General features: G+C 45.2%; 1 protein-coding gene across 5 annotated transcripts; it reads right to left on the bottom strand.

The window, feature by feature from the left end:
• Positions 1-43,548: 43,548 nt before the first annotated feature.
• On the bottom strand, positions 43,549-128,620 carry PRKCQ (protein kinase C theta). 5 transcript variants are annotated; one of them, XM_037889349.2, is made up of 20 exons: positions 128,292-128,620; positions 111,441-111,602; positions 111,198-111,349; positions 107,780-107,905; positions 96,874-97,073; positions 94,108-94,168; positions 90,441-90,603; positions 89,392-89,423; positions 89,213-89,298; positions 88,018-88,147; positions 87,383-87,492; positions 86,772-86,895; positions 81,148-81,308; positions 78,281-78,454; positions 68,872-68,963; positions 62,235-62,297; positions 58,227-58,365; positions 52,170-52,358; positions 48,944-49,072; positions 43,549-46,574 (listed from the first exon to the last, which is right to left on the bottom strand). In XM_037889349.2, the coding sequence occupies exons 4-20, from the start codon at positions 107,895-107,897 to the stop codon at positions 46,419-46,421; spliced, it is 2,127 nt and encodes a 708-aa protein (XP_037745277.1). In that variant the 5' UTR covers positions 107,898-107,905; positions 111,198-111,349; positions 111,441-111,602; positions 128,292-128,620; the 3' UTR covers positions 43,549-46,418. The 5 variants fall into 5 exon arrangements, with proteins under 5 accessions (XP_037745277.1, XP_037745279.1, XP_037745278.1 ...); XM_037889351.2 differs by lacking the exon at positions 78,281-78,454 and having other exon boundaries at positions 128,292-128,596; XM_037889350.2 differs by lacking the exons at positions 111,198-111,349; positions 111,441-111,602 and having other exon boundaries at positions 128,292-128,614.
• Positions 128,621-144,179: the final 15,559 nt, after the last annotated feature.

The following is a 144,179-nucleotide window of genomic DNA, read 5'->3' as shown; positions in this document are numbered from 1 at the left end:
CAAAGTGTACACTGCTCACTTTATTTCTTTTTATTACAATTATTTGCATTGTAAAAAAACAAAATAAATAGTATTTTTCAATTCACCTCATACAAGTACTGTAGTGCAATCTCTTTATCATGAAAGTTGAGCTTACAAATGTAGAATTATGTACAAATAACTGCATTCAAAAATGTAAACTGCATTCAAAACAATGTAAAACTTTAGAGCTTGCAAGTCCACTCAGTCCTACTTCCTGTTCAGCCAATCGCTCAGAAAACAAGTTTGTTTACATTTGCAGGAGATAATGCTGCCCGCTTCTTGTTTACAATGTCACCTGAAAGTGAGAACAGGCGTTCTCATGGCACTGTTGTAGCTGGCATTGCAAGATATTTACCTTCCAGATGCACTAAAGATTCAGATGTCCCTTCATGCTTCAACCACCATTCCAGGAGACATGTATCCATGCTGATCACGGGTTCTGCTTGATAACAATCCAAAGCAGTGCGGACCAACGCATGTTCATTTTCATTATCTGAGTCAGATGCCACCAACAAAAGGCTGATTTTTGTTTTGTTGGTTCATGTTCTGTAGTTTCCACATTGGAGTGTTGCTCTTTCATGACTTCTAAAAGCATGCTCCACAACCCGTCCCTCTCTGATTTTAGAAGACACTTCAGATTCTTAAACCTTGGGTTGAGTGCTGTAGCTATTTTTAGAAATCTCACATTGGTATTGTCATAAATATAAAGGGAAGGGTAATCACCGTTCTGTATACAGAACTATAAAATCCTTTCTGGCCAGAGGCAAAACCCTTTCACCTGTAAAGGGTTAAGAAGCTAGGATAACCTCGCTGGCACCTGACCAAAATGACCAATGAGGAGACAAGTTACTTTCAAAGCTGGACGGGGAGGGGAGGGAAGGGTCTGTCTGTCTGTGTGATGCTTTTGCCGGGACCAAGTCAGGAATGCTCTTCAGAGCTTCTGTTAAGTTAGTAAGTAATCTAGCTAGAAATGCATTAGATTTCTTTGTTTAAATGGCTGGTAAATAAGCTGTGCTGAATGGAATGTATATTCCTGTTTTTGTATCTTTTTGTAACTTAAGGTTTTGCCTAGAGGCATTCTCTATGTTTTGAATCTGATTACCCTATAAGGTATTTACCATCCTGATTTTACAGGAGGTGATTCTTTTACTTTTTCTTTAATTAAAATTCTTCTTTTAAGATCCTGATTGCTTTTTCCTTGTTCTTAAATCCAAGGGTTTGGGTCTGTGTTCACTGATGAAAACTGGTGAGGATTTTTATCAAGCCTTCCCCAGGAAAGGGGGTGTTGGGCTTGGGGGGATATTTTGGGGGGAAGATGTCTCCAAGTGAGCTCTTTCCCTGTTCTTTGTTTAACATGCTTGGTGGTGGCAGCATAGGGTTCAAGGACAAGGCAAAGTTTGTACCTTGAGGAAGTTTTTAACCTAAGCTGGTAAGAATAAACTTAGGGGGTCTTTCATGCAGGTCCCCACATGTGTACCCTAGAGTTCAGAGTGGGGAAAGGAACCTTGACAGGTATCTTCTTTGCATTTTGTCAGATCTGCAGTGAAAGTGTTCTTAAAATGAACAACATGTGCTGGGTCATCATCCAAGACTGCTATAACATGAAACATATGGCAGAATGCAGGTAAAACAGATCAAGGGACATACAATTCTCCCCCAAGGAGTTCAGTCACAAATTTAATTAACGCATTATTTTTTTAACGAGCATCATCAGCATGGAAGCATGTCCTCTGGAACAGTGGCTGAAGCATGAAGAGGCATACAAATGTTTAGCATATCTGGCATGTAAATACCTTGCAATGCCGGCTACAAAAGTGACATGCAAACGCCTGTTCTCAGTTTCTGGTGACATTGTAAATAAGGAGAGGGCAGCATTATCTCCTGTAAATGTAAACAAACTTGTCCGTCTTAGCGATTGTCTGAACAAGAAGTAGCACTGACTGGACTTGTAGGCTCCAAAGTTTTACATTGTTTTGTTTTTGAGTGCAGTTATATAACAAAAAAAAATTTACATTTGTAAGTTGCACTTTCATGACAAAGAGATTGCACGACAGTACTTTTATGAGGCGAATTGAAAAATACTATTTCTTTATCATTTTTACAGTGCAAATATTTTTAATAAAAAATACACACTTTGATTTCAATTACAGCACAGAATACAATATATATGAAAATGCAGAAAAACATCCATAATATTTAATAAAATTTCAATTGGCATTCTATTGTTTAACAGTGCGATTAAAACTGCTATTAATATCGCAATTAATTTTTTTGAGTTAATCACATGAGTGTGATTAGTCGACAGCCCTAATAATTTTGTCATCTGCAAATTTTGCCATCTCGCTGTTTCCTCCTTTTTTCAGATCATCTATGAATATGTTGACCAGCACTGGTCCCAGTACAGACCCCGTGGGAGACACCACGATTTACCTCTCTCCAATCTGAAAACTGACCTTTTATTCCTACCCTTTGCTTCCTTTCCTGTCTTTTAACCAGTGACTGATCCACAAGAGAACCTTCCCTCTTATCCCAGGACTGCTTACTTCGCTTAGGAGCCTTTGGTGAGGGACCTTGTCAAAGGCTTTGACAAACTGCCACAGGTTTGGGGTGATTTGGAGGGAAAGTTCTGGTCACGGCCCATCTCGACTCATAACTGATTTGGGGCTGTTTGCTAATGCCATGCTTCTTGGGCGCAGTCCTCATTTGTGGAACACACAGGTTACAACAATCAGGTTTTAAAATCCATGCGGCACTAGAGGGCGCCAGGACAAAACTTTCGGCCAAAGAACAGGTGTGTCCCAGCAAGTGCCAATACACTGTATCCATGATGACTAGCTGAGGGAGGTCTTTACACTGAAAAAAATTAAAGGTTAACCAGACTGCTCCAATGATACCAGACTCAGAGTGGCACAAAGTAGCTGGAGTGTACCAGATAACCTGGCCTACTTAGCTTCCAATCTCTATCCTGTTGATTTAAGCTTTTACTTGAAATATTCCCTTTCAGTTTCGTATATCTTGTTGGGTGACTAGAGAGTTTTAAAATGATACCTCCTGTTTTGGTAGCTGATATTTTTCTTTGACTTGAGCCTTTCAAACCAGCCTTTAAAAACGCACAACAAAATTCCTAGCACAGGGACAAGAGTCTTTACAGTATCACAGCGTGTTGGGCTATTTCTGTGGAATGTGGCTCCATTTTAATGAGTGAATGTAGTGGTATTGGAAGGTGCCATATAGACAACTCAGAGACTGATATTCTCTCTATTTATCCGAGACAGTTTCAGGCAACTTTGAAGTGTGAGAGTTAATAGACCCCTGGCCCTGGCTTATTTAGGAAGGGGCTGGACGGAAGGGCCCACAGCCCCTTGAAGAAAAATGGTCTTGTGATTAAAGCTGTGGACTAGGGCTAAGGAGATCTAGATCCATTTCCTGGTTCTGCTGCAGGTTTCCTCTGTCACCTGGTGGAAATCACTTAATGTCTTAGTTTTCCATCTGTAATGTGGAGATACTAATACTTCCATTCTCCCACCCTTTCTCTGTCTGGCCTATTACACTTGTCAGCTCTTTGGGGGCGGGGGACTGCCTCTGTTGATATGCACGTACAGTGCTTACCACAATGGGGACTCCTGGGTTTATGGGAATAACAACTTTGGAAATTGCTTCCTTCCTGGGTCCACCAGAGCCCAAGTTTGCTGAGCAACTTTCAGGTCATGCTGCAAAGAGCTGCAGGCTTTTTCAGGACTGTATGTCCCAGAGGGGTAGTCCTGGTTGCTCCCATCTGCATCCACCCATTGTCTCTTGTCGTATAGCTACATTGTAAACTCTTAGCGGGAGGGACCATCTTTTTGTTCACTCTTTGTACACCGCCTAGCACAATAGGGTCATGGTCCATCACTGGGGCTCCTAGGTGCTAGGGTCCTACAAAGAATAATATTTATCTGCACCACAGTCCAGGACAGGCAGTGGCTGTTCCAGCTTTCCGGGCATGCTCAAACATGACTTGGAAAGAAACGTGCTTCTAGTGGTGAGGGAGAGATTGTTCCCTAGGCCAATACAGTCCCTGGCCTCTTGGAGGGGATTTATAACAAAGACGCTAATCACTGGGGTGAGTTTTTGGCATTGAGATGTCTGTCCACTGGGCGATGAACTGAGATCCCCAACTCGTTTTCCTTAGGTCAATGAACATGTGTCAGGCGGTAATGGCTTTCTGCCACTTCCAACACAGACTAGAAGGGAATGACTTTTCACTCCAGTATCAGCTACTGTCAGTGCTCACATGTCAAGCTGGCAGGCAATATAAAGCAAGAGACAGATAAGATCATGGTGATGACTATAAAATACATCACATGGAGATACAATGGAATTTTAAATAAATTCACAATCTCTGTTCTTTGGGGTTCATTTTGCATGCTTATTCCAGCAATGAGTTTGCTGACAGGATCCTTTTCTGAAATAGTCAATTAAAACAATGCCCTAAGAAAGCAGATTTAAAATTCGCAGTCACAAGTATGCACACTGGAAATGGGAGTTGGGAGTAACAACTGTACTTCATGAAGTTAGAGGACAGAAACAAGGCTGTGAGCAAGATTAATTAGGCTGTCCATCATATAATGAAAATACAAACTCGAGGCACTAAATAATCATATACAAATAAATAAACTCAGCCAGCCAATCAAAGCAACAAAACAGCTCATTTACCTCTTCCCATCCTGCAAAAACCTTGTCGAAACAGCTTTCCTGGCAGGTCATCAGGTTTGAGCTCTTTCACACTGTATGATCTCTGCATCCAATCCCGAGAGCTCACGTTTTGAATGGCCGGTGCTAACAGTGTGTGGCTTGTGAACAAAGTAAGAATGAGTCACAGAAATGAGTCAGTCTTTTACTCCGAACAAGGAGGGAAATATGATCTGTGGTAAGGTCACTGGCAAACAGAAGAAGTGAAATTTGATTCATCAGATTGCTCATGCTTTGCTTTATCGAGTGCCACTCCCCGTTTTATATCTGTTACAGACCCATTTTTCAAAAGAATTCTGCAGGCAACAGTTGCCAGGTAAGTTTCTATGGCAGCGAAACAACGTTCTTTCTTCGCCGAACCAAACCCCGGAGTTTCACTGTTTTTACTGCTCTTGTATCTCACCAGTGCTGCTCGGAAAGGGCAGATGTGTCTACTAATAAGTGGAGACTGGGTTCTTTAATCCGCCTGATTTTTAGAAGTGTTCGCCTCCTTGCTCTCAAAGGGGTATGACTGGGTGCGAAACTCTTCTCGAAAGTTGAACACTTTTGCATACCCGTCCTGTAGGGTCTTGTTTTAACAATGTCCTTAAGCATGAGCCTAATTTTAAGAGCAATGGGATTACTCCATGTGCCTAAAGTTAGGTATGTGCCTTTTTGAACTGGAGCCTTGGTCCCTATGGCTAATCCTCTGCCTCTGAATATCTATTACTGGGCCTATGTCATATCTGGGTGACAGTGGGAGTTCTCTTTTTCCCTTCACACTAGGCAGGATTTGTGTAGGCTGCATGAATGGAAGGAGATTCGAGCAACGATTTGTTGAGGTTTCGTCACTGTGTTTGTACCAATGAAGAGGAAAAATAAATCATCAAGATAAATTAAAATAAAATAAAAAACCCTCCTGTGTCAGAAAGCAGCCTCCTTGAGGGGAAACCAAGTGAGTCACTTCCTGGCAGAGGTGTGACAAGATAAATGAAAGAAGTCACTGGGCAAGGTGACAAATGAACTCTGTTGTGTCCCCAGCCAGGCTGTCTGTGACAGTAGGAAAGCTCTGCTGACCTGGTTCGTTCATAGTATTGGTGTTGTCCAACGGCTGCAATCCCAGCCCAGGTGTTAGGCGCTGTACGAACAGTGAAACGACAGTTCTTGTCCCAACAGGTGGACAGCCCAAACAAAGAGCCGTGGTGTGGGAGAGTTAAAGGATGGGGGCTATCGAAGAATAAGCTGATCTTGGCACAGCGAGCAATGATCACGTCTCACCACCTGCCTTGCCGTTGGCTGGGTCAGGTCTTGCAGGCGTCCCAGCACAGGAGAGTTTTAAGGTGGGATCTGGCGGTGAATAAGGTGATAGTTAGATGGATTTTGTCAAGAAGTTCTCCTCACTCATATGGCAGGCAGAGGAGAAAGCACAAAGGGTTTGAGGGAGAACTCAGGAAGACAGGACAAAGACTTGGAAGAAGCCTCCTGGATCATCGAGTCCAGTCCCCTGATATTGCAGGCAACCTTGTCATATCATCCTGTCAATAAATGTATCATGCTCCATCTAGAAGACCTTGTGGGTGGGTAGGGAAAGCTGGCAACATGTTGTCATTGCTGCCCTGCCTACACTCGGGCCCAGAGCCTCAAAGGTATTTAGACACCTAACTCCCATTGACTCCCCTCAAGGAGGTTCCAGTGGGAGTTAGGAGCCTATGTACCATTGGGAATCCGGGCCTAGGAAACTGAAGTAATGCTGATAGTAGTTTTCAGTGATGGCTTCCAATAAACATGTGTTGGAACTGGGTTCCCTGGTCCACTGGGTCTCTGCGGCCCTCCTTTTACATTGTGTTTTAGTTTTGATCTCGTTCTTTTCTCCTTTTGTATCTGGCCCACCTTTTCCTTTGCACATGGTCCTGGTCTAATCAACATTCAGTTGGATGCATGTGATTTTTAAAAGAAGAGCCATGTCTGAGCTAAAGCAACAGTGGCCGAGATCACTTCTGTGCGGGTAAGTGGTGGGTTAGTGCTGAGAACAGGGAGCAGTTCACTGTGCTAACAAGAAGCTATGCTTTACAAAACTGTACCTACAAGGCCAGCTTCATGAATCTAGTTTGGGGGAACCTCCTCCAGTTTTTGGCCTCCGTCTAAAATCATGCAAACCTCAGCAGCTTCAGATGAGCTTTTCTTTAAGTTTTTGGGTTCATTCAAGCTCCAGACCAAAGGGGAATAAGAGTCCACGAGAAAAATATTTCCCAACTCCCTGTGAAACAAAACTGCTGACTTGTGCACAGCTGCCCTGAAAAATGGGTCAAATTGTGGTCCCATTGAAGTGTATGGACATTTTTGAAACTGACATCAAAGGGATTGGGATGTGATCCAGTGTCTTAATTAGGGATGTAAACAAATGCATCAGGTATTAATGACTAGACAATGGAGATTAATATTTACTGGACTAACACGCAGGCTGCAGATGTGCCAGGATCTGAAGTGTTCCTTTTACACTTGAAACCTGTTGGTGCAAGCTACACACCTAACTAGGGCTGCAAAGGGATTTACATAACATACCTCAATGGGGAGCATTACAAGACTTATCCTTCGCCCCCTCAGGACACCATCATGAAGTTCCAATCCAACGAAGACTAGAATCAGGTCCTTGATAAATCTTGGGCTTGTTCCGAGTTCACCTGGAAATTGGAACACACGAAGCGACTTAAATCCACTGTCGTTTATCATAACAAACCAGACTGGTCAAATAGTCAAATTGGAATTAGTACTTGATCCAAAGCTCTTTGAAGGCAATGGAAGTCTTTCCACTGACATCAGTGAGTTAATCAACACTGAGCATGTTTGAAGATCCACACTCGGAGCACAAGTGCTCACAGACCTATCACAGGGTTGCACAGTTCACGAGTTTGAGTTAGTGAACTTCCCTCCAGTAATTTATACCCATGTTAGTTTAACATTTTTTTAAACTAACATTTCACTCGCTAAAGGGAAGCCTGTTCTATGTACTTTAGAAGCTACTAAATAGTCAGTACTTGCCAACTCCTACTTCACCAGTTCCTCGAGAGCTGGACAAATGCTGCCAAAAAGTATTTGTGAATTTTGTTGAACTCACAGCCATGAATTAGATTCAGCAGCATGAATAACCCTTTTTTGTTGCAGAAAGCGTTGCAAATACTCATTCAAAAATGGATTCCCAGGGAAATACCCGTGCAAATATATAACTGCACGAGTGTTTGTGCTGGACGTGTTCACATGCCATATTGAAAAATGGGTGCATTTGGGAGTGACCCAATCAGTAAGCAGAAAGAAGAGCACGTTACTTAGGATCTGCCTATACTGCAGTCATTGGATGTGATTGTAGACATACCTAAGCTAGCTTTAATCTAGCTAGGTCAGATACCGGAGCCGTGAAGCTGAAGTCCCTCCCAAACCCTGGCTATTAATAATGCTACCATGGCTTCATGGTTCTAGTACCTGAGCTAGCTAGATTAAAGCTAGCTGGGTATGTCTACACGAGCTGCAGTTGTGCCCTGTGACAGCAGGGTAGACATACCCTCAGACAACCAATCATATGGCAAGAATAAGTGAATTACAAACAGGGAATAACAAAAGGACAGCTGCTGCAAAGAGTTTGCAAGGAAGCTAGAAGAGACGTTTGTATAAACCATTCAGCTCATGATGGGCCTTTCCTTTTGTCATTCTGTCCCTGCACATGTGTCTTGGTGTTATTTGATTTTCTTTGTGTGTTTAGAGGTTATTTGTTTATAGGCATCACAATTTAACAAGATTACAAAAACACTGAATAAATACATTTAAATGAATCATTGACTGGAGTGACCTTGATGTCAATAGCAATCCCCTTTGACTCTATGCAAACATTTTAGCCTTTGCAAATCTGGTAATTCATTGCATCTGTTGATGTTACAAGTGAGTTTTTGTTTATTTTAAATGACTGCCTAATAGCTGGAACCGACATTGTGTCTCTTCTGCTGACTCACTGGTTAGTAAAAGCACTATAATGAGCATGACATCTTTAAACACTATTGAACATACTGTTTCCTTTCAACCAGATATAATTTGCAGTCATTCAACTCTCATGTAAAAGAAGCATGTGATAAAGAGTGCAATTTAATATGCCCCTCCCTAGCCATTATAGGAGAGGGTGCAGAAAATGCTGAGAATTCCAATATTATTTACTCTGATAATCCCCAGAGAATATATATTAGCTGATTGCCTTTGTTTAAAAAGGCATGTGGATTTAGCTTCAGCAATATCTTTTCCTTTCTTTAACAGGAGCAATCTTGACGCTCACATCCGTCATTAATAGAACATAATAATAGCAGTAGTTTTATTTATACACCACCCTTTGCCAAATTACTTGAAGCACTAAAAAACAGAATAAAACCAAAGTTGAACATTCTAAAAGGATCATAAAACACGCCCTATTATAGTACATAAACATTAGTGCTACCTGAAAGCAGAGAGACCAGTGCTGAGTTCCTGGCTCTGCCACTGGCTCTCTGTGTGACCTTGGGCAAGTCACTTCATCTCTCTTGTGGTAGCTAGATTAATAGATTCCAAGGCCAGTAGGGATCACTGTAATCATCTAGTCTGACATCCCATATAACACAAGACATAGAACTTCCACAAAATAATTTCTATTTAATCTAGAGCAGATCTTTTAGAAAAACACCCAATCTTGATTTTAAAATTGCCAGTCATGGAGAATCCACTACACCCCTTGGTAATTGTTATCGCCATTCTATAGATGGGGAGTTGTGGCACAGAGAGACTAAGTGACATGTCTAAGGACACACAGGAGGTCTGTAGCAGATGGATACTGAATCCAGATCTACTAAGCCCCATTTCAGTGCCTTACTCACAAGACCACCATCCCCGTCTAGACCACCCTACACCTACACTACCTTAGTTTCTTTCACTCTTCCCAAGCTTCTCACCTATAATGATTAAAACTTTCTCAAATCCTACTAAACTCAGTGACATCTTGTAGCAATGAGTTCCATAGTCTAATTGTGGATAGTGTTGAAAAGTATTTCTGTTCATCTATTTTATTTTTGCTGCCTTTCCATTTCCTTGAGTGTTTTTACTCTTGATTTATGAGTGTGGGTGAATAGAAGTGTCCAGTTTATCTTCTCCTTACTGTTCATGTACTTTTATCTTGTCTCATTTTCCTCTTCTCTTCTCTAAGGTAAACAGATAACCCCTCATGAGGGTTTATGAGGACTATCCCGTTGTTTTATGCCAATAGTAAGGATTCTCTGGGCCAATGTATGGTCTCAAATACATGTACCACAGCTCTTGTTAAAGTTGAGAGGAAATGTGCTTGAAGATGAAGGGCCAGATTTTGGTCCATTGTCCAGCAGCCTGGAAAATGCCAATGCCCAAAGGGTGCGTCTGGCTATGAGTCAGCATGCTTGAGAATCCACACTCTTTTCAGGCTGTTCAAAACATATGGAATTTATAATAAACTTCAATAGAAAGCAGCAGAATCAAGCAAACCGGCGGCTTGGCCCCTTTGATATCAGTATTCAAAAGGTCCCCAAATGTTTTAGGAACAAAGAATGAAGTCTCCTTTGCACTCCTAAGCCAGAGAGCAAACAAGGGAAGCAGTTGCCTGGTGGCACCCACATATGAAAACGGGATGCAAATGAGTGTATGAGGCCAGAAGGCAGAGTGGGGCTTAGAATATTCTGTGATTAGGAGACCCCCAGGGAAATTTTGATACTGCACACATTGAATACTTGTTATGTTCAGTCAATTAGCATGGGGGAGATTCAGGCCCAATGGTACATAGTCCTGCCAGGAGTGCAGGGGATTGGACTAGATGACCTCTCGAGATCCCTTCCAGTCCTATGGTTCTATGATCTCAGAATATTCTCCCTGACACAGCAGAGATGAATAGTTATGAGAATAAACAGTCCTGTGGAGGCGGCATCTTTCCTGACAGCCTCAGAGATTTCAGGGTGAGCACGTGTGTGCATTTGCAGGGACAGGTGTGTTTTCATGCATCTGTGTCTGCAAACCTTACAGATCCAGTGCACGTGGGATGGCCACCATCTTGGCTGACACACCGGGGATTGAACTGATAACCTTTAGAGCATGAGGGGTCACCGCTTGAGCTAGTGAACACTTTGCAGCTGGGGGCTGTACTAACTCAGACTCCCTATGGATTGGCACAGAAGAGGATCTGCAACACACATGCACCACTTTCATTTTTATTTATTGAACTGCCCCTAAAATAGCTCAACATCAAATTTGGAGAAAAAATAATGAAGAAAAAAACCAAACCCCTACGAATTACCCTGAGTAATTTCAAAGAACCTCAAAGAGCCACTTTGTACAGCTTTCTGTTTCAGAACACTTCACAATTGCCTTCTGCTTTTAAAACCCTCCACGGACTTGTTCCAACCTCTGGTCTTATACAATGGGCCCGATTCTGATCTGATTTACAGAGGTGTAAATCAGGAACTCAGCACAGTCACACCAGTGAAAAACCATTGAGGGACCAAAATTTAGGCCCCTTATTCTTTTCTCCATCTGAACCCAGTTTCTCGGCTTGTCTAGCATTGACCTTCTCTCTGTCCTTCGGGGCAGCCTGGCCATTGCTAAGCAGGTGCTCGGGTAGTACGGTAATGCTAATGAGATAGAGAGATTCTGAACCCTGCCCTCACAAAGGTCCCAGTTCAGCAAGGGACTTAAGCACATGCCTAATTTTAAGCATGTGAATAGTGCCATTGAAATCAATAAGGCCAAATTTTGTGCTTGGACTTGTACTTTAGAGCCTCTCTCTGACCCGTAATCTGAACACCTCCTGCTTCCAGAGCAAGTCTGAATTTGGATCCCAGTATGAAGCCCATGCTTTGTGGCTTGGGCCCATCACTACTCTTCCTACCAGAGCTTTCTCTTCTTCAACTCCTGTCATCTTGCTCCTCGCCACCTCCTCGAGTCTCCAGCTCCCTTCGCACATCACCGACAAACCTCTCATTTGGATGTGATGTCCCAGCCCAGGCTCATCTCTAGCTGTTCCAGACTGTTCATTCTATCAGCCCATTTGTCGGCATGAACATAAGTGAAAAAGGCCATTGAGTTTCTTTGCCTTGCCAAAAAGCCACATAGATTTCTGACTGGATTATTGTTTGATTGGCTTCACTGAGTTTTATAAGGGTTTGTACACGGAGTTGAAAATATTATTTACTTTTAACAAGCTATTTATGTCCTAGCGAGCCTCAACCACTAATCAATACTGTTCTCCCATCTGTTCTCAGATACTGAGATCAGCACATTTCTAATCTCCATTCTGAATGAAAGGAAAGAAAACATTTGGTCAGAGAGAGAGAGAGAGAGAGAGATGGATCTGAACCAAGTCTCCATATCCACACATCTCCAAATGTTTGGGAACTTCGGATCCAAATCCCTGACCTTTATAGGTTATGGACATCTTTAGGGAGGAGATCCTTGTGTAACTTAGTCCTCAGTCTCCTGGGCTCTGATTAGCGTTAAGTTCATGGCATACAGACAGAGATATTATGTAAAATCATAAAATACTCTTTCTGGAAGGTTTCAACGTAACACTACTTTATTTCTTAGAATCCAGCACTAACACACAAGAACCTAAAACAGAGAGAGACGAAGCACAAGTCACCTCACCTTTCTATAAGCTGACTCTGGAGACTGACTGCTGCTAAACCCAGATCGCACGCTTCCCTACAAAGCCCCTTAGCCTGCAAGCAGGACCAGGAAAACCTCTGAAAATTTATAGTGCTAGCTTACAGTTTTAACACAGTTTTCAATACAGCACAATTAGAAGAATCATTTTACTCCTTACAGTCTCAGCAGACATCAAGGCTGTTTAAGTCAGGTTCCTTTAAATAGAAGCAGTGTATTCTGACAGCCAGTTATTCTGTGGAATTACAGTGAAAGGATGAGATTCCGTTGATATTATTATTTATTTGTATGGAAGTAGTGCCTCGAGACCCTAATCATAGACCATGACCCCATTGTGCTAGGGGCTGTACAAAAAAACAATTCCTTGCTTCCGTGCTGTGTTGATGGCTCTTTAATCAGCCCCTGCTGGCTCAGGGAGCAAGGCATTGGGCCCAGAACTCGAACCTAGATCTCCCACATGGAACCAGAGAAGTCCCACTGGGCCACCTACCGAGACAAACCTTTTTTGGGTCAGCATCTGGCTAATAGTTGCTTACTTAAAAACATAAACGTAGCAGTTACGAGCAAGAGGCTCGGTTTGCCATCAAGGCCTATATAGGCATCCCATAGGCGTCCCTATTCTGCGCTAGGCCTCATAACAAATGGGGTCACTTAGTGCTAGCTGCAGCTTGCCTGATGCGGATACGTCTCATCTCTAATCCTTACCGTTAAAAGCCACCATCGCTGCTCTCATATCTCATTCGGACAAACGTGGCGGTTCTCATAGATATATTTCAAGCAGGGTTGCTGCTGCCTCTCCACCCCCTATATGGAGAGAAAGTAATAGGTAGCCCACACAACCAGAAACTGTGGTATCTGGCTATGCTCTCACCTGGCAGGTTAAGGAGGACAGAGCTGATCACAACTAGGGTTTCTTTACTGCTGGCAATCTGGGACAACAAGCCATTTCTATTCATCTACCAAGGAAGAGAGAAGCACAAGGGACTAAGTTCTATTTATCTATCTTATAGCCTCATAGATTTTAAGGCCAGAAGGGACCACCATGATCCATCTAAACTGACCTCCTGCACATTGCAGGTCACCTCTGGCTGAGTGACTGAAGTCCTCAAATCTTAATTTAAAGAATTCAAATGACAGAATTCACCAGTTAGTCTAATTCAAACTAACAAGTGATCCAGGTCCCATGCTGCAGAGGAAGGTGACCCCCTGTACCAGGGTTTCTGTCCATCTGACCCAGGGGGGAAATTCCTTCCTGACCCCAAATACAGTGATCACTTAAACCCTGAGCATGTTGCTGAGACCCCCCAGCCAGACATCCGAGAAAGAATTCTCTGTCGTAACTCAGAGTCCTTCCATCTCGGGTCATTGGAGATACTTGCAAACAGCAGGCAGGGATGGGCCATATGCCATGGTAGGCAACCTTCTCATACCATTCCCTCCACAAATTTATCACCCTCAGTCTTAATGCAAGTTAGGTTTTTTTGCTCCCTCTGGTTCCTTGTGAAGGCTGTTCCAGAACATCACTCTTCTAATGGTTAGAAACCATCATCTAATTTCAAGCCTAAACTTGCTGATGGCCAGTTTATAGCCATTTGCTCTTATATCAATACTGGCCCTTAACTTAAATACCAGGGAGGGAGAGGAGTTGTTTATCCCTCTGATTTATTTACAAAAAGCGATCATATCTCCCCTCAGCCTTCTTTTGGTTAGGCTAAACAAGCCAAGCTCTTTGAGTCTCCTCTCATTAGGTAGGTTTTCTGTTCCTTGGATCATCCTAGCAGCCCTTCTCTGCACCTGTTCCAGGTTGAATTCATCTTTCTTAAACATGGGAGACAAGAATTGCACCCAATATTCCAGATGAGTTCTCACCAGCACCTTGTATAATGGTACTAACATTTCCCTCTCTCTACTGGAAATATCTTCCCTGATGCATCCTAGGATTGTATTAGCCTTTTTCATGGCCACAACACATTCGTGGCTCATTTTACATTGTGTGATCGACCAATACATCTAGGTGTTTCTTCTCGGTTGCTTCCAACTGATACGTCCCAAGCATATAGCAAAAATTCTTGTGCGTAATCCCTGTCATGTTCAATGTAACTAATAATTTCCCATGTAGAACTGTATCAAATGCTTTACTGAAATCCAATGCGATTAGATCTATTACATTTCCTTTGTCTTGAAAATTGATTATCTTCTCAAAGAAAGATCATGCTAGTCTGGAAAGATCTACCTTTATAACCATGTTGTATTTTATCCCAGTTACCGTTTATCTCTATAACTACTGTCTCTTTCAAAATTTGTTCTAAGATCTTGCATATAATTGAAGTCAAATTAACTGGGTCTGTAGTTTCCCAGATCATTTTTTCCACTTTCTTAAATACAGGCACTTCATTGGCAATTCTCCAGTCACTGGATATGACCTCTGAGTTTACGGATTCATTAAAGATCCTTGCTGTTGGGCTTTCAAATTCATCTGCCAGTTCCTTTAATATTCTTGGATGGAGTTTACCCGGGTCCCCAGTTTGGTCCCATTAAGCTGTTTGAGTTTGGCTTCCACCTTGGATGTGGTAATTTCTACTTCCATATCCTTATTCCCATTAGCCAGCCTGCCACTGCCCCCAAGCTCCTCATTACCCTTATTAAAAACTGAGGAAAAGTATTCGTTTAAGTGTTGGGCCAGGCCTAGATTATCTTTAACCTCCACTCCATCCTCAGTGCTTAGCAGTCCCACTTCTTTCCTTGTTTTCTTTTTATTTATATGGCTAAAGAACCTTTGCGATCTATCTATCGATTGTAGGGTTTCATACTACCACCCATCGCCATAATACCTGAGTGCCTTCCCTGTAAGATTTGTGATGGGGCATATTCATCCTTGGGGTGCCCCCTTCTCTCCATGGATAATGTCCTCAGCTCCAGCGCCTCTTGCAGGCTGTTTCTCACCGGGATGTCTGTGGCTTGAGCGTCTGGCCAAGTCACATAAAATTCACCCCCCACTTCCAGGGTAATAATGTCCCAGCTCAAAGGAAAATGAACCCCTCTTCCATCCTCCCCAGAATCAATCCTCTGCACACTCTTTGCTCCACTCATGGGCACTGCAGAGTCCCTCCTCACTCTGTCGCAGAGTGCTGCCTTCCAGGGCCTTCTCCCTGGAGGCCTGGCTCCTCCCAAGCCACTGACCCTCAGGGCTTCTTCTCTGGAGCCTCTCTTCTCCTGGGCCTGCTTTAGGAGTCTCCTTCTCCCTAGCTGCCTTCTCCCTTCAGGGGCAGTCTCAAGGGACAAGCTCCTTCCTGCAAACCCCTCTGTTGTTCCTTTCCCCTTGAATCTCGTCTCCTTCCACAGCCCAGCTTCTCTAGCCTTGCCCCTCTTTCAGGGCTTAACTCGCCTTTTCAAAGCCCAGTCCTGCCCGCGTCTCATGGCCTGTTGCCCAGGGGCATTCCTTTCCCCTGCAGCCCTGCTTTCCTTCCCAGCCCTGGCTAGGATCCCATCCCAGAATTATTCACCCCCACCACCTGAACTACCAGCTTGCTATTCCCAGAGAGGGACAGCAGAGTCTCTCCCTGCAGCCCCTTTCTGCTACAAACTTCCTCTCTTTATACTGTGTGGCCTGCTCCTGGCCAGCTGGGCTTCAGGATTCATTAAGTCTGGCCCCCCGTCCAGGTGCAGCCTGGTATGTTAATTGGCCTCTTGAGCCCACATTTACCCATTCAGGGGCTGTGTGGGGTATGCACCCCAGCACAGATGGCTTGGTGTGTTTATTTGATTAAAACCAAGGGTGGACATGTAACCCTTCTGCCAGGCCAAGTTGATAGCAGCAAGGGCCGGGTTCAGTACACAGGGGTTCCCTCTCATCAAAGTAAATACAAAACTGGCTCGAGCCCCCACCCAGTGACCTGGGAAAATCTTACACACCCCCTGGGCGCCTCAATGAGGCAATACTTCCCCTCTCGCAAGCACAGAGTCTCGGTGTAGTAGAGAATCTTTAATAACATGAGGTAAACGACATCAGCGTTAAATTGGGGAAACACCACAACTAGTGTTCATTAACCAAACCATGAGCAAAGACCCACCCCAGAAAATTGGGCCACATCCTTTCCCTCAGGTTCTTGAGTCCCAGAACCCAAACGTCTCTTGAGTCCAGCAATCCTCAAATCACCCAAAATCCAAAAAGTCCAGCCCCAGAGTTCAAAAGTTCATCTGCAGAGTGTTGCTCCCCAGTGTGGCTAAAATATGCCTGTGTGTGGGGGAAAGAGGTAAGGGGTACCTTACGTGTCCTGAAGCTGACTGCCCCACAGGGCTCGGCTCTGCTACGCTGTCTCACGAACGGCTCTGCTCCACCACGACCGGCTCCGCTCAGCTCCGCTCGCCGTCTCACGAACAGCTCCGCTCAGCTCCGCTCGCCGTCTCACGAACAGCTCCGCTCAGCTCCGCTCGCCGTCTCACGAACAGCTCTGCTCAGCTCAGCTCGCCGTCTCACGAACAGCTCTGCTCAGCTCACCGTCTCACGAACACGCCGCTGTCTCACGAACAGCACCACTGCACTCTAGATCTTCTGGCTCCCCACTACTTGACACAGTGCTCTTAGTGATTTCAGCTCTTAGTGATTTCAGCTCTCAGTGATTTCAGCTCATAGTAGTGGGGGCCTTAGTGCTGGTGCACCATAAGGCCAAAGTGAATGCAGCACAGTGCCTGCAGCAAGACTCTTAATAGACCCAAAATTAGCTCTGACATTCCACAGTGGAGAGAGACAGAGGTGCAATTGGTGCTTCAGGCCCTCACAAAGGGGCCCACACCACCAGGTACTAATACCTGTCTCAAGTCTCTCTCAATTCACAGAGTTTTGGAACCCATGTCCCTTGCCTAGCGAGTGCTACTCAGTTGATGGTGAGTCCCTCCATCATAACAAAAGGCCAAGTACAGTTCCAAGCACAGTTCCCATAATCAGGGTAATAACAATTTACTCTTCCTGCCCCAATAACAAAGACACTGGGGATCCCACAACAGCCAAAGTGACCATTTGGGCAGTTATGGCCTCATTCTAGGCGGGGTGGGTGTGCCTATGCAAATTGAGATCAGCCCCTGAAGTTCTTTTCCACTACTTGCCACACCTCACCACCAGATGTCAGGGTGGAGCCCATCCTGACTCTGCTTACAGACATTTATTTGCAAGTTTCTGCTGGGTGCAGCCTTCAGCCATCTGCTCCTTTGGTATCGCAAAGTTTGGGCACCCCGGTTTTAATATTCGTCACAAGCCTCCATATGGTAAAGCACAAGGCAGTTTCTAATCTAAGCCATATAGATTCAGTGGCATCAGACAGGGTTTCTTTTTTCCCCCTTACAAGCGCCATGGTATCTTTTGCAGACCATCAGAACAAGCAAGCTTTTCAGAGAATTGATTTGCATTCTGTCTCGCTGCGTTGCCAGGGTCACTCCGGGTATGTCTACATTGCAATTAAACAGCCTGGCAGCCTGAGCCAGAGTCAGTTGGCACAGGACAGCCCACGGGTGTCTAATTGCAGAGTAGCCATGGCCTCTGTGCTGGCTGCCTCAGTGAAAGGAGAAGCCTGGCTTTCATTGAGGGAGGATCCAACTCGCCTTTCAGCTTTCAGGTTTAAATCAGGAGTCACTCCATGGAAGCCAATGGAGTTACACCAGCAAGAAACTGGTCAGGGAGAATTAGATCTGTTGGGAACACTGGGGCATGGCCAACTCGAGGGGATGAAAGACCACGAGTGTCAATGAAGCCCCCTCGCACTAGGCCCCGGTGTCCTTGGCCCCCCCCTCCTGCCTGGAGGCACTCGCAGCAGCTCTGCGTACTAGGCCCAAGTGTCCTTGGCTCCCCCGCCTGGAGGCACACACAGCAGTTCTGCTGAGGATCTGCAAAATATGTTGCAGAGTCAGATTGCCTGAAACTAAGCAAGGCCAAACAAGGCAGATATGGAAGAACAATGCTGAATAAAGCAGCTTTATGTATAGTTTAACAAATGATACAGAGAATCAGGGAACTAGCTGGGAACTGGATTGGCTGGCTATATGGATACTTGGGGCAGCTTGCTATTGGATAAATATGCTAAAAAAAAAAAATGTATAAAAGCCTGTGTAACTTCCTGCTCTGGGTGCAGGATTTGAGATTTTATTCTCCCTGTACCTTTTTGCAGCTGCAAATAAACTTTTCTGCTTCTCCACCCCGTTGTGATTATTGGGTGTAGCACACCGAGTAACGAACCAACTCAAGCTGTTCTTCAGCCTCTCGGCACTGGGTGCCGGCAACAGATCCTTGGAGTGCACCATCCTTTCTTCTGAAGGCGGTAAGTGCTAGGTTATAGCTTTGCCACAAGCCCGGCGTGTGGGTCAGTGTTTGGTGCTGCACTGCCCCAGAGAGAGCAGGGGAAGAACTGTATCTCAGAGAGGTACAAAAAGGAGTAGAAATTGGCTAGTGGTCCAGGCCAGAATCAAGTGTTTATTATCCCTTCTGCAATGGCTCAGCTGTGGCGTCTGGCTCATTGGAGTCTTACCAACTCCTGCACCCCCTGCTTGGAGGGCTGACCAATCACATTACCTTGCATGGCTCGGGCCAAAATCGAGTAGAATTTGCACCTGTGTAGGGGTGCAACCTGCCTCACACAGTCTAGCCCTATATGCTTAGTTTCCAGTTGGTTAGATTAGTGGTGACTAATGAATAAGAATCACTCCTGAGGGCAATTTTGCCTAACAAACTTGGAGGGAGCAGTGAGCCTTTAAGCCTTTGTGATCCATGCAGTTATATAGGCTCTGATCCATCACCACAGCCAGCCCTGGACAATGTGATGTAGCTATCTGTTTTCTGTGCACTGCCCCTTTAAAGTTTCCAAGGAATCCACCTGGTGGTCTCCTTTGAAGACAGGATCTGAAGAGCCAAGTTAGCTGAAGATGGCAGCTGCTACTGAGTGAGCTGCGTAACCCACACTAGGGGAAGTGCGGGTCTTTGTCTCCCCCTGCTCGTTGGACCATTTAGGCAATTTGAGTCTGTTATGGCTTCCAGCTAAAGCATTTAAGCCTTTAGTTCAAGTGATAACGACTCATAGTATTAGCTCGTCAAATTCAAATCCAGATTTGGGCCCAAGCAGCGTCAGTTACCATCACACCCATGGTGATCTCTCAGAGGGATTTTACATTTGTTCTTTCTTGTTTTGTTGGGCCGAAATAAGTCAGTCGAGACCAGAAGTGTATAGTTGCATTTTGTGTGCGAGGAAACTAAAGCACAGAGCAGCAGCTTATATTCCTCCTCCTCCCAGTCTGAATCCTGGTGCCAGTGAGCTACTACAGAATTAAAATGCATTATTAAGTTTAAACATCTTTTCAGAAAGTTAATTTCCCAGTCTCTGCCAGTTCCTACCTTGCTATCTCAGAAACTCCACCGGGATGGGATTTATTATCCTGATAATGGTGTGCTTCACTTTCTCCATTCTGTCAATTTTTTACTCTTTTCATTATTCCTAGTATGGCTAGAAGTGACTAGATATGATGAGTTGATTGTTATGCCTTTTGAATGAAAGTCACTATGCGGTCCCTTTTCTCAACTGCCTTCGCCCCATGACATTATTTTTGGGGGGGAGATGAAATGTTACATCTCAAAGAATTTCACCCTGGTGGAAAATGCCAGCGATTTTAAATAAATACATTCTCTGAGATGTTACATTACCCTGCAGAGCTAGTGCACAGCAGAGATCAAATGGCTTTCCAGAACTGATTTTGCTTCCCCGCAAGCCGAACGGAATATCAAAGCCCACATTTAAAAGGAACCATTAGGAAAAAGGTTATACATAAAGTTATCAACGGAAAGGTGTTGTAAATGAAATGGAAATGACTGCCGGAGAAATCGTTTCCTTTGCTACCGAGAGGCCAACAACAACAATAAATAATAGAGCTGAAAGCTGAGATTCCTGCTCCAATGTCAGAATATTTTCTGTTTAGGTTATTTTAAAATAAAAGAGCAAAGTTGGCAGGTGGGATTGAACCTGGGTCCTCTGGAGCTTAGTGCATGAGCCTCTACCACATGAGCTAAAAGCCAACTGGCTGTTAACTAAAGCTGTAGAGAAAACTCCTTAATCTCTCTCTCTCTCAGTGGTCTCGCTGCAACTGGATGGACAGAGCACCACAGCCGGGTGGTGTGTGTTACACACACATTTACACCGGCTGAGAATCTGGCCCCATACTTGAAAAGAGAAACACAGACCTATGCCAACGTATAGAAACCTGCAATGATGACGACACTTTATTTGTATTATGGTAGGGCCACAGCTAGGTGCTGTACGGACACAGAGACAGCCCCGGCACTGAAGCGCGAGCCCTTTTGTAAATACTGGGGCTGCTCAGTGCTGGAGTACACCAAACCCCCCGGTGCCAGTAGTGTGCCAGGAGCACCAAGACTTACAGGCAAGAACTGCAGGTGCTCCTGCATCTAGGCCTCATCGATGCTCGCCCGGGTAAGTCTCAATAACCACGCCGACACACGCCTAAGGGAAAAAGGGTATTTTGGTAGGGCTTGCGGGAAAGGGGAAGGTTGCAGATACCCTAGGTGCAGAGGCTCACCAGTTACAGTTCAAGGTGACCAATGGCAGTAAATGTTTGGGTCCCTGGGGAGTCCAATTGAGAGTCAGGGCTCTTCAGGGCTGGTGCTTGGGATGCCCTCTCCATAGAATCATAGATTATCAGGGTTGGAAGGGACCTCAGGAGGTCATCTAGTCCAATCCCCTGCTCAAACCAGGACCAATCCCCAACTAAAATCATCCCAGCCAGGGCTTTGTCAAGCCTGACCTTAAAAACTTCCAAGGAAGGAGATTCCACCACCTCCCTAGGTAATGCAGTCCAGTGTTTCACCACCCTCCTAGTGAAAAAGTTTTTCCTAATATCCAACCTAAACCTCCCCCACTGCAACTTGAGACCATTACTCCTCATTCTGTCATCTGCTACCACTGAGAAAGTCTAGATCCATCCTCTTTGGAACCCCCTTTCCAGTAGTTGAAAGTAGCTATCAAATCCCCCCTCATTCTTCTCTTCCGCACACTAAACAATCCCAGTTCCCTCAACCTCTCCTCAGAATTCATGTGTTCCAGACCCCTAATCATTTTTGTTGCCCTCTGCTGGACTCTTTCCAACTTTTCCACATCCTTCTTGTAGTGTGGGGCCCAAAACTGCACACAATACTCCAGATGAGGCCTCACCAATGTCGAATAGAGGGGAATGATCACGTCCCTCGATCTGCTGGCAATGCCCCTACTTATACATCCCAAAATGCCATAGGCCTTCTTGGCAACAAGGGCATACTGTTGACTCATATCCAGCTTCTCGTCCACTGTAACCCCTAGGTCCTTTTCTGCAGAACTGCTGCCTAGCCATTCAGTCCCTAGTCTGTAGCGGTGCATGGGATTCTTCCGTCCTAAGTGCAGGACTCTGCACTTGTCCTTGTTGAACTTCATCAGATTTCTTTTGGCCCAATCCTCCAATTTGTCTAGGTCCCTCTGTATCCTATCCGTACCCTCCAGCGTATCTACCTCTCCTCCCAGTTTAGTGTCATCTGCAAACTTGCTGAGGGTGCAATCCACGCTATCCTTCAGATCATTTATGAAGATATTGAACAAAACTGGCCTGAGGACCGACCCTTGGGGCACTCCGCTTGATACCGGTTGCCAACTAGACATGGAACCATTGATCACTACCTGTTGAGCCCGACAGTCTAGCCAGCTTTCTATCCACCTTATAGTCCATTCATCCAGCCCATACTTCTTTAACTTGCTGGCAAGAATACTGTGGGAGACCGTGTCAAAAGCTTTGCTAAAGTCAAGGAACAACATGTCCACTGCTTTCCCCTCATCCACAGAGCCAGTTATCTCATCATAGAAGGCAATTAGATTAGTCAGGCATGACTTGCCCTTGGTGAATCCATGCTGACTGTTCCTGATCACTTTCCTCTCCTTTAAGTGCTTCAGAACTGATTCCTTGAGGATCTGCTCCATGATTTTAACATGGACTGAGGTGAGGCTGACTGGCCTGTAGTTCCCAGGATCCTCCTTCTTCTCTTTTTTAAAGATGGGCACTACATTAGCCTTTTTCCAGTGGTCCAGGACCTCCCCCGACCTCCCTCCAGCCCAGTCACTATTAGATTGAGGGTTTCCCAGCCGGGCTCAGTAAGTGGCTCTCATTGGGGCCCCTCTGCACTGGCTCCCTGCTTAGCTGCTTCTGCTCCTCCATACGTCTCACACAGAACTGGTCCCATCTGTAATATCTGACAGCCACAGCATATTCAACACACAGCTCTGCACACCGTATCTAGGGAGTCTTCCTCCATCCAGCTTCCTGCAGCTCCTGGCGAGCTGCTTCCCAGCAAAGACTGGCTATTTCCTGGTCCAGGACCTTTCCTCTGGCCTGGCCAGGGAAAGGAGAGGACTGTGGGGAGGGGACTGATGGGATTTGGGAGTCATAGGCCCCGGCTTAGCAAATCCATCACACTTTTCATCTGAGGTTGGCAGATAACACTATAAATAGGCTTGGAAGAATTAGATTTTTTATCAGTAAATATAGATAAATGTTGATTTTACCATACACATTGTGAAGCAGGAGAGCCGGAAGCTCCCTAGAAGTGGGGGTCCACCATTGCCTGGACCATGGCCTCACCCCCTGCTGTGCCCCCCAGAAGTCCCACCTGTGCTCTGCCCCTGAGACCCTGCTGTCACTTGGCCTCTTCCCCCTGAGGCTCCAACCGCTTGCTCCTCTCTGCCCCTCCCCTGCATCGCTCGCCTTAAGGCAGGTAAAAAGTGATATGGCCACGGCCACATGGCCCCCCCCCGATGTGACTTTCTGTGGGTGTCCAGAACTATGATTGTCCCTGTTAATCCTCTGCTTTAGCCAAAGAGATTTGTTGGGTGTTAAACTGAGTGACAGCTCTCAGTCACCTCTGGTTGCTAGCCTGGCAGACAAGATCTTTAGGATTTCACCATTCCTTTGTGCCTTGCAGGTAACACTAGATACACCCCGGTCCCCAATCTCCCTGGAAGAGTGTTCATCTGCAGGACCCAGCCCTGGTCACAGAAATGACCAAATTTGCTGCGCACACACCAGCCTGTTGGATCTGCTGAGGTTTCACACATTTATTGGTCCTACAAAACCCATGAACTCTTGGGCACCATCTACCGTGAGCTTTGGCCTGCTAAACCCAGGGTTGTGAGTTCAATCCTTGAGGGGGCCATTTAGGGATCTGGGACAAAAATTGGGGATTGGTCCTGCTTTGAGCAGGGGGTTGGACTAGATGACCTCCTGAGGTCCCTTCCAACCCTGATATTCTATGATTCTATGATACCGGCACGTTATCTATTACCTATTAACGGATATACAGGCGTAGGGCACGCTCATAGCAGTCGGTTGCATCCAGCTGTGGTTCTGAGCTATGCAGCATAGGCTATGAGCTATGAGCTGGCTGTTTCCTGGAACTTCTTGGGTTGACAGACTCTGTTATTCATACCACTAGACCAACCCAGGGCTGTTACTACAGAAAGGTTATATGTTTCGACCGAGGTCACACAGTGATTCCATGACAGAGCTAGGAGCTAGTGTAACCTTTGGGTGGGCTCAGTGCTTCTGAGTTGCCCTTCTCCAGTACCCATAAAAACCATCAACTCCCACAGAAAAGCAACTGGAGACCCAGAATTCAGTCTTTAAGGATTTTCAGCAAGGATTGCACAGGGTCAACCTCCCTACATTCAAGTCCCCAAAGGAATGAAATTAATGACTTTACTTAAGTAACAACTTTATAAAATCTTTTGATAAAGAAACATAAATGATAATAATTTAATTTTTACAACATAACATGGCTATTTTATAATCCATAGACATTATCTTCACAGTTATGCATTAACATAAATAAAGAAAACAAATTAAATCTAAACAGGTCAGTCCTCACAGAAACACAGTGAGAAGAAATTCAGAGTGCCCCACAGTTTAGGCTGAGTTCACTTGAGTCTCAGAGTGTTTGATCACCCAATCTACAGTCTGCTGAGTGCCTGGTCTACATTACAGAGTTTAATCAACTAAAGTTATGTCAAAGAGAAAAGGAGGACTTGTGGCACCTTAGAGACTAACCAATTTATTTTAGCATAAGCTTTCGTGAGCTACAGCTCACTTCATCGGATGCATGTTATGTCGACACTCAAAAAGTGCTATAATACAAATCAGCAGTCCATGTTCACACTCGCTCCCCCTGTCGGCAGAGCACGTCTATCAATTGGGGCACTATCATCGACAGTGTGAGTAATGCACTGTGGGTACCCATCCCACAGTCCAGCTCGACACCTTCTGCCACTAGGTCTTGTGGGAAGGCAGAGTGGAACGCAGCACATCTTGGGACCGGACTCAGTGTCCCATGATGCACTGCTTTCCGTCCCAGCATTCCATGGGCTTACAGCTTTCTTTAGCGGCATTTTTCAGCGGCCCTAGTTTGCTGTGCACCCCGGCATCTTTGTGTGAAGGGGCGCAACATTTCCCCTCCACTTGCTTTTAAGAAACTTCCATTGGAATCCATGCAGACTCGTCCTCTGCTAAAATCACTGTGAGCCGGTCAGCTAACTGATTAACCAGCCACTCAGCTAAGTATCTAGCTTAAAAAAAATATAACCCCTGACAAGAAAATACAAGAACTGAGAACCGCAAAATAGAAACGACTTTTTCCCCATTACTACAGTTAAAGAAAAGTTGGTGAATCAGACTAGTTGAGACAATGTAACTAGAACAGTCTGGCTAAAATCAAACAACATTCAAAGTATACAATTAAGATAGAAGAAATTATTTCCCCCCTTTCAATAATTAACATTGCTCATGCTTCCTTGTTAAGAGGGTTAACAATATCACTGACCTGCTGCAGAGTTAGGGACAACAGTCTTTTCTGCTCCTGGGCTCAGCTTCTCCCAACTCACCCTTTGTAAAGCAGCTGCCCTGACCGCTTGCCCTCATGGAGTCTAACCCCAGCAACAGGGAACCTATTGGGGCAGACCCAAAACTACCACACCCCAAATCCAGAAGCTTCTGCATGTATTGTGCGAAATCTGTCTATCAACAATTACCCAGACACGACTCACTCCTACCACTCAAGGGGTCTCTTAAAGAGATGTCTCCCTATTAGGCATTTGGGTTACACAACTAGCTGACACACTGGTACATCGTTATTATTTGTGTTATGGTAATGCCTTGAGGCACCAACTGAGATCAAGGCTCCGTTGCACATACATACAATGAGAGTAGGGTGACCAGATGTCCCCAATTTATAGGGACAGTCCCGATTTTGGGGGCTCTCTCTTATATAGGCACCTATTACCCTCCACTCCCTGTCCCGATTTTTTACACTTGCTATCTGGTCACCCTAAATGAGAGACAGGCCCTGCTCCAAAGAGCTTAGAGTCAAATAGACAAGACAGATCAGGAGGAGAGGGGGAGGGGGAGCTTCCCTGTATTAGAGATGGGAAACTGAGGCACTGAGCGTAAATGACTTGCCCAAGGTTACACGGGTGTGTTGTAGCAGAGCCAGGAATTGAACCCAGATCTCCAACAATCAACTAAAATGTTAACCACAAGATCACGCTTCCTCGAAAACAGAGGTTCCCCTATGTTTTTTGCTGCACCCCCCTTCTCCATGGAAACTACATTGCTGGGTCCCTCCAACTCCTGCCTGTCTGGTGAAGAAAGTGACTCACTGAGGAGAGCGGGCAGCCCACATCTTGGCTGCTGGCAAGACCTGGCTGGCTCCACCCCCGGAAGAGCCCACGGCAGCTCAGCACAGAGCGGTCTGTGGCTCTTTGCTTGCAGTCTCCGGATAGTTTAAAATATGTGGGGCTGTGGCTGGCCCGGTGTCTAGGGTGGGAGCATGTGCAGGGGGTCAGGTTGGGGAGGAGAGGGAAATCAGCAAAATGCTGCCAGGGTGGGGTGGGACTGTGCTCCTTTCCCTCCCAGCTGCTGGGGATTCCCTGCTTCTCTTCCTGCTGCTCTCTTGCCCTGGCCTGAACACCTGGCTGGCCACAGCTCCATGTCCCATCTAGTGCCCTCCAGACCCACACCTCACAGTTTGAAAACCACTGCCCTAAGATATGACTTAACACAACTTTGCATCAGTGCAGGCAAGGTTAACTTCATGGTAGTTAACCCAAACTATTCAAGCTCATGTTCCAATCTGGCCCAATGTTCTACTGAAGCCCTGAGAGATTCGATACAGTTCGCCAGCCTTCTGAAGGAACCTGGGATGACTTAAGAGTTTGCACAGTGTTGCTGTTGTAAGGTCTGATGCAAGAACCGTGTGGAAAACATTTGAGAATGAGTATTGCTTTGAATTGTTTTACTCCCTCAAACCCCAACACTCACAGTGAAACTCAGCATCTCTGGGTGGATCAAAACCAAAGGCAATGCTCAAAGGAAGCATAAAGAAAGAGTTTTGGACAACTCTAGTTAGTGTTATGGTAGGACTGGTGGCTGGTGGATAAGCTGAGGTGGGAATGAAGTGAAACCGAGTCTCTATAACTCTTTTGAGTATGTGCTAGAGCAGGCATGGGCAAACTACTGCCCGGGGGCTGCATTCTGGCCCTTCAGAAGTTTTAAGCTGGCCCTCAAGCTCCCTCCGGGGACCAGGGTCCGGGGCTTGCCCCACTCCGGTGCTCCAGCCTGGGTGCAGTGTCGAGGGCTTGCCCCACTCCACGCGGCTCCCAGAAGAAGCGGCATATCCCCACTTTGGCTCCTACATGTAGGGGCAGCCAGGGGGCTCCACATGCTGCCCCTGCCTTAAGTGCCACCCCCGCAGCTCCCATTGGCCAGGAACCAAAGCCAATGGGAGTTGCAGGAGCGGAGGGGGGACATACTGCTACTTCCGGGAACTGCTTGAGGTAAGCACCGCCCGGAGCCTGCACCTCTGACCCCTCCACCCCGCCCCAACCCCGTGCCCCAGCTCTGATCCCCCTCCTGCCCTCCAAACCCCTTGGTCCCAGCCCGGAGCACCTTCCTGCATCCCCAACTCCTCATTCCCAGCTCCACCCCAGAGCCCTCACCCCCCCCGCCGCCCAACCCCCAATTTTGTGAGCATTCATAGCCTGCCATACAATTTCCATACCCAGATGTGGCCCTCGGGCCAAAAAGCTTGCTCACCCCTCTGCTAGAAGGACTGGGAGTTGGATTCCGGAAGCTTATCTGGGCCTGACTATAGACAACTTGGAGACATGTTGGTCCCAGGATATTAGAGAGACAAAGTGGGTGAGGTAATGTCTTTTACTGGACCAACTTCTGTTGGTGAGAGAGACAAGCTTTTGAGCTACACAGTGCTTTTCTTCAGGTCTGGGAAACATATACAGAGTGTCACAGCTAAATACAAGTCAGATCAGATATAGACAGTTGGCTGATGTATCACTTTTTTAATATCTCTTGCTGCTAGGGACTAGACACAGTGAGATGTCCAAGTTTTAGGTCATGTGGTTTCCAGACGGTCAGTGCTCAGCAACACCCCCACACCCAGAACGCTACACTCCTGGAAATGGCTGCCCCAGACATGTAAATCAATTCTGTCTGTCCCTGAGCCCATATTCATCATTGGTGGTGATGGATAGTGCAGCATTAAATTTCCTTTAAACAAGTGATTGATAACAAGCATAAATGTGAGAGCTCTCGTTTCTCGGGCTGCTCAGGAAATGAGTCATCAGCACTCTGCAGCGCATTTGCCTCACTTTCAAGGAGTTGGTGTTTTAGCAGTGGATGATATTGAAGGAAAATGTACATGTTGATTTGTGAGAGTCCTTTTAATCAACTTCCCCTTGTCATATCAACCTGTTGCATACCTGTCAATACTTTGGGGCGAAAATGAAGCTGCCGAAACCATCCTTAGCAGGTCACGGCTGAGGACAAGTGATGTGTCAACCCTTCCCTGCCAAAGCTGGGAACATTTTCAGATGTTATTTATTATGGGAGTGCCTAGAGGACTCAACCAAGATCGAAGCCCTGTTGTATTAGACAAACACAGAGACAGTCCCTGCCTCTAAATACTTCCCAACTGAATACACAAAAAGTGTTACATCCAACACTGGGCAATTCTCTATAGAACCTCGTCTTGACAAATAAAGAGGAACTGATCACAGAACTAAAAATTAATGGTAACTTAAGTGCAACATTTATAATGTGCAAACAGAATGAAGTCCAGACCAGTGATATATATACACACTTGGTGCTTTAAAAAGGGCTGATTTCACAAAGCGGAAAACAATTATGAAGCAAAATCAGCTAGGAGGAAGAATTTAATGAGAAATATGTGAATGATAATTTGGAATTGTTTAAGAACACTTTACTAGATGCCCCAAAAGCCACAATCCCACAATTGAGGAAGAAGGCCCTGTTGATTAAAAAACTGACCTGGTTTAGACGGGCCATGAAGGAAGCTATATAACAAATTAAAGAAAGGGGAAATTGATAGTAATGAATATAAATCAGAAGCTGGGAACTGTAGGAACTATAGAAAATTGACAAAGGAAGCAAAGTGAAACAAGGAAAAATCTATGGTCAGTATAGTTAAGAACAATAAGAAGGAGTTTTTAAAGTATATTTGGAACAAAAGAAATCCTAGCAATGGTATTACTAGGTGGAAATGGTAGAATTATCAATAATAATGCAGAAAAGGCAGAAGCATTCAACAAGTATTTCTGTTCTGTATTTGGGAAAAAAATATGATGTAGTCATATAATATGATAATACTCTTTCCATTGTGCTAATGTCTCAAAAGGATGTTAAGCAGCAGCTACTAAAGTTAGATATTTTCAAATTGACAGGTCCATATAACTTTCATCCAAGAGTTTTAAAAGAGCTGTCTCAGGCACTCACTGGACCATTAATGTTGATTTTCAGTAAGTCTTGGAACACTGGAGAAGTTTGAGAAGATCAGAAGAAAGCTAAAATTTTGCCGATATTTAAAAAGGGAAAACAGGATGACCTGGTAATTATAGGCCAGTTAGTCTGACAACAATCTCTGGCAAGATAATGAAGTGGCTGATACAGAACTTGATTAATAAAGAATTAAAGGAGGGTAATATAGTTAATGACAATCAGAATGGGGGTATGGAAAATAGATCCTGTCAAACTAACTTGATATCATTTTTTGATTATATCACACATTTGCTTGATAAAGATAATAGTGTTGATGTAATATACTTAGACTTCTGTAAGACATTTGACTTGGTACCACATGGCATTTTGATTAAAAAAATTAGAATATAAAATTAACATTGCTCACATTAAATGGAAAAAAGCTGGCTAACTGATAGGTCTCAAAATGTAATTGTAAATGGGGAAATCATCAAATGGTTGTGTTTCTAGTGAGGACCTGCAGGCATCAGATTTTGGCCCTATGCTATTTAACCTTTTTTATTAATGACCTCGAAGGAGACCTAAAATCCTCACTGGCAGTTTTCATATGACATTATTCACCACATGTGGTAAATAATGGAGAGACCTGTCCTCTTCTGTATTAGATTTTTTTCTAAAAGATACACTCCAGGAATGCTCTTGGGGCAGGTCTCTGGCCTGTGTTATACAGGAGGTCAGACTAGCGGATCACAATGGTCCCTTCTAGCTCTGGAATCTATGAATCTCTGAAGCTGGAGAAAGGAAGATAGAAAACTGAGGCCCAGAGAGGTTAAATGACTTTCCCAATGTCACACAGAAATTCTGCAGCAGAACTAAACTCACATCTCTTGAGTCCCCATCCTGTGTCTTAACCACAAGACTCTTCTCTCTAAAGATGCTGGTGGTGTCTAGGAACAACAATCAGACCACTGATTTAAAGTGTTGTATAAAGACTCTGCTGCATAAAAATCATAACCTGCATCCCTTTCTTCTTCCTTTCTTTCCTTTTCTCTTGTCTTCTGTACCCTAGTGCAGTTTTTCTTCAGTTTCTCTTTCCTACTATATTGTGTCCTTTTTCTGTGATGCCGGCAAACCAGGTGCCAGCTCTTGCCAAGGTTTTAGCCCTCAGCCGAGCACTGACAAATTCATTGCTGGAAATCAGTCTGTTTCACCTGTGTGTTAGTATGGTTAAGATGGGTATTGAACTTATAACAATGTCTTTAGTAAAAAGAAAAGGAGTACTTGTGGCACCTTAGAGACTAACCAATTTGATCATGAGCTTTCGTGAGCTACAGCTCACTTCATCGGATGCATACTGTGGAAACTGCAGAAGACAGACTTTATGACATGCTTGTAAATTGCAGCATGCATTAATCTCACTTATACTATCTTTATCATGTGCTATAAGGTAATATTTAAGTTCAGGAGGGATTATCTCCTGCTTCTCAAGAAGGCTATCAAAATGAAATGGGCCATTGAGAGACATCACAATACAAACACTTTATTAACTGCTCCGTCACACCCATGAAGAGGCTACAGTGCAAAAGGGCTCACTCCATCAACTTGAATTCTGGAAGAAGGAAATAAAGATAGTGAAGAAGAAAATTTTTCATCTCTTTTGCTGTTTGGACTCTTATAGGGATGAAGTCACAAAACAGCAGCAGAGATCCCCAGGGTCACCCTGGCTTAGCCCTAAAAGACATGCAATGTTCACAGATTGCTACAACTCTGTCACCTTTTGGAACCATAGACAGTAACTCATTTATACACACAGAGACCATGAAACAAAACTTCCTCCCACCTCACTCCCCCGCTGGCAACAGCTTATCTAAAGTGATCCTCAAGTAGAGCCATTTCCAGCACAAATCCAGGTTCTCACCCTTCCCCCCCCCCCCCCCCCCCCATATACAAATTCACTCTCCTGCTGGCAACAGCCCATCCCCCTTTGAAACCCCTCTTTATAATGCGCATGATAATCAAGGTGGGTCACCTCCAGCACTAATCCAGGTTTTCAGAGGCTAGTTCACCTGCACATCCACCAATGTGATATATGCCATCATGTGCCAGCAATGCCCCTCTGCCATGTACATTGGTCAAACTGGACAGTCTCTACGTAAAAGAATAAATGGACACAAATCAGATGTCAAGAATTATAACATTCATAAACCAGTCGGAGAACACTTCAATCTCTCTGGTCACGCAATCACAGACATGAGGGTCGCTATCTTAAAGCAAAAAAAACTTCAAATCCAGACTCCAGCGAGAAACTGCTGAATTGGAATTCATTTGCAAATTGGATACTATTAATTTGGGCTTGAATAGAGACTGGGAGTGGCTAAGTCATTATGCAAGGTAGCCTGTCTCCCCTTGTTTTTTTTCCTGCAAACCCCCCCCCAAGACGCTCTGGTTAAACTTGGATTATTGCTGTGCACATTGTAAGATGAGCTGTTGCCAGCAGGAGAATGAGTTTGTGTGTGTGGTTTTTGGAAAAAGGGGGGGGTGTGGGGGGGGGGTGAGAAAACCTGGATTAGTGCTGGAGGTGACCCACCTTGATTATCATGCGCATTATAAAGAGGGGTTTCAAAGGGGGATGGGCTGTTGCCAGCAGGAGAGTGAATTTGTATGTGTGTGTGTGTGGGGGGGAAGGGTGAGAAAACCTGGATTTGTGCTGGAAATGGCTCTACTTGAGGATCACTTTAGATAAGCTGTTGCCAGCGGGGGAGTGAGGTGGGAGGAAGTTTTGTTTCATGGTCTCTGTGTGTATATAATGTCTTCTGCAGTTTCCACGATATGCTATGCATCCGATGAAGTGAGCTGTAGCTCACGAAAGCTCATGCTCAAATAAACTGGTTAGTCTCTAAGGTGCCACAAGTACTCCTTTTCTTTTTACGAATACAGACTAACACGGCTGTTACTCTGAAACCAGTAACTCATTTGTGTATGTACGTTTGCCAGCTTTAACCTGTGAGTAACTCTCTCATTTCTTTTTCCTACTTAATAAACCCTTAGTTAGTTTACTATAGGATTGGCTACAAGCATTATTTTTGGTGTGAGATCTGAAGTACAAGTTGACCTAGGTAAGTGACTGGTCTCTTGGGACTGGAAGCAACCAGAATCTTTTGTGATCTTTGGTGTATAGCAACTAACTAAGTCCAGCTTGCCCAGGTGGCAAGACAGACGGGCCTGCCCAAGGGGACTATCTGTGACTCCGTGGTAAGGCTCAGACTGCTTCAGGAGTTCACATTTGTTACCGGGTTCGGGTTGGTGAAATCTAATTGTAGCACATACAATCAGTTTGAGGTCTCCAACCTGCTTCTTGACCCTCTGCCCTGAGGCCGGCACTCACAGTCGTGGGCCACTCCAGACAGCGTGACACTTTCTATTTATTGTTTCTTTCTTATTTTGCCTTGATCCCCATCTACATTTTGCTGTCGGCATTTCCCCTCTCTCCTCCTTTCTTCTGAGTAGCCCGATCTCTACCCACCATTCAGTCTCCTCCTCTGTTTCCCCCCAACCTTGAGTCCTCTTGCTCTCTCCCCACCGCCTAGTACTACCTCCCACCCTTTAGTCCTCTCCCCTCTCCTGTCCTTTCAGGCCTGGGACTGGAGAGCAGGATCTGCTCAGAAGGACACAGGTGGAGAGAGTATTTCAGAGGGTGAGTAGGTGAATATGCAGGCGTGGGTGAGTTGTCCTAACCTGAGTTCCCTGACCAAATCCCTTTGCTTTACTGCTTTACCTTCCAGTTATAGCCAGAAAGTTTCCTTGGGTGGTGATTTCTAATTCACCCCACCCCCAAGCCAATCTGAACTTCATGAATATATAGATAGACAGTGCCTGATCAATCAATCCATCCATCTATCAAGCATCTGTCACCATAGTGTCTAAGGATCATTCAGGGTTTAAAACCAGTGAGCACCATCCAAGGAGTGGTTCAGTGGAACAGGGGAGGGAGTGAGGGATCTGGTTTTCTGTCCTACTCTAGGTGCCTCCAGGGGCCCTAATTTGAGTGCAATGTTAGCTCTCCATCCTGCTTGAAGGTATAGTCCTAATTCCTTCTTTTCTGCATGGGCCCCATTTTTTCTGCTTGATCCCCTCCAGTAAAGGTGGGCAGCTATCATCAGTGCCTAGAGGACAACAGTTACTCTATAGCCACTTACATTAAATAGAAGCGTGCTGCTTTCAGTGAGGAGGGTGCAGCTTTCAGGGGGAAGGTGAACAGTGTTGGAGACCCTCAGAGTTAGGCTGGATGACCTGGTCTTTTCTCCCTACATTATTCGTGGTGTTTTTGCCTGCCAGGTTACTGCTACGGAGCCACAAATATATTGGTAGGGATGTTTTATATTGAGCTCCCAGCATCCATTTGTTTTCAGTGATTTTACACACATGCCCATTGATCCTGCAAACCCCATCCTTGTGTGGTAAAGAAAATAGCCCCCTTACTAGCTGATCCCAGAGTGAGCTTTCACAGCTACAACTGAGGCCATAACTTCCCTGTAAAGCCAGGAAAGAAAAATCAGCAAATTCCTGAATCAAGCTACCCTGCTTTGCTTTGCTTTGCTTTGCTTGTCTGGTCTGGTCTCTCCCCCTCTTTAAGTTTCCCTATCAGTCTGAGTGAGGAAGAAATGTCCAGCTTTAAAGGGTCTCTGACCCCACCCCTCACAGCTTCTACCAATCACAGTGCTTAGTCTGCTTCCTACAAGCTCCCTTTGGCCCTGGGAAAGTGATCAGGCCTTTCTCCAGGTGCTTAGGATCAGGGTCCCTGACACACATAATGAGCATGCAGAAAGTCCCATTGGTATCTTAAAGGGACAGTACTTAAGTGATTTAAAGGAAGAAGCGTGAAGATTCCTGTCCAGATTCTGTCTCACGTATTTCTAAGGTGTGCACCTTGGGACAGAAGGGCCTTAGTATCTGCCTAGCCATTTCATACCAGTGCGCACTTTGGCCTGTCCACAGACTGACCCATGGCCTCTATTCTGTGAATATCAGATTCAGAGTAGGATTCAAATCTTTCCCTTGCTGAAGGGAGAGAGGGCCAGGTAGTGCAGTTTCTGTGGCCCGGATCCACAAAGGGACTTGGGTGCTGTAACCGGGAGGATTGCAATGCCTAACTTTTAGGCATCTAGAAAATCACTGGAATAACACTGTGATCCACTAAGCCTGTGCTAGGTAACCAGGCTCTCTATACAATGCATGGGGAGAGAGAGGTGCCTGAGAATGTGACCCACAAAAGACAGCACAATAGGAAGGGAACTGCCTAAGCTAGCCAACTGGAGAAGCCAAGGATAGGTGCCGAAGTCTGGGCTACGGGGATGTGCCTATCTCTGCTTATGATCCATTCATGGGAACCCCTCCTACAGTCTGGTGGCTTAGGCACCTAGGCCGTTTCCATGAAAATGAGTTAGGCACCTGCCTCACGCCCCACAAAACAACTGGAGGGGGTCGCCTGGCAGCCTTTAGCCCAGTAGTTAGAACACTCACCAGGGAGGTGGGAGAGCTGGGTTTAATTCCTCCCTCTGCCTGAGTTGGGAGAAAGGATTCGGACCCGGGTCTGCCACTTTTCAGGAGTGTGCTCTAACCACTGGGCTGTGGGTTATTCTGAGGTGGGCTTCCTCAGTCCCTCCTGCTGAAGCTGTTCTACCATCTTCCTCTGGCCAGATTTTGACTGGGACCCGATCTGGTGGGAGGCCTCTGAGCACACCAACTGGATCAGGCCCCCTGGGTGAAATAGGTGGAGTAACACCCATCTTCCCATGGTTCATGAATCACTCTGGAGCTTAGGCAGGAGATAGGTGCCCAAATGCCTTGAGGGAGGCAGGGGTGCGCATGCTCAGAGGCAGAAATTTATCCGCCGAGGGGACTTTCCCCCCTCTTTCTCTGTGCTTATTTGACCCCCATCCACATAGTAACTGAGGCCCAGATCTCCAAGGTATTCAGGTACCTAATTCCATTTGATTTCATTTGAGTTCATTGCCTAAATATCTTTGAGCAGTGGTTCTCAAACTATGGGGCGGGCCTCCCAAGGGAGGCATAGGAACGTGTTAAGGGAGGTGCGAGTTGTGTGCTTTTTGTTTTGTTTTGAAGAGCTCTGACTGACAGCCTAGTGCAGCTGGGGCTCGTGCAGACGGGCTGTGCACACCTGACAGCGGGAGCAGTTCCAGCAGGTCTCGGGCTCTCCTTACCTCCCTGCCACCCTGAATCTCTCACTGAGAGGCCTCCCAGGCAGAGGGTCCCCTTCCCGCTGCAATCTGTCACCTGGAGGCAGCAGCAGGGCTTGAGGGCTCCAAGGCTGACAGCTCCGGCTGTAGGGGCTCCGGCTGTCAGCCTCGGGGTGGCAGCAGCCGCACAGAAGTAAGGGTGTCAATGGGATGCTAATTCTGCTGTGAAAGGTGACATTAACAAATATCAATTTCCACATTGCTGCCCTTCTGTGCTGCTGCTGGTGTGGTGCTGCCTTCAGGGCTGGGTGCCCGGCCAGCAGCTGCTACTCTCCCCTCTGCCTTCGGAGCTGGGTGCCCGGCCAGCAGCCGCTGCTCTCCGCTCTGCTTTCAGAGCTGGGCGCCCGGCCAGCAGCTGCTGCTCTCCGCTCTGCCTTCAGAGCTGGGCACCCGGCCAGCAGCCGCTACTCTCCCCTCTGCCTTCCGAGCTGGGTGCCCGGCCAGCAAACGCTGCTCTCCCCTCCGCCTTCCGAGCTGGGTGCCTGGCCAGCAGCCGCTGCTCTCCCCTCCGCCTTCCGAGCTGGGTGCCCGGCCAGCAGCCATTGCTCTCCCCTCTGCCTTCGGAGCTGGGCACCCGGCCAGCAGTCGCTGCTCTCCGCTCTGCCTTCGGAGCTGGGTGGCCTGCCAGCAGCCGCTGCTCTCCCCTCCGCCTTCCGAGCTGGGTGCCCGGCCAGCAGCCGCTGCTCTCCCCTCCGCCTTCGGAGCTGGGCGCCCGGCCAGCAGCCACTACTCTCCGCTCTGCCTTCGGAGCTGGGCGCCCGGCCAGCAGTCGCTGCTCTCCGCTCTGCCTTCGGAGCTGGGCGCCCGGCCAGCAGCCGCTGCTCTCCCCTCCGCCTTCGGAGCTGGGCGCCCGGCCAGCAGCCACTGCTCTCCCCTCTGCCTTCGGAGCTGAGTGCCCGGCCAGCAGCCGCTGCTCTCCCCTCTGCCTTCCGAGCTGGGTGCCCGGCCAGCAGCCGCTGCTCTCCCCTCCGCCTTTGGAGCTGGGTGCCCGGCTAGCAGCCGCTGCTCTCCCCTCTGCCTTCCGAGCTGGGCGCCCGGCCAGCAGCCGCTGCTCTCCCCTCCGCCTTTGGAGCTGGGTGCCCGGCCAGCAGCCGCTGCTCTCCCCTCTGCCTTCCGAGCTGGGTGCCCGGCCAGCAGCCGCTGCTCTCCCCTCCGCCTTCCGAGCTGGGTGCCCGGCCAGCAGCCGCTGCTCTCCCCTCCACCTTCGGAGCTGGGTGCCCGGCCAGCAGCCGCTGCTCTCCCCTCCGCCTTTGGAGCTGGGTGCCCGGCCAGCAGCCGCTGCTCTCCCCTCCGCCTTCGGAGCTGGGCACCTGGCCAGCAGTTGCTGCTCTCTGCTCTGCCTTCGGAGCTGGGCACCCGGCCAGCAGTCGCTGCTCTCCGCTCTGCCTTCGGAGCTGGGCGCCCGGCCAGCAGCCGCTGCTCTCCCCTCCGCCTTCCGAGCTGGGTGCCCGGCCAGCAGCCGCTGCTCTCCCCTCCGCCTTCGGAGCTGGGCGCCCGGCCAGCAGCCGCTGCTCTCCCCTCCGCCTTCGGAGCTGGGCGCCCGGCCAGCAGCCACTGCTCTCCCCTCCGCCTTCAAAGCTGGGCGCCCGGCCAGCAGCCGCTGCTCTCCCCTCTGCCTTCCGAGCTGGGTGCCCGGCCAGCAGCCGCTGCTCTCCCCTCCGCCTTCGGAGCTGGGCGCCCGGCCAGCAGCCGCTGCTCTCCCCTCCGCCTTTGGAGCTGGGTACCCGGCCAGCAGCTGCTGCTCTCCCCTCCGCCTTTGGAGCTGGGTGCCCGGCCAGCAGCCGCTGCTCTCCCCTCCGCCTTCCGAGCTGGGTGCCCGGCCAGCAGCCGCTGCTCTCCCCTCCGCCTTCAGAGCTGGGTGCCCGGCCAGCAGCCGCTGCTCTTCCCTCCGCCTTCGGAGCTGGGTGCCCGGCCAGCAGCCGCTGCTCTCCCCTCCGCCTTCGGAGCTGGGCGCCTGGCCAGCAGCCGCTGCTCTCCCCTCTGCCTTCGGAGCTGGGTGGCAGTATATGTACTTGTGTGTGTAAATGATTACAGACACAAAGAAGGGGGGGGGTCCGATCAAATAAGTTTGAGAACCATTGCCTTAGAAGCTCTGGGCCTGAGTACCTGGCATCAGCGAACTGAACACCAGCTAAGGGTGCTATGAAAGTCACGCAGCCAGCAGCAGCTCTGCCTCAGACACATCTGCATGGCAGATCTCTTTAGGATTAGAAAAGCTCTCAAGTGCTGCTCTAACCCCACCCCAGGGGCTGCCGCTCTACTTGCTGATGCTGCTGAGTGAGTCTGCTCAAGAAAGCGGCAAAGGGACATTTTGTGTGTGTGTCTCCTTGCATTGCAAGCAGCAAGAAAGAGCAGGGAGAGAGAGAGTTAGCGCAAAAGAGAGATTTTCTAAAAGCTAATCTACAGGCACAGCGCAAAGCAAAATTTTGGCGCTAGCATTGACACTGGAGTTTAGTTTCATGAAAAGTGGCTTTTTGTCAAAATGGTGTTTTGTCACAAAAATGTCCTTTTAGTGTCAAAATAAATCTAAACTCAGAAGTTTTTCGACTTTCATTTGCTGTTAATAAAAACAAAAACAAACAGACAAACAAACGCTCTTTTTATGTTTGATTCTGTGGGGGGCTGAAAAATGCCAGGAAAAACGTAGGAAAAAATGTATTGTTTTCTTTTATTATTATTATTATTATTATATATTTTGCAGAATATAAAATACATTTTCCAACCAGCACTAGTGATCATGCAAAGTCCCTGTGGCAACTACCCCAATTGCTTCTGTGGAATAGTAACATTAGTTAGGAGAGCATTTAATGTCTTTCTGACTGTCTTCTGCTGTGATGTAGAAGCTGGAAGCCAAGAGGATCAGCCAGCACCATATGACCAGCATGTTCTCCCCATAACACCAGCAGATATGCTCCATGGCCCATAGCTGGGGCCCACCGATCCGGCATGGTGTACATCACAGACTAATTTAGACCCCTCTGGATGTGCTAGAGGGGAGTGAGGGCACCCGCACATCAAAGCCTCTGTGTAGAAGCTGTCCATGGTTTGGTTGTTAATACATCTGCAATTGAATTTGGGTCCTGATCCTAACACTCTTGCTCTCATTGAGCAGTACCCTAACTCAATGAGACAACTGACATCGGGTTAGGCTGTGAACCTCCTTCCTCCCCTTACCCATGTTGGTGAGCCATTACTCCTGTTGAGTAGCTCCATTATCAAGAATGGGGCTGCTCATGTGAGTAACTGAGTGGGAGAATCACTCAGCGTGGGTAAGGGTAGTAGAATCTAGCTCCAAATCAACTGTGGGTGCAAATCTGGGTTCCTGCCGCTCTCACAACCTGAGCAGCTGAGACCGTTGTGGGTGCAAAAACGTGGCTTACATTTACACCTGAAGCCTGGGAGGCCGTCATCGTGGATATACACACGCCACTCCTTTCACCTGGAGGCCAAGGGCAGGATTTGGCCCATAATGAAAGACTAACCAAGCCCTTGTAAGACCTGGATGAAACTGTTTGCAATAAAACATGCCCCTCTCCGAAGAAGATTGTGCACCTGGCTTTGGAGGAGGTAGGTTTAGCTGAAAACGGCAGCAAGGGGCTGAGTTTTTGTCAGCTTCCATACAGACGCTTTGCGTTCAGCTCAAGTTGGCGCCTATCACACAGCAGATTGCACCACAGGAAAGCCAGTGTCGCTTCCCATGTCACTCTCTGTTCACCACAGACACCTCCTGGCAGGGAGAGACCAGCCTTTGAGCCCGTCACTCCGGCAAGATGTGCAGCGTTCACGTTCTCACAATGTAGAGGGCCCCCGTGCTTTGGGCTTTTGGTTTTCAAAATGTTGACGTTTGGGGCGAGGAGCAGACCCCTCTTCTTGTGGTCAGAGTCAAAAGCACAGCTTGCAGTAAGTGAAACGGGGGGTGTGTTTTGGCAGTTATTCAAACTTGTTTCCCTTGCGAATCACCCGTCTGCTCTGCAGCTTGGCTGTGTGGGACGACGTCTGGGAGCAGTTCAGGCCACGGGGGTGTTAAAAGCTTGGGGTGCTCAACCACCGAACCACAGAGGATGATTCAGCAACTCAAATTATCTCACTTCCTCAGGCTGCTCCCTTTGGCTACGCTTGCGTGAGGGTGACACATGCACCCTATGTCCTTGTATGGACTATGACCCAGCTGGACGTTAACAGATACTGAATTTAGCCTGCATTAATTACAGACAAATCCTCAGCTAGCGCCTAGCCTGAGTAACTGGGCTGGACGTTTGGGATCTCGCCTGTCCCCTCAGGCTGTGGAATGGGAACAAAACCATTCGATGGGCATTACTTCAGCATCACAGCTGGAGTAACTCCCGCAGGCCTTGGGCACACCGCTAGGTAATGGTTGGTAGCTGGTTGAACTGTCAGAGATGGACGAGCTATCAGATCTTTTCGATTTGTATCTGCTACGCTGGGCTTGATTCTGATCTCACTTACGCCGATGTGAAACGGGGGAATGCCACTGGAATCAAGGCAGTTACACTGGTGTAACTGGTTACGCTGGTGGAAGAACCAGGCTCTGTGATTTGTTGACTCTTTCTCTCAGATTAACGACAACTGAGCAGTCACCAGATCAGTCAGCAGGATGGGGGTAAATCTTCTGCCGTTTGCTCATTTCTCAGGACAGGTGCAAGGATATGTTTTTTGCTTCTGGCACCCCTTAACACTGACCTGGTTCCATTGTCTATTGTGGGCTAACGTAACAAAAGCCTCCAAAACATCAGTGGCCCCTGAAGGAAACTAGTTTCATCTCATATGTTTTGACTTCCTGCATTTTCTTGGCAAGCTTCTCTAGGAGGCCACTGTAATACAACTTACCTAGGTGTGCACGATCCCTGGGTCTTCTCTCCCTTCGTGGTTCAGGAATCAGAGCTGGTGCACGTCTCTTAAATGTCTGGACATTTTCTCCTTTGTGAAAAGTGTTTGCTGTGTTTTGATCAGCTCTACCAGGGATTCCCATTTGGCAAACAAAGGGCGGGCTCATGACATCAGTGCACAAAAGAGGGGAAAAGCTGGTTGGACAGCGTCCATCCCATCCCAACTTTGGTTATAACCTCAGCCCCAGTGAACATGGCACTACTCTAGGGGCAAAGTGTCATTTGAATACCCAGCAACCCAGCCAGGGAAATCCATGCTTTGTGTTTGCCTCTCAGATCTCAGCTCCAATATATTGCTCTTCTTCCCTACCTGGTTTCCCACGACGTCAGTCCAACTGAGCATGTAGGGAGAGCAGAAGTAAAAATCTGCCACATGAAGCTGAGTGGAGAAGAGTGGTCACATTATAGCATGTCTAGCTATGTTTCTTACATAGGTGTCTGGCCCCTATTACCATAGTTATCTGAGCACCTGATAATCTTTCATATATTTATCCTTGCAACATCCCTGTGAAGTAGAGACGTGCTCTAACCCCATTTTACAGATGGGGAACTCAAGCATGGAGGCCCAGATTTGTAAAGGTATTTCAGGACCGAAAGATTCAGAGAGGCACCTAGTGGGATTTCGAGAAGTGCCTACGCAGGTGAGGCACCTAACTCCTCTGGGAGTTGGGCACCTGGGTACTTTTGAAAATCCCACATAGGCATAGCCCTGACTCCATGGGTGCTCCCAGGGGAAAAAATAGTGGGTGTTCAGCACCCACCAGTCACAGCTGGGGCCCCCACTTGATCAGCGGAGGGAGGAGCTCGGGGGAGGGCAGAGAGCTGCGAGTGGGCGGGGGCCTCAATGGTGGAGCTGGGTCAAGAAGAGGTGGACTGAGGGCGGAGCCTCAGAGGAGAGGCCGGAGCAGGGGCAGGAAAGGGTGGAGTCAGCGCTTAAGCACCTATCTGCACTTTTAGGTGCCTGAATATCTGTGAAACTCTGGCCTCAGGTACCTAAATCCTTTGCAAATCTGTCCCAGAGAGACGAGTCCAAGGTCATACAGGAAGCATGTGGTGGAGCCTGGACTTGAATCCAGGTCTCCCAAGTTCTAGGGAGGTGCCCAGCCACTAGACCATCTTTCTTCTGCATGTAGCAATTGTTTGCGTTTGACCAGAGCTTCTGCACTAAAAGCTAAGGAAATACAGTACTTCCTCCAGCGTTTCGCTGAACCATCTTGAGAATGTCAGGAGATAGTGTTACAGATGGGAGATGGAGTTTGCATGTCTAATGAGTGAAGATATTAGAGACACAAGGTGGGTGAGGTAATATCTTTTATTGGACCAGTTTCTGTTGGTGAGAGAGGATGGCTATTTAGAGATGGTTTGTAAGGGTAGGGGGAAGGAGAAATGGGAACCATTTAGGCAACAGTTCAGAACGATACCATTCAAATTAGACTTTTCAAACCCAGCTCTGAATTTCTTGAAAGTCTTGGATCTCAAAGGTTTTGTTCATCCCATTGGAGATATGGGCTGACCACAAAGTTGAGATCCAAAGCTTCCTATAAGGGAGGGGTGTTGGTAAATAAGGTTTTGATTTGGGTTCATTTCTAATTCATCTGACAATGCTAATAATGAAACTTGTCTTAGTTCCTCAGTGTGGAACACCAGACAGGATTAGGTAATAGAAAGAAACCTCAGAGCCAAAACTCAGAAGAAAATCAAAGTAGGAGACAAGGAGCCAGTTCAGATATTAAATGTGATATGCTTTTAAGAGGCAATCAGTGATGTATCTATTTGGCAGTATTTCTACTTGAGGGGGAGCAAGTGAAATGGCAGAAATTGTATGTCTGCAATGCAAATCCACAGTACTATGAAGTTGAATCTGAGCCAAAAGACAGCTCAGTTCAACAGTTATTCTGGTATAACCCTGAGCATACTGTTGGTACTCATTAAGGGATGGTGCTGAAATCTGGGATCTTGGGGACATCATTGTACATGTGTATATCTCTATTGTTACAGACATACTTGCTGACAGGTATTTTGAAATAAATGTCCAAAATAATTGAAACTGGCATACTTATATAGCGTTATTTTGACAAATAAAATTTGCAGAATTTTAAAATATCCTGTGCAGAATTTTTAATTTTTTGGCACAGAATTCCCCCAGGAGTAGAATAGGCTTCTCTGGAATTCAACAAGCAGGAAGTGAAGTGATTTTATTTCTATTGATGTAGATCTTTTTTTAAAACCTGCTCATCCATCATTCTAGGTTAAAGTACAGAAAGACCAACCCTTTCAAAGTTAGAGGGCTAAAAATGGACTCCTAACTCTGAATGTAAGAACCTAATGGGAAGTTTCCTTCTATCAGCAGTGCTGAGCACTCACAGCTCCCATTGACTTCAATGCAAGCAGCAGGTGCTGAGCACCAGTAAGAACCAGGCCATCCTCTCTTACATGCCCAATTAAGGATTTAGGTGTGGGATTTTCAAAAGCACACAGGATTGGCCTAACTCTGCTCCTGCTGGAGTAAATGGGAGTTTAACCATTGACTTCAATGGGAGCTACGTTTAAGCCAACACTGAGTGCTTTTTAAAATAACACACTGGGTGCCTAAATTTAGGCCCCTGTAAGCATATTTGGAACATGATGGTGGATGTTATACCTCCCTGTTATTCCCATGCAACCCCCTTTGTCACTAAGAGGAGAATTTGGCTCTTTTCTTTGATCCAGTTTTCCTTCTTATAATATCAATTTTTTCTCTTAGATACTAAAGGCCTGACGCTCAGCTGGTATAAACTGGCATAGCTCCATCGACTTCAATGGAGCGAAAGTGAGATACACCTGCTGAGGATCTGGGCCCACGATGCACAAGCAAATCCCATTACTGACATCAGCGGGAGGTGTGTGCTCCCACGTAAGGGTACAATTTGGTTTTACAGTTGCTGTTGGGCAGAAATAGACGTTAGTCCATAGCACAGGTTTTAATACTCAAATGCGTCCTGACTTTGGTTCCTTACCACCTGGTTGAAATGCCCCCGAAGAACACGCAGCAGAGTGCCCGTCACAATTTGAATGGCTTTTCTGAGTGTGTCCTGTCTTTGTTCCCCTTAATCACATTTACACTCACTCGCCAATCATACACAACATTTTATTAAACTGTACAAACAGCACTGACATTTTAAAAATTCATGTTAACGAATCTAATTAAACATGATGACTAGCGGCAAACAGTATGCACAGATTTCGCCTACATTTCATACAGCACAAACAACGACTTCTCAAGAGGCAGGAGACTCACATTCCTGGGATAGTCTTTTAACAGCAAGGTGGTTTTCTTTTCTGTCTTAGATTTTCATACTGCTGCCCATCACCGTACTATGGTGAGTGCCCATTCCCTCACATGGGACCATGGTCACTGACACTGATGTCCAGAACGTGGTTGTACAGGTAGAAAGCCTATGACAGTTTTAATTGAATCAAGTCATTAACATGACATTGCCCTTGGAAATCTCTAAATATTCATACAAATCCTCAGCTGGAATAAACCAACATAGCTCCACTGAACTCAACAGAGCAGAGAATCTGGCTCTTTATTCCTGCTTTGACATGATAACCAGGGTAAATATTTCCATTAGACTATTAGTGAAAAGCAGTAACTTAGAGGCATTAGATTTCTCCATTTATCTCTTGAATGGCAACTAAATAAGTAGGATGATGGTTTTGCAAATCTCAGAAGACAGCGTACATTTATTGTAAAGGATTTCCACTAAAATCTCATTACTGCTACGATATTTTTTTGCCCGAAACAGAACATAATAGGTCAGCAACTTGCTGTCAACAGTTGAGAGAAAATAATTGCCATTATCATGCAATGTATTGTCTCATCTTTAGAGTGTCGTGTGCAGTTTTGTACCTTGGTTCAGGTCCCTGCTGAATACCAAAGAGCAGGGGCAGCATCATTTGTAGCAGTATTTAGTTGTTCAGTCTTTGAAAGTAATGAATACTATCTTTCAAGTTAATACCTACAGGACAATGACTGGAGGCCCAAATCCCTAAATTATGTTTTGGGGGAGAGTCTCTCCATATTCCTGACCAGGTGTTAGGAAGAAGAGACTCCCCCAAAGAGAATCCAGCCCTGATTTTACCCTGAATCTGGCAGATGCTGGGACAGGAGCTTAGAGCAGCGTTTCTCAAATGCGGCCACCATGGCCTTTTCTTGCTATCAGAGGCCCCTGGGATGTGTGTGTGTGGGGGGGAGTGAAAGCCCCTCCCTCTCCCTGTTGCTCTTGGATGCACCACCTTGGTATCAGTTGCTGGGGCTGCCAGCAGGGGTTGGGCCCTGCCCCCCTCTGGAGACAGCTGGGGCACAATGCTGGAGGAGCAGACAGCCGGTGAGTTCCCCACCTTCCCAAGGGCGGTGGGGCTCAGGCTTTGGGGTTCAGTCCTGGGGTGGTGGGCTGGCAGGCTCTGGCTGTGGGGCTTCGGGCTCCAATCCCAGGCTTCAGCTGCACAGTGGCAGGCCCTAGGCTCAGGGTGGCAGGACTTCAGGCTCTAGCTCCCCCTGCCTCCCTTAGCCCCTCATCCAGGGCTTAATTTGTCCCCAGGCTTGGCAGGGCTGAGTAAGTCTGCTGTGAAAAGCAGTATTTGTACGTTAATATCACTTTTCACAATGGACTTACTAGCTAGCAATAAATAAATTATAATGATATGGACGTGCATATGTGCATATTTAATTGTTTTTCTTAAAGCTGATTAAGTATTTTAGAGAAAAGTGTGAGAGCGGCCACCAGCAAGAGTTGGTGGCTGCACTCTGAGGCCATGAAAAATTTTGTCCTGAGAACCCCTGGTTTAGAGAGTTCTGTTTGAATGAACACCCATAGGGTACGTCTACCTTTGGAGCTGGGGGTGTGATTCCCAGCTCAAGGAGACAGACCCACACTAGCTCTGATGGAGCTGGCGGGCTAAAGATAGACTGAGATGCCGTGCTGTGAGATGGCGGGCTAAAGATAGACTGAGATGCTAGGCATGAACTTGGGGCAGCTCGATCCTCCCGCTGCTTGCACCGCCACAGCTATGCTCTAATTTTAGCGCGCTAGCTCAATCAGAGCTAGCGTGGGTATGTCTCCTCGAGCTGCGAATCGCACCCACAGCTTGAAGCATAGACACACCCATACAGTGCAGATGTGAGGAATAAAGCTCAGAGCTGAGCCTCAATGCATTGAAGTAGAGCTTGATTTTTAGTCTGTGGTTTGAAGATCACGTATACATGTCCCCAGCCTGCGCAAGTGTAAATCCCTGCATGCACACCTAGGCAAATCTAACATTTATGTCCATGCAAGTGTTGGAATTTGCACCCACAAAGCCTGTCTGTCCCAAGGTTTTTTTGTGTGGGCAAATTCTAGCTCTTGCACAAATAAAGGCATTTTTAAAGCGTGCAGGCCGGTGTTTGTCTTCGCCGAGTGCATGTAGGTGTACATGCAATTTTACAGGTGCACAGGTGGGGGCTGAAAAGAGACCTACCTGGAAAGGTAGTCTTCTAGGATGTCCAATTCTTGAACACACAACCCTTTACTCAATGGAAATTTGGCCTCAATAAGAACGTTAGGACTGGACACTGGAGTAGCAAATCTGAAACGCACCGCTAGGGCCGAAATGTGGTTGTCTTACTCACACGAGGAGTCCCACCGGCTATGTGTGTGAGTAAGGTGAACAGGATTTTGTATCTACTCCTTTTCTATTGCCTTCAAATTCAAGAGCATGCAGAAAAGAGAGCGAGACCAAGAGAGACCAGAAAGAGAGTTGGCCATTCGTGAAGTACGTTTGGCATCTGCTACAGGATACAACCAGGTGGAAACCCACAAACACGGTATCAGCTTTCACTGGTGAGTGCTTCTGTTCAGGTCCTCGTCAAAGTGAACCATTCTTGGTTTTCAGTTGATAGAAGTGTTACTCAAATCAATTCACAGAATTCCTTTAGCGAGGAAGGTGCCGGGGAGGGCAGATCTCAGGATAACATCCTCTCCATTTTAGGGTTCACAAATGAAAAGTTGCTGAACATATTCTGGTCCATGCTGTTAATCAGCGCTCTGTCTGCACACGACAGTCTAGGTTTTTCATTGAGAAATTCCTTGTCAAAGTTGCTACAGTCACTTGTGGATTTCTTCAAGAAGGAAAAAGGAAAGAACGAAAAAACAGTTGTTTCTTTTCATAGCATTTACCATTCATCTAAATCTAATCTAATGGTATATTTAAGGCACCCATACCTTTGGGATCTAAGGGCACGTCTACACAGTGTAGACAATTCCTACATCCACGAAAGGGTTTTTGCGTTGATGTAGTTAATCCACCACTCCAAGAGGCGGTAGATAGCATGACAGAAGAATCCTTCCACTGATCTAGCCAAGTCTACACTAGCGGTTAACTATGGTGCTCAGGGTGCAACATTTTTCACAGTGCTGAGCGATGTAGTTAGTTCGATCTAATTTTTAAGTGTAGACCAGACCTAAGTATCCATCATCCTGGTATTGGTTACCTTGGTATCAGTGTGGTATCAAAGTATCCAGAACCTTGGTGTCAATCACCTACCTCTCACCGTGATATCTAAGTACTGTAAATGGGAGTACAGATTATATGGGCAACAGTGTGACTCCAGTGAATTCTATCATGTAGGGATATTAGAGAATTGGTTTCTCTTTCTGTAAAACAGGGATAATTATGCTTATGTATCAGTCTGTGCAGGCTAATTAACCTGTGTTTGGAAATAACTTTGAAGGTAAAATGCTCGACATAAATGCTGTGTTGTAAGTACTATACAAATGCTATTGCTGTTATTGACAACATGAGCTGTTGGAGGGAGGGATAGCTCAGTGGTTTGAGCATTGGCCTGCTAAACCCAGGGTTGTAAGCTCAATCCTTGAGGGGGCCATTTAGCAGTCTGGGGCAAAAATTGGGGATTGGCCCAGGGTTGGACTAGATGATCTCCTGAGGTCCCTTCCAACCCTGATAGTCTATGATTCTATGAGTGTTCTCCAGATTTCACAGAGAAGCTGATGGTTTGATTTGGCCTTGTACCTTAATTCTGTGTGCCATCATGAAGCAGAATCCCATGGAGCCAGTGCTTAATTTGTAATGAAAGATGTGCCGGGGCTCAAATAGTTTTTTTACATTCATAATGGAAGCAGAAAGCCCAGAGTGGGTGGGGCTATGAACTACCAAGCCTAGAGGTGCCGGGACTCAGCCCTGGCAAGCCCTGGCACAAATTAAGCACTGCATGGGGCACCAGAAGTTAGGTTCAGCATGTTCACATTTGGATGTCTATGGTTAGGTGCTTCTGTGTATACTTAGGCACTTAACCAAAGGCCAACATTGTCTATCCTGTGTGTCCAAAGTCAATCCATGTTGAGGAATCAGGGCCTGATCTGCAGAAGCAAAGAGTTCCCACAACTCCACATGAAGTCAATGAAGCACGTGGGAAATCAGCACAACTAAAAACAAGGCCCTCGGTGCCTAAATGTGGGTTGAAGTCCCTGACATTAGATCCCGGAGCTTGAAAATTTTGCCCAGTGTGTCTGACTAGGGGCGACTACATTTGGAAGTGTTGGTCTGAATCCCGCTGGTGCTCTCCAGGCAGGCTGTTCTGATTGGCTGTTGGTGCCAGCTTCAGTGCTGGTAGGGAGAACCAGTGGCATAGCCACAGGTGGGCCTGGGTGGGCCATGGCCACCCCCCCACAGCCCCAGCTCTGCTCTGGCCCCAAAGCTTGTCTGCTCTGCCTGCCCACCCAGCGCTCCTGATGGGGAGCGGGAGCTTGCCCCGTGCCACCCGCCCACCCAGCGCTCCAGCCGGGGAGTGGGGTCAGGGCATGGGGGCTTGCTCTGCTCTGCCCGCCTCGTGCTCCTGCTGGGGCTGGGTGGGTGAAGCGGGGAAAGCCCCAATGCCCTGAGCCCACTCCCAGGCTGGAGCGCCGGTGGGGTGGGCGGAGTGGAGAAAGTCCCCCACGCACCCGCTCCACTCCCCGACAGGAGCACTGGGCAGGCAGAGCGGGTAGGGGCACGAGAGCACCCATTTTTCTGGGGTCCCGGGTTGGCCCAGGGGCTAATCCGCCACTGGGAGGAGGGCGAGTGAGCGGGTGGCCGGCGGAAGTAGAGGAGATCTTCAAAAAAGGCAGGCCCACTGCCTGGGGGAACTGGGCCCGGTGTGGGGCGGTGGCACCTGGAAGAGAGCCGGGAGCCGTGCGTGCTGGAAAGCAGTGTCTCCTCCCAGAGTTTGGTGCGCACCCGGGGCCCCGGGGAGCCCCTGGGCAGTGGGTCCATCCATCGCCCCCCGCAAGGCCAGCTGCATGAGGTGAGGGTAAGCAGGCCCCCCATCCCTCCTGCCCTCCCAGCCCTCCCATAATTGCCCAACCACCCGCAGTCAGGGCCCACCCAAATAGCCTATGCTGGCCTCGCCACTGGGGAGAACGCACAGTTCAGGAACAAAAGAATGTGGTAAGAAAAGCGTTTTGATCTGAGGAACCTAAGAATAGTCCTTACCACTCTGGGTTTGAATGGTGGTTCCATCGCCCGCTCTTCTAGAACCTCCCAGTTTATCTCCTGGAAAAAGGCATGCTGGCGGATGTTCCCCTTAGCTCCGAGCCTCCTCTCCGGTTCTCGCACGAAAAGCTGGAAGTTAGCAGAGAGCGGAGCACCTTACTCTTCTGTGGATAGCACCGTCTTCACTAGCACCCACGTAGCCATGGTAGGTGTCACCCATGGTACCTCTTTACTCAGTGAAAACGTGAATCTTGCAGGCAAAGTGGTGCTGATTCCTAGCCCCCATGCAAAGCGGGAAGCTGAATCATCTTGTCCTGGTCCTCATTATTTCACTTTGATACTTGAGGCCAATTTTTCAATGTCAGCCATTAAGCTGTGCCCTCAAAACGTGCAGGTGCACAAGCAAATGGTGAATTGTGTGTACAAAATAGGTGCTTAGATGCACGATTACTGCACCTGTTTGCCTGTGCAAATGCCTGTACAATGACGTGTGTGTACAATTACGGGTTGTGAGGATGAATATTTTGTAGATAAAGCTGAGGCATGAGTATTGGGAAAATTAGGCCTTGATGGCTGGAATATTCATATGGCAGGTGTTGCCCACCTTCATTTTTACCAAGCATTCCAGTCATCTGGTCCTGCATTTTATGGGATCTCCGAATCAGAAAGGCTGCTAAGAGGTGGCAAAGCTACTTAAAAATCGCTCCTTGCGGTCTGTGTGTTGTCTTACCTTCTGTCGGCACTTTTACCACGACACCTCAGCCCAGGGGCACCGGAAAACCGGGGCTATGCCCTCCCACTTTTTACCAGCCGTAAGGACAAGCAACAGGGGAAAGGAGTGGGGCCTCAGGGGAAGGGGCAGTGTAGGGGTGGGGCCTCAGGGGAAGGGGCAGTGTGGGGGGCGGGGCCACGGTTTGGGCGCCCGTGGCCCCCCACTGTTAGGAAGCTTCCACTGTCCCTGCCATGGCCACAGGTTCCCTTGTTTATCAAGATCAACTGAAAAGACAGAAGACTTTTCTATCCCTGGAAGAAGACGGGTTGTCTATGACACAGATTTTCAAAAGAGCTGAGCTCTTCTGCAGGCCCCTAAACGAAATGGCATGTAGAGTGGGTCAGGAATGTTTTGACAAAATGCATTTTCACTCGAAAATGCCAATTTGACAAAAATGAGACTTTCTGTAGGTGGGCAGTGTTGTGGTAGGCATGTTGGACCCAAGGTATTAGAGAGTCAAGGACATATCAGGTTTGATGAAACTTTCATGGGGAAAGGTAGCTTAGTCCAGGATGGAATTTCTGGTTAGAGAGAGAGAGAGAGAGAAAAAAAGACTATTCCCTCCCAACATCCAAAAAGACCAGTGACTATAGAATCTGTTGAGATGTGGGTAACCTAAGTTCAAGACCCATCTCTCCCTGACTCAGACCAGGAGCTTGAACCTGGGTCTCCCCATCGTGGCTAACCACCAGGCTACTGGCTCCAGTGGCATGGGTCTCTCTGTGTGTGTTTCCATGAAAATCGTTCAAAGGGCTCTGTTCTCATCCCCGAACAGGACAATTTTTTTTAAATCTCAGAAACATTTGCGTGACAGGAAAACCATTTCCTGCCCAGTGCTAGGGGCCACATTGTCCAAAGTGCTCAGTGCCCATCAGCTCCCATTGTTCTCAACACAAGAAACTATCTGGGCAATCTGGCCCCCCACCAGTTGTCGGTGCTGAGGTCTTTTGAAAAACTGGCCTTTTATCTGGGGTGGGACCATGTCTTTTGTGTGCATGCTCGTTAGCAAGCAAACACACAGTTGCTGCTCAACAACTAATAAACAACAGTAAGGTCTAGGGCCAAAGGTAGCCACTGAAGAATCGGATGGAAGGAAATCCCAGCTACAGAATGGAGTCTTGGGTTGTGCACCAGCAAATCATAACCTGGCCACAGTGCTGAAATAGACCAAAGGAGATTGATTGCGCAGCTATAATTCAGCTATACAGAGTCCCCTCCGCTAAATTAAATGCTTATGCTAATGAATCTAAAGACTACCACATGTTTAACTATACAAATTCAGTGCTAATGGGAAGTGGCCAATAACCAGGATAATTGTCTCTTTCTCAGAAAGGGAGTTTAGTGTTTGGCAATAAGGATGATTTTTATTTCTTATACTACATTAAATAAAGCTAACAAAGGCTCAGTCTGCTTGTGCAGAAAGATGGCACCAAGAGACACCTAGTCAGGCCTCCATAATCTCTGTCTCACATGCTGTGCATTGTTTGAGCCAGCATGTTTGTACTTTATTTATTATTCTTATTATGGTGGTTCCTAGAAGCCTGAGTCCTGCTGTCCTAGGTGCTGTATATATATAGAACAGAGAATCCTCTTTCTCCATTATTATTATTGATGGCGCATGGTGCATTACCATGTGACTTTACTGACATATAAATAACATGGTCCTTCCCCCGAGTCCAAACCAGAAAGACTAATGTGAGATATGAGAGAACAAGGCGGGGGATGGAGACAACGTGGAGATGAATGTAGGCGTTAAGATTCAGGGGGCCTGGGATCAGGTCCATTGTGCTCTGAGATCCTCAGACAAAGCACTGTCTATAATCGTGCATCCAGCTTTGGTCCCCCCACTACAGAAGGGATGTGGACAAATTGGAGAGAGTACAGCGGAGGGCAATGGAAATGATTAGGGGGCTGGGGCACATGACTTACGAGGAGAGGCTGAGGGAACTGGGGTTATTTAGTCTGCAGAAGAGAAGAGTGACAGGGGTAGCCTTCAACTACCTGAAGGGGGGTTCCAAAGAGGATGGAGCTCGGCTGTTCTCAGTGGTGGCAGATGACAGAACAAGAAGCAATGGTCTCAAGTTGCAGTGGGAGAGGGTTAGGTTGGATATTAGGAAACACTGTTTCACTAGGTGGGTGGTGAAGCACTGGAATGGGTTTCCTAGGGAGGTGGTGGAATCTCCATCCTTAGAGGTTTTTAAGGCCTGGGTTGACAAAGCCCTGGCTGGGATGATTTAGTTGGTGTTGGTCCTGCTTTGAGCAGAGGGTTGGACTAGATGACCTCTGAGGTCTCTTCCAACCCTAATATTCTATGATTCTATGTGATTATTTCTCACCATAGTACTAAGGCCATTTCTCTGCACACCAGTGAGAAGATGCAAACATCAAGGAGAGATGTTAGCATTTGGCAAAAAGGATCTGACCTGTAATAGTGGAAGTGCTGTGTCTTCTTACCTTCACTAGGATGTCTTTTGCATCCTTATTGAGCCAGCGAGGGTAGAATGGATTATCCATGCGGATGGACTGGAAAAGCTCCTCTTCATCTTGGCCATGGAAAGGAGACTGGCCAATCAGCATCTCATACAGAAGGACACCAAAGGACCACCAGTCAACCGCAGTGTTGTATTTCTGTCCCAGCAAAATCTATGTCAGAGGGAGATTGGCAGGGAGTGAGAAAGGCAGACACAAAACACTTGACATTAATAGTCTATCCTCTAGATGCTGTCCATTAGTGGCAGACTTGGACCCCTCTACAGCTGCTTTGTGCTGCTTAGGCAGAGCAAAACAGGCATGATGCTATTTTAAACAGCCATTGGATGATTTTCCTCAGTAACCTGCAGATGGCATAGACTTACCGGTGCACCCTTCCTCACAGTTGCCAGTGTGGGGTGTGTGTGGTCAGAGCAGCTCTAAATCACAGCAACCCCAGGCTTCCTGAACCCTCCCTTTGGGCCATACACAGCTGGGTATAAGTCAGGGGCTTCCCTGAGGCTTCTTTAACTGGTCCATGGCCCCTAACGGAATCAGGGACAGAAAGGTGACGTAAAGACCCCTTTGCACCATCCCTCTTCCACAAGCTGCACCCGGAGCAGGGATGCAGCTGCGGATTTGGGCCAAGGACTTGGAGAAAGCAATTAACTGGCATCATCGTCGTCGTCATCAAGTGGATAGGGAACCAGCCTATGGGTCAGAAGACCTGGGTTTGCCAACGAGCTAGTGTGTGACTGTGGGCAAATCACTTAATCTGTCTGTGCCTCAATTTCCTTAGCTACAAAAAATAGGGATAATAACAATACTTACCCACCTTTGAAATCTATGCCTGAAAAGCTGTATACAGTAAGTATAATTTTACTACGCAGTTCGCTTTCCTGAAACAATAGAAGACTAGTGCAATCTGCTGCAGCAAAAATAGTCACACGGCTAGCAGGTAAAGGTGTGCCAAAGTTACATTCTAAACGCTGCTGGTTTTCTGCTTACAAACATGGAGCTAAACTGTTGAGCTGCAACTTGGGAAGTAGTGCCAGCCCCACATTCTTTTGCAAAATTCATCAGAAAAAGAAAAATTAACTCAGACTTGTGAGTTCCATCGTTTAAAGAAAAAACCAGTTTGTGAGGTGCGTCGTGGGGCTTATTTGACTCATCAGAGCTGCATTTTAAAGAACTGAATTTGGAACTGATTAGTAGTCTATACCAGTGTTTCTCAGACTGTGGTCTGTGAATCACTTGCTGGTAGCCCACAGAGAGCAGGTCATATAATGTTAGCCCCACCTCGTTACTAGCTTCTTCTACAGGCATCCATGCTCTTCGTTATAAAGAAAAGCCCTGAGGCCTGGGGAAGCAGCTGAAGATAAGAAGGAAGGAGCCAGCCTAGCTGCATGTAATGTAATTGGTGTAATTCCCACAGGGATGTTGCACAATTGTGAATAGGATCTTTATTAGGAGGGGTGGCAGTCTGCTAATCACACATTGTTTGTGTGGGAGAGGTAACCAATAGATTATGGACCTACTTCTCTGTTACATACAGTTAATAGTGGGGGAAGCAAAATGTATGTGTGTGTTGGTGGGGGACAGAGCTAGTAGGGAACCTGTTATTCTGCTCCAATAGCCTGAGTCTTTGCCCTGGCATTGGACCAGTTTAGAGCAGCCCAGGGGCTGCTCTAAAATGCACCAGTGTGTTATTCCCTAGGGACCATATGCCAGCTGACTTTGTGCTCTGCCAGTCCTCTTGCCCATCCTAACACACATCCCCACCCCCAGCACTAGGGTCTGCAGGAGAGGAGTAATAGGAAGCAACTCTGCTGGCTCTATGCTGGTTGGGGATTCCCCCATGCTAGGAAATATCACTGCAAAGGTGGTAGAATAGGTCAGAGAAACTTGTCTGACCTGGTTGTTAGGATGTGGTTCACTAGGTGAAAAGTTTAAACCTCTGGTCTTCAACATGGTGTAATAGCATCTGACATTTTGAGAAATCAAAATCAAAACCGCCAGAATAAAGTTTAAAAATAAAATAATGAGCTCAAGTGTCCACAGTCATCCAGTCGTTTTTACAGAGTTTTGTTAGGTTTTGTTATTTTATCTTTTACCACTGACAATGCTTTTTCTAATTACGTTAATGTGCAACTGGCCAGAAAGTTGCCTATCCATGCACTATACCTACTTCAGCCCCACACCAATACACAAAGCCTCTGTCAGCTGCACCTTAATGAACAAGGGTTTCATTTCACTCCACGGTTTATCGCTGTATTGGATAGATTTTTGATTCACAGAAGACAATGCCTCTGACAGCTTGTTTGCAACAATGACTCAGAAACTTCTTGGTTCCCAAATCCCTATTCAAACAGGGTTCAATTTCCACAGCAGGAGGTGCAAAAATAATCGTGTAATAGTCTAGTGCCATGTCTTGTAAGGTTTGCTGTAAGCAGCTACATGGGATCTTTAATGTGTTCACTAGCCCCAGCTGTAATTTTACAAGCTGTCCTCTGGTGTGGTGGAATCACTCTAAGTTACCCCGGAAAGGAATGGGACAGCACAGAGGGAATTTCACTCAGCTATTAATAGTGCATAAACTAAGTTTCATGTTACTGGCAATCACATGGCCATATTGAAGGCAATGAGTTTACAACGATGTAATGAGAGCAGAATTTGGCCCGGCAAACCTACTGTGATATGATTGGTCCAGTTCTGCTCCCATTTACATCTGGAGTAACTCCCCTGTAGCCAGAATCTGGGTGATTGTATGTGAGCCCAGAAATGACCCTTTTCTCGAGATAAGCCAGAGCAAGAAGAATATAACCCCATGCCCAGTTGTGAGTGAGCAAGGCCAAGTTAGAAAGCACTTCAGCGTGAGCAATTTGGGAGGTGGCAAAGACACAGGCGTGGGCTTGCTGGCATTCATTCTTTGAATTGTAAGGGCTCTATCCTGTAGACTTTATGAAGGTAAATCTTCCACTGAGGCCAATGAGATAGGGCAACATGACAGAATTCCAATGCCAGACCTAGGATAGAGACATGATAAGTCAATGAGCATTTTACCAGAGTCAGATTGCTGTGTGAAGCCTCAAATGCAATTGTACCTCTATAGCATGGGCTACATTCAGTCTGCAGTGGCCGTCCAGGAGCTGCCCCCTGTAAGGACCTCTGGGAGAGTCAGCCAGAATTCTTCCTGGGGGCTCTGAGGAAACGACATCACCTTTCAGAGGGTTCCCTCTAGGGCCCCTGGCCCAGCCCTTACCTCTCCCCTTTCCACCCTTTTTCAGACAGCTACTGCCCACTGTAACTTGCCCATATTAAGGGGCTCAAGAAATGGAGGGGAAGTTCATTGCGGCTCCTCCCCTATGCTCTTCAGCACAGGGGCTGATTACAATCTGACCCCGTATGCTAGAGTTGCTGTAGCTATAAATGACTAACTGTGGAGATGATTAATACCACAGAAGACAATTATTCTTCTAAGTGCAGGCACAGCCGCTGATGGCTGAAGCGGTGTGGTCCGGAGAACAGGGTACTGGTGTGGGAGTCAGGATAGCTGGGCTATTTTCCTGGCTCTGCTACTGATCTGATGTGTGACCTTGGGCACATCACTTTACCTCTGTGTCTGTTTCCCTTCCCACCCTCCATCTGCCTTGTCTACCTAACTTGTAAGCTCCTTAGGAATATGTAAGTATAGCACATAGCACAATATGGCCCCAGTCTCAGTTAGAAACTCCAAGTCCTACCGCAATACAAATAATAATAACTGGAATAGGCAGCTGTGCTGAAATGCTGGAAAAAGTCTGTTACATGGCTTGAAAGATGATTAATAAACTCCACCAGTTCTTTCAGTTTGTAGGTAAAAGGTTTTTCTATGCACTGGCTGAAGTTCTAAAATAAATGATGGTGCTGAGATAAAACCTCTCCAGCTTGCATTAAGTGAAATCGCAGATAACGGATTATCTCTTGAAGACCGTGACTCTGGTTTAGGATCAGAAAAAGATTTCTTTAAAAGAATGTTGAAGCTGAATAAAAGCCACTGGGGACTTGATTGCGATCTCACGTCCACCGGCATCAAGCCGGCGTCGTTCCAATGATTTCAACAGAGCGGCTCCTGAATTGCATGGTTACCACTGAGATCAGAATCAGGTCCCCGGAGCGCAGTAAAAGATTGATGAAATACAGCGTGGGGGAAAACAAAGCCTTTAAAAACCATCTGGCACGCACCGATATCCATCACGAAAACACTAAACTCGGGGAACGGGATCTTGAAAGGCAAAGAAATGGATTTCAGAGTGATGCCAGGCATGATGCATTGAGGGCTCTTGAGTTCTCTTCCTTCCTGAGAAACATTTGGCTTGTTGCCAGATTAGTCAGAGTCTCTCCACGGAAGATCTGTGTCTGCTTTCAGCTGGAGTCTGCACCCAGTCAAATCAACCACAAGGCCAGGAACAGGGTGAGGGCAGGAGGAAGAGGCATTGTTGGGGCAGGGCCTCCGGAGAAGAGGTGGAATAACGGCATGGCCTCAGGGGAAGGGGTGGAAAGAGGGTGGAACCTCAGGGGAAGAGGCGGAGCAGGGGGCAGGGCCAGAGTTTGGGCACCGGTGGCCAAACTCTGGAGCATTTCTAGAGCATTTCTGGCACTCCTGCACCAGGCTACATCAGTCAGGGCACACAAAGACCGGATTCTGGTCTCTACACACAGCTCATTAACTGATGCATCCTGGTGAAGGAGAAGAGGACAAGGAGGAGTGCAGGAACAGAGGGGACTTTAAGCCACCTTTGTGTCTCCTTTTATCCCAGCCCCTGATACACTTTAGAGCAGCCTCGGGGTAAATAATGTTAAGGTTTCCCCACTCCCATCTAGGAACCAAAGGCAACTGAAAAACAGTGAAAGCACAGTGACCACCCCCCAATAACTCCTCACTGTCCATGTCGTGCACCATACATAGGATAAGGTAGCTGCTTATACTGGGGTACTTTCCAGGGGCTGTTTCTGCCCCCTTGATGGGACTATAAGGGAGAACTGGGCCCACTGACTTCAGTAATTGACCCTGATATAAGTGAGAGTCCCTATATATTTATTTGAAGAAACAGTTGGGATTCACACATGCTTGTATTGTGTATTGTATTTAGGGCCCAGTCATGTTAACACTTAACTACTCAGCAAAGACCCTGATTCAGGAAGCACTAAAGCATGTGTTAGTTCAATGGCTTAAATCCCATTGAAATTAGGGAGTATCCAGTCAACTATTCAGGATTTTCAACTGAGTTTCATGGCGGGTCACTTTAATCACATGGTATTCTGTCGCCTCATTGGATGACCTGCCTTTATAAACAGCTGCTGCCTGAAATGAATTTCATTTAATCACAGATCAAATTTCATGTTGTGATTCAACCACCTATGGTGCAAAGTCTGCGTTCCACAAACGCTTGCCTGACAAACATTTCAGTTGTAGGAATGTTCACAGACATAGGCGACGACTTCTAGTTTTCTCTGGGGATGCTCCACCCCGGCTCTGCCCCAAGGCCCTGCCCCCACTCCGTCCCCGCTCCTGAAGCCCTGCCCTGGCTCCGCCTCTTCCTGCCCCAGCTCCACCCATTTCCTGAAGTCCCCACCCACCTGCTGCTCCTGGTCTCTGTCTTCCCTCAAGCCCCTCCGCTCCCAAGCCGTCAATCAGCTGTTTGGCGGCGGTGACGAACAGCTGTGGCTTTGGGTGCTGATCATCCACTATTTTTTTTCTGTGGGTACTCCAGCCCCGGAGCACCCATGGAGTCAGCGCCTATGTTCACAGAGAGCAATAAAGGGTACCAACAAACCAAACTGAAATCCAGTTTCTAACTAGGGGAACCATTCGCAAGAACCTTATATACTTTTCACCCAGCCCTGCAAGTGATTAATCATTGTCTGTTTCCTCAAAGAAAATGATGCAACTACTGGGCTAAATTATGCTTTCAGTAACAACCACGCAACCTCATTGACATTGGTGGGCTTCCTGCAGGTAGGACTGAGAACAGATTTGACCTAAGTTCAGGTCACACCTACCTCGGGAGCAATGTAATCAGGGGTTCCACAGAAAGTGCTTGTCTTTGCATCTTCAAACATGTTCTCCTTACACATCCCAAAGTCAGCGATTTTGATATGCCCGTCCTTGTCTAACAGAACGTTATCCAGCTTCAAATCTCTGCAAGAGAAGAGCAAAGTAAACATCTTCTATGGAAACGTTGTCCAGCGGCATAAGTGCATGTATAATATTACATAACATAGGTTCTTGCAATAGGAGAGTGGCAAGATTTGGTGATTTGAGAACACGAGGGGGAGGTCAAGGTCTCCATCCTGACCCCAGCAATCTCTACAGCCAACTCAGTGAGTTCACCCTGTCTACTCTACTCCCATTTCCTCACCTGTCATATGGGCTTATTAATAGTTACTGTACCTACCAGGCCCCGGAAGGGCGTTGTGAAGATTAATGGGGAGCAATATAGAGCTGTCCTATCTGCTCCGCAGCTCCAAGAATAAAATTGTCTGGGTAGGAGGGGCAAGAACACAGCCTCACCCTGCCCCCTTTGGGCTGTACTGAACCCCAGGGCACGCAAGGAAGATACATACCTTGCACTCAGGGAAGCACACGGGCTGTAGTTTTTACCTGGCTGCTGAGCCAGGGTACAAGAAGGAGGAGGGTTTTTTACACCTTCTTTCTCATTTGGCAGCCCTGCCACACCCACACTAATTAGCACTATAAGCAGCTCTGCTCCTGGGGGGAGGGAGGGACATTAGGAATTCATGGAGACTGAGACAAAGGCCAAAATATACTTTCCCACAAGTCCTGTCCCCAAAATCGAATTCCGGTGCTAACCTCAATGGGGTATGTCTACACTGCAGTTAGAGATGCATGTGTGCAGGACCTTCAGATATACCAGAGCTAGCTTTGATCTAGCTAGCCCAATAAACAATCGCAGGGAAGCTGCAGCGGGGCTGGCTTTGCAATGGCTGGGAGCACCCCAGAACCTAAGTAGAACATCCATCATCTTTTCCCTCCCGGGGCTGCACTAGCTGGGGTTGAAGTATTTACAGAAGTCCTTCACACTCTACTGCCATGCTCTCCTCTGAGGTTGCAGGCTGCTTTGGGAAGCCGGGAGCTTGGAGAGAAAAACATGTACGGGGGAAATTAAAAAGCAAGCCAGCCAATGAATCACGCACATCAACACAGAACAAAGAGGTGCCCACACAGGAACAACCCCTGACAGGAGAAATGGAGTGATGGCTTCTTCTGGGTTAGTCTCCAGAGCTGACCTAAACTTCAAAAAGAACAGGAGTACTTCTGGCACCTTAGAGACTAACAAATTTATTAGAGCATAAGCTTTCGTGGACTACAGCCCACTTCATTGGATGCATTGAATGGAACATATAGTAAGAAGATATATATATATATATATATATATATATATATATATATATATATATATACATTATACATACAGAGAAAGTGGAAGTTGCCATACAAACTGTAAGGGCTAATTAATTAAGATGAGCTATTATCAGCAGGAGAAAAAAACTTTTGTAGTGATAATCAAGATGGCCCATTTAGACAGTTGACAAGAAGGTGTGAGGATACTTAACATGGGGAAATATGTGTAATGACCTAGCCACTCCCAGTCTCTATTCAAACCCAAGTTAATGGTATCTAGTTTGCATATTTATTCAAGCTCAGCAGTTTCTCGCTGGAGTCTGTTTTTGAAGCTTTTCTGTTGCAGAATTGCCACCCTTAAAGTTACTGCTGATAAAATAGCGATTAAGTCACAGGGACCAATTTTCCAGGCGTTTTTTTAAGCAGCACACTCTTCTGCACTCACATGCACCAGCAGGCCCTTAAGCATGTGAATGCCCAACTGGGCTACAGTTCCAAAAGTGACGTAGCCACTTTACCTTGAATGGTCCCTTGAAATATGGGTTAACTACTTATGCTAAACAATCGATTCCATCCTGAATATTTAGCTGTGGCACTCTGAGTACATTTCCCAGACCTGAAGAAGAGCTCTGGATAAGCATGAAAGGTTGTCTCTCTCCCCAACAGAAGCTGGTCCAATAAAAGATTTTACCTCACCCACCTTGTCTCTGTAATATCGTGGGACTTTATAAGCTCTAAGCTACAACAACGCTGCATACAGAAGTGACTTGTAATTTTGGGCACCCCATCTGAGGCTTGAAAGGGGGCCTGACTTCCAATGGGTGGCTACTCAGAGCCTTCTGAAAATCAGAACGTTGTCTCAAATTGAGCACCCCAAAAATAAAGGCAACCAAAATTACTTAGGCTACGTCTACACTAGAGACCGATGCTGCTGTGCCACTATAAGATTTCTCATGTAGCCGCTCGATGCTGACGGGAGAGAGCTCTCCTGTCCACATAATTAAACCACCCCCAACAAATGGTGGTAGCTATCTAGTTGGGAGATTTCAGAGTAACAGCCGTGTTAGTCTGTATTTGCAAAAAGAAAAGGAGTACTTGTGGCACCTCAGAGACTAGTTGGGAGAAGCTCTCCTGCCGACATACCACTTGTGCACGCGGCCACGTATGCTGGCAAAATGTATGTCGCTCAGAGGTGTGGTTTTTTTACACTCCTGAGTGACATAAATTTTGCCGACATAAGAGTTAGTGTAGACATGGCCTTAGTCGCTTTTGAAAATGTAGCGCGCTCTCTCTGAGTAGTCAAACGCGAGCTGCCTTGGACTCCTTTTAAAGGCTGGGATTTATCGAAGGAAAGACAAGGGAGTTAGGCATTCAAATCCCATTCAGTTGACGTGCCCGTTGAAAATCCCAGACAAAGCACCTATGTTTAAAAATAGGGACCATAATATCAAGAGAAGGAAACATTGTCACAGGATAATAGTCTCCTGCTGCTAGATTACTGCCAGGTTGAAAGGTGAGACATTGATCAACAAGAAATAGAGAGGCAGCAATTCCAAGTGGCAGATATTCATGTTGTCATCATTTCCAACTTCACTGACTTTATTTTTGTTACACCAGGGGTCGGCAACCTATGGCATGGGTGCCAAACATGGCACGCGAGCCAATTTTTAATGGCACGCTGCTGTCTGCTGGACCCTATTGAGTAAGAACATTTTGTGTATTTAAAATCCCTTTGCAGTTCTATTGGAACACTTCAGTAGTACTGTAATTCCCCCCTGCCCCCTCCCCCTTTTAATATAAGCCACTGTCTTCCAGTCTCGAAGCGGCTACATTGCAGTGGCAGGGCAAAGTGACCCTTCCATTTATAAGCTCTAAGCATGCATTCCTAGTGCACTCAAAACTCCTAACGAAGTGAGTGGGAGTTCTGAATGGACATGTACTGGAGGGATTGGGACCACGTTTTGCAATCATGTCTTTGGGATCTTTCAGCTCAAGGCACTATGTAAATGTCAATAACATCTCAAACTGGGGTGGGATCTGAGTTACTACAGAGAATTCTTTCCTGGGTATCTGGCTGGTGAATCTTGCCCACATGCTCAGGGTTCAGCTGATCGCCATATTTGGGGTCGGGAAGGAATTGTCCTCCAGGGCAGATTGGAAGAGGCCCTGGGGGTTTTTCGCCTTTCTCTGCAGCATGGGGCATGGGTCACTTGCTGGAGGATTCTCTGCACCTTGAAGTCTTTAAACCATGATTTGAGGACTTCAATAGCTCAGACATAGGTGAGAGGTTTATTGTAGTAGTGGATGGGTGAGATTCGGTGGCCTGCATTGTGCAGGAGGTCAGACTAGATGATCGTAATGGTCCCTCTGACCTTAATATCTATGAATCTATGAAACTGGCTTTGGAATACACAATGGGCATTGACTTCAATGGGAGTAGGATGGGATCCCCAAAAGGATGCATAAGACTGACTCTTTTCCAAGCTCTCTCCCCCAAAATAAAACAGGCGAATGGGATGAAAAACAAAGCGGGTTGTAAATTCAATATTAGTAAGAAGAACAACGTACAAACTAGCAGGTAAAATCAATATGTTGAAGAAAAAGCCTAACTGTGCCGTATATTAGATTCCAATGTGTAAAACTACCTGTATATTATTCCCTTAGAATGAAGAAATTGCAGACCACAAATTATTTCAGCAGCATAGAACCTGGAAAAAACAAACAAACATGCATCAGAACTGATGTCTCCCCACAATAATTCTCCATTTGGGGCCAGATCTGCAGCTGGTGTAAATTGGCATCACTCCACTGCAGTCAAAGGAGTACAAGCAACATCTTCAAAAGCAGCCTAGTGATTTTAGGACCCCAAGTGGGATTTCCGTACACCTCCCCATGGGGGTGTTTACCCCCCCGAATTTCCCCAACACCCCCCCAGTTTTGTGAACTAGTTACATGCAGTGTTGCCAATTTATTGATTGTTTGGGAATTTGAATGAAATTGAAACATGAATACACTTTAAAAGCATATACAGTATATCATAAAATACGTGTATCTGAAAAACTATAATAGATTTGAAAAGTATGAAATAGACTAGCTTCCTTCTACAGCTGTTTATGACAATGTCAGTGCGCTCATTTTGGTGATATTGGCCAACTTAATAATTTCAAATTATGATTTGTATGCAAAGTCTAAATGAGCTCTCCCTGACAGCTAGTGATGAGCAGGGAGCTGGGGGGAAAGGCTTCAGGACCAGATTGGATTTACATTCACACCTAATCTACCTAGGTATCCAGCAAACTGAGCTGCGTTGCCCAAGTGATAGATTTTGGCTGGGGCTGGGTTACAAATCACTTGAATGGGGTGGGGGGGAAAGAAATGTTGTTGTTCTTGTTGTAGGAGTAAAGGGCAGTAGAACTGTACTTAGCCTCTGCTGACTGAGGGCATCAGGAGAGAGGGTGGGGACAGGTGTTTTGCTTGATGGTCTGCCTGAGTCACAAGTACTGTTTGACCTGCCCCTCTCCACTGTTTAAAGACAGAGCTGATTAGGCTCCACAGAGAGTCTTTTGTTGTGTTAAGTGACCACTACAGCTGAAATCACTGATAATCAAGTCTAAGTGCTTAGACCTGCTGTGGGACAGTGTTTCTGTGGAAGAGACGGTCCAGTCTGCACTCGCAGTGAGGTTCCCCCACTGAGAGCTCAGCTAAAATCCCTGAGAGCTGGGTGGAACCTCAAGAGACCAACTCGCAGAGGTCGCAGTGGCAAGTGGCAGCAGAAGGTGACAGCACAGGGCCATTGGCAACAGAGCGATGGAGTGAACGGTGGCACAGCGAACAACAGTGGCCAGAGCGAACAGTGAGCAGCTGGAGGAACGAGCAAGGTGCCTTCTTGCCCCCACACCTGGGAGGTGAACTCACGTGAAAGCTCCTCTGAACTCTGAGTCTCCACTGACCAAGGACAACACCAGTGAGTGTTAATGAGGCTGTTACACAACACAGTTCATGCGAACAAACATGTCTGTGGCATCGTACTTTCTATTTCGGCAAGAGATACCACACACTATAAACGGGAGGCCAATGTTAAGTGCATTGTCACTTGTTCATCCTGAAGTTGAACACTGGTTCTGAACAAGACCAGCAAATGTTCACTGTCTTTCTGCAAGAAACAAAACTGACTGGCTAGACGCATGTGATGCAACAGTGAAAGACTCAACAGTTGAAAAAGTGAAGAACTCTCTCACCACATTCAAAAAATTTGCATACATGGCTGATGAATGCACCAATGCAAATGGTCATCAGGTATTAAGTCATTTTTCAGAGTAGCAGCTGTGTTCGTCTGTATCCGCAAAAAGAACAGGAGTACTTGTGGCACCTTAGAGACTAACAAATGTATTTGAGCATAAGCTTCCGTGGGCTACAGCCCACTTCATCGGATGCATAGAATGAAACATATAGTAAGAAGATATACATTATTATCACTACAAAAGTTTTTTTCTCCTGCTGATAATAGCTCATCTTAATTAATTAGCCTCTTACAGTTTGTATGGCAACTTCCACCTTCTCTGTATGTATATATATATCTTCTTACTATATGTTCCATTCTATGCATCCGATGAAATGGGCTGTAGCCCATGAAAGCTTTATGCTCTAATAAATTTGTTAGTCTCTAAGGTGCCACAAGTACTCCTGTTCTTTTTATTAAGTCATTGTGTACGTTATCTTGATGTCAGTGGTAGGCCAGTACATGCATTTCTAGATGTTCAAGTTATAGAAAACAGATTGGCTGCATCTGTGACAACCCACATCTTAGAAGAGTTAAATGTTTGTCAATTGGACCCCAAACAGATGGCTGCTTGTGCATTTGATGGAGCTGCAAACGTCTCTGGAAGAAATGGTGGAGAACGAGCTTTTCTCAGAGAAAAGTGTAACCCTAGTCTCTCCTATACACACTGCAGAGGCGCCATCTACTCCAACTAGCGCTAGTATGAGCTGCAGACTCTTCAAAAGACATTTAAAAAGCTATAAATTGAATGTCTTCTTTATAGTCTTTTTTCAGCAAGAGTCCAAAAAGACTGAATATCTTGGAAAATATAGAAGATACACTGGGACTGAAGTTCAAATTAGTCCAACCTGGGAAAACCCTCTGGCTTTCTCATGAGCGATCCTTGGCTGTTGTCTTAAAATTACTCCAACCATTATTAGTGGCTTTGGAAAGTATCTACCAAGATGGGACGGATCTAAGTAGTGAGGCTGGTGGATTACTTTTGCTACTAGGTTCAGAGAAGACTACTGCTGTTCTCTCTCTTGTAAGTCTACTGTTGAAACCACTTGGGTCATTAAACAATGGCATCCAGGCATCTGCTACAACAGTGGTAGATCTTTGTCCAGCAATAGAAGCTACATTTGGATCAGTCAGAGAGCTATCCATTGAAAAAGTACTGGAAGAAGCAAAGACTTCAGTCCAGAAGTTGACTAATGAAGGCATTTATATTGAATCCTTAAGTGAAGAGGACAAGAAGTGTTTGTTAAGACAACTGAAAAAGTACACAGACTTGATTCTTAAAAATCTACAACAGCGACTTCTAGATTCTACTCAACCTCTACGTAGCTTTTACAGATCCCTGTCCCATAAAACACTGACAGTTGAGTGGAGTGAGGCACTACCAGCAATGGGGCTGCCATGTGCTCAGGACAAAATAGAGAATTTGAACAGAGAGTGGAATATTATACGACGAATGAATGAAGATTTGACTTCAACTTCTTTTTTATCATCACTAGTGGCTCGACCCGATCTTTATGCTCTGTTTCCTGGGCTGAAAGAAGTAGGAATTCATCTCTTGCTACTCCCAGTCAAATCAGCTACAGTCGAGCGTTCTTTTTCATCATTGAATAGAATTTTGTGTTTTGAAAGACGTCGCCTTCTGCCTGATCATGTGAATGAACTAATGAGCATATCAATTGAAGGAATGGAAGTACACACGAGAAGCCACCAAAGGTGAATGCATTGCATTCAAGAAGTTCATTAACAGAGTTGTGCAAAATTATAACAAGAAACCAAGAAGGATGTAGATGTAGTGCTTCATAGAAGGCTTGAGTAGCCAACTTTAATTTGTGTGATGATTTTAAAATCTAATAAAATGGTCATGAAACATTTTTCAGTTTTTACTATGGTGCCATACAGCCCAACTTCACCCTCACGGTCTCACCCGTCGGCCCTGACCCCCACCCTGTAAATTTGAACACCCCCCCACCCCCGCAATTTCAATTTCTGGGGAAAACACTGCCAACTCCCTTTTTCATACATGACTTAGGCACATAAGAGCCCAAGTTCCATTGACTTTTGATGAGGTTTAGGCTTCTAAGGGCCAGATTATTAGGCACCTACAGATGACAATAGGTTCCAAGTGGGATATTCTAAAGGGCCTAAGTAGGTTTGGTTCTAATTGCCATATAAATCATTTGGAAAATCAATGAGAATTGGCACCTTACCTGCTTAAGCACTTTTGAAAATACTCTTAGGCGCCTACTGTGCATCTTTAGGCATCTTTGAAAATCTGCCCCCTACGTGCCTAAGTCACTTTTGAAAATGGGACTTAGGCTCCTAAGCCACTTAGGTGCTTTGGGAAATTTTACCCCACATCCGTTTACACTAGCTGCATATCTGGCTACTTGTGTCTTTTGTAGAATCCTTTTTACCAAGGTTCTTTAGAGACCCTTGTTCACAGCACACTTCTGCATCGGGGTGAAACTTCACCCCAATACACAGGCCCAGTGTAGGACCAATACGCCACTTAAGTTTCACTTCAGCCCTCAAAATAGGACCCCTCTGCCCAGAGGTGAGTGTAACCCTAGAACCATATTTCCACTGGATTCTACTGCATCGTCTCATCAGACCTTGAATGTCCTAGGCTGGAGGCACAGTCCTCAACATTAAGTTTAAAAAAAAACCCCAAACCCCAACAAATCAAACTTGTATTTAAATTAGGCTCTGTTATTTAAATAGAAATTAATTTCTAAGGTGTTTCAATATTGACTTTTACAATATCTTTTGTTGGCATAAGGATTTAGAAAAAACTTTTATTTATTTCAATTCCTCCATTTCAATTGTGGCTACATACATTTTTAATTCTCCCTCGGTGTATTTACTTTTTATATAAATTTACCTTTTTACCATTCGTTTTGACAGGGTTCATGTCCCCAGCCTGCCTTTTTTGCTGCTCGGTGACAAAAACAAGAGACTCCCTTTTCCTATTTTTGTCCAGACTAGGTGGTCCCAGGCTCTCATGGGGGGGAGGCAGGGATAGCTCAGTGGTTTGAGCATTGGCCTGCTAAAGTCAGGGTTGTGAGTTTAATCCTTGAGGGGGCCATTTAGAGATCTGGGACAGAAATTGGGGATTGGTCCCTGCTCTGAGCAGGGGGTTGGACTAGATGACCTCCTGAGGTCCCTTCCAACCCTGATAGTCTATGATCTCTGCATAAAGGGGCATGTGGCTGACGCAGTCATCCTAAAGCTAAAGAGCTTCTGGGAATGGCTGAGGCTTATGGGATTCTTTTGTAGTCGTTCTGCTCAATGGCTTTTTCTAAGGATACATCTACCCTGGAAAAAGGGGTGTAACTCTCAGCTCAGGTAGATGTACACATGCTAAATTTGATTGAGCAAGAGCCTAAAAGTAGCAAGAGTAGCTGCAGCAGTTTAGGAGGTGGGAAAGTCTAGCTGCCCAGAGTACAACCCCATCCAGAACCCCAGGTATGTGTTCAGGAGACTAACCATGCTGCTGCCCGCACTGCCATGCAGTGCTGTTTTTAGGCTAGGGCATGTATGTCTACCTGAGCTGGAAATTACACCCCCAACTGTAGTGTAGACACACCCAGAGTCTTCTCCTGCCTGCAAAGACTTTCAGCCATCAAACTGGGAAATCCTGACAGTTTTACTGCCCCTGCAGTGGGAGTTTGTTCATTTACATCAGGGCTGAACGGGGCTCAGTGTGAGCTGCCCACATGTGTACAAGGCCAGAAGATGTCCCCAGACGTTTGACACTGAGCATCAGGGGCCTGATTAGCCTCTCGTTTACTCCAATTTTACACTGCTGTAACTCTGCTAACTTCAGGGGTTTCACTCCTGATTTCCATCAGTAGCAGTGAGATCAGAACCAGGTTCCAGATCTGAAATTCAAAGTGTGGCACAATCGGGATGAGGGTTGGGGGGTAGGGGGCAGGAAGAAAGCTTTAAGCCACCTTTGTGTTCTCAAAATTCTGGCCTAACTGGGGCCTCCCCACCTCCCAGTGCAATTTAGGGCAGCCCAGGGGCTGCTCTAATTTTCAACAGTCACCGATGGGCTGCTGCATGGCCCAGAGTATTCCAGCAATGGCACCGTCCTCCCCCAGTTCTCCTCCTGGCATGTGTCTTGCCAGAGACAGGGAAGAAAGGTGGCTTGGGGCTGCTTAAGCCACCCCTGTAGAGGAACCCCTCCTTTCTGGAGAAATCCCCAGCAGCTGTTCTGCACCCTTTTGTGGCTGGAGCCAAACGGAGGTGCCAAAACAAGGGACAGAATCAGGGTCCTGGTGTGTTGTCAAAAGTCCTGCTATTGCCTTACAGTCGTCTTCCCTGTAGATTACCTAGAGATGTGGATCAATGTAACCCTACCCTCTTAGTTCTTTACTGAATGATTCAGACTTCGTATGAAAAGGCCCAGGTACCTACTTCAGCAGCCTGACTGGGCCCGCTGATCCATGACTGGAAAAATCAGCTGAACAAAAGGCTACACATGACTGGAAGATCTTGAAACGGAAAGTACACCTTGTGCGATTGTTATGGTTGCACCTAGGCCCCTCAACTGTGATTGGGGCCTCAGGGTGCTAGGTGCTGTACATACACAGTGTAAGAGAAAGTCTCTGCCCTGAAGAGTTTACAAGCTACACAAGATAAGACAGAGAAAGGGTGGGAGGGGAAACAGAGGCACAGGGAGAGGAAGTGACATGCCAGAAGTCAGTGGCTGAGGCCAGATGACAGCAATAATACCAAGCCCTAATTATAGTAATTTTCACCTGTAGGTCCAAAAGCTTTACAAAGGAGGTTCAGTATCATTACTCCCATTTTACAGATGAGGAAACAGAGGCACAGAGAGGAGAACTGGCTTGCCCAAGCTAACACAGAAGGCCATTGGCAGAGCCAGAAACAAAACCCAGGTCTCCCGAGTCCCTGTGCTTTATCCATTAGGTCACGCTGACTCCCTATTACACTAAGTATGTGACCTATTAAAGTAAATGGCAATTAAATCATCTTACATTGCTCTGGCGGTGTCAAACTTGTGACAGCTTTGGATATGAAACATTAGATCTCCTCCATTTAGATATTCCATTACGAAAAAGAGGTTTTCCTAGAAAAACAATAAAAGACTAGAATTAGGTACTGAAAGTAAAAATACCATGAAGAAGGAGGGGGAGGAGAAAGGGGAAGGAAAGAAGGGTACAATACAAGGTTGGATTTCTGAAGCAACCAACTTATTTCACCGGTATTTCCTTTCCACGTTTTTTTTCCTTGACCCCCTACTTAGCTCCCACTGCCCAGATTTGCATAATCACTGGTAAAAAACATAATAATAAACAATCCCTAACTCACACATAGCATTTTTCATGAGCAGATCTCAAAGTGCTTTAAAAAGGAGGTCAGTTTCATTATCCCCCTTTCAGCAATGGGGAAATGGAGGCAAGGAGCACTGAAGTGACTTGCCCAAGACCAGCCAGCAGAGTGACAGAGCTGCGAATAGAGCCCAGGACTTTTGAGTCTCAGTCCAGTGCATTGCTCATTAGGCTACACTGCCTGCCATGGGCCCCAATCGTAGAGACACTTGCCCATGTGAGCAACTTCATGTATGGCAATAGTCCAATAGGGAGCTTGATCCTGAAATGTGCTGAGCGCGTTGGCCCTGATCCACCAAAGCACTTAAGCACGTGCTTAATTTTAAGCAACTGAATCGTTCTATTGATGGGGAAGTGCTTAAACAATTACTGCGAAGGTTTAAGTGAATAATAATTCTTGTCGTATGCTCAAAACGTGCCAACAGGTCACAGAAGTTTTAGAAAGCCGCTTCCTACTTCCAAACTGGATACGGACAAGTGTCCTAATACTGCTATTGGATCCCCACAGGAAGACTCTGAGGCTAGTACGGTGCCCCGTTATATCAATGGGGTCCTGCATGGGAATCAATAGCAGGACTGGACTCCAAAGTTTCAATTTCAGCTCTTTGCGTATGGGCATTGCGTATGGTTTTGATAGTGCAATTACAGTAGGGACAGACCTGTCACTTGAGCCTGCACGAATCCGAGTGGATGCCCTGGTCTAGTGGTTTCAGAACACCACAGAGAATTATGCCAGGCTGGGTCCTTGCCCTTGCCCTGACTCTGACAAAAACTTCCTCCGGAGTCTTGGAAAAGTCCTTTGACCTCAATGTCTGATTCTACCAGGCTCTGAGGGACAGCCAGTGACATCAACTCCCACTGGGGCCCTCAAGAGTTTAGGGGTCTGAGGACCTTTCAGGAGGAGAGCGGGATTGTAGCTTGTGCATATGCAGAACTGAGATATTAATTATTGACCTTAGAATTCTGTTGTGAACATTAATAAAACAATAGCTTAGACTATGAATTTAGGCAAAGTCTTAAACGAGTGTTGGGGCATAAACTGCATCATGCCAGGAAGCACTATGCTCAGAGGTACCCTGGGAGACACAGTTTCTCCCTTGCTTCTTTCTTGATCCTGAAGGGTAACAATTTGCCGCTGGCCTGTAAATTACTCTTCCAATCCTGCTGGCTCAGCTTCTCTGGCCAGCCAGTTCCCCTCCTCTCCCTGTTGCCATGCTCCAGGTGGGGAGTCAGCTGGCTAATAGTCCTGCTTACTCCCATGTTCCTGGACCTGGATAGGATCGTAAGGGGGGGTTTCTTCCTCCTGTTCTTGGGCATATATTCTGGGTCAGAGTACAGCCCGATGTTTGCAGTGTCATTTGAACATGAAAAACACTATATACAGTGGGCACCTTTCAAATCTGGACATTCCCCACCTGTTGGAGTAAATCTTAAAATGGCCGATCCCTCACCCTCACAGATCTTGGGAGACAGGCCAGTCCTCACCTAAATTTAATGGTGTCCAGTTTGCAGATTAATTCCAGTTCTGCCGTTTCTCACTGGAGTCTGTTTTTGAAGTTTTTTTGTTGAAGAATTGCCACTTTTAGGTCTGTAATTGAGTGTCCAGGGAGGTTGACATGTTCTCTGACTGGTTTTTGAATATTATAATTCTTGATGTCTAATTTGTGTCCATTTATTCTTTTGCGTAGAGACTGTCCAGTTCAGCCAATGTACACGGCAGAGGGGCACTGCTGACACATGATGGCATATATCACATTGGTAGATGTGCAGGTGAATGAGCCTCTGATAGTGTGGCTGATGTGATTAGGCCCTACGATGGTGTCCCCAGAATAGATATGTGGACACAGTTGGCAACGGGCTTTGTTGCAAGGATAGGTTCCTGGGTTAGTGGTTCTGTTGTGTGGTTGCTGGTGAGTATTTGCTTCAAGTTGGGGGGCTGTCTGTAAGTGAGGACTGGCCTGTCTCCCAAGTTCTGTGAGAGTGAGGGATCGTCCTTCAGGATAGGTTGTAGATCTTTGATGATGCGTTGGAGGGGTTTTAGTTGGGGGCTGAAGGTGACGGCTAGTGGTGTTCTGTTACTTTCTTTGTTGGGCCTGTCCTGTAGTAGGTGACTTCTGGGTATTCTTCTGGCTCTGTCAATCTGTTTCTTCACTTCAGCAGTTGGGTATTGTAGTTGTAAGAACATTTGCTAGAGATCTTGTAGGTGTTTGTCTCTGTCTGAGGGGTTGGAGCAAATGCAGTTGTATCTCAGAGCTTGGCTGTAGACAATGGATCATGTGTTGTGGTCTGGATGAAAGCTGGAGGCATGTAGGTAAGTATAGTGGTCAGTAGGTTTCCAGTATACAGTGGTGTTTATGTGACCTTTGCTTATTAACACTGTAGTGTCCAGGAAGTGGATCTCTTGTGTGGACTGGTCCAGGCTGAGGTTGATGGTGGGATGGAAATTGTTGAAATCATGGTGGAATTCCTCAAGGGCTTCTTTTCCATGGGTCCAGACGATGAAGATGTCATCAATGTAGCGCAAGTAGAGTAGGGGTGTTAGGGGAGGAGAGCTGAGGAAGCGTTGTTCTAAGTCAGCCATAAAAATGTTGGCATACTGTGGGGCCATGCGGGTACCCATAGCAGTGCCGCTGACTTGAAGGTATACATTGTCCCCAAATGTGAAATAGTTGTGAATGAGGGCAAAGTCACAAAGGTCAGCCACCAGGTTAGCCGTGACATTATCGGGGATACTGTTCCTGACGGCTTGTAGTCCATCTTTGTGTGGAACGTTGGTGTAGAGGGCTTCTACATCCATAGTGGCCAGGATGGTGTTTTCTGGAAGATCACTGATGGATTGTAGTTTCCTCAGGAAGTCAGTGGTGTCTTGAAGATAGCTAGGAGTGCTGGTAGCGTAGGACCTGAGGAGAGAGTCTACATAGCCAGACAATCCTGCTGTCAGGCTGCCAATGCCTGAGATGATGGGGCGTCCACGATTTCCAGGTTTATGGGTCTTGGGTAGCAGATAGAATACCCCTGGTCGGGGTTCTAGGGATGTGTCTGTGCAGATTTGTTCTTTTGCTTTTTCAGGGAGTTTCTTGAGCAGATGGTGTCATTTCTTTTGGTAACCCTCAGTGGGATCATAGGATCATGTTCTCTGTATATATACATATCTTCCTACTGTATTTTGCACTGCATACATCTGATGAAGTGGGCTTTAGCACACAAAAGCTTATGCTCAAATAAATTTGTTAGTCTCTAAGGTGCCACAAGGACTCCTCGTTCTTTCTAATGTCAGACCAGTTACTGAAGAGGAAGAAATATCTTCCCATGGCTTTAATGGTCACAAATATTTGACCCATTCATGTGGTAGGCATGCATACCACGTACACCTGCTATTGGTTTCCTTTGTTATCCTTGCAAATGTGTGCTATTCTAGGGCCAAGTCCCCAGATGGTGTAAATTCACATAACTCCACTGAGGTCAATGGAAATAGGCTGATTTACACCAGAGGAGGATCTGGCCCTCCAAGCCCACCTATATCAGTATGTATAGGCCTGCCTTGGGTCTGACCCTGTACATTCTTCGATGCATTGACGTCAGTGGGACTACTTAGGTGACAAATGGCTTGTGCAGGATCCTGCCTCCATCAATTTGTGGTTATAAGAAGTACAGAAGATACTATTTGCAATGAAAGCTTTTGGGGACAATCAAAAGCCTAACTGCTAAAGACAAAATGACTGAGGGTTTAATTTTGTTCTTCAGTGCTCAAGAATGTTTCCCCTTGTGTAATATCAGCCTATTCTCTAGAGATGGCAGCATTTCCTACAGCTGCCAGCCAATTCAATTCAGTCCTCATCTCACACAATTAGCTTTTGATTCTGATTCTCTCACTTCGTCTTTTACTGCATGTTAAATACCTTATTCGAGACGCTCTGCTTTGGAAGTCCATCTGCTTGATTTAAAGCAGCAAACACATCTGAATATGTATACAAAGATGCAGGTGTAGATTACTGTATCTCCACATACTAAAGGCCTCCTGGCATAATTCAGCAAAGGTCAGCAAAAGGCTAATTGCACCAATTAAGTCTCACTTAGGACTTCAAAACAGAGTTCTCTGTAGTGCTTAAATAGAGAAACTAACCTACCCCTCCTACAAGGTGATAGAACTGCCCCTATTGCTGGTTTCAGGACTGGTTGAAAATTTTCCAAAATTCCTTTTGGATGGAAAATTGGGTTTTTGACTAAGCCAAAATTGCCTTCTGCTCAAAAATTTTCAATCTTTTGTTGGGAAAACCTAAAAATGCTCTAATTTTCTGCTGAAAACTGAAAAGGTTTTGGCCAAAACACTTTGGTTTTAAATCTGTGATAAAAAGTCAAAATTTTCTGCAGTGGCAAAAAAAAAAATTCTGATCATCTTTTCTTAAAAACCCCAACCTATGGACCAGATGTTTAGCTGGTATAAATGGAGCTGATTGTCAGTAGAGGAATGGGATAGTCAATGGAGCTATGCAGATTTACTCCAGCTGAGACTATTGCTCTTTGTCACTTTAATAATCCCTGACACCCGCTTTCCTCCTTTCCTTGACTACCCGCTGTGCAGAGGGCAGAACTCTGCCCCTATCATGTACTGACATCATCTGAGTACTGTAATGTCTTTTCAATACAGACTTGATATTTTTGATGTGACAATGATCCATTGTGAATCTGAATGTGGGGGACAATTGTGTTTTTACAACTTTTCTCAAAGCTAGTCTTTTGAACTGCCCTGGCTTAAATTTGTATGATGCTGATATAACAGCATAGTGACAGGCACAGAAAACCTAGCCACTGCTGATAGCAGAGATGAGTGGAAATAGGCATTTCCAACTCAAAGAAAAATCTGAAGATTCAATATTTTTTTTGTCCTGAATCAGGATGAAAAGTCAGATTACTGAAATATTTCATGGATCAAAATATTCTGAGAAATTTTGATTCAGAAATAGATAGGCATTTCTTTTCATCATTGTCGATCACAATGAAATATGTCAGCATGCCCATACTGAAATGTTTTATTATAGTTTGTTGAACTGACCCAAAATGTTTCATTTAGAATAAGTTCAAAATTAAACTCCATTTTCTTATGATGCTACATTGCCCCATGGGAATTTTAGACTGGGAGCCTGAAGGTCCCATTTGGGCCAGGGTCCCTGACTGGACTACATTTCCCATAATGCACCTGCGAGCACATGTGTCCTTTGATTCAACACCCAGCTTGGTCGGAGGGGGAGGCCATGTTGCCCATAGGGGAGAATGGGGGCCTGAAGTACAACTGCCATTAGGCAATGCAGCACAATATGGAAATGAAGTTTAATGTTGAACTGACTCAAAATGTTCGAAATATTCTGATTCAGACTGATGGAAATTAAAAAAAAAAAAAAAAACAACAACAACAACAAAAAAGCAGCAAAATCGAAATGTTCCACTGGAAAATTCAATTTTCCAGAAACGCCATTCTCTACATTCAGTGTCATTTTGATAGGGAATTCCTGACCAGCTCTAATCAAGATGTGGGTTTGATATGTTGATAAGAGGATGACAGGAGTGCTTGTATATATTAATGGCCTAATGCTGCATGGTACTGAATGTTCCCCATGACATCCTGAGTGCACTCCACACCCACTGAAGCTTCTTGAAAACTCTCAGCTCATCACAGAATTGGCTCCCAAGATTTTATTTTTAATGGAAGTTAAAGGCTCTGATTCTCCTTTTCCCTAAGCCCCTTTACACTATTCTGTCAGTGAACAGGAGTCTTAAAGTGTTAAGTCCCGTATGTTAATGTAACATGTTATGTCAAATTTGGCTCAGCCTTTAGGTGTTCTGCAAATGAGCTATTACAAAAGATAAGGCTAACAGCACAGAAATGTTTCAGTAACATTTATTTTTAAACTACAATAAATGTGGTTTCTATTTTACTGTTAGAGGGACCTTAATGTAAACTAGAATCTGGTATATGAAGTGAAACAAGCTGTAAACAAAAATGTAACTGACTTTCAAAAATAGAAAGTCTATTTTTAGTGTTCAAGATCAGCAAAATGCAAAAATCAATCCATCAATAAATAAAAAGCAGCAGCATAAATGGTGAAGAGTTAATTCAGAGATTAACACTGTATCGGAGTAAATAATTTCAGGACTAGGATCATGGGAATTATAAAATAGTTTTTACCATGTCCCTTTAAATCACATGAAATAAAAGTTTTTTAACACAGCATATAATTAGCCGGTTGAACTCACTGCTGAGAAGATCATGGTGACCAAAAAAAAAGAAAGAAAAGGTAAATATCAAAAACATTTGAAAAAAGTGCATCTTCATTTATTCTAAGGAGGCTAAAAATGACAAGTGGCCTGATTTTCACGAGTGCTGAAGAATTGCATCTTCCACGGAAGTCAGTGAGAGCTGTAGGTGCTCAGCATCTCTGAAATTCAGGCCAAAGGACTATCAATTCTCATAGTTCGTAGCATACATTGATCATCACTTGCTGGGATCAAGCAGAAACTACCTCCCGTAATGGATAATACTGTCCAAACTAGGTACATTAGGGAGATATTTTATTCCTCTGAAGACACGTGGCAGATATTGATGTTGATGAAGAACACTGGACTGAAAGGACTATTGGTCTGTCTCAGTATGGAGATGCCTATGTTCCTGTTTCTACCATTCTTTGTAGATGCATTCAGTACATAAAGGAACTCAGAAACTTCGCATTGCCAACAAATCAATATTTCAGAAAGGTTTCTGACTCACACTTCTCTGTTTGAAGCCACTTATCAAAAGCCAGTCCAGTGAAGCCTTCAAAAAGAGATTCCAATAATAACTCTTAGGCATGGCTTCTACACACCAGTGCATCTGCTATGAAATGCTTACTCTGAGGATATTCTGATTAAAACATGCCTCCATCGAGTGGTGAGAGAATGTCTGTGGCTTGTTACAGCTCTCTCATTCAGAATGACTTTCATGAGTTGAATGATCACGGCTTGACTCGGTCAGAGGAGAAAAACATAAGTCAGAAATCAATCACAGTCTACGGGCGATTTGGATTAAAAAGACATGCGCTAAGTCCTACAGCTACAGTGTGAAATGAAGAGGCCAAACTGCTTTAAAATGTTGAAAAGTTGACTTGGGTAAAACCAAAGAAGATGCTTAACATGCGTCAAGAGGGGAATATAACATCATGCCGAAGAGAGGGGGGCCTGAAGTGATCACTCATTTAACCTCGTTGCATTTTTCAGGACTGTTCACTGTACAGATCCTTGTGCTTCAGGGCATAAGCCAACCTCTGACCCTAGGAGCCTAGGAGAAGCTTGTCCTGGAGGCAGGTTACCCCATAACTGCTGACTGTAGGGTTATTGCACTTCCTCTGAAGCAGCTGGTGTTGGCCACTGTTGATGGCAGGATCTTGGACTATATAAACCAACACTCTGTTCTAGCAACATCTACATTGCTATACATCATTCCCACTGGTGTCTCACTCAACCTACCTTTGAATATCAACCACCCCCACTGGGAGTATATTTCACTTCCCAGTTGTTATTATTGTTAAGAATACTTTTCCTATTATCTAGTCTCAGTTTTCTTTCCTTAGTTTCAGGTCATTTATCTTTCCCCCACAATCTCTGAAACTGTACATAATTTCCTTCCCGTACGTTATGGGTATCCCTTTGCTCATCCCCCTGAAAGGACTAAAATAGATGCCAGGATTCAAAATTTCATGATCTACTGACACAGGAGTTCACAGACTTTTCCACAGTAAATTTCATCCACTGTCCTTAAACACGTGTTGTTTGGGAAGCTAACTGCATATGCAACAGAGGTACTATTTGTTTCCTATGACACTGGCTGCTATGTTGTTAACTTAGCACTAAGCAACATCTAACATCGCCAAATTATGGTATACGAATGAGCATGGAAGCCTCCTGAGATGAATCCAGACCTTCCAGAGCTGCCTGAGTGAACAGAGTGGTCATTGGGATGTCATTCCAGATTTTATCCCCAGTTAAACTTGTCTTAATGCCAGTTTAAAATTTTAGTATATAGAGCAGTGGTCCCCAAACTGCCTAGGGGAGTGCAGAGGAACATGGGGAGGGGACAAGGCCTGGGCTAGCCCCCATGGAGGGCGAGGAGGGAGCACCACCCAGCCCTTCTCCACCCCTAGCTCTGCCACAGCCCCAGCTCCCAGCTGCTGCTCCGCTCCTGGTCTAGCCTTGGCCCCCAACCGTGGCCTGACCATGGCTTTCCCTCCCGGCCCCAGCCCCGGCCCCCAGGCGCGGCCCCACTCCTGGCCCGGCCTCAGCCCTGCCCCCAGCCTCAGCCTCAGCCCCAGCCCCTGGCTGCAGCTCCGTTCCTGTCCCCAGACACGTCCCCAGGTGTGGCCTCAGCCTTGGCCCCCTTATCCCTCTCCATATGCCCCCCTGGGACCCGCAGCCCTGCTCCGGAACGGTGGCGTGGACAGGGGAAAGGGGGGTGTGACCCTGAAAAGTTTGGGGACCACTGATATAAAGGGAAGGAAACAAACTGGTTCTTTTTAATTTGCCTGGTATGGTGCTTGAAAGGCTGGTCAGGGACACAGAGAAAACCTCTGGAAGCTACGTTTTGCATCCAGGTGCACAAGGCTCATGCACGATTTAAGTCCCACTTAAGCCTTGTTTTGAGAGCTTAAATAGTGATATGTCTTTTGCTGTCCCCCTGCACGGGACTGAATTTCACCCTTAGTACGTACTGCAAGCCCCGGTGCACCACAGGGGCTCTCTGCACGGCCAGTCTTAGGTGGGGAAAGCAGCATAAATCGACAGGGGCCAAAGTCCAAGCATGCTCCCCGGAGCGGATCAGCTGGCTAAGTGTCCTATCCACCCCTACACCCAGCACTCTGTAGATGAAAGCTGGGGATGAGGTCAAAGTTTCCGAGGCACATGCTGAGACTGAAGGTTTTGTTTCAGAGAACTTTCCTCAGAGTAAACAGGCTCAGGCTTTAGCCCACTAACCGGAGTAAAGCAGAGTGTCCCCAGCGTGTTTGGGGACAAATGGAAAGCCCGTATGTACCTTGGTTTGGAATGTACAATACACATGGGTTAGAAACGGGTGCTCCCAAGCCAAGGAGAGGACTCTCTTTTCCACCATGGTGCATTCGACGTCATCGTCCATCAAAACCACATCCTTCTTCAGAGCCTTCACAGCGAAAAACTGATCCGTGTTCTTTAACTCGGCAAGGAAGACCTAGAAGGGGAAGGCCACCTCATATAAGAAGTGCGTTTTCTCAAATCATGTTCGGACCCATTTAAAGAAGTGAGTTGAGCATAACTGGCTCAACACCAGGTTGATGAGACAACTTAGAGTGGAAGGATGATCTAGTGGCAAAGTCACCCGACTAGGACTCAGGGAGCCTGAGTTCAGGTCCCGATTCTGTCCCAAACCTCTGAGGCTTTGGGAAAGTCACTCAATCTACTCGGAATTTGTCAAATAGGGATAACACTTTCCTACCTCATAGGGGTGTTGTGGGGATAAATCCATTAATGACTATGAGGTGCTCAGTTACCACAGTGATGCGGGCCATGTAAGTAGATGGAACACTTCAGACAGGTGAAAATTTTGGTGACTGAAACCAGTTTTATGCAAGTTTTCATAAATAATGTTTTCCATTTTCTGACCTACCACGACAATACTCTAGAAGACATATGGGGGAGTATTATTTTGTCAGCAATATATAAATGGAACGTTTGGGGTCAGATCCTCAGCTGGGATAAATCAAGGTAGCTCCACTGATTGCCTGATTTATACCAGCTGAGGATCTGGCTCTAAATGCAAGGTCAGAGGGCAGTATGAATAGAGAGGTTGCACTTCTACAGTGTTTCTCGGCTGAGGATCTCAAAGTGTGTAGCAAGTACTAATGAACTGAGTCTTAGAGAAATAGGCAAGCTTTATTATACCTTTTTTACAGATGGGGAAACAGAGGCACTCAGAGGCAAAATGACCGAATGAGCCAGGAGCAGAGTTGGAAGTAGACTGACTTCTAGGCCCCCGGGCTAATTACAATACTGGGCAACCATGTGGCTTAGTGGACCAAGCACTGTACTGGACCTCAGAGGACCTGGCCTCACTTCTTAACTCTGTCATAAATTTTCCAGATGATCTTGGGCAAGTCACTTCCCGCTCTGCATGTCAGTTTCCCCATCTCTATCATGGGGATACTGACATCCTTTATAAAATGCTTTGAGATCGATGGATAAAAAGCACAATATAAGAGTTAGGTCTTATTATTAACACTCCCCTTGGTTAGCTAAACGTCCAAGAATAATCAATGAGGCTTCCTTGGTACTGTTTACTGAACCGTAGATATGGAAAAGTGCAGGGGATCCGCAACCCCCTTGCAAGTTTTATTTACTCCTTTGGTTATTTGTATGTTTAACTTACCAGTGTGCTGTGTATCGCCTCTCCCATGCCATATGGGGAATAATCAGAAATATTAATGCTGATGCTATAACAACTCTCTCTCAGTGCCCCTCCATGCTATGGAATATTCTTTAAGAGAGGGGCTCAAGGGATAGTAACCAGCATGGAACTGACTGACTGGGAGGCAGGAGAGGGTAGGAGACAGTAAGGTCAATGCAGTGGCAATGGGCTTCTACACAGATGGCCCAGTACCATCGAAACCCATACAGATCTCTGGAGATTGGCAGGGTTTCAAGGCTGAACACCCTGCGTCTTCTCCAAAGGAGGACACACCCCATCCCAACCAATGGAAGAATTTGGAGAGGATTCTGTGGAGGAAGCTTGTCGTGTTTTCTGCTCCCACCCGGTTTTCTGTGGAAGGGCCTGATTTGGCCCTTCCGTACTAAGCTTGTTCAACTATGGAAAGCAAAATGGAAAAAAATAAATCAGATGTTTCATTAACGATTTAAGATGTGGCCACAGCAATTGCTTCAGTCCATAAAATATGCAAGAATCAGCCATACACCCAGGGGCAGGTTCCATCTCTGATGTCTTTGGGCAACATGTGCACGCTCATTAGTTGATGCTAAATTGCAATGAAGAGTTGCTTCCGAATTGCCTCTCAGAACTGCATGAGCGCCAGATGAATTCATCATGGTTCATGTTATCATAGAGGATGCATCTCCGAATTAATAACGATCAGCCACTCAACGTAAAGTCAGATGAATGAATCCACTGAAGGCAGAAGATTCGAGTTTCAGATCCAAGGCACAGATCCCCAGCCGGTTGAGGGGGTAGAGCTCTATTGACTCAGTGAAGCTATACAGATTTACATCAGCTGAAGATCTGGCCCCAAACATCTAAGGGATGTAGCTGAATCCAGCCTGAGTAAGGGGCAGAGCATAGTTGCACTGCCCCAAGAACAGGGGGCTTCACAATCTGGTCCTTGCTTCCTCTTTGCTTTGAAGGGGGAAGTAATCTACTCCAGCCTTTTTACAGGTGCAGCTTACTACCTCCTCTGAACTAGCTCAGCTGTGCTGGCTGATAGCAGAGCCAGGACTCCACCCAGTCCATTCTCTGCCCAACTTCTCCCCACCCACATGCATAAAAGGGGAAGTAGCAGCCTGGCTGCAGCTTTCCCCTCTACACAGGCTCTGGTGATGTGGATAGCCGATGCAGGGGAATAAGAGGGCCCTTATATTATATTTACTCTCCTATGCAGAGGTGGGGCTGGGTTTATGCTTGAGCCCTGGGAGAGTTAGGTTTCTATGCAATGCAACAGTCGGGTACCCGTGGTGATGTTTACATCTTATTTATCATTAAGGAGGTTTGGGTCAGTGTTTCTTCCGAGGTTTGGAAACACAGTCATGCCTTCTGCCCCTGGCAAGGCAACATCCACGCAGGCATTGAAAAGCTGTTTATATTCTCCAGCAGTGCAATGCATGGCTTCGCTTAGCACACGTCAGCCCCATCTCACTTACCTTGCCAAAGCTTCCCTTTCCCAACATTTTGTGTAAGACAAAATCATCAATTGTTAATTTCAGCTGCTCAGACTTCTGGTCTTTCCCTGGTTCTGATTCCACGAGAGACTCAGGGCTTGTCACGTCTTCCACCGGCGTCTCCCAGGAGATTCCCTGTGGCTCTGAAATGAACCCCAAAGCAAAATAAACACCCAGAAACAAACAAAAACCCCACATCCTACTTTTACATTTTTCAAAGACACCCAGTTCCAATTAAAATCAATGGCAATCAGGTGTCCACACTCACTAGGTGGATTTCAGGCATTGTACCTCAATCTCCTTCTAGTTACGTCAGTTTTTACAGTGGTGTAACTCCACTGACTTAAGTAGAGTGACTCCCAATTTTACATGGGTGTAAATGAAAGAGAATGACACCCTTTAACTGCAGTGTTGCTTTCAAAGCTGAAGAACGGGGCCAAACCCTTAGATTTGGTGCAGCTTTTACTTGACATTGCTTCTTGCTGGCTGTCACACTATGCCATGAGATCTTACCCTTGGGCCTCTTTCAAGCCCATTGCTAAGCCTGCTATGTGAAACAGATGAGACACTGTTTAAATTTCATGCTCCTATCCCAGAAGTTCAGATCAGGTTGGCTGTCTTTGCTGTCAGTTTCTGGAGTGGAACTTTCAAGAGGTTCCTGGCTATTCTATTTATTTAGATTTATAAAAACCTGTATAGGAATCTATTCCTTACTGAACCTATCCCATAAACTCAAACACACAATACCATATAGAGGATTGCTCAGCCCACCTTGACAGATAAAATAAATATCCACTGGGGAAGAGATGGTCCTTTAGGTAAGGGGACCATCTCTTTAAAAATGGTTTAAAGCCGGTCCCAAACCATTTAAAGCTTTATAGGTTAACACTAACATTTTGAACTCCACCTAGAAACTAACTGCAAGCCACTGCAGACGTAATTCACTGATCAGTGTATGTTAGATCCTCCTCTGCGGCCAATTCACAAAGGATGCAAGTCTCGCTCTTTAGGGTCAGAGAATCACAGAAATGTTGGGCTGGACGAGACCTCGAGAGGTCACCCAGCCCAGCTCCCTGCGCTGAGGCAGGACCAAATATACCTAGACCAGGAGTTCTCTGGACAAATTATTTGGTGGCCCACTTTTGCTGGTGGCCACGCTCACACTTTTTCCTAAAATACTTAATTAGCTTAGGAAAAACAAATAAATATGCACATAGACACGTCCAAATCACTGTAATTTATTTATGGCTACCTAGTAAGTCTGCTGTGAAAAGTGATATTAACAAACTTACATGTACCACTTTTCACAGCAGACATCATAGAATCATAGAATATCAGGGTTGGAAGGGACCTCAGGAGGTCACCTAGTCCAAACCCCTGCTCAAAGCAGGACCAATCCCCAACTAAATCATCCCAGCCAGGGCTTACTCAGCCCCGGCTGCCTGGGGATAAATTAAGCCCTGGATGAGGGGTGGGGGAAGAGAGTAGCAAGGGCAGGCAGGGGAGAGGGTTGGCTGGGGGAGGCAGCAGGGGGCTGGAGCCTGAAGCCCTGTGGCTAGGGGATGGAATCCAAGGCCCCAGAGCTGAAGCCCAGGGCTGAAGCCTGAAGCCTCATGGCCAGAGCCTACCGCCACACCACCCCCAGGCTGAAGCCCAAAGCCTGAGCCCCACTACCCCTGAGAAGGTGGGGAACTCACCGGCTGCTCCTCCAGAGTTGTGCCCGAGGCGTCTCCAGAGGGAGACAGGGCCCAGCCCTGGCTGGAAGCCCCAGCAACCAACACCAAGACATCCAGGAGCACCAGGGAGGGGGAGGAGCCACTGCTCCCTCTCCCCTCCCATTACAGCCCAGGAGTCTGTGGCCGCAAGAAAAGCCCCTGGTAGCTGCATTTGGCCACGGTGGCTGCATTTGAGGAACGCTGTCCTAGACCACCCTGGACAGGTGTTTGTCCAACATGTTCTTAAAAACCTGCAATGGTAGGGATTCCACAACCTCCCTTGGTAACCTCTTCCAGCACTTAACTATCCTTAACGTTAGAAAGTTTTTCCTAATATCGAACCAAAATTTTCCTTGTTGCACACTAAGCCAATTACTTCTTGTCCTACTCCACGTGGACATGGAGAAGAATTGCTCACTGTTTTCTTCCTTTTACTGAGCTGTAGAGAGTCATGCTATTGGTGCGAGAGGCCTCTGGTGTTGACCAAGATGGCCGTCATAACAAAGACTCCAGAGCATTGGTATAACATGCTTCTGCTTTCATAAGTGGGCTGCAGCATTCTGCAAAAGCTTCATTTTCCCAGGGGTCTCCATGCGCAGCCCTCATGCAGAGCAATGTGATCTTGAGATGACAAGGCCATGGATAATTATAGCAAAGTTGGAAAGGAAACATGCTCTTCTCACCGTTTCACTGGAATCTGAGCTGGGAGCCCAATGTTGTGACCTTTATTGGGTTTAAGCTTTGGCTTAGTTCTGCTTTTGTTCCTAACACATGTATTTTAAAGCTTGCAGGAGAGGTGGTTTCTGTGCTACCCATTCTATGAGCTGTATTTCATATGTTGTGTTGCAGCCCTTGGATGCCAAGGTAATAATAGGCAATATGGACCAAAGGTGGGATTTTCCGACAGGTCGATGTGAGTTAGGAGGGCAATGAAAGTCATTGGGACTTGTGCGCTGAACTCCCCTTGGGCAAATTCCCAGTTCAAAGGAAAGAAGACAATGTGCAAGGGTTCTCCACATTGGTCAACTGGGGAGGGGAACAGAATCTTCTTTCCAGGTCATGGGGCTCCAGCCCAGATCCACAGGCCCATGCTCTTACCGTACCCTGGTACCCTGCCTTGCCCACCTGAACCTACTCTCCAGTAACATAGAGTGTGCTGTCATGGAACACAGCTTCACAGCAGGAAAGACAAGGGGAGCTTCCTGGTATGGCCTCCTGTTGGCTATTTCCCAATGCAGTTCTTTCACATCAAGGTGCACATTAGCACTGCAGATTAGCATGCATGCACCTTGATCTCAATTATCCAGTCACCATGATACTTGAATTTTGTAGGCATAGCATATACTGTAGTTCTTAAATCTATGGTGCAACTCAACCATTTTATTAATAGATCCTCAGCTGATGTAAATCAGTGTCACACCATTCACTTCAATAAAGCTACAGTGATTTACACCAGCTAAGAATCTGGGCCAATGTGTTCTGACTTCTTTTGAATTTTAAATGTTCACTGCTAATAATGAAAGGGATATAAGCTATTGTGGTTCACAGGGGGAGGTAATTTCCAAACGTGGGAGCTAAAAGATTCCACTTAAAACCCACATTTTGACGTTTAGGTCAGCTCTTGGGTGAGCAAGGTGAGATTTTCCATTGACTTTCTATGGGAATGATGGCATGGCTACATGGGGACATCCAGGAAAATTAATCCAAATTAACTAAAGGTGTGAATTTGAAGCACACTTTGGAAGTGAATTAAGCCACATCAAATTAAGGCCACTTTAATTCTGAATAATAGTGTCCATGCAGGGATTTAATGTGGTTTAACTAATCCACTTTAAGAATTAATTTGGATTCACCTTCCAGAGTGTCCTTGTGTAGACAAGCTCTTCAGCACCTAATTGATATTTGTGTCTCTGAAATATTTCCCCTAAATGGCCATTTTTTGTACGAGTGCAGATTTTATTAAATGTGTGATGTGGCCATGCTATGAAGGTGGGCCACACTCACAAAGAAGGCTCACAGCATCAATGGTCATTACCTGCAGGGATGTTCACAAAGCTAAGTACAAATAAAATTCAAGAGAGGAGAGAAAAGATTAAAGTGAAACAAGCCCTGGAAACACAATTAATTAAGCCAGTTCTTTGAACAAGTACACATGTCAACAGCAGAGTGTAGCTTGTCAACAGCATGGCAGGGTACACAGGTAAGATAAACACAACACTGACACACTTGCAGGAGATTAACCTTTCTGTAATCAGCATAATTAGTTAAGACTATAACAACATGCCTGCAGTACTAAAACAGTAAATAAATAAATAAAAATATAAACTGTTCTGAAGCTGCTCCCTTTAAAGAGCGTTACTCTTTCATCAGCTGTAAGCCACTGCACAGAGAAAATAATAAAACCAGGATATGAATTTTCAGTGGTGAGCAGATAGTTCAAACTAAACAGCGGGTGACGTTTCTTCTTCAGGTTCTGATGAATATGGTTGTGGGTGGGGGAAGTGTTGGGGTACCTGACCTAAAGGCCAGGTTTCAGAGTAACAGCCGTGTTAGTCTGTATTCGCAAAAAGAAAAGGTAATAGCTTATCACCAGCAGGAGAGTGGGGTGGGGGGGAGGTATTTTTTCATGCTTTGTGTGTATAAAAAGATCTTCTACACTTTCCACAGTATGCATCCGATGAAGTGAGCTGTAGCTCACGAAAGCTTATGCTCAAATAAATTGGTTAGTCTCTAAGGTGCCACAAGTACTCCTTTTCTTTTTCACCTAAAGGAGGATTTGGGGAAGAGTTTGTCAGCAGTGTGTGTGGTGCTTTGTGGCTCATGTCACTGGAAGACAGAAATGGATGGCTTAGGGCATGTCTATGGAGAGGTAGAAAGGAATTGCACTGGGACCAGGGGGATTAGTTGCCCCTGTATGGAGTGGCTGAGTATAGTTTGAGGGTAGGTATGACACAATGTGGATGAGAGGGATACATTTTGGTAGAAGCATGACTCTAGAAGTGACAGATGTTGCTTTGTATTGACTAGTGAACATATCACATGGAGTGAGTTATTTTGTGGAAACTCCACTATTTGGAGCATGCACTGGAATTGTTGCTGACTAGGTCTAAGCCATAAATCATGTCCGTGCTACGATGTCAGAATCATCACATCACGCAAGGCTTGGAAGGAACCTCTTGTAAGTGTAAGCTATACCCACTCAGTGTGACTCTCTGTCTCCTGGTGGCAGCTAGGCCCTTGGCTAAGAGAGGTGGGTCTTTCAGCTCAAGTAATAGAGGCTCATTTATGGATTTCCCAGGTTTGATCCCTGCTGTCAACAACCCATCCAGGGACATCAGCATTACAAGTGATGGTCCAAACATGGAATCTAGCTGGGAAGCCTCTGAGGCTTGGGAAGTGCTTCCTGCTCAGGGGAAGATGAAAACCACCACCAGATGGGGACAGAGCATAGAGTGAGCATGGCTTATATACATAATACAACGGGTATCTGTTTCCCTGTACTATGAGTGGACTAAGGGCAGGTCTTCACTACCCGCTGGATTGGCGGGTAGCGATTGATCTATCGGGGATCGATTTATCGCGTTTCGTCTAGATGCAATAAATCAATCCCTGAACGCACTCCCCGTCGACTCCGGAACTCCAGCTCGCGGGAGGCGGAAGCGGAGTCGACGGGGGAGCGGCAGCGGTCGACTCGCCACTGTCCTCACCGCCAGGTAAGTCGACCTAAGATATGCCAAATTCAGCTACGCTATTCGCGTAGCTGAAGTTGCGTAGCTTAGGTCGACCGCCCCCCGACCCCAGTGTAGACCAGGGCTAAGTTCATTATTATCATTGTCTCCGGCTAGCAGTTTAAATAATTGGCACCGTCAATACATGTAATTGGAGAGCTACCTCTTTTCGCAGTTGCAGGTGCTGGCACAGACTGAAGCAGAGTTACTTCTTTCATAGGAACGGGAAGGCCAATTTCAATAGGTCCTTCTCTGAAGATCTGTTCAGTGTCACGCAAACAGCGAGCCTGGGTCACAAGCAAAAAAGGAGCAATGTTTTGGCTGAAAACGCCTACGAGCACAGGTCTCTTATGATACCTGCTTCATCCGCACAGGCATAATTATAGAAAGACAAGGAGGTGGCTACTAACTAAAGTCATCAATTAAACGCATTAGGAAGGTCATGGTTTTGGAGTCTTTGTTTCTTTAAAGCAACACACTGTGGAAGAGTTTGAGTCTCTGTGTGGTTCTATATATTACAGTCATGCCTAGAGGCCCCAACCAAGATCTGGGTCCCATTGTGCTGCAGGCTGGACACACACACAGTCAGAGACAGTCCCTGCCCTGAAGAGTTTACAATCCAAATAGACAAGACAGAGTGGAAGGGGAAACAGAGGGTGAAATGATTTGCTCCAGTTCACACAGCGGGTCAGTAGATACCACCCAGGTCTCTTGAATGCCACACCAGTGCCCTATCCACTAAACCATGCTGTTTTAGTCCACGAGCTGTTGTACCTGTTGGGTGCTCTCTATCATTGCCAGTGCTTCGGCCATTAGTTTCTGGTTAACTCCACAAAGGTTTGCCACTTTCGTCTGGCACTTGTGATGGACGTTCATGCCACATGCTGAAAGGAAGAAGTTTATGAGGTGATCAGAGCCTGGGGAGGTTTGCATTATAAACAGCATTTGTCTGACATGAGGCAGAGCACTTCTATTGGCCTGAGCCAACAGGTCAGGGTGAAATTCACCCCTGTGAAGCCCTACGGAGCTCAAGGCCTAGGCACCAGTTAAATCCTATTGGTGCATAGTCACTGTGCTGGCCCAACCTGAATGAGCCACAAGCTGGGGAGATGCATGGGGACATTTTCCTCCCCAAGCCTGTGGAGCAGCTGTGGATCCACTCTTCAGCCCCATGGGCCATGCATCCTTGTGCAGCCCCCAAAATGATCCTGCTGTGTGTGTGCGTGTGTGTGTGGGGGGGGGCGATCCTCGGGCTCTGCCCTCAGCATGTCCCCATGCCCCCAACGACTAAGGAGCTATCTGCATGCTTAATGTAAACAGGATTTGGCCCTTAGACTGCAGCTCCTCAGGAGAGCAGCCTTGTAAAGGCCCATTCATTCCATCTACATCTGCAGAGCAGCAGGACTCACCGTCACACTTTAACCCTTGCCTCGCCAGGCCCCAAAGAAGCGTGCCACAGTGCTCGCAGAATGTCGGGCTCTTATAGTTGTAGACCTTAAACCGGTGCGGCATATCTATCTTAAACCTCTCCTTGTGGAACTGCAAGGAAAAAAGTCAGCAGTGAAAATACTACCCACTCTGCATCAGTGCTGAATTAAAAAAAGAAAAGTACTCATCATCCATATTATTCTATCTATTTTAGGGGGATTATGCTGCTGCCCAACACTGTGGTCTTTGACAGCCTCATTATTAGTTGGCAGGGTTTTTACCATGCCCAGGAAAAAAAAATCCTTGGGAATAAGCAATATATTGTACATAGAAAACAGGGTAGGGAAAAAAGTGACATCCATGCCAGTGCTGTATCTTTGTTATTGGGATTGACCAAAAAAAGGAAATTGTCTATAGATTTACAAAGCCAACTAATGGATTTTGCCACAAAGCTCCCATCTTTGTCAATGGGAATTGTGAGGCTAAACCCACTAGTTAGCTATGAGAATAACAGCCTAAAGTGTTTGAAGGGTGTAAACACCATGGAGGGATCAGAATTGATGAAGGGAAATGCTACATGGGTATAAATAGGGGCTGTGTGCTGAAATTAACTAAGAAAATCGTAGTCTTAATATCAATGCGGAAATGGCAGCTTACTCTCATTTCTGCACAGATTAGGGAAATGCTCCCTGGAACGATGATGTGAAAAAGCAAGATAAAGGCATAATAAAGGGGAACTTGTCAATATACAGATCTCCCATTAACAGTCTGCAAAGTTTGGATAATATAATATATACACTCTTGAAATGGTAAATTCCTCGATTTTAAGGCCAGAAGGGACCATTATGATCATTGAGTCTGACCTCCTGCATCATAAAGGCCAACAAACTTCATAATATCTCCCTCGTGCCCATAACGTCCATCTGCGGTATAGCATCTCTTTTAGGAAGACATCCAGCCTTGATTTAAATATTGCAAAATCAGTTATTAAATTTGAGTGCATCACAAATAAGAGATTGTGTGACCGATCAGGAAGGTGCAAGCAAAGGACACGAATCTGATTCATTACACCCATTCTACACCAGTAACTTCAGTGACTTCACTGGAGTTACTCCTGGCTTACGTCAGTATAAGAAAGATCAGAATGAAATCCCTATGCCGAAATGTGACACATACCATTGTTTCTCTGCTATTGATTGCCGATCCTGTGCACTTAGCTATTACTTTATCAATACACTTCTTATGAATGGCAGCATTGCATTCTGAAAGAACAGATAAGCCACAATATTAGGAAAAAATGCCATCTAAAAAAATGACTGAATAAATAATGATAGTAATATAATAAAGCTTCTTACGCCTGCACTGGTAGCCTTGTTTGTTAAGACCCCTGGAATAAACACAAAGCTGGTTAATTTTGAATTTTCAGAGAGCCCCCATAGAGCAGCAGTATTTATGCAATGGAAATTGAAGAAGACCACATTGATTTTTATTAGCTCCTGTAGGGCTTATCTAGCTTAAGTATCTTTATTCACTTCAGCTAGTAGTTAGAATGACTGCTTGAGGCCCTCACAGCAGGTTTTGTGCACTTTACAACTTTTAATTTTGCATCAGTTAATGGCAACCTGTTTATTAGAAACCTATGTGTATTTTAGTCACTGCAGAAACAGTAAAAGATAGGAGTGAATTTTCATACTGGTACAAATGCAATTAGAATCATGACAACTGGGTGTGTCATATCCCGGGAATGAAACATGTAACCCCTACATGTAACAGATAAAGGGCCTGATACCGTGACACTTACTCACACGAGGAGTCTTTACTCCTTCAAACAGTTCCAATGCCCAAATCCTGAGGCCTTTTCTCAGTTTCCAGTCCTAACGACCTGATCACACTCCCATTAAAGTCAACGGAAAGATTCTCAGGCCCAGATCTTCAGAGGTATTTAGGCACCTAACGCCCACTGATTTCAAAGGAAGATGAGAGGCTAAATACCTTTGGGGATTTGTGCCTGACTGACTTCAACTGGAGCTGGACTGGGCCCTGCTCAGACAAACGCTCACTGAAAAGGCCCACTGGAGTCAAGTATGTGAGTGAGAGTTGTGGGGTCAGGCCTCTTAATGGTGAGCAATAATAATGTTTCTTCACTGAGGTTTGGAGGAATGGATCCTCCTGAGATGATGATTAACGTCTAGTATGTAACAGAAGTGCCCGGGGACCTCTGCATACACATGTACATGCTGAATTGCACTGGGTTGTGATCCAGGGAAGACTTGAAAGCACCTCACTTGCACCAACTCTTATTCATTCGTAGCCACAGACTGCTTATGGAATGGCAGCTGGTTAACACGGCGGACAATGAGTTTCAGAATGAAAGGTGGAGGAAGCTCTGAATCATTGTACGTACCAGACGAACTCATGGCAGACAGAGCAGAATGTGGGTTGTGGGAAAAAGGTAGCAGTGAACTCGTGACATTTGACGTTGTGAATTTTGGCTTGCTTGATAGCTCCCCGGCGCTGATGCAGGGAGAAAAACCCCTCTGTCTCACAGTCGATCAGCTCTTTAGCATCTGGGAAGAAAGGAGACGTAAGAGTTCATTACGAAATTCAGTTATTGTGTATGTGTGTAGATATATACAGTATAAGTATATACAGTGTAAGTACAGTATAACTACAGTGTGTGTATACACTCACAGTAGTTATACTATACTTATACTCTGTGTTCTGAGCTGTCTTTTACTGGAGAATCTCAGAGTGCTTTACAAGCATTAATAAATGAAGCCACACACCACTCTAGTGAGGCAGGTATTACACTCATTTGACTGATGGGGAACTGGGACACAGAGAAGTTAAATGACATGCATAAGGACAGAGGCTGTATAGTTGACAATAGAATCCAGGAGACCTAAGTCCCAGACCTATGCTCTAGCCTCCCCTCTGTAACTATGCTGATGGAAGCAACTAATGTAGACCAAACTCACCTAACGTATATACTTAGTATAAAGCTCATAAGAAATTACACATGACTCCTCTGGTTAGATATGAAGCAGGCAGAGTGCCCTTGTCTGTTTCATGATGGCTTTCATTCTACCACTTTAAAGCAGAAAGGGAAAGTCCTCCAAATAAGCAGTCAATCAGTTTAAATACCAATTTGCTGTTCTGAAACTACTGGTAGAAGATCCGTTCAGCATTTACAACGTGAACGTATGATGGTGGGCATGACCTAGGAGAGGTAAAAGCAGGGGAAACAGCTGGCAAAATTCACAATGATAATCCGAGCTGGGCGGGAAAAGGTCATTCTGTTTCATGGAGGATTTTTATATTTTGTTCCAATTGGGAACGAAACCCCCAAATTTCAAAATTCTCATTGAAAAAGAAAAAGATCCCCAGCTCTGGGGCAGACTGCCGGTGGGCTGTCTGGAAGTTGTGCACTCTGGAAACTCTGGGGTCCCCAGCAGCCCACCAAGTGGACCCTGAATCTCTGGAGTCTCTGACTCTGAAGCAGTCCGCCTAGTGTGCTTCCCTGGAGCCATGGACCATGGAAGCCCTGAGGTCCCCAGCAGCCCATCAGACAGGCTGGCAAGGAACCAGGTGGGTGAGTGGGCAGAAAACACTGCCAGGGTTCCGTTGGAACTCTGGTGAAATTGAACCATCTCTGTGAAACATTTTATTTTTGATGAATTGGCAAATTCTGACAAAATACTGTTGCACGGGAATTTTTCCGACCAACTCTAATGATAAAGTGGATTGAGCTGTTTGCTACAATGACAGTGTAGGTGTCCTTCACGTTGTATCCCCAGTGTAACTCAGCCCTGATCAGAATAGCTGGTAGAGTACATCTACAGGCAAGAAAATAGTTCATTTTCCATGTCTGTTCCATCAATGTTCAGTCTTGCTAGCTATTGGTGATAATGAGGTCAATTGTGCTGATAGAACTGTCCACTAGGAAATTGGCTGAGACCATCCACTTATTTCACCTGGGACCCCTGAATTTTGGTTTTTACTGACTTGAACTAGCGCTGAGCTGATGACTTAAGGGAGAAAATTCTCGATCCTATAGCCAATGCCTTGAGCACTCCTATCTAACTTTCCTCGCACCTCTACCCATATTTTAAATACAGTGTATTTGTTTTCCATATATGTTTACATTTAAATTCTAGAATCTTGGGTGATGCTATTTATTATTAGAAAAAGTCTATTTAATTCTGTGGCAAGCAACATTAAACGATAATCTCCCCAAAACTACAGCTCCATGCTTCTAAATATGTGTTTCCAAAGATTGGAATTGGCTTAACATGCTGAATTACAAGACAACAGGAACCAGTGAATTGTTGCTAATGCTAATTCATAATATGCAGAGCATAGGAATTATTTAATGTATTGTTTCCAGCAAATAATTTTCTTTAAAGTAAAAAAAAAGGCATTGAACCCTTTCTCTATAACCCACAGAAGCAGAATGTGTTAATACAGACAAGCTCTTGTCTTCTCTTGTTGGCTTTCACAAACGAAGCAGGGCTGGGTCTGGTTAGTATTTGGGTGGGAGATTTCCAAGGAAACCCGAGGTTTTGAAGGAAGTGGTTTGTGTGGTTCACTAAGGTTGCACGTCCCTCTAGTCAGAACTGAACTAATGCCCCATCATGAGGTTACAGCACAGTATGGAAGTGCTGGCATTGGATTAGATGTAAAGGAGAGAATGTGACCGAAAAACAGTCACGAGTATCTCTTTGGGATGTTGTTGACCTCACTGACGGTACCTTGATCTACTAAGTGATGCAAGGTATAAAGGCATAAACAAGAGGAAGTATTTTTGAGGCATGTTTTTTTATAATCCACCTGGTGCTCTTTCAGATGCAGTTTCTTTACCATTGAAATTACAATCTGTAATTTAGGGCTTGATTCAACTATGGGAGTTAGATCAGGGCCATGGGGTAAATATTCATGAAGCTGTTTTCAAAAATATAGACCATTCAACTCTTGACATAAGTGCTCAGATGTAAGATTTTCAATTTACACAGAATTGTGCCCTGAAAAAAGTGGTTAGAATTATATATAGAGATTCTTTTTGCATATTCCTTCCAATTCTACCAGGCCAGTACTGATTTACTATATGCTGAATTCATGAAAATATTCACAGTTACTGTGATTCTGCAAGCTTTGCAGAGGAATAAAACCCAACCCTTGCTAAATAATATAATAATATCCACCAAGTGGATTGTACAACAATTCACCTAAGTATTCTGTAGGAAGTAGCCTGCACTGAAGTATTGATTCTGACATTGCTATGTGCAATCCGGAGATGTACTGGACACCTAACTTCCCTAAAGGTTAGCCCCTGTGATGGGTTAAGACTTCTGTTTCAATGCTGACCTGATACAGCTTGGCAGCAGAAGCCTTAGTACCCATCAGAGGTAGGAGTTGATGAGGAAAAGTACCAATGTGCACATGCTTCCTAATGAATTATTTTCATTGTCTTACTGGAAGATCTTTCTAAGTTCAGGTTGTTACCTCCCCATCTAGTCCTCCATCCTGCACTCATCAAAGTCAACGGGAGTTTTGTCAAGGTCAAAAGATGAAAATGTGTTTTACATGGCCATTTATGCACTTTGCCATCCCTTTATGTTGAGATTGTTCCAAACCAATTAATATATACATTTTTCAGCTAGGAGCTCTATACAGGGCCGGTCCAAACCTTTGAAATCAATGGGAGTCTTTCCACTATCCTGGATGGGAGCTGGATCTGGAATTAGGTCCTTTTTTCTTCTGGGTTGGCTTAAAAGAATGCATGTGTAGGGATGGCAGTTACGGGAGAATCCACTTTTTTACGGGTAAAGCTAGCAAATTTGAATGCAAATAACTGAGGGACAGCCAACGTGGAACCCCGCAATGCAATATGAAGTGCTCTTCATAGTGAAGCCGCATTCAACCCATTGCAATAATCTCAATACAAGTCTATAGGTGAATCATCAGTATTGAAGTGAGCATTATTTTAAATGCCAGGTGTTTATCTGAAGATGACTTGTCTGTCCCACATAACCAGAAATCAAATCAATTAATCAATAAATAGTGTCACTTGCCGCTCATTTCCAGGAAGTATCTTGCATTCATTAGCATTCTCCCTTGAGGTTTCAATTCTAGCTGGTTGAGACAAGAAGAAAGAAAAAAAAGTGTAGATGTTAGACAGCAATGCTACTTAACGGCAATCACTTCAGATGCCTGAGCGAACTCAAAGCTAAAGTCTAGCAATAATCTCAGCTGGCAAGAAAAAAATTAATTTCCCCACAGAATTCAATAAATGGCAATAACTACTCGGTTTTGGTTCGTTCATTATTAGACACAGTAACCACTGGAGAACAAAGTGTATAGAAGGGCTCTGGGAGAAGCGACGGACAATATGATGGGATGGGATGTTAGATGCGGTGGGATCTGAGTTACTACAGAGAATTCTTTCCTGGGTGTCTGGCTGGTGAATCTTGCCCACATGCTCAGGGTTCAGCTGATTGCCATATTTGGGGTCGGGAAGGAATTTTCCTCCAGGGCAGATTGGAAGAGGCCCTGGGGGGGTTTTGCCTTCCTCTGCAGCATGGGGCATGGGTCACTTGCTGGAGGATTCTCTGCTCCTTGAAGTCTTTAAACCATGATTTGAGGACTTCAAGAGCTCAGACATAGGTGAGAGGTTTATTGCAGGAGTGGGTGGGTGAGATTCGGTGGCCTGCGTTGTGCAGGAGGTCGGACTAGATGATCATAATGGTCCCTTCTGACCTTAGTATCTATGAAATCTATATGGTTATAAGACTATGTTGTTTCTCACCAGAGGCTTGGGAACAGCATGCTAGAACATATATGAAGTATGGATAAAATAATAAATAAAGCTCAGATTTTCCAAAGATGCTCCGTATCCACCAGCTTCCATCAAGAGAACATATCATTCCCAGTGGTAGCTGCTGAGTGCTAAGCACTTTTGCAAATGTGGCTGTAAGTGCCTAACTCCTATAGGCTTCAGTGGGAGTTAGGTGCCTATCGATATTTTTGGTTTGCTGGCTGAATCAAAACATTTTTTAAGAAAAACTGTTTCAGGTTGACCCAAAATAAAATTTTTCGACAATTAGGAAAAATAAAAAAACCTCAAGGAAAGTTTGATTCCACTCCACATGAAATGTTTCATTTTGTTTTTGAAGGCTTTTTACTTAAAAAAAAAAAACAACCGAGATGGAATTCGAAACGAAAAGTCATTTTGAATAAAAAATTGAAATATTTCAATTACAAAATGTCCGAACAAAGTGTTTAAATTTGGGGGGGGGGGATGTTTTGGGTTTTTTTCAGCCAGAACAATTTGGTGAATTCAACAAAAATTCCCAAAATGTTTTGGTTGACCCAAATCTGCATTTTTCAGCCAAAAAGAGCTTTGGCTGAAAAATTTTGCCCAGCTTCACTTCTTAGGCACTTTTGCAAATCCCACTGGGTGCCTATCTGCATCCTTGGGCCCCTAAATGCCTTTGTATCTGGCTCTATGAAGCCTAATGGGACTTTGGGTATGTCTTCATAGCAACTAGATACCCACAGCTGGCCCGTGCCAGCTGACTCAGGCTCGTGGGGCTTGGGTTGTGGGGCTGTTTCATTGCTGTGTAAATGTCTAGGACCCTGTGAGGTGGGAGGGCCCCAGAGCTCAGGTGCTAGCCGGAGCTTGGAAGTCTACACAGCAATGAATCAGCCTCACTGTCTGAACCCCACGAGCCCGAGTTGGCTGCCGTGGGCCAGCTGCAGGGTTTTCTTTGCTGTGCAGACATACTCTTAGGCTCTATGTACCCGTAGACTCTGAAGTAGCCAAACTGTTTTTAAAATAGAAATGAGGAGTTTTTGAAAATTTTACCCTATGGGTAAATCTTACAAGTTAGCATAGGCGCTGACTCCGTGGGTGCTCAGCACCCACCGGCTGGTCCCGCCAGTCAGCTTCTCCCCCCTCCCCAGTGCCTCTGCCTGTCACCCACCAATGGGCCTGCCAATCAGCTCCTCCCTCTCCCCCCCCCACGCTCCCACCAGCCGAGGATCAGCTGTTCAGCAGCGGGCAGGAGGAGCAGCAGGGGAGGAGAAGGAGTGGGGGGCATGAAAAGGCAGAGTGAGGGAGGGGCGCACTTGGGGGAGGGGGCGGAACAAGGCAGGAAGGGACAGGGCAGGGGTAGGGCCTTGGGGCAGGGGTGGAGTGTGGGTGGGGCAGAGCAAGGGGTGAACACCCTCCCCTGTCCCTATTAAGAGCACGGCGATCACAAAAATACTGTTTGCTAAACAGCATTACCTGCAGCCTGCCTGCTGGGATTATCATGCCATGTAATTAATACTTTGAGCCTGTTTCATCACTACCATACTTCAGATTTATACCACTGATATTTAATGGAGTCACAGTGATATAACACTGAAATGATGCAGCGGTGAATCAGTCCACCGATATTAGACAGATTAAATTTTAAGAGCATTTCTCTAGGGCACATAAGATAATTCATATGTAGTCACTCATATTACTATCTTCCCCCAAAGGATTATCTAAGCAAAGCTATTATGTCTGCGTGACTCAGAGGAACCAGAATGCTTGCTAATATAAGTTATATGTTTTAATATAGCAGTGACAGTTAATATAAAAGCATTATGTTGCTCTTTTTGATATTCATGGACTGCTTTCCATCAAGCAATGCACGAGATTACGCCACATGTGTTCCTTGGATGGGCAGACAATTTTTGTTGGCATATCAGTTACATTTGCAATCTGGTATGCACATAGCGCCTCCCCTTATTCCATAAGAGTTATCTCTAACAAGCCATCAGTGGTGTTAACAACCCAAAGCGCTTACCCATATTTCTGTCTTCCCATTGGTCTTCTTGCACCTGTCCGCCAGTACGTTGAGTTCAACTGTGGTTTCTGAAACCATCTCCGCGCTTTTGTCCTTCACAACAATGTGCATGACCCTACCCTTGTTGATATGGGCGTCGAACGTGCTGTTCCAGGGTGGGTACATGGTGGGCTTCTTTTGGACGTACACTTGGCCATTCTCTGTTAACAGAAAAGATATTTAGACATATCGGGATGTCCGCCTGAGAGGATGGGACACAATGGGCCTGATTCTCATTTATGCCAAGGCTACCACGCAGGTGAGAAGGGGCCCTTGAACTAAATTTAAATATAATTTGTGCCCACTTAAAGACCTCTTTATTCTGCCACAGTGATGTAAAGTGACTTAGAGTAAATAAGAATCAAGTACATTAAAAATCAGTGGAGTTACACTGGTGTTAATCTGCAGTAATGCAGTTATGAATCAGGCCCTCATTTTGTCTCGGGCAAAATTATTTTCCCAGCATTCCTGCCTCTAAACTTCTTTGTCTTCCAAGATGAAAGCAAAACAGGTAAAGCAATTCCATGGTTATTCACTCTGAACCCAAACAAAGAAACTAGGGGCTAGATCATTTCTGTGGAGGAAATGAGAGCGGAGTCAGAGAACCTAGGCTTCTGTGGGAGGATAATCACTCGTTTCCCTCACAATTACTCCATCAATGCTAGAAACACTGAAGAAAATAGGGGCAGGAAAAGGTGACATAGGAGACACAGGTGCTGACTTCTATTTTTCCCGATGGGTGCTCCATCCCCACTCTGCCAACTTTCATGTGGTAAATAAGCACCCCAACTTTCACAATAAACCAAAAATCAAGCTAATCCCATTTCAAAACAAGGCCACAACAAGCCAATCCCTAAGAACCCCAACACTCTAGGTCACTAGATACCGACGGCGTGCAGTCTGGGACTGTGGTGGGCCTGCGGTGCACCCCGACTCTCTCCCGCCCTTGCCCCTGCTTGCCCCCCCTTGCCCCTGCTTGCCGGGAGCTGATCAAAAACAAGAAGCAACAAGCTACAACAAGCTACAGGCCAAAAACTAGCCAACAAGCCAAAAACTAGCCAACAAGCAACTCACAAGCCAATTAAGCCACAAAGAAGTGCAATTTCTGACTTTTTTCATGGGTTTGGCATGTCTGCTCTGCGCCCTGAGGCCCTGCCCCTACTTCGCCCCCCTCCCCAGAGGCCCTGCACTCGCTCCACCTCCTCCTGCCCCCCGCTCCACCCCCTCCCCTGAGGCCCGCCCTGCCTGCCACTCGCTGTCCTCCTGCAAGCGCCTCCCGCCAGCTGCTGAACAGCTGATCAGCAGCCCTGCCAAACAGCTGTGGCTGGTGGGTGCTGAGCTCTCTGTTTTTCTTTCCTTGGGGGCTTGATCCCTGGAGCACCCATGGAGTCAGCGCTTATGATAGGAGACACAACTTACTCGGATGTGAGGTATCTTTGAGGCCTACCATAAAACTGCCCAGCCAGTCCCAATCATAATTTCCCCTACTCTTTAGTCCAAGTCTCGCCAGACTCTTTGTCCCAATCTACTCCTTTCCTTAGATCTGGCTTTTGCCCTCCGCATTTGAATCAGACAGTTTCCTCCTCCACACTGCCTGGGTGCCAGCAGAAGGGTGACTGAGAGGACAGGAGAAAGGCTGCCTGTCTTCAGTTCCAGGGCCCAAACGCACACGGACTTGGAGCAGCTGGGAGAAGCCATCACAAGGAAAGCTTTATTCCCATTGTGACCATACAAATGAGAAGAACCTCACCCATCTTTCTTAGTATTATACTGTCAGTTTATACACCACGTCAAGAACTTGGACTCTTTACTCAAGGTGAGCTCTGTTTAACAATAACCATCCTTAACTTTTCCTCTTATAAAATGTTAATTTAATGGAATAAGAAAATTAAAAATATAAAACATGTTTAAGTGCATTGTGGGATAATAATACCGCCCTTCTGCCGAGCATTAGCAGACGTCAAGACCTCCAGGTTGGTGTCCCGTTGAAGGAAAAATCAATGACACAGAGCGAGGGGGTGTATCCTTACTGTAACTGGTTTATTTACACAATATACACGAATCCATGAACAGAGGTAGTCACAAACGGCATGCAGGAAAAATCCCAGTTTCTGAAATCTCCACCCAAAAACCTGGTTCCCACAAAGCAACTCTGCACCAAGTATTGATTGGAGTTAGAGAAATAAAAGGCAGAGAACAAACTGTCTTTCTGTTTGCAACAGATTCCTTTAAAATAAACTATGTCAAAAAAACTGACAACAATACAGCATTTCTTCAAAGAATACACACTGCTGGCATGCTGAGTGTAATGGTGCCCTCTGGTGACTCCCTCCATAACAATAATACTTTACACTTCCATTGCCTCTTACTTTGGACAATCTACAAATGCTTTATCAATATTCATAAAAATACTTTCACGACTTCTTTATATATCACACAGAAGCAATGGAAACCACAGCACTGGACTGGGATTTAGGAGACCTGGGCTCTATTCCTGGGTTAGCCACTGACCTGACAGGTGAGCTTGGGTAAGTCACTGCAGCGCTCTGTGCCTCAGTTTCCCCATCTGTGAAATGGGGATAATGATACTGACCTCCTTTATAAAGTGTTTTGAGATCTACTGATGAAAAGCGCTATGTAAGAGCTCGGTATTGTTATTAATTATCATCATCATCTTCATCATTATTTTCAGGTCAACTTTAAATACTTGGGTGTGTGCAACCAACTGGAACCAGTTTAACTAAAGGTGGTTTTATAAACCAATTTGGTGCCATTGGTATGAATTTTGGTTTTGAAACTCTTATTTTGGTTTAAAAGTAGTTCATTTTGATTTCTCTTAATCCAGTTTAAAAAAAATGAATTAATTGGCAGTGAACCACTCTTAAATTGAATTAAATGTGTCTTCAAGCAGACTTGCACCAGTTTAACTAAATCAGTTTGCAAACTGATTTAAGATAAACCACTGCAAGTTCTGCATTCAGACCAGGTCTTGAAGGAGCAGCATTTTAAGGGAGCCCATGCTCCCAGGATAAAGAAACTCCCCCCGCCCCGTCTTTTCTCTAAGGGTGGGTAGAGGGAAAGGAAGGAGACTGCGATCTACTGTTGATTGGGGCTTGGGGGAGAACCAGCCGTCTGCCACCTGCTGCTGTTGGAAGGGAGGAGCAAGAACCAGATGGGAAGGAACAGAGTACGGGAAGCACATGGAAAGCTTTTAATCTCCATTCCCTATCCGGCTCACCCAATGACAACAGAAAGCTGCCTTTATTGCTCCTTTTCATCTCCCCCACCTTAGGAGTCCATGCCCTCCCCTCCCTTCCAGCAGCTGGATCACTGGAGAAAAAGGCAGAGTAGAGATGTCTCTTACTGTACCTGGTGCTGCTTCCCAGTGCGACCTCTGCTAGGATGCTGCCTCTCAGCTCCCTGGGTCTGTCCTATTGGCATATCACCACAGCAGTGATCCCCACCCCTACAGTTTTGAAGGGAAGGATCTGGGATCCAGGCCCAGCTCCCTGTATGTGTCGAGGTTTTATATGTTAAGGACCAGATCGTGAACCCTTTACTCACACTGGCTTATTTACACTATATACACCAGTCCTTGAACAGAGATGGTCACAAATGGTATGTTGGCAAACCCTGCTTCCTGAAATCTCAGCCCAAACGCTGATGTGTTGTTCCCCAGAACAATTTTGCGCCAAGATGTTAGAGACATAAAGGCAGAGAACAAACTTCTTACTGCTTTCCACAGCTTCTGCAAAAAGAACCTGTATCACAAAACTAACAAGACAGTGTTTCCTCATCTGAATTTGGACTTCTCATATAAGGGTCTCCCAATATGAGTAGAGGTTGCACCACTCAGTCCAAAGTTTGAATCTGTACATGGACTTTCCCGAAGTTCAATGGAATTTGGATCTAGATCAGGCCCATCTCTGCAATTAAGGACCATCACATATTTAGTAAGTGTGTGGTTGGGCACATTTTACTCACACTTGAACACTGTATGTGTCATAAATATAAAGGGAAGTGTAAACATCTTTAAAATCCCTCCTGGCCCGAGGAAAAACCCTTTCACCTGTAAAGGGTTAAGAAGCTAGGATAACCTCGCTGGCACCTGACCACAATGACCAATGAGGAGACAAGATACTTTCAAAGCTGGAGGGGGGAGAAACAAAGTGTCTGGGTCTGTCTGTGTGATGCTTTTGCCGGGGACAGAACAGGAATGGAGTCTTAGAACTTAGTAAGTAATCTAGCTAGATATGCGTTAGATTCTGTTTGTTTAAATGGCTGAGAAAATAAGCTGTGCTGAATGGAATGGATATTCCTGTTTTTGTGTCTTTTTGTAACTTAAGGTTTTGCCTAGAGGGATTCTCTATGTTTTGAATCTAATTACCCTGTAAGATATTTACCATCCTGATTTTACAGAGGTGATTCTTTTTTACTTTTTCTTCTATTAAAATTCTTCTTTTAAGAAACTGAATGCTTTTTTCATTGTTCTTAAGATCCAAGGGTTTGGGTCTGTGGTCACCTATGCAAATTGGTGATGATTTTTATCAAACCTTCCCCAGAAAAAAGGGGGTAAGATTTGGGAGGATTCTGGGGGGAAAGACGTTTTCAAACAAACTCTTTCCTAATAATAATAATACCAGTGTTAGACGTTTGGTGGTGGCAGCGAAAGTCCAACGGCAAAGGGTAAAATAGTTTGTACCCTGGGGAAGTTTTAACCTAAGCTGGTAAAAGTAAGCTCAGGAGGTTTTCATGCAGGTCCCCACATCTGTACCCTAGCGTTCAGAGTGGGGAAGGAACCTTGACAGTATGTATGTAGATTTTTGCAATTAATATACTTAGATAATTGTCTGTGGGCCTAATTCATCCCCGGTGTAATTCCTGGCTTTAATGGAGTTTCGCCAGTGATGATTATGGCTCTCTATGTCAAATAACAGAGGCTTACTTCAAGGCACAAGCTCATAAATATGCATTCAGTATCTTTTGATAAAAAGTTGCACAAAAAGAAAAGCAGCTGAGTGCAACATAAACTTCCAGATGTCACTGAGAACAAAAATATTAACAGGAAGAGCCATGACTTCCTCACTGCATCAGCTACACAGCCACCAGACATAGAGAAATCAATTTATCCAAGAGACACAATCATTTGCAACATAAATATCTGTTTTCAGTGCCCTGGAAAATATATGGCTAAAATAAACAAACACTGGGATGGTAATGAATTGGCCAATGCATAAGGGCAAAATTCTCTCTGATGTAACTCCACTGAAGTGAAAAGAGTTATATCAGGGACTCATTTACCTCCATGCTCCTGGAAGATGAAACAGCATCTGTCTTTCCTGTAGTGCAAGGCTTTCTCTTTGGCTGACAGTGTCTCTTGATCAGTGGGACTGCATATAAAGTTCAAACACAGTGCAGAATCTCTCATGAGACAAATGGCATCAAGACAGGTGTTAAAAGGGCATGGATCCAGGTGGCCCATTAAATCCAGAGCAGCTTTTAAATGACAGATTTTTTTATGCCTCAAAGGCTCCTGTGATATCTGGAAAGGTTTCTCTTCTGTAGTGAGCTGCAGTAGCTCTTCCAACCACTTTTATTTTTAAGAATGGCAATGGCCTTTGATTAAACACTGCGATTCCTTTGTTTAAAACAAACAATCCGAAAACCTTCCCTAAAATTACAAAGTGCAGAAAAAACAGCATTCAACAGACACAGCAGTGAAAGATGACACCAATGCACATTGCAAAGTACTGAAGCAGAATCTTCTACCAAAATGGCTCCAGCATAGAGGACCTGATCTAAAATCTAAGGCTCTGTGACATACCAGAGTGGAATCCAGACCAGTGGGGGGCTGTGTCACCCCTGCCCTATAACTTTGGGTGCCTTGCAATGCCTTGCTGCTGTAGCCTCCAACCTGGACTGCTCACAAACAGCCGCCAACACGCAGGTCACTCCCAGATGTGTTTGTGTAATTTCACATCACCAGCCTCGGTTATACTGCAGGGTGACCTCAACACACTCCCAGTCCCGGATTTCCCCCCTGAAGTGTATGTCTTGTACTGCCCAGCCCTCTCCTGGACAGTCCAAATATAAGAAGTCTGTTATTCCTTTAAGAGACTAATACACAACAGCTTATTACCTGAAACAGAGTTACCCAGACACTTTAACTTAACTATGCTGGATTAGATAAAACAAGTTTATTAACTACGAAGAGATAGATTTTAAGTGAGTACAAGCCATGAGGCATAAGAGTCAGAAATGGTTACAAGAAGAACAAAGATAAAATGCTTTTTAGTGCCTAACTTAACAAACTAGATAAGATTCAAGCAAAATTTTTCACCACATGCTTCCAGCAAGGTTAAAACTCTTCAGGTCAGGATCCCTCCCACCAAAGCCCAATGGCTGTTTTCCTTTGTCTTCTTAGGTGTGATGCCAGGGAGAGACAGGGATGTCTTGGGGTGTTTGCCCCACCTTTTTATAGTTTTTTAGCCCCTCTTTGAAAAGCATTTCCAGCTGAGAACCAGGAGACAGGCAGTCTGTTGGAGGAAGGCCACTCCATGCTGTTTTTTCGCTGAGATGCAGATCTCTTTGTCCCTGTCCCCTATGCATCCGATGAAGTGAGCTGTAGCTCACGAAAGCTTATGCTCAAATAAATTCGTTAGTCTCTAAGGTGCCACAAGTACTCCTTTTCTTTTTGCCAAAGAATGGTCACTTGTTGACACCTGGCTGGGGCATCAGCTTGCTCTTTGTCTTTGGGAAACTGGTTTAATCACTCTCTAGACTTATCTGGGAAACCTATTTCAGTCATTATTTCAGCTTATATTCATAACTTTACATATAATGTGGCTATATGCACTTTACCATGCTATTTCTGATCAGCAAGTGATGAGTTTTCAAATTATACCTCACAAGGCATATCTTGTACAAAGACTATTACAATAGCATGTAGGGTGTGAACATAGGGGTGTATTCCATCACAGGCTCATTCCATCCTGATATATCATTGGACCCAACTAACAAAAACAAATACATTTAAATAATTTAAGTTTATAAAAGAAACCAACAATAGCCAAAAGTTCATCGAGCATTCCCTGTCCTGTAGTGGCAATTTAGCATCTTTTCCCCATAAAAGCCTTGGAGGTAGTGTAACGCGGACAGAGCCCGGGGATCTCTGTAGCTTAATGCATGAGCCTCTACCGCATGAGCTAAAAACCAGCTGGCTGTTAGCTAAGTCTGTAGAGCAGACTCATTAATCTCTCTCTCTCTCAGTGGTCTCGGTGCCACTAGATGGGAAGAACACCACACCTAGGAGGTGTGTGGGTTACATAAGCATGGTCAGAGCATAAGGCTAGGAGCCAGGATTAATAGATTCTATCACCAACTTTGCAACTGATGAACTGAATCTCCTTGAGCATTTCACCGAGCCCAATATTTTCATGCTTGGGTGTCACATTTGGGCACCTAAATAAAAACAACCTGATCTTCACAGGTACTGAGCAGCAACACCACCAGCTTCATGAAACTTTCAGGAGGGAATTGAATCTAAACTGCATCAGAAGATATCCAGGGCTCAGACATCTACCAGGTCAAAGGAAATGGGAATCTAAGAGGTTTTTTGTTTTCCATTCCAACATGTATATGCTTCAAGGGCCTGCACAACTTTACTCCTTCCTACATCTCAGATCTTGCCTCTTATCATGTCTTCTCTTGCCTCCTTTGCTCTGCCAGTGATGCTGTCTATCCCCAATGCCCCTTTATTTCCTTCTCCCACTCCTGGCTTCATTCCTTCTTCCATGCTGCCAGGTCACAGGGCATCAGATCCCCACCGTCTTCTCCTTCTTCATCTCTCTCCTAAAAACCCATATCTTCAGCAAGGATCTGAGACACTAGCCAACTAACAGATGCCCCAACATTTCGGAAGACAGGTTGCATAGGAAATGTACAAACTGAGATTTTCAAAGGGACCTAAGGGAGTAATGTGCCCAAATCCCACTGAAATTCAATGGGAATTGAAGCCCAGCTCCTCAAAGATATTTAGGAACCTAACTCCCATTGAAATCAGTGGAAGTTAGTTGCTTAAATACCTTTAGGGATCTGGGCCTGGGTGCTTAACTGCATTAAATAAACACCTTCCATCAAGTGCATTTTGCCTTATCTGTGCCTATTTTTAGATTGCAAGCTCTTCTGGGCAGGGTCTGTGTGACATTTCCCCGGGTACCCAGGGCTGTGAGGCACCTGCTTGTGCCTGCTCTTAGTGTGAGGAAGTCTTGTCTGTGCCTACCGGGGGGTCAGCTCCCCAGCCCTAGCAGCCACGGGCAACACAGGTGCTCCCTTCTAGGCCTACACAGGCCCTGCTGGCACTCTGCAGCCTAGCGAAAGGTACACTGTGGTCCTGGAGCCCTCCGAGCATCCTCCTGTTCCACTGGACGCTTGCAGGGTTCTCAGATCTGCTGCATCCAAAGGAACAATTCGCCTCAGTTTACCAGTTCCACCTCAGATTACTGCACCGCTTAACACACAGCACTTAGATACGTTTGCAGTGAAATTAAGCGTAAGTTTATGTAACAAAGCAGAGAGAGTCAAGTAACAGCAGTATTGGAAACAAATGGTTACAGAAAAGTAAAACCGTAGGACGCATTTTAGAACCTAGACTTCGTTGACTAGATACGTGCCTGCCTTGTACAACAATGCTCACCCCAAGTCCTTTCAGCGTTTGCCAGCCACAGTGACCCCACTTTCCTACAACAAACATGGTGTCAGCTTGCCTCCTCCGTGAACAATCCTGTGTGCTTCCTTCTATCCCTAGCAGCCCTTTGTCTTTAGTCAGAATCAGTACACACCCTGCTGTTGTTTTGTTCCCTGTACGTTTTCTTTCTTGTAGATTTCACAATTTTCCCACGGATATCTGGGTTGTGTGCAAATAGGCAACCGTTGTAAGACATACAATATCAATATGGCCAGACACAGAGATGAGAGTCTGTTACCACCTGCCTGAAAGGAACATGTCCAAGGTTTGTCATCTCCTGGTGTCCTACCTTAACTCCCAGATCTTCAGAACATAATTTCCAGTATAGATATATATCTTTGTCAATACTGTCTGTGTATACATTTTGCAATGATTATGCCGACCAGTGGGCTACTGGCTCTCAGTCGAGACTTCACATGCCACTCTTTGGTGAACAATAATGCACATATTTGACCCAGGGAATCCCTGGAAAGCCCTGGGCACCTCTCTGCCGGTTGGCATCAAGTGATCCCTCAATCACAGTCTGTCACTATTTGTGTCCGGCACAGAGCTGAGAACATTGTTGGGACTTAATGAACAATAATCTGTTAAGGGAGGGACATAACTTCAGAGTCTTCTCTAATGGAATAAAGCAAGATTCCCCAAATTTATTTTATTCCCTTCTGAACTGAACTGCTTCAGTCTGAGTTCTGGCTCCTTTAAAGGATTCACTGAAGAAGAAGACACCCTGGCTATGAATAAAGCTGAACTAGAAAGTATTGCTTTCAATCGAGGCTGTGAGTTTTAAGATCCTAAGGATCTGGTGGCATCCATTGTTTTCCACCTAAATGGATTGCTATCCCTACATTTTCCAAAATCATTTAAAATATATTATGAAAGGGTCAATTTTAACAGTGTATAAACAAACATAGTCCACATTTTCTTTAAAAAAAAAAACAACAAACCACAGTGAACTGTTGAATTAATTGTTTTAGAAGTATAAAAATCTGCTTTTACTAACTGTGTAACATCCTGCAGAGCTTGTGATATAAAGAGACTCCTCAGGTAGGTTGATTTCTAAGACAGTCACCTGAATTATTATTATTTATTATTGTAGCATCTCAGAGCCCCTGTCATGGACCAGGATCCCATTGTGCTAGGTGCTGTACAAACAGAACACAAAAAAATGGTCCCTACCTCCAAAAGCTTGCAATTAAGTATAAGGCAAGCGACAACAGATGGATACAGGTGGATGGGGGAATATAAGGAAATAATGAGATAATGGTCAGCATGGTAGGTAGTGGCCAGCAATTAGTCTAATGATTAAAATAAATAATGGTCAAACGCAACAGTAAATACAAGAAATTCTTGAACAATAATTATGACCTGATTTTGCAAATACTTATGGATGTGAATAACTTTACACATGTGAGTAATCTCATTGGGACTGTTCTCATGCTTGAAGACATTTGTGAAAATGGTTTCAGGACTATGGCCTATATAAGTCATTCCACTTTCAAAACTGTAACAATGAGTGCATTTGGAGCTGGAAAACCGGCTACTCCAGTGTTTTCTCTCCACACCTAAGTGTAACCCCCCCTCAAAAATATATCTTACACCAGAGCAGTGATTACGGTAAACAGTTCATTCAGTTTTGAACGATTCTGCCTGTTTGAGAGAGATTTCCCAGGCTTCTTCAAACAGAGGAACGGCTGCTCCTGGCCGTATCTCTAAAAATGTAATGAACATTTTAAGTTATACTGCTGTATTTCAGAGACACCGAGGCAATTTGCACCTAATTTGAATAAAAATGAAACAACGTGACTTGGCTCAGCTAATTCTGGAGGAATACATGCTGGGATCTATAGCCTCAGCACCCAGGAGCCCACAGTAAAGATGAGGGCTTTTCTAGGCTACCTTTTAAACACTGCATGGTCTTGAAGGCTCCAGTGAGCCCAGCCAAGCAATGCATGATAGAGGAATTATTCTACGGAATACAATCGTTTTTAAAATTTGTTATTAAAAGATGCTACGAATGTTTATAAGGATCTCAGCCCACGTTTTACGCACAAGTAGCAATGCAGAGAGGCACATATCTATAACAGCCACGTAACATGTATATCTTAGCATGTATATGCTTACCTGATTCCTCTGCTTCTTTGACCATCACCGCACAATAAGGATTAATCACCTCCCCTTGCGATGGCAGGTAGGGGCCGCTGTCATAGTTTGATAAGCCAATCCGAAGAAAGGGTGACATGACAGATCCTGTGTCGAGGAAAAGAGAAATGATATTTGGGGGAGTTGGAAAATTCCCTTTGTTTTAACTAGTGTTTGATCACTGGTAGCCGGAGGGGCAAACCCGCAGCTACTTATCCATCCGAACCGGGCCTCTATGATTTCCTCTTAGAATCATAGAATATTAGGGTTGGAAGAGACCTCAGAAGGTCATCTAGACCAATCCCCTGCTCTAGTCCAATCTTCTGCCTGGCAAGATGCTGGACTAGCACAAAACTGCCATGAGGCTACACATGAGTGAGGTAATGTAACCTGGTGTGTTGATTTCAAGGCGTGACATAACGGGTCACAAGGCATTTGCTGGAAATGCATTCAGCTGGCTTCAGAGTACCACTGATCCAACACCAGCTCCCATATAACCACACATTGGAAGTACAGCAGTAGTGAAACCAAGGCATATTGATGGGATAACCTCTCCTGTAGTTTATGTGCAGTCACACGCTCACAAAACGGAGCTTTTTGTGGGGAAACACTGAGCTTTGGGAACACCAGTCTATTGGAAACCTGCAAGTGAAACATGACGCTGTGAAAAATTGAAGCGCTATATATGTGCAATGTAGAAATGATGCCAGGCATCCACATCACTGAGTAGCTGACACTTATTTATTAGCCAACCTTTGAAGCAAAAATTCTGCTCTTTGGAGCCAGATCTTTCAAGGAGGAGAACACTTATGGAATCATAGATTCACAGAAATGTAGGGCTGGAAGGAACCTCGAGAGGTCGTCTAATCCACCTCCTGCACAGAGGCAGGACCAAGCAGACCTAGACCTGACATATGTTTGTCTAACTTGTTCTTAAAAATCCTCCAACGATGGGGATTTCACAACCTCCCTTGGAAACCTATTCCAATGCTTAATTATCCATATAGTTAGAAAGATTTTCCTAATATCTAACCTCAATCTCCTTTGCTGCACATCAAGTCATTGCTTCTTTTTCTACTTTCAGTGGACATGGAGAACAATTGATCACTGACCTCTTTGTAACAGCCACTTCCATATTCAAAGACTGGTATCGAGTCCCCCCTTGGTCTTCTTTTCTCAAGATTAAACATGCCCAGTTTTTTTTAACCTTTCCTTATAGGTCAGGTTTTCTAAATCTTTTATCATTTTTGTTGCTCTCCTCTGGATTCTCTCCAGTTTGTCCACATCTTTCATAACGTGTGGTGCCCAGAACTGGACACAATACAACAGCTGTGGCCTCACCAGTGCCAAGTAGAACAGGACAATTGCCTCCTATGTCTTACCTATAACACTCCGGTTAATACATCTGAGAATGATATTAGCCTTTTTTGGAACTGCATCATACTGCTGACTCAGACTGAATCTGTGATCCACTATAACTCCCCAGATCCTTTTCAGCAGTACTAACCAGTTATTCCCCATTTCGTAGTGTGCATTTGATTTTGCTCCTTAAATGTAGTACTTTACACTTGTCTTTACTGAATTTAGTTTTGTTGATTTCAGAACAATTCTCCAATTTGTCAAGGTCTTTTTGAATTTTAATCCTATCCTTCAAAGTGCTAGCAACCCCTCTCAGCTTGATGCCATCTACACATTTTATAAGCACACTCTCCACTCAGTTATCCAGAGTAATTAATAAAAACATCAGTTATTTCCAGATCCAGGACAGACCCCTGCAGATCCCCACTAGATATGGCCTCTCAGTTTGACAGCAAGCCATGGATAACTATTCTTTGAATATGGTCTTCCAGAACAAGCTACATCTCTCTATACCAATATTCCAGTCATGAGATTTATTCCACCAAGTCTTTGAGATGCCAATTAAGTCAGAGTTTAGCTTAAGTACAATACTTCCAGTTCTTCCTGTTTATTCCCCATGCTCCTTGCATTTATGTTTAGACATCTAAAGCCTGGTCTACATTACAGAGTTAGACCGATGCAAGGCAGCTTACTCCAACCTATGTAAGTGTCGACACTTAAATTTCGCCCCCGCTGATGTAACTGCCCCACTATTGCCAACGTAATAACTCCACCTCCAGAGGCGCCGTAGAGTCAAGGTTGATGTAGGTAGGTCGATGCCGTGTCAGTACAAAGACACTGCATTGCTTATGTCAACTGTTACTGGCTTTCAGGAGCCATCCCACAGTGCCCCACACTGACAGTACAATCAATACCAGTGCTCCTGGTGAGGATGCGCACTGACACAAGGAGCCAAGTGTAGACACGCACAAGCAATGTAATTACTGAGGCAGCTGTATGCTGATTTAAGTTAAGTTGTGTAGATGTGACCTAAGATACATTAAGCCACTGTGAAATACCGTACAGCTGAAGAGCAACTTATTTGTTCTCCTATTGCAGCTCTTCTACAGCTTGCAGTGAAAAGATACAGCAAAGTGATAATCATGTCAACAGAATAACTCTTTATTTACAGATTATTGGGTGCCCATCATAGTAATATCTAGGTCCCATACAAAGAGTAAAAGCTCACGACTCTGGTCTGGCCCCTCCAATATCTCCCAGTCCACTTCAGCTGCCAGTTTTAAGACTTTACATCTAATTGTCACAGCCTTTATTGGCTCAGGTCCTACCGACATAAGACAGTGAATTTCCATCTATGAACTGCCTAAAACAGTGTGATTCTCTGGGATAATGAAGGTCACAATGCCCAGTAATAAGCGTGTCAGAGCTGGAGGCAAAGCATTCCCAGTTAAGGGCATCTGAACTTCTACAAGAGATTAGCTGAATCCACAGTCTGACCAATTTTAGAAAACACTGAAAAATCTTTTTCATGTGATAAAGGTTTTCCCACCCTAATCAGAACAACATTCACAAGAACCACCACCACATCTCACTTATACACAAAAGCACCCTCTCCCGAGCAGAGCATCTGATAAGCTGAAATGTAAGAAGTGCCAGAGACTGTATGAAATTCACTAGGGACTTTGGTATTGCTAATCTATTTTTGCACAGAAAGTGCTCAGATATGGTCACGGGCAGCAGTACAAAAGCCTAAAATAAACAGAATTGACACATATGCACGGTCCACAAATGGCAAACCTGGCCTGTAACCTCCTGCTGCCTTTTGAACTGCTTAGTTGCAGCATCAATCAACAGGTTGCCCTGTGCTCTCAAGGCGAAACCTGGCCTTTCATGGACTATGAGTGGAAATAAATCCCACAGTCCAGAACTGACAGCTGAGATCACCCACCCACCAGTGCTCCCACAGACTGACAGCGAAAACAACCCTACTGACCTCAAAGGTCATGAAGGAGGATAGGGTAAATAAAGACATTTTTCTTACCTGTAAATGGAATTTTACTGATAGACAAGGTCAGTCTCTAACTCGATGGGTTTTCCTTTTCATCACATCTGCAGAAAACATGGAGCACTGTGACTGCTGTCTCTCATTGTCAGTGCTCCTGTGGCGGGGCTGCCTTTAAAACTCGGGGCTCTCTGTTTAAGGAGATGGGAGAAAGGAGAATGAATTGGGGGAGCTGGAGCAAAACCGTGTCACAGCCACTTGCCCGAATGGCGACCGTCTTACCAGGCAATTTGGAGAGGCGAGATTCCATCCCCCCACGCTGTGCAGAAGTAGTGGGTGACTGCAACAGTCAGAAGGAGTCTCTGTAAGTGCATGACTGTGCCTCACAACCCTAGTCTCTGGCAGATCCTCTTGCCATCTCAATATGGTAAGACCCTCTTCTTCCTGGTTTGGAACATGAAGACAAACATCTAAAATTAGGACTGGGATTGAAACAAGATTTGGGGCAAACGCTCCGGGCCTGATTTTTCAAAGGCACTTAAGACTCACGGCTTAGCACCTGTGAAGTCTGCTCTTTTCTGGCACAGGCAAAAGGGTGGTTTATTCGCTGCTAGATCTTTAAGGGGTTCGTCAAGGGATTTCCTCAGATAAGTCTCACAAGTGTAGGGACAATCCACAAGCTCGGTGTTTGTGTGAAGGTTCTCCTCCCAGTTTTAGCTAAAGTGCCCTGGGATCTGCAGCTGTGTAGCTGCTAATCTGCCTGAGACACAGATTGAACTCTATGAGGAATCATGTAGGTGTAACGCCCAACAGTCCCCAGTCATCAGCAGGCAGGATTGAACCAGGGACCTCAGTGCATGACCATCTACAGTGTGAGCTAATAGCCAACTGTCTGTTAGCTAAGGCTATGGAGCAAACTCATTAATCTCTCTCTCTAAGTGGTCTTGGTGCCACTAGATGGGACAGAACACCACACCCAGAAGGTGTGTGTGTTACACAGGCACTTAGGTACTATGTTTAATACAGTGGAAAGCCTTTGGATATCTTGAGAGAGGCCTCAGGCCTCAGAGAAAGGAAGCACCATAAGCTCTTCATAAGACACCAGGCAGTGCACCGATGATGGTCAGACTGTGCCAGGTGAAAATCTGAAAGCTCCTAGGGTCACTTCAAAAGACTACCCACATGCTTCTCTATAAGATCTCAGTGTGTGATGTTGCCCGCAAGTGGGAGAAAGTATTTTCGGAAGCATCTGTGATTTGTAGCTTTCACAGGAATCGCTGGGGAGGGTAAAATCACAGGCTGGAGTATCTGAAATTAGTTTCTGTACTGCAGAATAATACAGGGAATTAGCATCATCCATCTCCTCAGGTCTTGGGTGATATATCTCTGGAGTTTGCTTCAGCAGCTTGGAGATACATCAGTATTAGAAAGATAGGTCCTTGAGGGAAGCTGGTGAGGCATCCCCATTATCGACTCAGGCTTGGATAGGTTTGCATGGCAACAAACAGGATGGGAACAGATATGGCGCAGCACCAAGAACCTGGTGAGTAGCAACCCCCTCCAAAGTTACTTATTAGGAGAGGGGTCCATGATATTAAAGAAGATGGGGCATCACGAAGAGGAGTGACTTAGCCTGGATTGAGGGAAAAACCCAATTCAAATAGACAGCAGTCTCACCACAAGAAACAAATGCATTGTTCTTCTTTCTTTGTCTTCAACTATTTGAACATTTCCTACCCCCGTGAAATAAGAGGCCTAGCTAAACTGGGAGGGGAAAAAACTAACTTGAAGAATTCTGGCAGCAAGATTTAAATATAAATGCCTGTGCCAAGTAATGGGCACCAGGGCAAGCTAACAGGACCCTGAAGACAGCCTGGGGCTGGCACTCAAAATGTCTGCAATCTTCTGCTCATGCCTGTTGAAATATGAAGTAAGTAGAAACCCATCTCCTTAGAGGTTACCCACTTGGAGTGAGGAGATGAGTCTGTTGTATAAATAGCACAGTAGGAGTTTGGTTCCGCTTTGCATTTGTTTGTACCATCAGTTCTCCATTTTTTTTCATTCTGCTAATGACCTGGCAAGAGAAAGATCCCTTAATGGATACATGTCCCAACACCCTAATTCCCAACTGTTTGGCTCTCAAAACAATCCACTCTGTGGACCCTCAGGAAGGGCCGTGATCAATGACCCCATGCTGAGCAGCACTGGCTTACAGTCACTGCATGATGGCAGGGGATGGCTCATTTGATGATTACCTGTTCTGTTCATTCCCTCTGAAGCACCAGGCACTGGCCACTGTCAGATGACAGGATACTGGGCTAGATGGACCTTTGGTCTGACCCAGTATGGCTGTTCTTATGATTAAAAAGTATAATATAGTACTTTGGAAATCTTTGAGCATGAAAATCAACAAAGCAGTCTAAATATTGTTCTATATCTTCTTGGCACAAAAATACCCCAAATGCAACTAAATCATTTTCTCAAATATTTAGAAAAACTTCACTTAGGTGAAAAGTATTGGGCTAAATTCATCACTAGTGTAATCCACTGAAGTGATGCAGTTACTTTAGCAATGAACATGGCCCATCATGTTGACAGCAAAGGTCAAAGTTTTTAAAAAAATCCGTTTTGAAGAGTTATAAGATCTCAAATCAGTACCAGACTTAGGGCCCACCCCTCATACACCATCAGCATTAGGAACGAGGTCTGTATTCCACTGGAGAGTTGAAAACCTTCCGTTCCAATGGAAAATAGCATTTATTGTAGCCCTGGTTGACTGCACAGTAACTAACCTCAACAGCATGTCACTATATTCTATTGAAAATCAATTTTAGGGATTCTTACCATATATTAGTTATAAAGAATTGGAGCCCTGGATTGGGAATATGCAGGGAACTTCCCATAAGCCGATCATTGAAATGTCACGGCAATCAAGCAGTCATCAGCAAAGGAGAGAGGATATTTTACACGGCCATGTGGGCCCTTTGCAGCTGAAGGAAACAGATCGTATCTGGGGGAGGGTTCATCAGGGATCTGCGTGAGTCTTTTGTGTTGTGTGCACTAACTTTCTATTCCATTTTTTTACAAAGAACAATAACTACAGGCTCACTTTTTCTCCCCAGTAAGACCACAGAAATGTGTGAAGTCCCCACAGAAGTGTCTGGGGGGAGACAGAGAGCAGGCACCTGATTACTTGATGAAAGCAGAGGGCATATAGTACACACCCAGTCCTGGCACAGGGGAGGGCTGGATGATCTAATCCTTTGCTTCATATCCAACTTCTAACATCCTCCTATTTTCTGTAGCTAAATGCCCTATATAAAAACACTTCTTTATTAACCACTCAGAAAGTGTGAAGCTGGATGGGACTGGACCTCTGGCAGATATCGTGGCATGGTGCAAGAGAGCAGTAGATGACAGTTGCACCTAATGGCCCCCGTTGCGACATTAAGATGCAGCTCCTGCCCCTGAAGAGCTTACCCTCTAAGCTAACAAGGAAGACAGAGGTAAGGAAGCACCATAGTCTCCATTTCACAGATGGGGAACTAAGCACAAAGGGATTCAGTGACTCACCCAACATTACACAGGAAGTCTGTGGTGGAGTTGGGAATTAAACCCAGGTCTCATAGTAAGACTATGTAACTAAGACACTTATATGGCGCCTATCAACAGGCTATCTGAGCACCTCAAAGCCTTTAACAAATGTATCCTCTCAGCACCCTGGTGAACTAGGGCAGTGCTATTACCCCATTTTTCAGCTCTTTTTTCAGGAGCAAAACTCACAGTGTGTGGAGCGGACGGGATATATTTCCAGCCATATTGATATGGCATAAATTATCTCCCTTTTGCTGGCAAAACTACACAGGACCGGCCCACCACATTTTGGCACCTGAGGCGGGGAGCTCAAATGACACCCCCCTGCCTCCTCGCTTGGGCCAAAACTTTGAAACTCTGGGTCCTAGTGGCGCCCCTCCACCGCAGTCTGGCACCTGAGGCGGCCGCCTCAGTTTGCCTCATGGTAAGGCCAGCCCTGAAACTACAGCTGCAAAAATCTGAGTATTTGTGCCTTCAGCTTTCTAATCTGTGACCACAAACAGATAGAGGAGCCGGTATTGTAGGTGAAAAATGTAACCCACAAAGGGATGCTTCCCAGCTGAAAGACACTTGGACACATGCGTAACTTTACACACCAGGAGTAGTCCTGTGACTTCTGAGCTCCCAAACGGAGTTCAACAGGATTCCTTCCGGTGAATAAAGATGACCACATGAGCACAGACACGGGCTCCGTGTGTGCTCCAGGGCTGGAGCACCCACAGGCGGAAAATGCTGGGTGATGAGCACCCACCGACAGCCCCCCATCAGCTCCCTCCTACCCCCCAGTGCCTCCCACCCACCGGCGGGTCCTGCCGATCAGTGCCTCCCGCCCACCACAATCAGCTATTTCGCGGTGCGCAGGGACGCTGGGAGGGAGGGGCAAGGCGCAAGGGCGTGGCGTGCTCAGGGAAGGGGGCAGAACTGGGCAGGAAGAGGCGGAGCAGGGGTGGGGCCTTGGGGGAAAGGGTGGAGTAGGGGCAAGGCCTGGGCCAGAGCCGGGGGGCCGAGCACACCCCGGCACTTTGAGAAGTCGATGCTTGTGAGCATGTGCATAAATCCTTGCAGGATCAGGGTCAAATTTTCTCTCTCTCTGTCCTGAAATTCAGTAGAGAACATGTTAGGAATTACTGTCTGACATATGTAAATAATTCCCTTCTGTCATTTTCATTTTAGGGGTATTCATTGACTGGTACTGCAAAAGAGCTAAAAACAATATTTTTAATAAGAGAACATCTGAAAGCATTTTGGGTGAGACATTCCCTTTTTCAGACTGCCTTGGGCAGTGGGAGGAGGGCTGGAAAGGGAATTGGAATAGCTATTTAATTTCCCTTTTCTCCACAGCCAGCCACTGAATTTGCAGCCAGTGGCTTAGAGGGTGCGGAGGAGGAGTGAGAGGGAGTGGAGGGGAGTTGTCACTTCTGGGAATGTTACGGACTGAGACTCTATGCGGTGAAGACCTCCAAGAACTTTACAATCAAATTTGATTTCCACGCCTCGAGGATTCCTAACCCAGCACCAGGCAAACACCCCCACTGATCTGTATACAATTCAGCCAGAAAATGCACTGAATGCTTCTGCCATGTGGAAAAGATGGTACAGGGTTCAGAGTAGCCCATTGCAGCATTCAGGAGATGGGTAATTTCCCTTTAAATGGTTTGTGGATCATCTAGTGATGCTCCCTGTGTTCTATGTTTAGAGATCTGCCAGAGCTGCAGGGTATGAACGTAGCTAGGCCTTGCATGCTTTATAAGGCTAGTACACAGGGTTATTTGGACTCCCCCATGCTCATGTGATGTCACAGAGGCCAGAAATGTTTGTTAGATCACCCAATGTGACCTCCTGTATATTACATTCATCTTATGTTTGTTGTGTGAAGAAGAAAAGACACAGCACCTAGACTGAGCCAAATCCCCAGCTGGGTTAAATTAGTTCCAGTGACGTTAATGTAAGTAGGCAGATACTGCAGTTGAGGACCTGACCCGTGGCTTCAGCCCACACTACAGGTGGAGGAGAGACAGATCTCAGGGGCTGAACAATGGACAGCTGGAGACATGTCTAATGGTGTTTGGGAGCCTTAAAAAGACACTGAAATGTTAAGGGAAGGATTAATGCTCTTCATCCTCAAGAGATGGACTTCCAGCGAGATAAGGATTATTCCATGCAAAAGGGATCTTTCCCAGATGCTGGATACTTGCCTTGTTCCCTAATATGCAATGGGAATATCTCTAGCAGTTAATCTGCCTTTGGAGACCAATAATTTTTACGGGCTGGTCTGAATCCTCTGCTACTTCTGCAGACACCAGGGAGAGGCAAACCAGGAACACCAATAGGGGAATTGCAAAGATATTCAGTGACTAAAACCTTGCCGAATTCCCTGTCTACTAAGCAAGTGTATAACCATTTCTTTAGCCATCATTCCACGCACTGCCACCTCTGATGCACTACACACAAACACATCCTTACCTATTCAATCAGAAAAATGTACAAACACTAGATTTACTTTCCTCTATTTCTGCTGCTTGTTTATTTTTTGCCTTTTTCTCAGCTATGCATAAGGAAAATTGACTGGTCAGTTTTGCTTTTGTTTCTAGTTAATTTCACTTCCTGTATTAGCCCAGTACTGCAACATCTGGGTGGCAAAAACCACAGGGGTATGTTTAATTGTCTAAAAACAACTATTTCCACTGGATCTTTTTTTATTTCATGGAAATATTTCTCATGGTCAGTTTTCTTCTAAGAAAATTTGACCCGATGGTGGATCTTTTCAGATAGCTTTTTAACAGCAGTTGCATTCCATATAGTGATGAGGGAAATCTCTTACACTGAGATACAACTGTGGTACCTTTCATTCTTTTGTTGTCTTGTTCGTTAGCCTGGTGGTTCCTGTATTTCTATAACATTTTGGTATTGGTTAACAGACTTCCTGCTGTGTTTACTTTTAAAAAAAATGACACAGCTGGAGTTTTGCCTCAACCAATATCTAACCACCTTAAGTCAGAGTGGCATCTATTTCATAGCACTTCCTGCCCACATCGGCTTCTGTATTTTTTTTTTTCACTCTCAATCAAAAGCAAAAGAAAATGCAAGAGGGGGGAAAAAAAATAAGATGGGCTTGATGTTTAAAAATCCTCCATTTTGCAGGCCCAGTTTTGAATCCACACTTAATTCTGGACAGAAATATGGACCTCTAGCTCCCTGATCTCTCCCATAAATCAGGCACAGTAGTTAGATAATGGACATGCTTAGGGTGACCACGTATTCCTGAAAAGTGGGACCAAGATTATCACACAGAGGAACTGAAATCCATATTTTAGTACTCAAGTATGCTTATTTAGGAGCCTAAACTAAGATTAAGGAGCCTAATGTTAGGCCCTGTTTTAGTCTGGGAATGTCCCTGTTTTCAGGACCTGCCCCCAGTGTTTTGTCCCAGTTTTTGTAATGCCCCTGCAGAGTGGACACCTCAAGGTGCTGCCAGCCAGCTAGCTGATCAAATTGAAGGCAGACTGACAGAACACAGGGTCACCTCAAGAACATCCCCTAAGACTGTCATGTTCCACGCTCTCCCCACCCCTAGACTTTCCAGGAAACCTGCATCCTCTGTACAAGAGTCCTTGAACCAGCTGAGCATCTAGCCCAGTATTACAGAACACTTTTGCATTGCTGAGACTCAATTATACTATCATTTGGTACCTTTAGTCATTCATCCTTGTCCACTTTCACTTGACCAGGTACCCTGTGGTTTCATCTTTACTCCCTTCAGCTAATTATCTTAAAGGCAGACGCATTTCTCTTGGGCCAGAGGAGCATCCTTTTGCACAACTCCACACCTTCTATCTCCATCCTCAGCTAAGGTCTCCCATAGGTCTCTATTGCCCATAGCCTTGACTTTGAGCTCTCCTCCTATATCTACAAATCACCTCCACAAAGTTTCCTGGCGGCATCACTGCCATGACGTTGAGGTCCTGCCCTGTATCTGCATCTCCTCTTGTTGTTACTATTGCAACGCCCTTCTCTCTGTCTTTCCAGCTCCCAAGCTCTCCAGACTCTAGAATTCTGTCTGCTTTCTTACATTCCTAACCCATCAATCCCATCCACCAACAACTCCATCGGTTCCCCACTCATTCCAGGCTCCAGTTAAAAATGGCATTCTTTGTTTATGAAACCATTTTGTAGCCCAATTCACAGCTCACTGTCTAGTTAACACTGGCCTCCTTTCTTTCCCCTAGCAGAGTCTCACATCTGATCATGGCAGATCCTTCTGAACAACCTCCCTGTAGCTCTCTGCTTTGCCCATTTTCCAGCTCATCTCAGCTGAAGAGATATCTCTTCTCCTTTATCCATACCCACGAATGTCTCTCTCTCTCCTTCTGCCCTTATTTTCCTCTGTGACCTGAACTGAGTATGGTGGGATACAGACTGGATGAGAGGATCCAATATAACATTAACTTCTAGGGTATTACATTCAGTCCAGGATGGCGAGAATTAGGCACTTTCTCACATTCCCTCCTAAAAGTGTGAGCTTTCCGCAGGTGAGTTTTATCCTGTGTGAAGAATTAAGCAAAGATCAAGCAGCTATGACCTACTGCCAACTCACAGGGAGGTCACTGCGTGGCTCTGTCAGTCCATGGGCTAGAACTGCTTCCACTGCCCTTCTGTGTCCCTTGGAGGCACCGGATCCAGGCTGTCACACATGAGTGGCTTATCTTCTGGCCTTCTTCCTGCACTTCCCTCTATGTTGGCCTATGTAGGGAACATCCATCCCACCCCTACACAACATATCTCAGGACTTTTGTGACATGAAGGGCCTTGTCCAGGATCTTCAGTATTCATCACGGGGTGAATTTCGCCTTACTTTACTTACTTGTATAGTGTGTATAGTATACTTGTATAGTAACTTACTTTACTTGTATAGTATGATCCCATTCTTACTGTACAATGAATTGTCCAAATAGCCTCTGTGGTTACTCACTAGAACCCCTGATGGTAATTGCACAGGTGATCGTGATGCACTCAGGCACTCAGAAAGCGTGACTAGCTTCAGGGTTGCATTGCCTTCTCTTCTGGCTCTACACTTCACCTGGGCTTTAAAGTTGATTGTTGGTCATGACAAAGAAATACACGTTTATAGTAAAGCAATGGTGCCTCACTCCTGTGAGCAGAATATATTGAGTCAAACTTGTAAAAAATCCCAGAAGAGGTTTGCTCTGTAGGTCACAGAGGTCATACGTTGCTATGAAAAAAACCCTAAAAGTCATTATTTTTTAGATGAAAGTCATAGTCATGTCAAACATACAGAGGTAGGATCAGATCTTGCAATGCATCCAGCCGGAGCTCTAGTAATTTCAATAGGAGTTAAGCATGTGCCGAAATGCTTTCCTTAGTGGGGATAACTTAAGCATATTCCTGAGTGCTTTCCATTATCAGGGCCCAAATGAATTAACTTATGTATCACTTGGTAAGGTGGTGAATAAGATGAGGACATGATAATCATCTACAAATTTTGAAAGGCTACGGAGCCTGATCTAAAGCCTATTGAAGACAGTGAAAGGCACCTATTTATTTCAGTGAGATCAGATTCATAAACACCAAGTTTCAGAGGGGTAGCCGTGTTAGTCTGTATCAGCAAAAACAATGAGCAGTCCTTGTGGCACCTTAGAGACTAACACATTTATCTGGGCATAAGCTTTCGTGGGCTAAAACCCACTTCATCAGATACATGGAGTGAAAAATACAGTAAGCAGTATATATATGAAAAGATGGGAGTTGCCTTACCAAGTGGGGAGTCAGTGCTAATGCGGTAAGGCAACTCGCATCTTAGGAGCAACTCCACCAAAGCCAATGAGTCATTCTGAGACCAGAATCAGGCCCACTGGGCCTTAAATCTACATGCGCAGCTGAGTAAAGGTTACATGATCCACCCACATGTGCAATTCTCCGTGAGCCAAAGCCTGTTCCCATTGAATCGGTGGGAGGTTTAATATTCTATCCTGTTCTACGCAGGTTCTTATACTGTGCTCATCACTGTAGTATCTGAGCATAGAATCTGGGAGACTTCAGTGGGACCATGATTTGACATTAGAAAGAGCTGCACTGTGGATAGGTAGTGATATATGATTATAATTAATAAAGGGGCTAAATCCTGTGGTCATTATTCAGGGAGGAAACCGCTGGAGGTTTGCTTGTGTAATCCACACACCTCCTGGGTGTGGTGTTCTGTCCCATCCAGTGGCACCGAGACCACTTAGAGAGAGTTAGAATCATAGAATATCAGTGTTGGAGGGGACTTCAGGAGGTCATCTAGTCCAACCCCGTGCTCAAAGCAGGACCAACCCCAACTAAATCATCCCAGCCAGGGCTTTGTCAAGCCTGACCGTAAAAACCTCAAAGGAAGGAGATTCCACCACCTCCCTAGGTAACCCATTCCAGTGCTTCACCACCTTCCTAGTGAAAAAGTTTTTCCTAATATCCAACCTAAACCTCCCCCACTGCAACTTGAGATCATTACTCCTTGTTCTGTCAGTGAGTTAAATGAGTTTGCTCTACAGCCTTAGCTAGGAGCCAGTTGGCTTTTAGCTCATGCGATAGAGGCTCATGCACTAAGCTCCAGAGATCCCTGGTTCGATCCCGCCCCCCGGTGACCAGGGTCTGTCGGTGTTACACTTGAATAAGGAGTGAGTAAAATCTGAGAAAGGATCTTAGGATCTGGCCTAAGCTTTGGGCAAGTTTCTTAGCTGGTTTGTATTTCCCCATAAATCATCAGACTACTTTATTACCTGACCCTTAAAAACCCCAAGTGTACTTAGCAGGCATCAGCAATTCAATGAAGGTGCTGTGATCTGTACATACACACATTAAACTGCCCCGGCTCCCCATGTTGGAGAAGTACAACATTACATATGCACTCTGAGCTAACATGCATGCTGATAATGATGCAGAAATGATCAAAATAATCAAATGCCATATAGGGTTACTGGCTGAGAGGCTTATGTCGACTGGACTTGGTTTATTTTTCTTCACAGACAGTGCCTGGTGCTATAACACAAACATGGAAAGAACTGAACTTCATGGCCTGAAAAAGCACATTTTTCTGAACCTCCATGTTTGTTTGCTCTGGAATGGAATATCTAGGCTATGGGTGATCTTTTACCTTTCAGCACAAAGAAGATATACCATCTATGTAGGTACTTAGATGGTCCTCAATACCAGAGCATCCATTCACAATATACTTATCCAGTCTCTAACCTCACTGTATTATGACCGACTGTGACCCAAGAGCCTCTTAATGTCAACTGGCAAGGGAGTGCAATGGGCAGTGCAGGGATCTCTTGGGTCGGATATGTACCAAAGAATGGCATGTAAGGTCTCAAATAAAAGCCGGCATCACACTGTGAAATGTATGTACATAAACTATTTAAGGAGTTATGTATATACACTGAAAATACGTTCTTAAAGTCTGTCTCAAGGCACAGGTCACTGGCAAAGGTAAAAAAACAGGTTTCTTGTCAGACAAGAGATCTCGCTCTACCTACATATTTACATGTAAATTGAGTATTGTCTCGTTCACGATGGATTTCCCATCACCAGTCTGAATTGAAGGCAAATGAAAGATTGTGGAAAGACTCTAATGGCTAGTCTACCCTAGAAACATTACAGCGGCATAATTACTCCACCTCCCTGAGTGGCAGTAGCTATGTCAGCGGGAGAACATCTCCCACCGACACAGCGTTGTCCACACCGGCACTTAGGTTGGTGTAACTTATGTCATAAGTTATATCAAAATAAGCATTAGTGTAGACCTGCCCTCTCTCAGGAAGAGTAGCACAGCAGAGGCGAGGGAACCCTGTCTGCAGATGCACATCAAATGGTTGCTTGACTATATCTGGGGGGCAGAGAAGACACATGGGCACCCTTGACTGACGGACTAAAAGGACAGCAGTTTTGCTTCATGAAAAAGGGGTCTCAATCAGGCTTGGTCGAACACACTGAAGAAAACTTTGGAAGCGATAGACTTCTTTAGACAGGATGTTAACCTGTTAGTTAAATGGAGTCTTTAGAAAGGGTGTTATGTTTTCATTTTATATGTAACCATTTGTTTCCGATATTCTTATCCACTTTCACTTGAATCGCTGTTCTTTGATAATAAACTTATTCTTGTTTTCACTACAAACCTACCTCAGTGCTGTGGTGTTAAGCAAAGTGATGATCCTGAGTTGAATCTTACGAGCTAGGGAACAACAGGCTAGTGTGTGCTATTCTTTTGGGAACAACAGGCTGGGTAATTCTGTGAGTGTTCAGTGGAAAGGGGGCTGGATGCTGCAGGCAATGCTCCGAGGGGATTGGTGTCTGCCTCTCAATACCTGCCCAGAGAGAGCGAGGCCTGCGGAGGCAGGGAAGCCAGTGCTTGTGCTGCCAAAAGCAGTTGGTTTTAGGGAGCTGATCCACGGCAGGCATAGACATGACCCCTTCACAAGGGCAGGTGGTCGTGAGGTGCCTCACAACCCTGGGAACCTCTCTCTCTCTCTCTCTCTGGGTTTTATACAGCCACCCATTGAGACTCCTTCATAAAAGTGATGGCCTTAATTCTCAGGTTTCCGAAGACTGTTTGAAACCAGAAGGCTCATTTGGCCTTCTTTCCTTCATCAAAGTATCCAAGCCCCTTACAAACATTCATAGCTTTCCTGTGAGCTATGGAAATATCATCCCTATCTTGCAGCTAGAGGATGACTGAATGACTTGTTTAAGACCACACAGGAAGTCTGAAACTGAGGGGGAAATTGAACCCACTGATCCTATTGCCAGTGTGCTATCCACTAGACCATTCTTCCTCCATGCTTTAGCAGTGTTAAGGTGTCTTAAAGCAGGTAGAAATATTAAGGCTCCTTCTCCCTCCCTTTACTACACTCCTTGAGTGGTGAAAAGGTGCCTTATTAGGCCTGATTCTCAGTTAGCCTCTGTGCTAATTATAGAGCAGGCTGCAATGATTAAGGATTCATAATAATTTCCCCTCTTACCCCCTCGTCGTTTGCTCTTAAGTTTTGGAAACTTTCATCTCTTGGACTGAAATTTTCCATGCTTGGGGGCTCTCTCCAATGGTAGATTTGTTCTGAAGGCTTGAAGGAAAAGGGGGTCAGTTGTTCTTAAGCATAAGGAGAGTGGGGAAAAAAGATACACTTTTCCCATTGCAAAATAAAGTAAAAATAAAATAAAAATTCATGCATTCATTTATTTGAACACCTGTATGGTCAAAAAGGACTTAGAAATAGCCCTTCCTGAAAATAATAAAAATACTACCTAGCTAGGTAGATTCATCTGTAGATTCAAAGCACTTTACAAAAAAGGTATCAGTAATTTCAGTTTACAGACAAGGACACTGAAAACAGAAGCCATTTGCCTAACATAACCCAGTGGGTTTGTAACAGAGGTGGAACTAGAAGCCAAATCTCCTGAGTTCTAGTCCAGTGTATTACCCACTGGGCCACACTGACTAATTACCCTGGAGAAAAATGACAGCTGCATGGTATACATAGGTATTCCCTTCACCCTGTCCCTCCACAGGTATTCCATACCCTTAACACTTCCTGTATGCAGCCTTTCAGGCCACATGTGCCCTGATGAGCAAGCAGCAGGATGTGGGCCAAAATGCATGACTATGTTTTAATATATATGATACCAAAAGAGTCGAGTAATTTGACAGCACAATTCTGTACTAACCAGCTGCTTGAAAACAATAGCTCTAATATCTGACAACCCTATAGCAGGAGAGGTTATCCGCTGCTTGGACAGCTGCGTGTAATTTCAAGAGCAACCTGGTCTCATTCTAAATGTACCAAAAAATTAATAAACCTTTTCTCTGCTGCTGGATGCAGCATGATCTGTGTCAAATTGAAAATCTCCAACAGGCCAGGAAAATTACAAAAATTAACAGAAACTGACAATAATACAGATAATCACTTGCTTTCCAAAAAGCCCTATGATCAGAAATCAGACATTTTGGACAGGATGTGAGTATAGGCCACAGGAGAACAATACATTAGAACTGAAATAAGTGGTCATGATTTCTGCTTAACTCAGGCCACTTCCTGATTTGAATCAAGGACCCCATCCTGCAAACCCTTATGCACATGAGTAACTGTAAGGCAAGAAGTCCCTCACGTTAACAGGCAGAAAGTTACTCGTGTGTGATTGTAGGACCAAGGTCGTACTTAGCACTGTGCAGTACATCCACATGTGTAGTTTTTAGATCTCCATACAAATGTGTTTAATTTCTTTTTATTTTATGATTTTCAAAATCAATCTTCAAAACCCACACAAAAAACTGCAGTCCGCTTTCACAAATTCTTGCTTTAACAGGTTTGCAGAAATATAAACAACAGCAGAATCTGGAGCAGAGCTTTTAAACTGATACAAACTTAAATCCATTAAAATTAACACAAAAAGCCAACAGCAAAAAAGCAGATAAAATTATGGGGGATGGTTAATACAACATCATATAATACTCTGCCAGGAATATAGCTTTTTATGATCAAAATCCAACCAACAAGAGAAGAAATTAAAAAGCACTCATCACATGTTAAAACCTACTTTTCTCATAAGGGGAAATGTGGAAAATATCTCTTTTAACCTGCCAACGTGCAGATGTGATATATGACAAAGACCCAAAATGAGGAAAACTTAAATGTTTCATGGTGGGAAGCTAAAATCCTGGAGATTCCTTTCTTTAGTGTTGATGACTTTTTCCATAGCTGCAGTTTCATGATTCTTTATTTCTGATTTAAATATTCTCCACAACAGCAGAATAGAGGAGACTAAATTTGTGTGGACCATAGAAAACTTTGGGAATAGGTGACTTTCCTTGAAAGGAAGTACTCTTGAGAGTGGGAAATAGAGTTTACCCCATAGAAGAGATTATTAGGGCAGCCTCCTGTTTTAAGAGACCATTCAAATTACCATCATATGTAGTGAATACAAGTCTGCTTCACATTTATCAGATTAGATGGTCAACTCCATTGAGCAATCAATTATTGTTAGTGTCTTGATTGGTATCTTAGGACACATTCCACCGTTAAAGGGACTGTACAGAAAACATACCATTGTTTTGGTGGAAACTTAAGAGGATTTTTCTGAAATAAGAAATGTCATGATCCTAATACAGGAACCCAAGTTTGGCAATTCAACAAGATGGAAATCAAAATACACCCCCCCTGAACTGCAAACATTTCTATTTCTCTTTTTTAAAATAGCAATTCAGTGAAACTTTATCTCTTTCTGCCCTAGTAACCTTACTAAACACTCTTTTATTAGCATGACTCAGTTGGGTGGCTGTCAGCTGGTCAAGTTATTTTTACTGCAATGAGCATTTCACTGGTGGAAAAAGAATGTAACTCTCTCCCTGCAAAGCATGTCAATAGGCTCTGTAATGAAGGAAAGTATCATTGAAAAGTTAACTGTATTGTATCTACCAACCAAAAGCAATGACCAAAAGGATCTGACTATGCCCAGGAGTCTAACTGTACTTCATTAGCATTCAACACTCTAAGGTTACAATATAACCAAGGTCACATGCTTGAGTGGACAGAGCCTGAGTTTTCAAATCCCACCCCTGAGAAAGGAAATGCAGCTCACTACATATAGTAAGCCTGCAGGCGGGAGTTGATTAGTTGCTGTAGGCCTCTCAAATACACTTTCAAATCCATCACCATATTATTCTGCAGTGCCTCTCCTTACATGCTGGATGCCAAAATGATTTACAGCGTTAAAGAGATATACTGTCAACTTCAAAACCCCACTTTCTGCCTGAAAATCCGTTGCCTGCCATTGTCACAAAGAGGCACCTCAAATGACTGTACATGAAAGAGGTTAGAAGGGGGAAAGTGTTTTCTCTATTTGTTCCAGTTTGTTTACTTTGGAGCTTCCAGAACACTCTGTTTATAGCCATTTTCTCTGTTCCCCATGTACAGCCAGTCATTTCCCCCTGTTCTATGTATTCATACAGCATCAGGGGAGAGAAAAACAATTTTTAAAGACAGGAAAATGTGATTGTGAAACCACAGAAACTTGTGGGGAGCCTCAGATGTAGGACTTGAAACTAATTTAAGCTCTTTTCAAAAAAAAATATGAGTAGGGTTTCAGTTTGAGCAGGGTGCTTTAAAATGAGAACAAAATGAGAGAGACATTAAGGTAGAAATGGCAGGTTTAATGTCACCCAAGTTGAATAAAATGACAACAAAACCACCCAGACCGTCTCAAAACTTTCTTTTTTTCAGTTTCTGCTCATTCAGACACTAAAATCTCCTGGAACTTCAGACTTCCTTTTCTCATGCACATTTTACAGGCACAAACACTCTCGGTCACACACACACACACACGTTCTGGCACTTATACCCACAGCTGCACACTTTCACATATCAACACATGGTCACATACATACACCATCACCCTTCAACACGCTGTCATGACAATGGATGCCCTTTCTCGTGTGTTGCACTCTCACTTGCAAACACACATATATGCTCCCTCCCACACAAATGTGTTTTCCGACACACTCTCCCATCATCGCTTTTTACAAACACACAATCGCTCCTACTGTTATACATACGCTTCCACTCTCCCCTGATGTTCACACTCACGCCTTCAGCCATCTTTGACAATCACACACATTCTCTTTCTCTCTCACACACCTCGATATGCCTCTCTCACAATAACACACTGAGACCCCTCCACACAATTACATTCACTCTCACCTACACAAACTCGCTCACTCTGCCTGTGTGGATCTCTCACTATAACACACACAACACCCCAGGTGTATCTCTGACCTTACACCCACACACATCCCTGTGTGTCTCTCTCTCACACACCCATGTGTGTCTCTCACACAATTACACATGCCTGTGTGTGTATCTCTCACAATTACACACACCTGTGTTTATCTCTCTCTCACACACACACACACCCTCCCCATGTGTATCTCTGACCATTGCACTATACACACCCCTGTGTGTGTCTCTCACAGTTACACCCCGTGTGTATCTCTCACCATTACGCCCCTGTGTCTCTCTCTCACAGTTACATCCCATGTGTATCTCTCACCATTACACACACCTGTGTGTATCTCTCACAATTACACACATACACCCTCCCCATGTGTACCTCTGACCATTGCACATATACACACCCCTGTGTCTCTCTCTCTCACAGTTACACCCCTGTGTGTACCTCTCACCATTACACACACATATGGGTGTAACTCACAATTACACCCGCTGTGTTTCTCTCTCTCACACCCATCCAGTGTGTATCTCTCACAATCACACACACACACACCCCTCCCTGCGTGTCTCTCCCCACTACACATACACACGTTTGTAACTCACAGTTACACAGCCCGTGGGTCTCTCTCACCATTACACACACACACACACAGATCGCCACTCCCCGCTCAGCGCCAGCCCCCGCGCCGCATCTCCCGCCGCTCTGCGCTCCGCACCCCAGCCCGGGACACCCCCCGCCCCAAGCCCCGCCACGCGCCGCGGACCCCACCTGTTCTCGGCCGCCTGGAGCGGGGCCGCAGCGGGGCTCAGCGATCCCAGCGGCTGCCCCCGTCCGAGCTCCGCGTCCTGCCCTAGCCGCTGCATCCACCCACCGCCTCCGCTGCCGGGGGGAAGTGAGTGGGGAGCTTCAGCCCGGCTGGCTGCCTCCCTGGGACTCCCCTCACCTCCCCGCCCCTCTCGCAGACCCCTCCTCCCCCTGGGCAAGGAATCCCCCGCCCCACCCCTGCCTCTGGAGACTCAGTAACCTCCCAGCCCCGGGACAGAGTCCCCACTCGGTGGATTTCCTGCGCTTGGCAGCATCATGCGCTGAGTGTGTGACTAGAGATTCACAGATCCGGAGGAGGCTAGAAAGCAGGGGACGTCGTGACCCTCTAGGACTTCCCACAGAGCACAGGCAACTTCCCCACTGGAATTCCTAGAGCAGATCCTCCAGCGAAACTGCCAGTCTTGGTTTAAAAGGAATCAGTGGAGGAGACTCCATCAGGACCCTTGGTAAATTGTTCCTGTGCTCAATTACCGTCACTGTTAAAAATGTACCCTTTACCTTTGAATTTGCCTGGCTTCAACTTCCAGCCCTTGGCTCCTGATCTCCCTATCTCCGCTAGAATGAAGAGCCAGTTATTCAATATTTGTTTCCCGTGCAGATATTTATAGACTATAATCAACTCAGCCCTTAACTGTCCCTTTGTTAAGCTAAAAGAAAAGGAGGACTTGTGGCACCTTAGAGACTAACGCATTTATTTGAGCATAAGCTTTCTTGAGCTACAGCTCACTTCATCGGAGGCATTCAGTGGAAAATACAGTGGGGAGATTTATATACACACAGAACATGAAACAATGGGTGTTACCATACACACTGTAAGGAGAGTGATCAGGTGAGCTATTACCAGCAAAGGGCGGGGGGGGACGGGGGGACGAGACCTTTTATAGTGATAATCAAGGTGGGCCATTTCCAGCAGCTGACAAGAACGTGTGAGGAACAGTGGGGGGGAATAAACATGGGGAAATAGTTTTACTTTGTGTAATGACACATCCACTCCCAATCTCTATTCAAGCCTAAATTAATTGTGTCCAGTTTGCAAATTAATTCCAATTCAGCAGTTCAGTCCAATTACCTGCTGGTAATAGCTCACCTTTCCTGATCACTCTTGTTACAGTCTGTATGGTAACACCCACTGTTTCATGTTCTTTGTGTATATAAAATCTCCCCACTGTATTTTCCACTGCAGGCATCCAATGAAGTGAGCTGTAGCTCACGAAAGCTTATGCTCAGATAAATTTGTTAGTCTCTAAGGTGCCACAAGTACTCCTTTTCTTTTTGCAGATACTGACTAACATGGCTGCTACTCTGAAATTTGTTAAGCTAAATAGATCAGACTTCTTGGGTCTATCAGCCGCCCTTAGGCATGATTTCTAATCCTTTAATCATTCTCCTGGCTCTTCTCTGAACCCTCTACAATTTATCAACATCATCCTTGAATTGTGGACACCCGAACTGGACACAGTATTCCAGCAGCAGTCGCACCAGTGTCAAATACAGAGGTAAAATAACTAGGGCTGTAGATTAATCGCAGTTAGCTCACACCATTAATTCAAAAAAATTAATCGCAATTAAAAACATTAATCGTGATTAATCACAGTTTTAATTTCACTTTTAAACAATAGAATACCAATTGAAAATTATTAAAAATGTTGGATGTTTTTCTACATTTTCATATATATTGTATTCTGTGTTGTAATTGAAATCAAAGTGAGTATTATTTTTGATTACAAATATTTGCACTCTTAAAATGATAAACAAAAGAAATTGTATTTTTCAATTCACCTCACACAAGTACTGTAGTGCAATCTCTTTGTTATGAAAGTGCCATTTACAAATGTAGATTTTTTTTTACATAACTACCCTCAAAAACAAAACAATGTAAAACTTCAGAGCCTACAAGTCCACTCAGTCCTACTTCTTGTTCAGCCAATTGCTAAGACAAACAAGTTTGTTTACATTTACAGAAGATAATGCTGCCTGCTTCTTATTACAATGTCACCAGAAAGTGAGAACAGCCATTTGCATGACACTTTTGTAGCCGGCATTGCAAGGTATTTACATGCCAGATATGCTAAACATTTGTATGCACCTTCATGCTTCGGCCACCATTGCAGAGGACATGCTTCCATGCTGATGACACTTGTTAAAAAAATAATGCATTAATTAAATTTGTGACTGAACTCCTTGGGGGAGAATTCTATGTCCCCTGCTCTATTTTACCAGCATTTTGCCATATATTTCACATTATAGCAGTCTCGGATGATGACCCAGGGCCTGTTGTTCATTTTAAGAATACTCTCACAGCAGATCTGACAAAACACAAAGACGGTACCAATGTGAGATTTCTAAAGATAGCTACAGCACTCGATCCAAAGTTTAAGAATCTGAAGTGCCTTCCAAAATCTGAGAGGGACAAGTTTAGATCATGCTTTCAGAAGTCTTAAAAGAGCAACATTCCTATCCGGAAACTACGGAACCACTGAAAAAGAAAATCAACCTTCTGCTGGTGGCATCTGACTCAGATAACGAAAATGAACATGTGTTGGACTGCACTGTTTTGGATAGTTATCGAGCAGAACCCATCATCAGCGTGGATGTGTGTCCCCTGGAATGGTGGTTGAAGCATGAAGGGACATATGAATCTTTAGTGCATCTGGCATGTAAATATCTTGCGACGCCAGCTACAACAGTGCCATGAGAACGCCTGTTCTCACTTTCAGGTGACATTGTAAACAAGAAGCAGGCAGCATGATCGCTTGTGAATGTAAACAAACTTGTTTGTCTGAGTGCTTGGCTGAACAAGAAGTGAGACTGAGTGGACGTGCAGGCTCTAAAATTTTACATTATTTTGTAATGCATTTTTTGGACATAATTCTATATTTCTAAGTTCAACTTTCATGATAAAGAGATTGCACTACAGGACTTGTATTGAGTGAATTGAAAAATACTATTTCTTTTGGTTCTTTGCAGAGCAAATACTTGTAATGAAAAATAAATATAAAGTGAGCACTGTACATTTTGTATTCTGTGTTGTACTTGAAATCAATATATTTGAAAATGCAGCAAACATCCAAAAAATTTAAATAAATGGTATTCTATTATTGTTTAACAGTGCAATTAATCATGATTAATTATTTTAATTGCTTGACAGCCCTGAAAATAACCTCTCTACTCCTACTCAAGATTCCTGTGTATGCATTCCAGGATCACATTAGCACTTTTGGCCACAGCATTGGACCGGGAGCTCACCTGCAGCTGATTATGCCAAATCTTTTTCAATCATTAAAAGGATAAAGCTCCCCCCACCATCCTGTAAGCTAATACATACATTAGCTATATGAAAATGCATATTGTTTGCTTGCACCCAGCATACCAAGTGCATATCACTCTATTTCAGTGAGCAGTTCTCCTTATTAATTACCACTCCCCCAATTTTTGTGTCATCTGCAAACTTCATCAGTGATACTTTTATGTTTCCTTCCAGGTCATTAATAAAAATATTAAACAACATAGGGCCAAGAATTGACTCCTGAAGGACCCCGCTAGAAGCACAGCCATTTGATGATGATCCCCTGGTTACAATTACATTTTGAGGCCAATCAATTAGCCAGCTGTTAATCCACGTAATACGTGCCATGTTCATTTTATATCTTTCTGTTTTTTTAACTCAGAATGTCATGCAGTACAAAGTCAAATGCCTTACAGAAGTCTAAATCTGTTACAACAACACCATTCCTTTGTCAACCAAATTTATAATCTCATAAAAATATCAGATTAGTTTGCCAACATCTATTTTTCATAAACCCATGTTGATTGGCATTAATTATATTACCTTCCCACAATTCTTTATTCATCAAGTCCCTTAGCAGCTGCTCCATTATCTTGCCTGTGACTGATGTCAGACTCACAGGCCTATAATTACCCAGATCATCCTGTTTATCCTTTTTTAAACATTGGCACAATATTAGCATTCTTCCCAACTTCTCGAACTTCCTCAGTATTCCAAGACTTATTGAAAACCAGCATCAACAGGCCAGTGAGCTCCTCAGCCAACTCTTTTAAAACTCTTGGGTGCAAGTTAGGAACAGGATTTTTGAGAGGGAGTTTAGAGAGAAAGCATGAAAGCCACATACACTTAATGCTCTGTAAATGTAGTCCAATAATAACCTCCCCAAACCCAAACAATAACAACAAAACAAAGAACAAACACCTCCCCCCCTACAAGAATAAAAAAAATGCAGGCAGAAGTCCATAAGCAGAGGGGAGGCTGCCCAGTTTATTTCACTGAATGCTGCATGTAGGATTACTTACCTTGTGGGCAAGCGGCCTATATGTGCATTTAGTGCAAGCAACCCATGGGCCTCAGAGACCGAGTGTGGGCTCTTGAGATCAGAGTGCCTGAACTGGAGGCGCTAAGGGAGACAGAGATGTCCACAGATGAGACTTTCAGGACACTGGTCCTGTCCCCCGTTTGATGGCCTCTGTGCTGTTGAGGAGGATGGAAGCCTCAGAGAAGGAGAATAGCAAACTGGAGTGGAGGGAAACAATCCCATGATTGGGACCTTCCTTCCAAATGATGCCATAGTGTCCTTTCACACTGAAGAGATCCCTCGAGGGGAGGGAAACTTTGTTATTAAGAAGAGAGAGGTAATAGTAACGGGGAATTCCATTATTAGAAATATACATAGTTGGGTTTGTGATGACCAGGAGAACTGCATGGTGAATTGCTGGGGGTGAAGGTTGTGGACCTCTCAAAACCTGTAGATAGACTTATGTGCAGTTCTGGGAAGGAGTCAGTGCTCATGGTACCTAGGTAGGGAAAGGTAGGAGAGAGATCCTGGAGGCCAAATTTAGGTCAGAGATTAAAGTCCAGTCCCTTCATGGGTAGCTTTCTCCAAAATGCTTCCAGTTCCATGTGCAGGGACCGTGAGACAGGCAGAACTGCAGGGTTTCAATGAGTGGAAGAGACAGTGGTGTTTGGAGGAGGGATTTTGATTTATTAGGAACTGGGGAACCTGTTGGGAAGACTATACGGGAAGGCTGGGCTCCACCTAAACCAAAAGAGAACCAGATTGCTGGTATGCAAAATTAAAAAGGTAGTAGAGAAGTTTTTAAACTGGGGGAAAGCCGACTGATGTGGAGGAGCACACAGTTCAGACAGAGCTATCACTTAGGGGAGGATTTATTAAAGGGGATAGTCTACATCCTAGTAAAGAGGAGAGGATAGAAGTTGATAAAGTACAGGTAGGAGCTGAAGAGAAACAGTCAAATGAAAAAGAGTCTCATTCAGTTACATCACATGAAGGCAGACACTAAATATTGACAAATTTGATAAATGCTCAAAGTCGAAAAGCTTGTATACAAGTGCTCGAAGTCTAAAAACTAAGATGGGTGAACTTGAGTGCCTGGTATTCAGTGAAGATATTGATATTATGGGCATCACAGAACATCAGGAGGCAGAAAGTTGTTGGAATGATGATAATCAATGGAACACAGTAATACCAGGGGACAAAATATATAGGAATGACAGCGTAGGTCAGGCTGGTGAGGGATTGGCAATATATATGTGAAAGCAAACGCAGAGTCAAATATAATAAATGAATCAAATGGTACCACAGAATCTCGGTGTACAAAAATGTCGTCCTTGAATAATAAAAATATAGCAATAGGAATATATTACTGACCACCTGACCAGGATGATGACAGTGATTATGAAATGCTCAGGGATACTAGAGAGGCTATCAAAACAGAAACTCCAATAAAATTGGGGGATTTCTACTGTACCCATATTGACTGGATACATGCCATCTCAGGGCAGGATGCAAAAACAAAATTTCTACACCATTAATGGCTGCTTTTTGGAGCAGGTACTCCAGGAATCCACAAGGGGAGAGGCAATTCTTTATTCAGTCCTAAATGGCACAAAGGATCTGGTCCAAGAGGTGAATATAGCTGAACCTCTCAGTAATAGAGACCATAATGCAATTAAATTGCATTGTAGGAGGGCAAACACCAAAGAAAGCCACCATAGAAGCATTTAACTTCAAAAAGAGGAACTATACGATGAGGAAGCTAGCTAAATGAAATGGAACAGCCACAAGAGTGAAATGCCTGAAAGCTGCATGGAAACTTTTTTAAAACACCAGAATATAGGCTCAAACTAAATGTATATCCCACATAACAGCAACAACAACAATCATAAATAATAAATAATTAGTAATTAGTAATTAATAATAAATGAAGCAGACCAAAAAATGCCACCATGGCTAAACAACAGAGTAAAAGAAGAAGAGAGAAAAAGGCAAAAAGAAAAGGAGTACTTGTGGTACCTTAGAGACTAACCAATTTATTTGAGCATAAGCTTTCGTGAGCTACAGCTCACTTCATCGGATGATTCATTGCATCCGATGAAGTGAGCTGTAGCTTACGAAAGCTTATGCTCAAATAAATTGGTTAGTCTCTAAGGTGCCACAAGTACTCCTTTTCTTTTTGCGAATACAGACTAACACGGCTGTTACTCTGAAACCAGAAAAAAAGGCATCCTCTAAAATTTGGAAGACAAATTCTGTTGAGGAAAATAGAAAGGTGCATAAACTCTGACAAGTCCAGTGTAAAAGTATAATTAGACAGGCCAAAAAAATTTTTGAAGAGCAACTAGGAAAAGACAGAAACTCTAACATCAATTTTTTTTAAGTACATCAGAAGCAGAAGCCTGTCAAACAATCCGTGGGGATACTGGATGATCAAGGTGCTAAAGGAGCACTCAAGGAAGACAAAAGGCTCTTGAAGAGAAACTAAATTAATTCTTTGCATCAGTCTTCACTGCAGAGGATATGAGGGAGATTCCCTGAGCGATTTTTACTTGACAGATCTGAAGAACTGTCCCAGACTGACATGTCAACAGAGGAAGAGTTGCAACAAACTGATAAATTACATAGTAAAAAGTCACGTGGATCAGATGGTATTCACCCAAGAATTCTGAAGAAACTCAGATATGAAATTGCAGAACTACTGACTGTGATAAGTAACCTATCACTTAAATCAGAGTCTCTACTAGATGACTGGAGGATAGCTAATGTAATGCCGATGTTTTTTAAAAAGCTCCAGAGATGATCCTGGCAAGTACAGGCCAGTAAACCTAACTTCAGTGCCAGGCCAACTGGGTGTAACTTTAGTAAAGAACAGAATTATCAGACACATAAATGAACACAATATATTGGGGAAGAGTCAACATGGCTTCTGTAAGGGGAAATCATGCCTCACCAATCTATTAGAATTCTTTGAGAAGGTCAGAAAACAAGTGGACAAGGGTGATCCAGTGGACATTGTGTACTTGAACTTTTAGAAAGCCTTTGACAAGGTCTGCCATGAAAGGCTCTTACACAAAGTAAGCAGTCATGGGTTAAGAGGGAAGGTCCTCTCACTGGTTAAAAGATAGGAAACACAGGGTAGGAATAAATGGTCAGTTTTCACAGTGGAGAGAGATAAATAGCAGTGTCCCCCAAAGATCTGAACTGGGATGCATACTGTTCAACATACTCAAAAATGATCTGGAAAAAGGGGTAAACAGTGAGGTGGTAGTTTGCAGATGATTCAAAATTACTTAGGATATTTAAGTCCAAAGCAGACTGCAAAGAATTACAAAGGGATCATGCAAAACTGGGCGAGTGGGTAACAAAATGGCAAATGAAATTCAATGATGATAAATGCAAAGTAATGCACATTGGAAAACATAATCCTAACTATACAGACAAAATGCTGGGGTCAAAATTAGCTGTTACCACTCAAGAAAGAAATCTTGCAGTCATCATGGATAGTTCTCTGAAAATATCTGCTCAATGTCCAGCAGCTGTCAAAAAAGCAAACAGCATCTGAGGAATCATTAGGAAAGGGACAGATAACAAGACAATAAATATCATAATGCCACTATATAAATCCATGGTACACCCACACCTTGAATACTGTGTGCAGTTCTGGTTGCCCCATCCCAGAAAAGATACATTAGAATTGTAAAAGACACAGAGAAGGGCAACATAAATGATTAGCAAAACAGCTTCCATAAAAGGAGAGATTAAAAAGACTGCTTATCTTAGAAAAGAAACAACTAGGAGGGAATATGACAGAGGTCTATAAAATCATGACTGGTGTGAAGAAAGTGAATACGGAAGAATGACTTACCCCTTCACATAACAAAAGAACCAGGGGTCACCTGATGAAATTAATAGGCATCAGGTTTAAAACAAACAAAAGGAAGGACTTCTTCACACTATGCCCCGTCAACCTGTGGCACTAGTTACCAAAGGATGTTGAAAAGACTAAATGCATAACTGAGTTCAAAAAGGAATTAGATAAATTTGTGGAGGGTAGGTCCATCAGTGGCTATTAGCCAAAATGGTCAGGGATGCAGCCCCATGCTCTGGGTGTCCCTAAGCCTCTGACTGCCAGAAGCTGGGACTGGACACCAGGGGATGCATCCATCTGGCCCATCCACCAGACGTTTGGAGCCCCAGATTAATGGGAGTTGGGTGCCTAAATATATATGAGGGGTGGGGTTTAGGCCCTGCCCCTTTCCTCTGCATTTCACTCCCGGGTAGCTTAGGCAGTTCTTCACTCAGTTTACTGGCTTCTGAGAACATCTTCCTTAGGCATCTATCTCTCCTGATGCATGGTACCGGGAGCCAGGGCACGGACCATGGGCCAGAGGATTCCACTAGCTCACAGGGTGTCTAAGGATGAGGTGCTGCAAGGCCTAAAGCCCTTTGCACTTTTGCTGGGGCGAATCATTGACATTTGACGTAAGGAGCAATTGTCTGTCACATCTCCCAAATCCGGCCTTAGAAGGGGCAATGTGCTCTTCAGCGTTTTCAAAATGAATCATTCGATAGCTTTAGTGCTAAGTTTAAAGCACTCGGGGATGGTTGTTTGAATGCTGCTGTAGCAAAGCAAGATGCTATTGTATCACCCTAACTGAGGTTTCCTAAAATATCATCACGGCAAGAACAGAAGGGATCTCAAGGAAAAGAAAAGACTATTTGGCTTTTGGAAGTCAGGGAGTAAATAAATGTACAACCTTCCAACTGCCCCCCTCTGCTGACATACACTAGACTGATTTCAACCCAGTACAATGCATTTTCTTGTTATTGGAACAAAGATCAACTCAGGGAACGCAAAAGGCATTTCATGAGATGGACAATCTCGCATTTTAGCTGCGCTCATTCCATTAAATTACGTATCCCACCTTCTTGTCCACATCAGGGTGTATTATATTTGCTTTTGGTATCATAAGCGGTCAGGATATAAAGGTTTCCTTGACATCCAAAACCAAAGGAGAGCTGCAGAAAACTAAACTGTCAGTTTTATATAGCACTGGACACGTGCCCTGTGCTTTATACAACACAGTCCCGGCCCTGAAGTGTTTGCAGTCTAATCAGTGGTTGATGTTATTATTAGCATTTTATTATTTCTTTTCAATCTCACCCACACTGTCACTGATCTGCCCCTGGCACCCCACATAGAATAAGCCAGGGTGGAGGGGGAGGGTGTCAGCCTTCTAAATCTGCAGATCATTCCTCATCTGGAAATGGAAGGGATCATGGAGCCGTCACTATTTAGCTGAAAGGAAAGACCCTAAACTGACCTTAAATCAGCAGGTGCTGTGGTGGAAGTGAGAGTTGGCAAATGCAGAGTTCTTCAGGCCCAAAGCTACATTTTATATTAGGGCAAAACTCACAATGGGGTCAATGGGAGATTTCAATGTGCAAGTCTAACTGACTTGTCCGGGTGTGTTGTGGGTCCCCCTCTGTGCCTGACCCACTGAGGCTGTGAGTCTGGTACTGCTACCAGCCTCAGGATGTAGTTCTCCAGCTCAATCCGTAGGTGCTCCTGGCGTTAGCTCTAGAGATCCCTGGTCGTGGTCAAGAGGAGGGTGGGTGTTACAGAAAGAAAGGACCCGTGGGCTCTGTGTCTATGAATTGGAGGAGTAATGCAGCGTGCGTTGTTTCCCACCAGAGCCGATCCCATTGGGGTGCATGACGCTGAAGCTTTGGTGGCAGCTGATGCAGAGCTTCCATTGCAACACGTGTGACTGGTGTGTCTTTTTGCTGCCGCTGCATTCTACATGCACAGCTCATTGGGCATTACCTTCGACAGCACAGGAGGCCCTTCGAAGTGGGCGTAGGCATTTGGAAACCAAAAGCCCTTAAAGCTGCATCTTTCTGGTGGAAAATATCACCACAAGCCGTTGTGTTTTCTTTCCTGTATTTGAAAACCACCCACATTTTTTAGTAAAAAATGCAACTGATCAAGCATTTTTACCCAAGCAAAGGGCCTCTTTGCAGTATCTCACCTCAAAATATTTGTCAGTGTTATTTTTTCTTTTTCTAATGACTGGTTATATACAGCTATTTATTAGCCATAAGGGGATATTGAATAGCCACAAGGCCCAAATCCAGTAGATGCCATGGAAGAAGGCTAAAAACTGCTCTCCCTCTCTGCGTTCGGTTAGTTGGATTTAAGCATCAAGTAGCCAGTGCACTTGCCATAAAAAAAGGAACACGGGTCACTACTGTGGCTACTTTTCACTGCTAATGCTTTTCTTATAGCAGGAACATCGTGCTCATACCATTCGCCCATCTAGCCTGCGACAATGCCCAATAACAGACGCTGCAAGTGAATTGGGAAAAGCCCCATAGTGGCCAGTTATGGAATAACCAACCCATAGGGAAAGTTCCTTCCTAGCCTTCATGAGTTACCGGTTGGATAATACCTGGAGGCATGTGGATTTATATCCCTTCCAAACTTTAAACAGAAATTCTATCAGTATAGCTGTGGTTATTATCATTATTAATTATTACACTAACAGTTAAGAGCCCCAGTCACGGACCAGTATCTCCTTGTGCGAGGTGCTGGACAAACACAGAGCAAAAAACAATGGTCCCTGCCCCCGAGAGCTTAACAAATCATTTTCATTTTAAATGTTCAGTACCTTTTCTAAATCCTGATAAGCTCTTGGCCTCAGTGATCATTGTGGCAATGAGTTCCACAGGCCAATTTTGCTTAAAACGCTTGACCCATTTGAATAAGTAAATGAGAAAGGCAGACCATGCCTGACCTGGCTGGGTAGGTGTTTTTAAATATATATTTGAAAATGTAGGAAAATGAATGTGGTGCTAGTGGATGGTCCTGAAGTACTGGAGATTAACATCAGCTGTTGACACATAGAACAGCGTACTCATGCTACCTTGCCAACATGCCTCGGTCCCTTTTATGTAACGAGTTATGTCCATACCTATCATCTACCCAATTCAATGAGGTTTAGTCCAAGTTTCTTATGAACCACACAATTTAGCCTGTGGAACTCATTGCCACCAGAAATCACGAAGGCCAAGAACTTAGTAGGGTTTTTAACGTTGATGTTTATTTTTTGTGACCTTATGCTTGTATAACATGGTTCTCTGTCCCGTCCTAGTGACTGGACTGCATAGATGTTTATGAGTTTGCAATTGCCTTTGAGATGACAGGGCTGGGGTTTTAGCTGAGAGGGTAAAGGTTTATAGATGGTAGCTGCAGAAGGTCTGGATTTGAGCCCTACTAGCGACAATCGACCTACGAGTATTGTGTTATCGAAGTGGTGGCCTGTGCCAGGATCTCAGCTGCAGGGGAACACGGAATGTCGGAATGACCTTCCCTTGCAGGGGCAGTGTGCAGCTCAGGCTTATACAGCGTAGCTCTCTGTCCCGCTCTAGTGGCTGGCCCACATGGAGTTGTATGAGGCTGTGTACAGCTTTTGAGCAAAGAGCTGCCTGGGTCTTTTAGCTCAGGCAGAAGAGACTCCTGGCTGTTGATCCAGAGATCTCAGGTTCATTCTGGGTTCGATCCCTGCTCCTAGCACCCCAGCCAGGGGTGTTGCATTCTATTTGCACTTCTGATAGCCTCATATTCAAGATTTAATATTTCTGCTGTAAAACAACTGACAGGAAAAAGCTGTAAGATAACAACAGGGAACGGGCAAATTTGTGTCCCAAACAAATGATGTCTCGTGTACTAAAGAAGAGTTGAGAGGCTGTGACAGGATCCCCGGGGTGCAACCTGGGACTGTGGGACTGCTGTGCCCCCTTTTCTCACTATACTGGGCTGTCTCTCACAATGCCTTGCTGGTGGCAAGCAGCAAACCCTTCCAGGTGCTGCTACCATTCAGTACAACCGCATATGGCGCCCCACACCCAGCAAGATTTTATGAATGCTCCCAAAGCCACTCATGTATCACCTAGAGAAAGACACCAGCCAGATTCCCCCCCAGCTCCCAGCCTTATCCTCTAGGAATCTACTGTCTTGCACTGCTTGCTCCTTTCTGCTTACTGAGACAGCAAATGAAGCTGCTGCTTAAGGCCAAATGTGGTGGTGGTTTTTCTGCTGTGGACACTGGACAGCTGTCTCCTGGAATCTGGGCAGGGATCGTGGACTCATTTCAACAGCTTTCGGTCACTGGAAGACATTCGGGGCTGGGTTCCAATCTCATGTCGGTTTGGCACCAAAGTAACTCACATAGCTTCGTTACTTGTATGACGGCAGCGCTGAGGGGCCCCAACCAAAACAGGACCCCATTGTGCTAGGTGCAAGCCAATCCCTCCCATGGCAGGACACTCTCTGCTCCCATCCTCTTTGTGTGACATTCCTCAGGGTATGGATTGCTGAATAGCTGTGTCTTCAGGTCTCCAACTTGGGCTGCCTTTTATATTGCTTTACTGTGAACAGCCACTCCTGGCCAGGTAACACAGCCTCCAGCATGTAACCTGCTCCCAGTTACCCAGTATTGAGTGCTACTAGCTAGCCACTCGTGAATTGTGCTGCAGAAGAACATCTGCAGATTCTCTAGTCCAAGACTTTCCCCCAGAAACGTGTGTCTTGTACTGCCCAGCGCAGTGCTGGACAAAACTAGGTCATGTGAAGTCTGTCATTTCATCAACGGAAAATTATATGCACCAGGCTTCTTATCCCAGATGGAGTTTCCCCACACACTTAAATGCAAACACACTGGTGAGATAAAACAGTGAAACAAGTTTATTAACTACAGAAAGATAAGAAAGATTTTAAGTGACTACAGGTAATGAGGCACAAAAGCCAGGATTGGTTATAAAATAAATAACAAATAAATAAAATGCAAGCTAGATGCCTAACTTAACAAGCCAAGTGAACTTAAAAGCAAAAGGTTTTTTTCTCACCATAAGCTTACAGCAGTCTGTACTGGCTGAAAAGTCTTCCAGCCAGGACTCTCCCCTCCACCCCCAAGTTCAGTACTTTAAGAGCCGTTGATGGCCTGAGCAGAGATGAAGGAGACTGAAGTCAAGTGTTTTCCTCCCCTCTTTATAATTCAATTTCTTGTGCTAGAAACATCCTTGCTGAGTCTTGGTGACAAACAGTCACTTCTGTGGACTTGAGGTTTGAACCGTTCTTGTGATGTAATGCAAATTTCTTGTTCATGCCTCCCTCCTGCCAGAGAATGGTCGCTCACCTACGTGATAGTTCTCTTGACTTTGTTGATACCTGACTGGGGTGCCAGTGTGTCTCTGTCTCTGAAAAACTGCTTTGAGCCTGTTTTTCTAACTTGGAATGTATCACAGCAATGTTAGACAGTAAAATCGTATAACTTCACACACGATGTTGGTACGCACTCTGTACCAGGACAATAATGTTAAGCAGATGATGAGTTTTCAAATGATCCCTCACAAGGCATACTTTGTACAAAGTTTGTCATAATTCTGTAAAAGTGGGGAACATATTGGTATAAACTGTCACACTTTGCTTTGCCCAGACGGCTCAGAGACCTCTTGTGTAGTTACCATGGTGCAGTTTACAGTGCTTCACTCCACCACCTTCTGCATACTGACGCAATCACAGCTTTTACAATGTCCTCCAGTTGTACTACCCCTTCTCCAAAGGTGGGGGAAGAAAATTGTGTCTCTTCCTGGACAGTGCCCTTTTGTCAGGCCTGACTAGCCATTCTCTCTCTTCCGCTTCTTCCTCTTGCACTTCCTCCCTCTGTTCTTTTAGCCAGTCTCCTTGTGAATGGGCGAATTAGCTCAGTAGCTGCCCAGCCCCAACCTGATTGGCTCATCAGGAATGCTTCTCCTTAATCGGGCCCTTCCTGGGGCCCTAGTTGGTTAAACAGTGACCAGCGAGCTGGGTCAGCTGCTGATTCCCTGCACTTTGTCACACCCTCACTCTCTCCTGGCCTTGAACTGAGTCAGCCTCTCTCGCTAAGATCATTAGTATAGCAGCTGAGCACAGCACAATTTGTTAGTCTCTAAGGTGCCACAAGTCCTCCTTTTCTTTTTACGGATACAGACTAACACGGCTGCTACTCTGAAACTTTAACACAGTTAGCCTCACAACACCCTGTGAGGTAGGGCCGTGCTATTCTCCCCTTTGGGGAACCGAGACACTCAAGCCCAGATCCACAAAGGCACTTTTGCTTGCTAAACCCCAGACGTAGGCCTCTAAGGGCACATCTCCACTGCAAGTAACCCCAGGCGGCAGTGAATCGCTGAACCTGGTCAATTGATTGGGCTCATGCTGTGGTGATAAAAATATCAGGGTGAATATTCCATCTCGGGCTCTGAAATCCAGCGGCGGGGGAGGGGCGTGAGTCTCAGAGACTGGGCTCCGGCCCAGGTGGGACTGTCTACACTGCTAGTTTTAGTCCCATAGCATGAGCCTCATGAGCCCAGGCCAGTTGACCCAGGCCTTGAGATTTGCTGCTGCAGGTTTTTTTGGTTTGCAGTGTAGAAGCTCCACAAAACTGCTCTCAAACCCTGTAGGCACTTAAGTGCCTGAGTTTTTAGGGTATAAGTTTCCTAGGTGCTTATGTTTCAGGCTTTGAACATGCTCACTGCTGCTTCTTGGCAAGCCCTGGCTGGGATGATTTAGTTGGTGTTGGTCCTGCATTGAGCAGAGGGTTGGACTAGATGATCTCCTGAGGTCTCTTCCAACCCTAATATTCTATGATTCCCTCCGGATGTCTGGATGCCTATCACCTGCTTAAGCCCCAGAGTGATCCGCAAACTGGAAGACAGGCGTTTGGCCACCTAACTCACATGGGGGGCCCAATTCAGTAGGTGGCCTCTGAGCATGCTGGCCGGACTGGGTCCCATTCAAAATCCAGCCAGGGGCGGCAATGGTGCCCACTTTATACCCTGGAGCCCCGTGGTTAGAGCACTCACCCAGAACATGGGCAACCCAGGTTCAATTACCCCTTCTCTACAAGAGGGGGAGAGAGGATTTGAACAGGAATCTCCTATCTCTCAGGTGATTGATCTACAGGCGGGGACTGCTATGTCTTGCACTGGAGGCTCAGCTGGTGTCCTCTGGTGCCAGGTGGTGTTGACCCTCCCTTAGCTGGACCTGCAGCCAAAACACAGCTTGGCCAGTCTGGGCCAACAAGACAGTGGTAAATACTTGTTAGAATTTTTCTTGCTGTATTTTTAGTTCTCTTCATTAATACTGTAACATCTCCCTAGCCCTGGAGGTGCCTGGGATGATGATAGACTATGAAGGTCTACTGGTGGCATAGAATCTTTTAATACTCCCTGAAAATTTCCCCTCCACTGGCAGCTTGATTTAAGAGAATTCAGGTGGCAGTAGATCGGGGCGGGCAAACTTTTTGGCCCGAGGGCCACATCGGCGTTCCGAAACTATATGGAGGGCCGGGTAGGGAAGGCTGTGCCTCCCCAGACAGCCTGGCCCCTGCCCCCTATCCACCCCGTCCCATTTCCCGTCCCCTGACTGCCCCCCTCAGAACCCCTGACCCATCCAACCCCCACTGCTCCTTGTCCCCTG

Source organism: Chelonia mydas, chromosome 1 (assembly GCF_015237465.2).
Source record: "Chelonia mydas isolate rCheMyd1 chromosome 1, rCheMyd1.pri.v2, whole genome shotgun sequence".
In the NCBI taxonomy this organism is placed as follows: Eukaryota; Metazoa; Chordata; order Testudines; family Cheloniidae; genus Chelonia; species Chelonia mydas.
This window is presented reverse-complemented; position numbering and strand designations above follow the sequence as displayed.

Bases quoted from the DNA above. Each gene is read 5' to 3' on its own strand.
- PRKCQ (XM_037889349.2), bottom strand. From the start codon at position 107,897: ATGTCACCCTTTCTTCGGATTGGCTTATCAAACTATGACAGCGGCCCC. The intron at 81,309-86,771 runs GTAGCTCTCCAA...GGTTCATTTCAG, and splicing joins ACCTGCAACTGCGAAAAGAG to AGCCACAGGGAATCTCCTGG. The intron at 62,298-68,871 runs GTAAGATGATTT...TGTTTTTTCCAG, and splicing joins TTTGACACCGCCAGAGCAAT to GTTCTATGCTGCTGAAATAA.